This window comes from Microplitis demolitor, chromosome 4 (genome assembly GCF_026212275.2).
Source record: "Microplitis demolitor isolate Queensland-Clemson2020A chromosome 4, iyMicDemo2.1a, whole genome shotgun sequence".
In the NCBI taxonomy this organism is placed as follows: Eukaryota; Metazoa; Arthropoda; class Insecta; order Hymenoptera; family Braconidae; genus Microplitis; species Microplitis demolitor.
The window spans coordinates 8,702,488-8,846,666 of NC_068548.1; the positions used below are offsets into that span (position 1 = coordinate 8,702,488).

Sequence of the window (144,179 nt, forward strand, 5' to 3'; positions counted from 1 at the left end):
TATAATTAATATAATGTTTAATCCAATTATTAATTAATTTAATTAAAATTATGTAAATTATTACAAGCTCAGTGCTTTGGAGTAATCAGATTTTGATTTTTCACATTTACTCCAAGTCTCTTATTATAAGTTTACAATTATTTATTTATTTATTGTTTTCCTTAATATTTTTCCATAATAATAACTATAACTTTTATTATTATTATTGTTGTTTTATCATTATTATTAATACTTATATTTTATAACATAAACTTAGTCACTATTATGAGCACATGGTAAAATTCTTCAATTTGTAGGTTATATTTTATACAGATATTATATTATAGATATTATTTTTTTTAGAGATATTCAAAAACAGTCGATTATTTATAGACATATTATTTTTAGAGATGTTTATTTTTACATAATTTTTTTATATACGTGTTTGGTTATGCAAATGTTGGTTTGTAGGATTTTTTATTTTTATAGTAATTTTTTTTAGTGATATTTGGAATTACTTCCGTTTTTTATTCATTTATTTAATTATAGAGTATATTTTAAATAGATTTAAATGATTTTATACTTTTTTAATTTTATTTTTTTTTAATTATTTATGTTTCTATTTGTTGAAATTAAATTTTATAAATTAATTTATATATAGATATATATTTTTTTTATAGTCATTATTTTTTATTGACTTTTTAATTTAGTTTTTTTTAATTATTCATATTTTTATATCCATACTAAAATTATTTAGAAATTTTTAAATAGTGACCATATTTTTATTAGTGATTTTCTAATATAGAGACATTTTTTATAGGGATTTTTTTTTATTTACTTATTTTACAATACATATTTATAATTTTACAATTTATTAATATATATATATATATACTTTTAATTATTGAATTTTTTTTTACAACTTTTTATTTTTATATTTTTACATTTGTATGAAAGTAGTCATATACATTTTTATTTTGAGACATTTTTTTTTACCGATTCTATGCTACCCCTCAAGAATTATTGGCCAGTATTGTACCTTTACACATCAAAATCTAAATAATTTTGTAAATTAGTCAATTTCAAGGATTAGTTGTCATCTCTCAGAAAAACGTGACATTAATATTAACCCTCTACTTTATCTTAACATTATTCGGTAACAAGAATTATAGTTAGTAATATTTTTAATCTATAACATGTAAACACTAGATGGCAGCACTTGTATTATTATATGACGTCCAGGTCTCCCTTCTTAGTCCCTACTTGTACTATATGCCTACGACTACCAGCTACCAACACTATTCTAGTTTTGTGCAATTCGTCACGGATCCGATCAGCCGACGTTCATTGGGTCCCCATGAATTTCAAATAAAACAATGGTGAGAGTAATTCAGTAGAACCTTTAAACGCCGCTACACAATTGGTATTTTATTAAATTTCACATGATAGTATTAACATTAATTAATAAACAATGGCTCACCAGTTATTGTCATCAGCTAATAAACTGGAAAAACTATTATTTAAATCTTTAAATAATGATCGTAATCGATTCAAAGTAAGTATCAATTTTTTTTCTAACCTACAACTTATGTTGCATTATAACTCACGTATATTGAGTCAATAAACGCAATCATCAGTAACTTGAGGGATCTTCAGAGTAATTAACAAAAGAACAAAAAGTAAATGAATTTTTACTTATTTTTATAGTTATGTCAGACTTTACTATTTTTAAAGAATAGTATGAAATTATCACATCTTGAAAAAAACATACAGCGGCAGTGGATATTATTAACTGCGAAACCACCTAAAGGATTTGAAAAGTTTTTCAAACCAAGTAATTATGTAACAATATTTGTAATCTTAATGTTTTGTAAGACTGCCATTATTAATTATTTATCTAACTATCGATTAAGATGGAAAGACGCCCTCAAAATCCAATGAACCAGTTGGTAAAAAAACAGAATCTTCAGAAAGTCAACACCAAAAGTCATCGAATTCACGACCATCACCTCCACCACCACCGTCATCATCATCAAGTGAGAGACCAGTAAATCAGTATTTGTCAGGAATATTTAGGCCAACTGCTAAAAGTGGGAGCAGCGGTGGCGGCGGGAAACCATTTAATACTGATCGCGACAAATGGATTGTTGTTGGAATTATTGGTGCCATAGGAATAATTGGCTCGATGGTTTTTTTTGATGTTGGTGCTAAAGAAATTACATGGCGTGAATTCGTATATAGGTACTAAGATAATTTTCATTTAAGGTACAGGCGGGTAATAAGGCCTAGCTAAGGGAGGTTTTTAATAGAATCAAAAACATTGCATTTAAATATCAAAATATATCATTAATCTTTATTTCAATACATTAGCCATAAAATGTAATCAAGTAATGGTAATTTTTACCATAAACAAACAAAACATTATACTTATACAAAAACCATACGAATAGGCCTTATTTTACTACGGTAGGGTAATAAGGCCTACGGGTTAATCAAACTGGAATAGTTTAACTATACTTAATAAAATTGGTATTAGAGATGAATCACTACTTAAATTTAGCAACAATACTTTTTTAAGGACGGAAGACTAGATTGTTTTGTTCAACAGCACTTGAAACTATCAGTATCCTTTTTAAGAGTCAGAAAACTAGATTGTTTTTTAAAATGTCTTCTGCGCTACAACAGCATATGATGGATGATGAAATATAGAAGACAGAAAACGTGATATCGGGACTCTATAAATTTGTCGTAACATTTCTATGCAAGACCCTTCTACTAGAGTAGCCTTTAGTGAAGGCGGTTATTTTAAATATCATTTCTGTCACTTAGGCCTTATTACCCGCGGGTACCTTGGTGTTTAGTTAATGTATGAATAATTTAAGTCAGCGATATTAAACTATTTTATATTTTTTAGTTATTTAAACAAGGGCATAGTTGAAAAGTTAGAAGTTGTTAACAAAAAATGGGTTCGAGTAAGATTATTACCTGGACATACAGTTGATGGATCAGTAAGTACTTCAAAACTATTTAACTTTCTACTCCTGAGATAATTTTTATGAAAAGAATCTCAAAGGCGGTTCATTACGAGAGCCAATCGCGAAATTTCTCGCTGACAGCTCTTAGAGCTTTTATATGGTGGCCACATTTCTGGAAAACCTGGAAGTATCAGGGAATTATAAATATACTGGAATATCAGGGATTTTCGTCACAAAGGAGAAAATTTTTACTTTCTTTTTTTTGACTGAAAAAGTCTGTAACTTTTTTTTCTGCCAAAACTGTTCAAAAAGTGGCGCGGCCCGAATACGATTGTAATACTATTTCGAAAACAAAACTAGTAGAAATGGATTCCAATAGCGAAAAAATGAAGCAGTTAGAACTAAAAAGGCTGTTAGAAAAAAAAGTCTTACACGGAAAAAAACAGAATATTAATAGTTAATAAATAACAGTAAAAAGTGGAATCTGTTATCAATAATTAGTACTATTTTGTGCTTAATACAAAGTAGTTTACTAATTTTTGTATATTCCTAAAAACTACTATCAATTATTTCAAATAGTAAGCAAATATTATTATTTTTAGGTATAATACGTGACTTATTAGTGAAAGTTTATTAATTTATGGCATAATCTATTAAAAAGTAATGGTTGGCCAAATTAAGAATTGGTATTTTAGATACTGATTTTTCCAGCCGAAAATTGCAAAAGTTACTAACTTTTATTTTATAAATTCGATATCACTGATCAATTATTAGCTTAAAATATCATATATTCATCATTATAAATTAATTTACAATATACATAAATCGAATAAGTGGTAGATAATAAAATGAAAAATTAGTATACTAGATACTGATTTTATGTTCATAAAAATACCGAAAATTTTTAACTCTTATTTTATAAATTCTATCCCATTGACTAATAATTAATATAAAATGTTATTTATTCGTTATTATAAATTAATTTATTATATACATATATCGAGTAAGTGGTAAATAAGAAAATGGAAAATTCGTATACTAGATCTTTATATATTAATATGTACGTTTACTAATTTTTCGGTTTCTCATTTTTTTAATTTTTCTGTTTATTTGAATGGTAATAACTGTAGATAGCAATTTATCGATTCTTTTTCATATTAATTTTAATATACAAAATTACAAATTTTGCTCTTTTGTGTATCAAATTTTAACATAAATAACAGCCATTTTGTAATATATATAATGATCTTGGTTTGATATTTGTATTGAATATACTAATTTTAAGTCGAAAATAAACTACAAACTATTAAAATTTTGAGCATCATTTTTTTCGTGTAGGAGAAACCAATCGTGAGGATCGTCAAGCTATTAACATGCATATAAACGACTTAAAAGGCCAAAAAAATTAAAAGTATACATAAGTATTGAACTAATCAGTTTCACGATATTCATTATTCGCGTACTTGATTAATATTTTATTAATATTCTATATAACGTTCTTATTTATGAAATTTATTCTGATGAAAATGAAAAATTTATTTATATTTTATTACACTGACAAAAAATGTAGTAAATTTTACTAAAAAATATGAGAATAACTACTAAATTTATATAGTAATCTTGAAACGCTTATGATTTATATGAAAAATTCATAGACAGATAAGTATATTTTACAACTCGTTTAGTATTTTCTTATATACTGGTTATGAAAAATCTCCTAAGGTAAAGTACCCAGTAGTTGAACAGGTTACAAAGTAAAACGTATTTGACCTTACTTTTAATATATAAAGTATAATTATTAGTTCAAATTGGTGATTTTCATGAAAATATAAATAATTTTGAATCGATTGAAGCACAAAATAACGCAGATAATTGAATATTTATATTTTTATAACGTTTTTAAGATAGACTATGAAAGGAGTAGTTGTTGAACAATCAACTCTGACAAGCCGCAGTAGTTGAACACTCCGGGAGTAGTAGTTGAACTAATAAAATATATGGCAACCAAGCACACCAAAATTTTTCAACGTTTTATTGAAATATCAAAAGAATTATAACATATTATTAAATAATATTAAAAATAATACTGTGAATACTTAATATGATCATTTAAAAATGAGAAATATTTGTATTAAATTATTTAATTACATTTTTTATTACTAATGAATTTATTTATTTAATATTTAACAAACTTGATTGTAAATTTTACCAATTGTAACGGATTATTTTTTATTAAAAAATAAATGTTGCACGGAAAGAAAATTATGGGAAGTGTTCCTATGCCAACATGGGAACCATTCCCATAATATTATAGGAATGATTCCCATAATGATATAGAAAATATTCCAATTGCATTATGGGAACCATTCCTATAATATTATGGGAATCGTTCCCATACTATTATGGGAACCATTCCTATAATGTTATATGAATTGTTACTATAATTTATGGGAATGGATCGTATAATTTATAGGAATAGGTCCTATATATTATGGGAATGATTCCCATAATATTATAAGAAGTCTTCCCATAAGTTATAGAAACCATTCCTATAATTATAGTGACCATTCCCATAATGGTATGGGTAGCATTCCCATAATTATAGGAACTATTTCTATAATTATGGGAAACATTCCTATAATAATAGGAATTGCTTCCATAATTTATGGTCGTCATTCCTATACTGGAATAGGAAAGAATTTCACATAATTATGGGAACCATCCCAATAATTTTCTTTCCATGTATTCATAATTTTCATCTTACCTATATTTTGTAAACTTTTTTTGGTTAGAAAATAATAAAAATTTATTTTGATGAGATAGATACGTTTTCACACGAAATCACTTAAAATTATTACACCAATTGTTGATGAAACACTCATACTTTATTTTCGTATATCTTTTTAAAAAAAAAAAAATTAAATTTAATTATTTGTTATTGCACTAGAATACATTTCACGCTGTTCACCTACTGCTGCTATGAAAATTACATGGACCCAATATTTGAACATGTAATACCATCTTGTTCAAGTTTTGGGTACCGCTTTGAACATTGGGAGGTAAAGTTAGACGCTAAAATTTAATATAAAAACTTTAGTTTATGTCTTCGCAAAAAATATATAGTATTTAGAAAAGACTATTTCATTGGGTGGTACAATTTTTTTTATTTAAAATGATGATATGTCTTATTTTTTAATGATTGTTCGGCTTACAGTATAGCATCTTTTTCATGCAAAAAATAGCATCTATCGGCTATTCTCGACATGGCAACTTTAAAGTTAAAAAATATATAATTTTTTTTATTTATAATTGGAACAACTTAAAGAAATCAATTACTGTACCATTAAATAATTATAACATGCGCATATTACTCATAATATATATACGGATTTTGTACAATAGCAATTCTAAAAGTCTGTTCAACTACTGGTCCCATTTTTAGAAGTGTTCAAGTACTGGGTACTTTACCTTATATTGCATATTAATTTTTAGTTATATTTAGTAAATTTTACTATATTAGAAAGGAGCTAAATAAAATAAAATTTTTAATAGCTTTTAACTTTTTATACTCGAAAGCAAAATAACTTAGTCAATTTGGAATGATTAAGAGTTACGTAATCTCAAATCTTCTAAATTAGATTTCTGATTCAGGAAAAGATAAAATTTATGGAAATATTATAAAAATTATAAATTACTAATAAATTTTTGAATAGAGAACTTCTATAGTAGTTACTTTTACGAAAGAAACTCAAGTTTGTATGAATTTTTCCGAAACTCATAAATTAAATTGAAATTATTCGAATTAATAATCAAAAACTGTTAAAATTAGTATGCATTAAAGTTTGACGATGAACATTTTTAAACGGTTACTTTAATCGACTAATCATAAGAGTCCATTTTTGTAGAGCAGTGAAATTCCTATTAAGCCATAACGTGCGCGTACTGTAATAACTTTTTTTTTGACAAGTTAAAAAATTCATAAGAAAGAAGAAATCTGCCTGAAAATAATCAAACTTCAACTTTTAATAACTTTTGAACGGTGAGGTTTACAAAAAAATTGTAAGAGACCTTTTTGTAGAGAATTCAATTTCCTATAAATATATGAGACGAAATATTTTTTCCAAATAGTAAATACCGAGATATGAATTTTCCCTTCTAACAAAGAATAAATAAAAAACTGAGAGGTGGAGGACTTTCCTATTAAAATTAAGAGCTCATACTTGAAGAGAATTTTTTCAAGGTGTCTAGCAGCTAATTTTTCAGAGTATAAAATGAAAAAAAAAAATAGTCGATTTTTTGGCCCACTCTATTGTATACGCTATCCCCACCAACTTTTAATTTTATCTATACATAGTAGAATTTACTATACGGACAGTAAAAAAATATAATCGTGTGAGGAAAAAATACATTGCGCATAGTAATTTTTAATATCTTTTTATGTAATTATCGCCAACCAGTAAATGTTACTAAATGTTTTTAATAATTAAAATACAGAATGTATTTATTCATATCTGTTAGTAAATTTTACTACAATACTGTAATTTTTGTTATATTTGTTTCTCCACAAAAATTTTCACCACACGGAAAGAACAAGATAATGGCTACCATATCAGTTTATACTCAGTTACATTTGAGGTAAAGAAAAATTTCAGATAGTAATCAGTATAATCTAAATTAGTCTAAGTTGCATCTAGATTATACTTAGTTTCATTCCAGATCTAGTATACTAGATACGCATGCGCTAGAATAAAATTGTCTGATATGTAACTGAGTTAAATCTCAGATAGTACTGAGTATAATCCAGATGAATGTAGTTATCATCTAGAATGAAAACCAGTATAATCTAGCGCTGTATAATCTGAGTTGTAACTGAGTATAATCTGGGATGAAACTGAGTATAATCTAGATACAGCTCAGTATAATCTAGATTATACTGGGTACTGTATGAAATTTTTTTTTACTTCAGATGTAGGGTAAGAGCACCAGTACCCAGCCCTTAACCAGTAGCCAGCCGGGCCTATATTTTAACATTGGCTCAAATTATATGTAGATATAATTTAACATGAGGTGGCTAGCTTCTGGTTTGGGGCCGGGTACTGGTACTCTTACCCTAACTGAGTATAATCTGAGATGGTAGCCAGTATCATCTGGTTCTTTTCGTGCAGGGAGGGATTTGCATTTTTTTTTCTATTACAATCGTCCACGAACGGTACTTTCTTTGTTGCACTTGCGCAGTAAATGGTAACTTTGGTCGAATTTTTCTCTTAAACAAACGAATATTATTAAAAAATTGGTAACACGACTTTACCTCCCCGACAGAATCTTCCTATGACAAAATCTCTCCAGGATAAAATTTCCAAAATTATTTTTATCAGTTTAATTCCTAATGGTCAAGAATATTTAATAATTTTATTTCATACATGTATGTGGAACATACTCTATATATTTACAATATACACATAAAATGTGAAAAAAAAAACCTGAATACGATTCCAGTCGGGGGGGGGGGGGTTGTCGTGGGGAGATTTTGTCGAGGAGGTATCATGGCGAAACCCAAAAAATTAAAGCGCACTGCACTAAATTAGACAGTAATGCATCAATGTGCAAACTGTAGTTTATATTCAGAGATTTTGTTTCCGAAAAAAACCCAGCCGAAAATATCTAATAACCCTTGTTAATAAATAAAAAAAACTTATGATTATTGATAAATAATAAAATAAAGGTTCATTTTCCGACATTGATTAATTATTTATTGAACTGACTTACACCATTTTATTTTGAATTAAATAAATATTTCCAATGATTTAATACTATTATATGTGGTCATGGATTTTTTTTATTATATGACTGGAATACATAGAAAAGTTAGGGAATTTCAGTTTAAAGAATCTTTGGTCACCATGAAGAACCAATTGAATCTGAATGAAACTCAATCGGATTTATTATTATTATTTATTTATTTAATTGGCCATGGAGTCGTAACTCCTTGCGGCCATCCAAAGTACATAATTTTATATAATAATATATATAGTGGTTAAACGAAAGATATTAATACAATTTTTTAAGAATACCCCAAGATCCGACACATAACGAGTATAATAAAGGACCAAGAACGCTCCCTTGAGACACTCCACTCAAAACTTCTTTCCATACTGATGATCCGCCCTTCCTGTTTCTTACAGATTGCAGTCTGCCCTTTTAATAAGAAGTGATCCAATTTACAACAGTATCACAGAAAACCCATTGCTCTTAATTTATAAATTAATATATCAAATACTACTGAATCTAAAGCTTTACTGAAATCAAAGAAAACAGCTATGGTGACCATTGAGTATTCAATACCTAATCTTATGTCATCACAGAGTCTCAAAATCGTATCTTGAGTACTCAAACCTTCCAGATAAGCAGTTTGATACTCATCTATAATTCTATAATCTAATATATATTTTGTAATGTGATTATAAACATATCTTTCTAATGACTTTAATAATGTACTTAATAAAGAGATCGGTCTATAATCTGAGTAATCTACAGGATGACGATTCTTTGGTAACGGTATGATATAAGGTTGCTTCCAAACTGATGAGAATTCTCCAAATAGCACTGACCGGTTAAATAAATCGGTAACGGAAGTTAAAAAATAAGGTAGAAGTAATTTATAACTTCTAATGGAAAATCCATCAGGACCAATCGCACCTGAAGTCAGCCTCATGATTGCTCGCTTAACATCTGATGAATCTAGATTATTAAAGGTGAACGTCCCCTGACATCTAATAATAAATTTATCTAAATCCATATAATCTATATTATCACATACAGAGTTTGTAAAATTAGTAAAATATTCATTTAGTTTATTAAGATCGAGATTTTTATCAACATTCAACTCTAATCGCTTTACTAGTCCTAAATTTTGAAAATCATTCCATAATGATTTCGAATTTTTACACCGAAAAGCGCATTTCAAAAAATTTTTTCTTGTCCTCAGTAATTCTAACTTTGATAAGTTTACGAAGATTAGAATATTCTTTGTACGCAAAACCCGTTCTAGAATAAATCCTGTAGAGCTTCGATCGACGACGCTGAAATTCTTTAATATCTCGATATATCCATGGAGCTGGTCAATCTCTGACCGCCATCTCTTTTAATGGCGCAACAGTATATATTATCAAACTAATATGAGTATATAGATGATTTTTCATTTCATCTACTGAATCAGATTCTTGAATATCACGTAGGTCTAAGCCTGCACAAATTAATTCAAGTCTACTCTCATCAACTCTGCTCCAATTTCTTCCCTAAATCTTCTTTTTACCTTGATGCGGTATACAATAATCATATTCTATCGAAATTAAAGAGTGGTCAGCAAGAAACGGCTCTGATGATTGCTTCGACGAAATTACCAAATCCAAGTTATTGACCATACAATGATCAATCCACGTATGTGATGATGCTGTATGATGTGTTGGGTTATAATGAATCAGATGTAAGCCAAGTGATCCACAGAACTCAATTTAATTATCCGATTTAGTATTAGTATTAACAATGTTCATATTGATATTAAAATCTCCAAGTACAATTATATGTTTGTAATGTGGCATGATCTCATCTAAATCCGATTCTAGTAGATTAAGTTCTCCAGCTGTAGGCGAGTTGTAGACTACACCAACAAGAATTTTCTGCCTCCTCGAATACCAAACTTCAATAAATAAATATTCCGAATTATTCTCCAGATACACTGAATTAAGAACATGACAGGATGAAAGTGTGTTATGCACGTATAATGTCACTCCACCACTAACTTTATTCAGACGATCATTCCGATACAACATGTAAGATGGTAACAAAAATTGAGCATCACACATATTGGAATTCAGCTACGTTTCACTAATTGCTATGATATCAAAACTATGAGTTCTAAAGAATTCCTTGAAAAAACTAAAATTACTGTTCAATGACCGTATGTTGACATGACAAACTTCGAGTGGTAATAATAATAGTTGTTGCTCTTGCTGATTTGACGATAATGATGAATGAAATTCATAAGGTTATTGTAAAGTTTTTCGAAGAGTTTCCATACTAGCAGACGGTAACAGTTTTAAATGAGGTTTATTAGGATCAAATCGAACAAATACTGCTGAAGCCGCTATCCAAATATTAATTGGTTGTAGTTTTGGAAATGACTTCTTAATTTCTTGTCTAAATTTATAAAGCGCTGACGGATGTCTGGGGTGTAAGCGAATAAGATCACCTGATATGTCAGCAGCATGAATTAAAGCTTTACCTGATATCTTTTTATTTTTAGATTTTGAAATAATATTGTCAACAACATCCTTTGACTCCAATTTAACTAAAATCTCATGTTGTCTTTGTCTTGTTGGCTGAGAGATATTTGACAGTTTACCCAATCTTTTTATATATTTAACATTCGAATCAGTAAAAGGAATATCTAATTCATTAAACAAGTTTTTCACAACATCCTTTAAGTTTTCATTTGCACATTCAGCTAATCCCGAAATTACAATTTCACTCGCAAGTGATTGTGATTCAATTTGTAAAGCACGCATTTCTAAATTACAGCTTGTGATAACATCAGCAGCCTTAACAACTTTATCAGTGATCTCTTTAAAGTCTTCAGGACATTGATTACTCTCCAATTTCCTCACTCTATTATCAAGATCATTTAATTTATTAACTAACTTATCTTGTACCGTTTTCAATCCATCAATTTTATTGTGTAGTAGTTGCGTAGATTTTTCTAACGCATCCAATTTATCCAGTTTATCAAGTTTAGCTAATTGATTATTAAAAGATGAAACAATACTCAATACATTTTGTTCAGCCCAAAAAGGACATTGATTCTTTACAAAATTTATAACATCAGTTGTGGTTTTTATATTGTTTTATTTTAACACAGATAGGATGAAATTTATGATGAAACGAACACGAAGCTTTGACGGCTTGTGATTCATCTTCAATGTCACCAAAACATAATATACAAGCCATGATAATAAGTTTTCGAAAGATGGCAGCACTAGTTACACAACTCACAAAAAATTCAGTCCAACCTCAAAATATGCAAAAGATGAAAAAAAGAATAACAAGCCTTATAAAAAATTAATTCCAACAATTAATATGTCACAATGACCACAAAATTATTTACCACTATACACAATCGAAAACAAAAATTTCGCTGCGCAAAGCAAATACAGATTTTAAATTCAACAGTGGTACGAAGTCACACCTCTATATATACACTATACTCTTTAATATTTAATATTTTAATATTTATTTTTTTCCGATTAAATCCGATAAAGTTCCCGGTAACTTTCCGATTTCTGATTAACCTTTAATCGGATTCATTCGAAAATTACCGATTAAAATTTTCCAATCTAAGTCTTTTAATTCCCGGATTTTAAATTTTTTAACTCGAGAAACATTTTTCTTTGTTGAAATTGAAATTGTTTGCTAGCTAAGAAATTTTCCAAACTTTGAATGTTAACGGACAAATTATTTCGTATAAAAAAATTTTATTTAAATGAAATTAACAGTAGTAATAATTAAATAACCGAATTAAACACAACATTAGTGAATTATATTCTTAATTCTGATATTAAAAATTATTTTAATTATTTGATTAATTTCACAGAATTCTTTATGGTTCAATATCGGAAGTGCCGATACCTTCGAAAGAAATCTAGAAAATGCTCAACTGGAGTTGAATATTGAGCCCCAAAATCATCTTCCAGTTGTGTATAAAACCGAAATTGAGACATCATCAGTAGCTTCATATTTACCGACACTCTTAATTTTAGGTAGGTGACATTATTAATATTATTTGTTGAATATAAAACCTCGAAGTTTTAAGACAGCTTGAAAAAATTTCATGAATTACATGACCATTAATCAAATTACAATGAAATGTTAAGCATATGTCAAGTAAAGTGATAGTTTCTGACCTCTTAAAAGTAACTGTTGAAATTATATTTAAATAGTTATTGAAGGACTATTATTATAATTTGTGGAATTGTAGGAAGGATGGCTGAACTATTAAAAGATTCTCGATTTCTGTATTTCAATATAAAACACTTTTGTTCTGCGCAATATAGTACAAAGGTACGTGTGTCCTCTGCTGAGCTATCACACAGAGTTAGTCCACCAGAAACAAGAGACTTTACACAAGCATAACAAGTACATAAGCGAGTCATAGATGGTGTCTCCTGTGTGGGCAAAGCAACTTTTACCGACAGTTATAAAAAAACTTAACCTTAAAAAAAATTGATGATTTTATAGGCAAGTTTAGGATGTTCTAAATAATATAAATCGTATAATTATGATAATTACGTTAATATTTTTTATAAATGTTTAAAAAATCGACATTCGTGGACCCAATTTCTGAACCTCAAAATTCTAAGGTGCAGTTTCTGACCCTTGAATTAGAAACAACTTATCACTTTTGTCGTTAACGATGGCATTATATCCACTCTCAAGTTCATATAATTTTAAAACTAATACTCATAGACAATTTCCGTAAAAAGTATCTGAAAGCTTGTCTAATAAACTTTAATTTATGACTTTGAACTTAATGTTTTGACCATTTCTTCCAATAATTTGATGCCTTGAAAATTCTAATGGAATCAAAAAATGTTAAAAATACGGTTTTCATTCCACATAACTTCTGCATGTCCTATTATATTACAGTTTCATCAGTTATATTTTATCGCGCATAAAATAACCTGTAAATTTCACAGCTATTTTATATTTTAAAAGTATTTCTTTTATTATTTATGAAGTTTCAATCGTACCTGTACGTCCTATAATTATAACTGGTCTTGCCATGGTAACAGCAATTACAATTATGATCTCATACTAATTAAATTTTCTATACTTTATTTATTTGAAGGTTAGTTTGGTAAATTACCTATATAATGTTACGTCAAACCAACTATCTGAAGTTTTCTATCGTAAATAATCGTCGTCCTTTTTTACCTTCACTCTTAGAAAACGAGTCTAATTTCGTGTCATGACTATAGACTAACATATATCACCCGATATATATACTCAGTAAACACATTGACGTAAATTTGACGTCAGAGTGACGTTACGCTATGTCATCATTTACGTAAGATATAAATCATGAATGAGTCAGGTGTGGCTCATTATTTCGCACTTTTCTATGTAAGATTATGATGTAAAACTAATGACGTATACATGACGTAAATGTGATGTCTGTGTGACATTCTATGACGTCAGTATGACATATGAGTGCTATCAAAATCATCAATTCGGGAAAAATATTTTTGAAAAAAGAAAAAAAAAGAAAAAAAAAAAAATTAAATACCGAATTTTTGATTTGATTAGTACCGCGCGAACGCATTACGAATTTAGAAACAAGATTTGATAGCAGTGAATTATGAAAAAATCCTGGGCGTCTGCTGGGTTCGAACACGGCTTCTCTTGGTTGGCAGTCCTGAACGTTGTTCACTGGTCACATCATGAGAGTTTAATTCTTATGCTTAATTAATTCATGCCATAATTCATAAGTTTTCGTGATGGATTTTTACAAAATTTGAAAAAACTCCATGAACTTATAAATAATATTATAAAAAATTATATAAAATTTTTTAATTTTCTGTTGTGATGTGAAATTTAAAAAATCTTCTATAAAATTTTGCGACACATTAAATAATTCCACAAAATTATATGAAATTTAATCAATTGAAAAATTGCAATACTAAACTTTACAATCTTAATATCAAAAGAGTTAAAACTGTCGTTACATTGTCTTTGTCATCCTCAATAATGTTTTCGGTATATTATTTAAAAAAATAAAATTAATTGTTTTATGTTCACGCTTATGTTTTAATCTAAAACGTCTGAAATCTAATATCGAGTTTATCGATTACTTTGGCCCCAAAAATGTTCGACATTTAGTTGTTATTTTTACACATTTACACATTTTTGAAAATCCATCCTATGATTGTTTTATTTTAATAAACAGATGATAAAAAAACTATGACTCGGAAATTACATCAGCATTGGGTAAAATACTGAGTTGTCACTGATGTAAAGATATGATTTGAGAGTGACATCCATATTACGTATAACTGTGACTTTGCTACTGACATAAATGTATGATTTTTAAATTACGTCATTAAGATATACAATAATGACTTTATTACTACGTAACAGTGTGATGTAGATTTTATGTCAAGCGTACGTAACATATAAGTTATAACTGTGACGTCATACAAGAGTCATGCTTACATCAATATGATGCCAAGTTTTTACATCATATTAAAGTCATATAGAACGTCAGATTGACATCAAATTTACATAAGATGCAGTGACGTTTCTATGACCTACGTATGACGTCAAAATAAGGTCATGTGTTAACTGGGATATGTATAAAACTAACTTTTTATATCGATTAATTGAAAAATCTGCCTTTCATTTCGGCTGCCGAATGGCCTTTTTTTTGCATCTATTATATTTGATAAAATAGTAAATACTATCAATTAAGCGGAGAATATATTACTTTACGTTTTTGTAGAATTTATTTCATTATTTGAGTGGAAAATTTTTTTAAAATTTCAGTTGAAGCTGAAAAGGTCAGAAACTGGGCCACGGTCAATAACTGAGTCCTTGACTTATGTAAAGTGTTTTAATTAAATGAAAATATTTTGCAGCGGTGCTGATTCAAGCCTTGCGTCGATCAGCTGCATTTATGGGTTCAAGAGGAGGAAAACGTGGTGGAATATTCGGTAGCGTAATGGAATCTACGGCAAAATTGATAAATCCAAATGAAATAGGAATAAGATTCAAGTAAATTATCGTCAAAAAATAACGTTCCTCATTTTTAGGTAGATTTTTTTGAAAATATAGGTATTGTATTTGTCCTCATGGTCGATTTTTCAAATAATTTTGTCATAACCTATCATAATTGGTTGAGTAGAGTTCAAAAATACCATTCATTAAAAAATTTATGTATGTATATATATTAGGGTGGCCCAAAAAAACCGGCTATTTTTTTTTTGAGTCTCTTATGAATATTTTTTGGCTTACGAAAAATTTTCAAGAGGTCGCTCATGAATTTTGAAAATATCAAAAATGATTGAAATTCGGATTTTTTACTTCTACATTTTTTCTTTGTCGCAGCAATAGTTTATATTTACAAAATTATGTCTTTGCTGAAAATTTAAGCCCAAAATTTAAATATTTAAACGGCGCTCAAAAATTTTGAATATAACTGATAATATGTAACTAATACTTTTAATTCGTTTTTTGTATTTTTTTAGAACATAATTATTGTCATTTCACTAATATATAACTTTTGCATAACTAAAAATATACAGGACAGTCTTAAACAATAAAATTTAGTAAGTTTTGGATAAGCGAAAAAACCTAAAAATTGAATTGAAAAATCAAAAAGTATGTAAATTACTTATCATTTCTATAAGGTAAATGTCCCAATACCGGAACAAGACCCAATACCGGAACGATTTGATAATCATTATATTATATTTCAACTCGTACGCGATGAAACTAAATAAAACTTTCTTTATTTGAAACCTTAATCTTTCAGTTAAAAAATAAGACATAAAATAGATTTTAGAAAATATTTAAAATATGAAAAAAAAAATGTTAATTAGAGCAATAGTCTCGGATTCATAACTTTTTCATGTCTCTTAATGGTTTTGCTAAGAAATGGTCTTAAGCTTATAGAAAATGCATAGAATTACTTTTCAATAATTTTTTTTTTGTATATGCATCTTGAATGACATAAAATTCAAGAAAACATATTAAAAATATGAAAAAAGTAGTATTATTATATTAATTTTACTGTTCGTCTATTGGTGCACCAAAATGAACCCGTGCCCAGATCCGGAACAGCCAATCATATTAACGTTCTCGATAGACATTAACGGTGAGTTTTATTGACTGGCTAAATCAAGTACACTATTAATTATTACTGGAGCCCTAATATTTAATTCAGTATGTATGATTGTTATAAAAAATAGATTAAGTATAGATAAACTCTAATTTAAATCATAAAAAATAAATTTTTGTTTTGAGTTTTTTTTAAAATTATTTTTCTAATATAACCTCAAATGATTTATTTTGTTTCTATTCTTTAGTTCAAAATATTTATTTTCATTGAATATTCAATCATTTTAAAATTTTAAATAAATTTTACATTATGGGTATGATATAGCAGACATCAGACGAATTTAAAATTATTAATAAATCGAGTAAATAATTAATAATATAAAATTTAGAAAAATGCAAATTCAAAAAATTTAGAAATTAACAGTGTTTTTTTTGTAAATATTATTATTTTAATTATTCATCTTATTTATTTATAATTTTAAAGTTCTCTGATGTCTGCTACATTCATACTCGTCTTACATTAATATTATTTAATAATTATTAATATTTTCACCATGAATAAATGCAAAAAATAACTTATTTTATTTACTGTTCCGGCATTAGGACAACCGAATTCCCGTATTGAGACAAGGTTATTTCAGCGTTCGGTATTGGGTCTTTTGGGTGTCATAGAAAAAACTTTTTTTTTTTATATTAAATTTAAGAAAAATGAACTAATTTGATTATTTTTGAATTGGTTAATGTCTATTCTATATGATATAATAAATTATTTTGGTTTAAAATTTATTTGAATATTTTTAAAACGATAAAAATCAGTCACATACCTTTCGTCGTTCCGGTATTGGGACATTTACCTTATCTCGGGTTATATTTTAATTTATTATGATGCAAATTGATGGTGAAACAATCGAGAAGTTGTATTATTAATATTCAAGGATCGCTGGAAAACGTTCAAACGAAAGCACTCGGAAACATTCAAAACTCTTGAGCAAGGTTTAAATATTTAAATTTTGGGCTTAAATTTTCAGCGTAGTCATGATTTCACAAATATAAAATATTGCTGCCACGAGAAAAAAAAGAATTTGAAATAAAAAATTCAAATTTCAATCATTTTTGATATTTTCAAAATTCGTGAGCGACCTCTTGAAATTCTTTTATCGAGCTTATTTTTGAAGAGGCTTCTTAAAACATCGTAAACCAACAAATTTTCATATGTATATATATGTATATTCGTAATAGAACCGACTTTGAGGACACGATTGCGCTAACAATTCTTATCGGATCTTAATGAACTTTTCTATACTTCTTTTATAAGCGATTATCTTGATCAAGTTTGAAGATGGGCTGAATCGGTCAATTAGTTTAGAAGTTATGGCTGTTGGGAATTTTCACGATTTTTCGAAGAAATTAGTTTTTATTCACTGTTAGAGTTCGTATAACTATAAAATTAAAACTGATAGATAATTTCCGTAAAAAGTATTTTAAGGGGGTGGGGGAGGGGGTACGGGCTAAATCGTGAAAAAAAACGTTTTTTTCATGAATTTTTTTTAGGCGTATGGATTGAGCCACTTTATTAAAACCTTTTGAACATGATTAAGTTTATATTCAACAAGATTAGGTAATTTTTTTAGGTAATAGTATCCGCAAACAAACCGGTGATGGAGCTTTTCCCAGAACGTCTTTAAAAAACATGATTTGCGGTGAGCAGTGTATCTTAGCTGGAAATTATCTCAAAAAAAAAACCATTGAAATTTAATCAAAGCATTATTAAAACCTCCCGCCAACGTTCCCTGATAATTTTATTTTTTATGGTCACTTAAATAAAAACTATCATTTTTTTATGATAATTTGTGTCATTTTGAGGGTGGGAAACCCCCTTCATGTAAAAAAAATTCTAAAACTTAACGTTGGGGGGAGGTTTTTTATGCGTAGAAAGTGTGTACCAAGTTTGAAATGAATTGGTAATGTAGTTTTTAAATAGCAATGCTCACGGACTTTGAAAAAGTAGTTTCGAGAAAAATGCGTTTCAAATTTTAGGTGCTAAAAAAGGAGAAGAAAAATAAATTTTTTTTTTTTTAACTTACACTGAATCATTAATTCCAGCTCCATAAAGTAGAGTTTCTGCAGCAGCTTCAATGTCTTCAGCCTCTAGTTTCTGAGAAGATCGATTAGTTAATAACTTCGAGAGTTTTGCTTTGATCAATTTCAAATTTGGAGACAATATTCTTAAAATGTGTAGCTATAAGAAAATGGAAAAAAAATTCGATTTTTAGCTCATACCCCCCCTCCTCTTTAAACTTGTTGAGTAAGCTTTAATTTTATACTTTGAACTTTGTATTTCGTTAAGCTCTTAGTAGAATTGAGATTTTGAGCTGCTCTTTTAGGAGGATTTTTTTTACACCTGAGACTAACTTTTGAGACTAAGGAAAAAAACTTTCTTTTGGGAACACCCTAATATACATATATATGTGAACGGGGCTATAACAGGGCTATGCTGTTACTCTGGTCGTCCTTAAATTACCTTTTAAGTGCGCCACTGGAAGTGATAACGGCCTCCCAGAACCGGATCTTAAATCTTCAGGGTCGGTGTAATTTTATTTAATTGTAAGAGAAGGATGAGGAAGGATAACTTATAAATGATTTACTTTTTCAATTCACAAATTAAACCTTTTATTTTCCAATGACCTATTTGACCTTTATAATTTAACTTCACTTATGACCTTTTATAAACCTTATATTTTATAACTTTTATAAACCTTATAACTTTTTATATAAACCTTATTACATTAAACCTTATAAACCTTAAACCTTATAACCTTTTGAAACCTTAATTAACCTTATAACCTTTATAACATTAATTGACCTTATAACATTAAACCTTATAACCTTTATAACTTCATTAAACCTTATAACTTTTTATTTATTTACCCGCAATAATTTTATTTAATAAAATCAGCCAACTACCTTTGGCGTTACCACACACTCACACATACAATAGTTAAAAATCGCTTAACCTTTGCGATACTTAATTACTAAATTATCCACTAAAATCCTTATCTATTTCACTCACACACTCACTCTGTCCCCTGGACTTATTTTACACACACTTAATTTTAATTTATTTTCCCGCAATTAATAATTTAATTAATTTAGAGAATTATATAATTATTAATTAATTTATTAATTGATTTTTCTTTTATCTCTTCATTGATTACTATTTCCTTTTCATTTTCTTATCACTTATTTTATTTCCATAATAACACGACCTTGACTCAGTAATTTAATGACACGTTTCTTCAGATACTTTTATCATCACGATAGTTATTCTTATTTTATTTACGCCTTTTACTTAATTAATTATAATTCTTTAATTACTTAAATTTTCCTATTTAATTTACCAACGACTTCGACTACGGACCTCTCTTAGCTTTCCGAGACAATTTTAATTGATTTTAATTATTTTATTATTTTTATTAAATTTTATTTATAATTAATTATTGACTAGCAATTATGACTAGATTCGACAGTTCCAGTGCGCGAGTCACTCGACCTACCTGGAAACTTCTAGAACAATTCCGGCTACCTGCCTGGAAATATTTTTTAACGCAATGGCTCCGGCTACTTGCCTGGAGTTAATTAATTACTAAAATTTTATAATTATGTCCGAGTTAATTTATTAATTTTCTTTACGAAATTATTTAATTCGCGAGAATTTTGTTTAGACGCGACGATATCAAACGTATACTAAGTATTTGATAAAATTTTCCGGCTTCCCGCCTGGAATAAATTTTATAAATATCTCTCCAGTTAAAAACTCTCCAGATCTTTTCCTCGTCGTGTCTCTGTCCGGGTTTTGTCTTATTTATTTTCCTCGTTCTCGTTTTGGTCTTAATTGTGGTTTCGTCTCTCTCTGTCTTCACTCTCCTCTCTCTCTCTCTCTCTCCTTACTCTCCTTCAACCTGTTACAATCAGACGCAATCAGTAATGTTTATAGAAAATACCGGCTAACTGCCTGGTATTTGTTATAAATAATTGAAATTTCCATCGTTTGGTTCCACAATAAACTCAAGCTATTAATTAATTAATTACCTGTTATAATTAAATTCGGCTATTTTTCGTCGGTTGTCTCGTCACTTTGTTCTCTCCACCTCTCTATTCGGACGTCCCGATGGTTAATGCCCGATTCTCGTTCCGGTCACCGTTTATAATTGCTCGCTCACTCTTGACTATAGTTGTCCTTTTTTCTCTCCTACTTAACTCTAGGTGGGGTCGACGGTCGAGCAAGTGAAATTTCCATTTCCGGACGACTAGTCGCTACCTACCCGGAATACCCGGAGTGGTAATGTCACATGACCGACAGTGCGCATAATAGATTTTATTTGAATTTACTTGAACGCGGTAAATACGAATTTACCCCGTTACAGGGCAGTGCTACTCAACCGTGTCTCCCCTACCAGTGTCTCATATCTCTTTAAGCTATCTCGTATTTACTTATTAATAATAAATAAATAGAATTTATAACTGGTATTTACTATTTGTTTATTAATCTATCATCATTCTCTATCAATTCCATGAGAAATCTTTGAGTTTAATATTTAATTTTTCACTTTTAAATATCTAAATATTTACTAAAAACTAAAAACGCCGTTTTTGATAATTTTTATGACTTTATAAATCTCGAATTTTTGATGAATTATGTAAGTTTTCATTAATACATATTTTCTTACGTGTGTATATTTTCGTTTCTAACCCCATATACTCAAAGCTAGATTGTCAATCCGAAATTTTAGTAATACGCGATTAAATTAGTATTGCTCGTACATTTATAAATAAATATATAAGTATACTGACAGTATTTAAATTCCGGATTAAGAATCTCAGATTAGAAATGAACCTTTAAAAATTGGCATCTACCTTAGTAGAAATGAATAAGGGCCGCTTTCGTTTTAAACTAACTGCGAGTTACCGAAAAGTCAGGAAGGTGCTGAAAATTTTCGAAAAATCTACCTTCCATTCTGGCTGCCAGATGGCATTTTTCTGAATTAAAATATTATTTGATGTTAGGGATGTAGCTGGTTGTGAAGAAGCGAAAATCGAAATCATGGAATTTGTAAATTTCCTAAAAAATACCCAGCAGTATATTGATCTCGGAGCCAAAATCCCCAAAGGCGCAATACTTACAGGTTATAATGAGTTTATTATTAAATCAATTCTGTAGTTTTATCGTTCTTATAATACAATGAAATTTCAAAATCTCAGGACCTCCTGGAACCGGAAAAACACTACTAGCAAAAGCAACGGCAGGAGAAGCTAATGTTCCATTTATTACGGTGTCTGGATCAGAATTTTTGGAAATGTTTGTTGGTGTTGGTCCATCTAGAGTAAGAGATATGTTTGCGATGGCACGTAAACATGCCCCATGTATATTATTTATCGATGAGATCGATGCTGTGGGAAGAAAACGAGGTGGAAGAAATTTCGGGGGCCATTCAGAACAAGAGAATACTTTAAATCAACTTCTAGTCGAAATGGATGGTACGTATAAATTTAGTTTAAACAATAAAATTACCACTTGAAATGCGGTTTTGTAATAAACTCTTCTCAGTTATATTGTTAACTTTAAAGACAATAAGATTAGTCACAATAACGATTGATATCATACGAGGCAAGTATAGTTAAACTATTCCAGTTTGTTTAACCCGTAGGCCTTATTACCCTACCGTAGTAAAATAAGGCCTATTCGTATGATTTTTGTAAAAGTATAATTTTTTGTTTGTTTATGGTAAAAATTACCATAACTTCATTACATTTTATGGCTAATGTATTAAAATAAAGATTAATGATACCTTTCGATAATTTAACCCTTTCCCAAAAGTGTGTGTCGAAATAAATCGGTGTGAGCTCTACGGGGGTAGCACCAATCAAAGTTCGTCGTTAAGGCTGTGTGAGTATCGGTTTAATCGTGTGAGTAACGGTTTAATTGCAGTAGTGCACGCATGCGCCCCCTTCTACTATTTTGTCTGCCCCTTCTCTTCTTAATAGGCTAGCGCTCTCTCGCTTTAAGACGAAGACGTACGATTCAAATTGAGAGTAGGGACTCAAGGTTAACTGGGAAAGGGTTAATGCAGTATTTTCGATTCTATTCAAAATCTCCCTTAGCTAGGCCTTATTATCCACCGGTACCTTAGTAAACATTTAGAGCTGCCTACTTTGATCAGTTTATTTTTTGGCCACCAGATGACTAATACCTAAGCCGAGCCCATTCTAAGGTTCCCAATAGTATAAAATGTAAGCAGTGCTCTTACTAGTGGTTTTATCAAAGACACAAACTACAAAATAGCTCACAATTTACTTGATCACCGAGTTATTCTATTGAATATCGAATCTAAATATTACATTCGATTCGATTCGAACAAGATTCGCACACCCCTAGTAATCTCTAAAAATCCAAGAAATTAAAAATAATCAATAAGAATCGTTTTTTTAAGTTTTGCTCACGATTATGCTTGATAAAGTCATTGTTCTTGAACAGATGTCAATAGAAATGATGAAGATAATAAACGTGAACTTTGAATTAAACCATTGAATTAATATATGAAACACCTGGAAAAAAACATCAAAAACTGTGATTTTTCCAAATTCCTGATGATATTCTTCAAATCAATTCATCGATGTATCAAAACAAAGCTGTTTAAAACTCGGTTTTTACAAATTGGACCGAAGCTAATAATATTCATTTTTTTTTTTTTTTTTTTTTTTTTTTTAATTTTCAATTTTTATAGCTGAAGTTCAAAAATTTTTACTCAGTATCAGAATATAATCTTATTCTAGGACATGTTAGTAAAATTTACTTTTTGCGACTCATGGCAAGAAAGCATGTCTCTGATTGGTTAAAAATTACACTACAAAGAATAAATATTGCGAAGAATGTCCACATTATTCGTGAAAAATATGACAAACGTACACTTTTTACATATATATATATATACTATTTATTAGTCATTAAACGATCTACCAGAAAACCCAATCAACAGCCGTCTCGAGTTAGAACAACGGAAAGTCCCAGACTATATAAAATCATCTTCGTGTATTTAATTATAATGAAGGTACAATTCACTATATGAACCTTGATTCGAAACTCGAGTTATTTTTGTTGAGTATCTATATATTGAAAATAATAAAAATAATTTTAAATTATTATAAAAATCAATTAAATCATGTTTAATTGTTACTATTATTATTTAACAATCTCTTGTATCGGAAATAATACAGGAATTAATTTTATATTAATAAGATTGAATATTATTTTAGATTAATTAAAAGATTAAATTTAATGTCGTGTCCTTTTTTTTACCAATGAAAGATATTCTTTCTTACCACTCGATGCAAAAACTATTGTAACGGATTGAGTAGGAAAGGCTTTCGACACTCGTGTGTTGGTAACACTTGCCTAACAGCTCGTGAACTAATTACACTCGTTGTCGAAAGTACCTTCCACTCAATGCGTTAATATACTATTACATAATTCGGTTACGTTGCGTCCAATTTTTTTGGAGAGAAATGTTTTACTCATTTCTTCAAAACTAAAATGATATAATTAAAATTTTATAAATTTGTTTTACTTATTTTTCTTTTTTTTTATATTAAGGATTCAATACAACAACTAATGTGGTAGTATTGGCAGCAACAAATAGAATCGATATTTTAGATAAAGCTTTGCTACGTCCTGGCAGATTTGATAGGCAAATATTTGTCCCAGCTCCCGATATCAAAGGTCGTGCGTCAATATTTAAGATTCATCTGAAGCCTTTAAAAACAACGTTAGACAAAGAAGCTTTAGCCCGGAAAATGGCTTCGTTAACTCCTGGATTTACAGGCGCTGACATAGCAAATGTTTGTAATGAAGCAGCTCTAATAGCAGCAAGAGATATGTCGAATAATATTGAATGGAAAAATTTTGAAGCTGCTATAGATCGAGTAGTCGCAGGTATGGAAAAAAAAACTAACGTATTACAACCTGAAGAAAAAAAAACAGTCGCGTATCACGAAGCTGGCCATGCAGTATCTGGTTGGTATTTACAGCATGCAGATCCAATATTAAAGGTATTCATTGGAACAGCTTATATATCCTGATTAAGAAAAAGCGATTTTTAATACTTTTTAATTTTTCCGTAATCTTTAAATCCCCTAATTTTTAAGCATTAAATCCTTTTGAAAAGTTTTAAATCATCTGTTATTCAATAATTTTGGGACATTTCAAGGTATCCAATTTTCTACATACTTTGCTATATGTTTCAATCACTAAAAAAATATTTTTAATCGTTTCAAATACTTTTTAATTCTTATTGAGAATTCAGAAAGACTGAAAAACATTTAAGTTTTTTTAAATCTTTTTTAATCACTTTTCTTAATCAGAAATCGCAATTCTCTTTTTGTTGCATTCGGTATTAAATTAATTAATGAAATATTAAAATTCATTTTATAACAGGTATCCATAATTCCTCGTGGTAAAGGCCTTGGTTACGCACAATACTTGCCGCGAGAACAGTACCTTTACTCAACGGAACAGTTATTCGATCGAATGTGTATGACACTTGGTGGACGTGTATCTGAAGAAATATTTTTCAACAGAATAACTACTGGTGCTCAGGACGATTTGCAGAAAATTACAAAGATTGCCTACTCGCAGATAATATCTTATGGAATGAACGAGAAAGTAGGCAATGTAAGCTTTGAACAACCACAGCCAGGAGATATGGTAGTGGACAAACCTTACTCTGAACTTACGGCTCAGTTGATTGATCAAGAAGTAAGAGATCTTATCAAAAGAGCGTACGAACGTACACACAAATTATTAATGGAACGTAAGGAAGATGTTGTGAAGGTAAATTTCTTTATATAATTAAATATAAACTAATATTTTTCGTTCGAGCATTAAAATCAAATTCTTTGTGATAAGAATGTTTAGGAAATATATTCTTTATTGTTCGACATTATTGGCCTGAGAAAAAAAAATTATCTGATCATATATAATATGTGATGATAGACAAAATTATAAATAACGTAGGCCCACAATAAAAAGTGGTATGTGTTGGGTGTCAGACTATCATTTTTTGGCGTATTTTTTTTTCCTACTGAACATGAATCTGAACTCAGAATTGGGGATCAAACAGCAAATAATCGAAAAAAAAACCTAGATAATAGCTATTAGATTGTGTCAAAGAAATCGGCTATTTTTTTTTTTTTTTTTTTTTTTTTTTTTTTTTTTTCAAAATTTCTACGGAAAATATTGTTCGAGATGAAGAAAAAAATTACTGTTAAACTAGGAGCTTTTAAAATTAATATTAACAATTACCGGAATTTTTGAAAGTTCTTTACTTATTTGCATTTAATAGTAATTAATGAAAAAGCGGCTGAGGCAGTCTTTGGTACGCGCGTGGCTCGGGCGATCACCAAAGTCGAGTAGCATCGAGCATGATTACTACTTGGCTGGATGACCACTCAGCCACGCGTCGGGTTCGAACGGAGGTTTCTGACCGTTAGGCGCAGAATGAAGATCGAGTGATCGACAAAATGGGAATTTTATCGATCACTGGAGCTTCACTCAAACCAAAACTGTACTGGATAGGTTTTCTCTGTAGTTTTCCTACGTCACTGCACCTCCATAACTGAAGGAGAGTTCTAACGCGTATTGTCTAACCACAGCCACCACGAGTCAAAAGCTCTGTATGCCAAACACTCTTACCGTCTCAGCAAATAAAGAACCTCTGGTCGGAGTGGGCTTAAAGAGGCCGCCCGTGGCACCAGTTCCTGTTTTGGTCAACAGATCGCTTCGAGATAAAATGGTAAGACGCGGCTTCGCCTTAATACCCTAAGAAAGGTCCGCTATCGTTGTTAGATTTTAAGTCACGGAGCCCGGGAATCGAACACGAGACTGTTATTTTAGCCTTTGCTATGTCATCTACACAGATGATATATATGTATATGTATTTGAGCGCGTCGCTCGTACTTATTTGAATTCGTGTAAGCAAGTCGATGTTAAATTCCCGGAACCCCTTTCCGCGTTATGACGACAACTTAACATTCTTTGAGTACGTTACTCGCCGCTAGATCGCATTCAGCCTTTTGTGGTGTCCCTGACAATTGATATATTTAGAACTCGTATACTCCAAACTTGGGGACAACTCTGGCGCAGCCAATTCTCTGTCATCCAACAGAATAACAAGTGCCTCTTTTAATAGTAATATAGTACATTTTTTATTACACTGTGACAACAATGTCTAATATTTTTGTTTCCTTGGATAATTTATTTTGTAGTTCAGAAACATAAAGTACCCTCCATAAAAAACCTTCATAAGAAAAATATATGAAAAATATATATAAAATATGTAAAAAAACTTGAAACTTTCTGATTTTACTCTGGAAACACTCTCGTTTCATTCTGGGCTTACTTTGGGCTTGCTCAGAATTTGCTTTGGATTCACTTTGAATTTATATTCTTGAATGACTCTGAACGCATTCTGCGAATACTTTGGATATGCTCTGGTTTTTGTCTGGTATCACTCTTAAAAAAGGTCACAAAACCGATCTGGAATCACGCTGGACTCAGTAGTGTTCCTTTCTGACTTTGGTTCCAGAATAGATTTAAGACCGCAGGGGCTCGCTAACTCTACCTGTTTTACTCTTTATATTAATGTGCACTTCTGATTGGCTACTTATTTTGATTAATTGATTATTTGTGCGTCAGATCAAAAAACGTGGAAAGTCATAATTGTACCTCCCATCTACTCAACAAACAAAAAAGAATTAGATCGGATTGAAAATTATAAGTTTCAATTCGAAAGTACACAATTTCGGATTGAAGTATAAGTTTTCTAATACGTTTTAATACGATCCAATCACATCATTTTTTAACTCCCTGCTAAGAAAATTATTAATTTTCAAAAATTCGGGAAGTTTTGTTTTCACCCCGATTTTCGAAAATCGAGTTTTCATCAGATGTCGACGTTTTGAGGTCCTAGGAAGCTATTCTGACTATTTTCAGAAGGATGTCCGAGCGTGTATATATATATATATATATATATATATATATATATGTCAGGTGTGTGTTTGTGTGTGTGTGTGTGTGCGCGTGTGCTTGTGTGCTTGTGTGTGTGCATGTAAACTCTTAATATCTTTTTAATGAACAGACCGATTAACATGTTTGAGGTGGCAATCGAAAGAGTTTGTTGGCCGTCAACTTTTCTGAAAATTTCAAATCGATCGATCAAATAAACTCTAAGATATGGAAGAAAAACAAAAAAACAAAATTTTTGTTTTCAGTTTTTTTCAAATTTTTCAGAAATGGCTCGATCGATCAATCCTAAAATCTAATCAGCTCTAGAACTCAATAAATCGCGTCGATTGCCGCCTCAACTATCTCAATCGGTTAATTCGTTCGTAAGATATCGTGGGAGAAAGAAATGCTAAAAAACGGTTTTTTCCTAAAACAAGAGCATGCAACAGTATTTTTGAGCTCTTCGAGCTCGAAAATGTATTCACAACAATGTTTTCGAGCTCAAGGAGTTCGAAAACTGCGGGAAGTTTTGGGGCTGGCCCGCAGGGTCAACCGATAGACCGATTTTTTTTTTAAGCTGTCTTAATTCTTTTTTTCGAATTTAGGTTAGGAGGCTTTAATCCAATCGTATTCGATGACTGGTATCTATTCGTATAAATCCGTTGTTTCGGATGGAATATTTCAATTTTCTATCTGCGTTAATATGTTTATTCAGATTGAGTATTATGATATGATGATTTAATTGAATTGGTTCGGATTCATATTTCAATTCTTTTTCGTTTGTTGAGATACTCATTAAACAGATCGCCATTTGGTCTTTAATATACTTTTGGATATTATAAGTAACATTTTATTATGTAATTATATAAAACGAAAATTCCGTTTCTTCTAGGTTGCAGAGCGGTTATTAGCAAAAGAAATTTTAAGTAGAGATGATATGATTGAATTACTTGGTCCGAGACCATTCCCCGAAAAGTCATCGTACGAACAGTTCGTTGAAGGAACTGGCTCATTTGAAGAAGATACAACGCTTCCCGAAGGTCTTAAAGATTGGAATGTTGAAAAAGAACGAACTAAACCAATTAAAGATACAAGTGATGATGAAAATAAACAGCCATTTTCAGAAAGTTCAACTAAATGTTCATCTAATGTATAGAATTTGATAAAATACCAGTCAATGATGAATGTAATTATTGTTTGTATTTATTATTCTTTTTTTTTTTTTTTTTATAGTAATTTGTGGTCTTCTTATGTATATCCTTATTTTATACAATAGTTTGAAATATACAAAGCTACTAATAAACATTTTAAGTTGTCAGCTACAAATTTAATTTAAGTTTTTTTTATTTACAACTGAGTTTGTGAATTAAATAAGTTTAAGGTGGTTCACTTATAACAGGGGTACTGTTACCTTGGTCATCCTTTTTCAGGGCGCCACTGGAAGTATTAACGGTCTTCCAGAACCGGGTCTTAATGCATCAGGGTCGATGTAAAATTTGTTTGTAAGAGAAGGATGAGGATAGATAACTTAAAATTAATTTAACTTTATTTAAAATAACAATTTTAACCTTTATTACATTCACGCCTTTGACAACCGTAAACCTTCCACACTAATTTAGTCAACTACCTTTGTCTATCACACGCACATACACACTACTAAGTTTCCTGGACTATTTTACACACACGTGACTTTCTTTAATCTAATCTCCACGCGGTCGACAAGACCCTGTACGTGGCTAAAACCTAATGACTGGGTCACATGGTCCCCTGAACTCTCTACGCGACTAAAATACTTATTTTACGTGGTCACTTTGACCCTGTGCGTCATAAAACCTGTAACTGAGTGGAATGCTCCCACATTACGTTTGAATTTGAATTTCGACTCGCGCCAAAAGAACCGGCCTCCTTCAACAACTGCCAATATGTAAGAAAATACAGTTACTAATGCGCCGGGGTCGTTACGGTCGAATTTCTCGACGTTTGCCGTTAGGGGTTAGTTAGCCTGAGTCGAGAGAGTTTTAAAGCCCAGAGACGACGAGTGGTTGGTTTTTGACTCGCAGCAACTGCCATGGACGGGCGTGCTCTACTACTACTATCACCACCATCTTGGTTTTATATTACAACTGCAACTACCATCTACTACTACTATGCGTGCTGCTAACCATACTGAAAATGAACCAAGAGCATATAAGCCCGCGTTTTGTGAAGGCTTATTTCTTAATTTAAGTTAATTAAGTTTTGTTTAAATTACTAACAATTATTTTGGATTGAACCTGATATTTGTAAGGCTTGAAATGGATTGGTGGATTGGAAGGAACTGGTTGGAGGTTTTGGTCATGGAGGAAAAAGGAAATGATCGAAATAGAGAAAGGTTACGGTTGGAGATTGTTGGAGTAAGTTGAGTTGTTTTGTTAATTGTCGGGTTAACTATTTTTTATGAAACACCGTAACTACTCATATACTGCTCACGAGTCATTCTGGTGCAACACCGTAATTACTCGTGTGCTACACTCGAACGATTGCTGTTTATAACTTTTTAAGTACGGGTAAAGAAAATGTCAACAAATTTAAAAAGCATAAAACCTCAATATTTTTAAACATTTAAAATATACTGTCTGGAAATGGCATTTAAATATTAAAGTAAGTAATTAAACAATTCATAAATGTATTTCATCATCGTTTACACTTGAGTTTGACAATATATTTTAAATATTAAAAAATATTGAGGTTATGTGCTTTTGAAATTTGTTGACATTTTCTTTAACCGCACTTATAAAGTTATAGTTGGATTAGCGAGAGTTTGCGCTTCGGGTTTATACCCCCACCATCAAGACACAATGTCTTAGGTATTAAATTTAGATGGTGGAGGTAAAAACCGAAAATATCCGAAACGCAAACTCTCGCTAATCCAACTATATAAACAGCACACGAGTAGTTACGGTGTTTCACCCGAACCAGTCGTGTCTAGCACCGTACTCAGTCCGGTGCGCCACCCGAACGACAACAACGGCAGCACTATAATTAGTCGTGTGCAGGACAATACTGATTCATGTGCACACACGAGTCAGTATTGTTCTGCACACGACTGATTACGGTGCTGCCGTTCGGATGCTGCACCAGACTGAGTCCGGTGCTAGACACGAATGGTTAGTGTGCACACCAGAACGAGTCGTTTGCTTGCCCTTATTTTTTCTTGCACAGGAACCAGTCGGGTTTCAATATTTCAGTGTAGGTTAATAATATTAAAGTTTATTTTATATAATTAAAAACTTTCACGTTAGTCAAAAAACTTATAGTTCTATTTTTTAAAACAATGTTTGTCATATATTCGATTATTATTGGAAGAAATCATATTATTTTATAAGATATAATTATAAATATAATATAATTAAGATATAATTATAATACCGACCGATGATAAGTAACGATGTTATATAATGGTACTGCTTGTTAGTTTACAACTTTTTTTAATTCATGAACCTCTGAAGTGTAGGTTTATTAGTCCCTTCTTCGAGTTGATTGTTACGTCATAATTTAAATTCATACAAAAATCAAATTAAATTTGAGTAAATAATTATGAACATGGCAGCATCAAATAGTGCTTCTGCATCTCACTTTTTATATGATGATTTAATGGAAGGTTGTGCTGAAGAACATGAAGAAATAAATATCGATGAAAATGAAAAAAAAAATGACACTTTAAGCAGCCCAGCTTGGGATTATTTTAAGCTTTCCGTTGTCAACAAACAAAAAATTGCTACTTGCAATATTTGTTCAGCGAATTTTAAGTTACCATCATGTAAGTATTTTTATCATTTTTAATTATTTTATCATAATGATTAATTACACTGCAAAATATAAAATCCACTAGCATACGCCAAAAGTAAAATAAATAATTTATTTATTTTAATTTACTTAAGACGCGTTTTCATTTGTTTCTCTATTCGCACTCAACTGGGTAAACGGTACTATCTCTGTTGCACTTGTACATTAAATAGGAACTTTGTCCAAGCTTTTCTCGTAAACAAATGGAAGTTATCAAAAAATTCAAGTGCACTTCGCTAGTTCGTAGAGTAAAGCATCGGGTCTGTGTCTTTATTTTGCGTTTAGAGCTTTTATTTCAGAGAAAAGCTGGGACAAAATTATCTGAAAACCGTTCTTAAGCGACTAATTTCTTATTTATCTTAAAGTAAATACTTTATTCTTTTTCATCGATCTAATCATAATTTCTTTAATTTGTTTTCCTAAGAAGAACTTCTGTACATGTTAATTTTTAGATAGTATAAATTAATTACGAAAATCATGATTTTACAAAACAAATCTATTTAAATTTAATACTTATAATATTTAAAAATAGTTAATTCCATGGAATCAATTAAAAAAATACGTGTTTCATTCTAATAGTTAAACATTCCGAATTCTTTATGCCAAATAATTATTTATATTGAATATTTATTTGTATTGTATATAATTTTTATAAATAATTCAATTACAGCCACAACTACACCCATGTTTAACCACCTAGCAGCAAAACATAATAAAGAACATTTAGAGTGAATTGAAAAAAAAAAACAAACCCTGCTAAACAGGCAAAAGTACCGGACCGGAATCATAGCGCCAAAAAACCGGGCAAGACCACCACCTACCAAAGATGAGCTTAATTTTCTGTGCATGGAAATGATCGCCATTGATCTAAAACCATTCTCCTGTATCGAAGATCATGGACTGAAAAAACTTTTAAGAACACGTAAAAAAATGTGTAGTTCAATTTACTACAAATGGAGTTCCATCTACTACACTGACTAGTAATATATAGGATAACTACAAGCTTAGTAACAGTTACTAGTATACTGTGGTACACAACCTGTAGTATCATTTACTACATTCGTGCTGGCGAAAGCAATACCTATTGACTTAACGGCACATGAAAGGCAGCGACTACACCAATATCGCATGGCAAGCGCACTGGACAACAGCACTAGAGCTCAAGAGCGGGAAATAACGCAGGAAACATGGAACACCAGATGGCACAACGCTACCACAGGACGATGGACCAAAAAGCTCATTCCGGAGGTAAAACCGTGATTGAAATGCAACCATGCTGACGTGAATTACTATCTGACCCAATTCCTCACAGGACACGGCCAGTCCAACAGTTATCTGAACCGAATTGGGCTCAAAAATAGCCCACTCTGCTCATACTGCAAGAAGGTACTAACAACGGGTAGGCGCAGTTAGCGCAGCTAGGGCCAGGCTGGAGTAATGCGAAAGCGGTTTTCGGTCTGGCCACCCTCTGCCTACAGTGAGGGTCAGAAGATAGAGGATTGTTTTTAGTGGGTAAAAATCCCACACTATCAATTCCATCTAATCTTCAAAATTCCCTTTTCGTTAGTGTCTTTCGAAGATTTTTTAACCTCTCTCTCTCAAAAAAAAAAAAAAGTATTATTTACTACAGTGAGTAAGGTACCCGCGGATAATAAGGCCTGTCGGGTAATAAGGCCTAAGTGACAGAAATGATATTTAAAATAACTGCCTCTGCTAAAGGCTACTCTAGAAGAAGAGTCTTGCATAGAGATGTTACGACAAATTTATAGAGTCCCGATACCACGTTCCCTGTCTTCTATATTTCATCATCCGGCAGATGCTGTCGCAGCGTAGAAGAAATTGTAAAAAGCGATTTGAGAAAATAATGAGTATTTTTTATAATTTTAGACTTAATAATTTAAAATCATCGTTCTAATGTTTATAAATATCTACTTCAAAGATTTCAGAAGCATAAATTACGTTTTATGACCCTAGTATCTGTTATTTTGTAATATTTGATGGACACGGTTGGAGGTTAATAAGGCCTACCGAATTTAACCATAGGCCTTATTACCCTCCTACTATCCATGTTCAAATTTTTTATTTTATAATGTTTATTACATTACTTTAATAGATTACGAATGTAAATAATTAAGTTCCACCTTATTATTATTATCATTATTTTAAATGAGTAAATTATTGATTGATTACTGGTTTTTAGTGACTTGATCCTGATGCCTCCTAAACGAGCGGCGTGGTCAGAAAAAGACTTCATACCAGCTGTCAGAGCGGTAGAAAAAGGAACTTGAAGTTCTTATCAAGCTGCAGAAAGGTACAAAGTTCCACGAAAAACCATCAGAAACCACCTCCAGAGCGGTAATTTGAAAAAATCCCTTGGTCGAAAAGCCCTGCTGAGTATTGATCAGGAAACTGATTTTGTGCAAAGAATAAATAGATTCGCTGAAATAGGACTGCCTGTGACACCACGAATACTTCGTCGCTTAGTTTTTAAGTTTTGCGAGCAGAACAACATCATAACAAATTTTAAAAATAATTCTAGGCTTGCTGGTAAAGACTGGTTAAAATCTAGTTTTAAGTGCTGTTGAGTAAAGCAATCTAGTCTTCTGACTCGTAAATAGTATTGTTGCTAAGTTTAAGTTATGATTAATCTCTTATACTAATTTTATTAAAAATAGTTTAACTATTCCAGTATTAAACAGTGTTAAACACCCGTAGGCCTTATTACCCTACCGCAGTAAAATAAGGCCTATTCGTATGGTTTTCGTAAACATTTAATTTTCTATCTGTTTATGGTAAAAATTACCATTATTTTGTTGTATTTTATGACTAATGTATTAAAATAAAGATTAAGAATACATGGTGATAAGGTAAATGTCCCAATACCGGAACGATTTGATAATCATTATATTATATTTCAACTCGTACGCGATGAAACTAAATAAAACTTTCTTTATTTGAAACCTTAATCTTTCAGTTAAAAAATAAGATATAAAATAGATTTTAGAAAATATTTAAAATATGAAAAAAAAAATGTTAATTAGAGCAATAGTCTTGGATTCATGACTTTTTCATGTCTCTTAATGGTTTTGCTAAGAAATCAGTCAATGGTCTTAAGCTTATAGAAAATGGATAGAATTACTTTTCAATAATTTTTTTTTTGTATATGCATCTTGAATGACATAAAATTCAAGAAAACAGATTAAAAATATGAAAAAAATAGTATTATTATATTAATTTTACTGTTCGTCTATTGGTGCACCAAAATGAACCCGTGCCCAGTACCGGAACAGCCAATCATATTAATGTTATAGATAGACATTAACGGTGAGTTTTATTGACTGGCTAAATCAAGTACAATATTAATTATTATTGGAGCCCTAATATTTAATGCAGTATGTATAATTTGTATAAAAATAGATTAAGTATAGATAAACTCTAATTTAAATCATAAAAAATAAATTTTTGTTTTTATTTTTTTTTTTTCTTTAATTATTTTTCTAGTATAACCTCAAATGATTTATTTTGTTTCTATTTTTTAGTTCAAAATATTTATTTTCATTAAATATTCAATCATTTTAAAATTTTAAATAAATTTTACATTATGGGTATGATATAGCAGACATCAGACGAATTTAAAATTATTAATAAATCGAGTAAATAATTAATAATATAAAATTTAGAAAAATGCAAATTCAAAAAATTTTGAAATTAACAGTGTTTTTTTTGTAAATATTATTTTTTTAATTATTTATCTTATTTATTTATAATTTTAAAGTTCTCTGATGTCTGCTACATTCATGCTCGTCTTACATTAATATTATTTCATAATTATTAATATTTTCACCATGAATAAATGCAAAAAATAACTTATTTTATTTACTGTTCCGGCATTAGGACAACCGAATTCCCGTATTGAGACAAGGTTATTTCAGCGTTCGGTATTGGGTCTTTTGGGTGTCATAGAAAAAACTTTTTTTTTATATTAAATTTAAGAAAAATGAACTAATTTGATTATTTTTGAATTGGTAAATGTCTATTCTATATGATATAATAAATTATTTTGGTTTATAATTCATTTGAATATTTTTAAAACGATAAAAATCAGTCACATACCCTTCGTCGTTCCGGTATTGGGACATTTACCTTAATTAAATGTAATATTTTCGATTTTATTCAAAATCTCCCTTAGCTAGGCCTTATTACCCGCCTATACCTTAATAATAAAAACTTGCATTAAATAACCACTGTGGTTCTTTTTACTCCACAACAAAGTTTAATATATTTTATTCCTAATGTATTAGTTAAATATCTGTTCGTTAACGATCATTAGTTTTTATGATATTGAAAAAGTTATAAAAATATAAAAATTTATCTTACATTTTTCGGATTTACAGTTTATCAAATTAAAATGATATAAAAATAAATTTATTAATGAATAACTTAAAATAATAAGGACTCAAATCTTAAAAGTCAATTTTTTATCAATACCTGATAAGAATAATTTAAAAAATATATTTATAATCTATGAATTCTCGTATAAGCATAAACTTAGAGTAATTAAGTTTTAATTTTTATTAATAAAAAATGTAAAAAACATCGTTTTAAAAGTTATAATTCCCACAAATAGCAAATACTCAATAAGCAATGATTTTAAAAATTGCGTTTATTTATAACGAAGGTATCACTCATTCTTAATTATATTTATTATTCTTTATAATATTTTATATTATTTATAAGATCAAATACACTGACACGAGTCAAGATTTACCCACAGAATGGAGTAAAAATGTTGTAGGTGAAGCTGTTATTTTCTTTTTTCGATCATTTAACCACACATTGGAGTAGATTGTACAAGTAATATGGTATGGTATACTCCAAAAATAGTTACAGATACTAATTTATATAAAATTGTGTGATCCCAAAAACCACAAAATAAGTATTTTAAACTACATTAAGTAGTTGTGGAACCTTCAAAGTTTTAACTCATTACAGTAGTAAGCAGAACTCATATAGTAGAGAAATATCTTGCACACTGTGACTTATGTTACTACAGTTGTCAATGCGGTGACCACAAAGTGTAGTTCAAGTTTTACTAGTTTGGTATGGTAAATTCAACTCCAGCATTTTTTTACGCGAAAATTAGCAGATGACTACAATCCACCTTCTCGAAAAACTTTTTCAAGAAAACTTCCTCCGGTTTTATATCATGAAACCAAAGAAAAATTGGCCAATCAGTTAGCAAAAGATTTAGCATCTGGTATGAGAAGCTTATCTGTTACTACTGATTGTCGAAAGTCTGCAAATCTTCGTTACTACACTACTGGAAAAAATTAAAGGATCAGAAAAAAATTCCAAATTTTCGAGTGATTTTCAACAGGCCGTAACTTCGAGAGAAATGGTCGTACAAGGAAAAAAAAAAAAGGAAATTGTAGCTCCAAGTGTCTACTTTTTGGATTAAAACTTCAACAATGTTTAGCGTCGCGGTTTTTGAGTAATCTTAGAAAAACCAGTAACAAAAAAATTTTCAAATTTTTTTTACTTTTTTTTTTTTTGGTCTACGGGTGTGGAAAGAATTTTTTTTGCTTAACAACTCTTAGGATCAGATACCTTCATTATTCAGCTTTAATTTCATTTTTTATAGACCTTGACACATCCACTTGTCGCCGAGATATCGGACTTCAAATGGAAAGGGATCCTTTTGTCTTTGATTATCGATATCTCAGCAACCAATGATCGCACAGAAAGTCAATGGTGGGTTTCAAAAACTTAAATAAATTCCTTTGAATGATTAGCCATTGTTTTTCCGAAAAAAAAATTTTTTCCTTTCGTCACATAAATTTAAAAATGCAACAAAAAAAGGGCTTTTGGTGTTTTTTTTTTAAAATCAAGTGCTGGGTCGAAAATATTGTGGAAGTCAATAATGTTAAGAGTGCATTTTACAGTTCAATATGCCCACAAAAACCCTACAAAGAGCCAAATTAATCCAACCAGCCGTTTTTTTGTTTCACTCGATCGAATTTTTGAAAAAATTAAAGGATCACGTTTTTTGCTCTGAAAAACTCATAATCTTTAACAAATGAAAAAAAAAAATTTTTTTCGAGCTTCGTCCACATTTTCGTTTCAAACAGTGCCTAAATTTTCAAAAAATAAAAAAATTAAAAAAAAATTTTTTTTAAAAATTGTTTTTTTTTTAACAACTTTAAAAACGGTTTTCAAATAATTTTGTCCCAGCTTTTCTCTGAAATAAAAGCTCTAAACGCAAAATAAAGACACAGACCCGATGCTTTATTCTATGAACTAGCGAAGTGCACTTGAATTTTTTGATAACTTCCATTTGTTTACGAGAAAAGCTTGGACAAAGTTCCTATTTAATGTACAAGTGCAACAGAGATAGTTCCGTTTATCCAGTTGAGTGCGAATAGAGAAACAAATGAAAACGCGTCTTAAGAAATTTAAGGGTCCAACGCCCAACCATTTTAACACGTTTCCTTCGCTGCATTTCGTGGTCTCTTAAACTTCTCAAAGTCGTTCACAAAAAAAAATTTTCAAAAAAAAATTTTTTTTTTTTTTAATTTTTTTATTTTTTGAAAATTTAGGCACTGTTTGAAACGAAAATGTGGACCAACCTTGAAAAAAATTTTTTTTTTCATTTGTTAAAGATTATGAGTTTTTCAGAGCAAAAAACGTGATCCTTTAATTTTTTCAAAAATTCGATCGAGTGAAACAAAAAAACGGCTGGTTGGATTAATTTGGCTCTTTGTAGGGTTTTTGTGGGCATATTGAACTGTAAAATGCACTCTTAACATTATTGACTTCCACAATATTTTCGATCCAGCACTTGATTTTAAAAAAAAACCACCAAAAGCCTTTTTTTTGTTGCATTTTTAAATTTATGTGACGAAAGGAAAAATTTTTTTTTCGGAAAAACAATGGCTAATCATTCAAAGGAATTTATTTAAGTTTTTGAAACCCACCATTAACTTTCTGTGCGATCATTGGTTGCTGAGATATCGATAATCAAAGACAAAAGGATCCCTTTCCATTTGAAGTCCGATATCTCGGCGACAAGTGGACGTGTCAAGGTCTATAAAAAATGAAATTAAAGCTGAATAATGAAGGTATCTGATCCTAAGAGTTGTTAAGCAAAAAAAATTTTTTCCACACCCGTAGACCAAAAAAAAAAAAGTAAAAAAAATTTGAAAATTTTTTTGTTACTGGTTTTTCTAAGATTACTCAAAAATCGCGACGCTAAAAATTGTTGAAGTTTTAATCCAAAAAGTAGACACTTGGAGCTACAATTTCCTTTTTTTTTTTTCCTTGTACGACCATTTCTCTCGAAGTTATGGCCTGTTGAAAATCACCCGAAAATTTGGAATTTTTTTCTGATCCTTTAATTTTTTCCAGTAGTGTATATGTCACTAACATTACACTACATGACACGAGAATTTGAATTAAAAAATGTCACACTGGAAATGCATCAACTACTGGAGAAGCATACTGGTCTTAAACTGAAAATGGAGCTTGAGTCGATGTTATTTGAATGGAATTTAATGAATTTACCAGATATTCCAGTATATTTTATTACAGATAATGCGAAAAATACATCAAGTGCAATAGCTCAGCAAGGATGGAACCATATATATTGTTTCTCATATATTTTGCAGTAAGCAATTCACGATTCGATAAAGAAAACACCGAGTCTGGATAAATTATTAAAAAAGGTAAATTTCTCAGTGACACTAATAATTCCTTAAAAACAAATAACTGCTATTTCTAATAACTATATTACTAATTTTATTTATTGTCATCGATATTCATATTTATTATTTATTATGTATATATTGTTATTCATTATTTATTCACACATTGAAATATTCGGTATAAAAACGATACTACATTTAGTTTTTCAGTTAATTTTTAAAAAATCTCTACTTTAAACGATTCCAACTTTTAAAAATTTTTTGTACTGTCAATTAAGTCTTGATAATTTATTTCAATATTTTTATTATACAAATATATGTAGATATTAAAACAATTTCAATTAATTTAAATTGTTTGTAATATAAGTGACGTCACCGTCTTTCTACCGCATTAGGGGTAACCAGAGTGTCCACCCTTTAGTCTCAAGGACCGATAGTGACGGATGAGAAGTACAGGCGGGCCTTGCACTTACAGTAGAATCTCTCTAACGTGACTCTCCGTAATGTTACACTCTCTTTAAATTTAACAAAATTTTTTCTCTAATGTTAACAATCCTATCTCCCACTGGGTTTTTCCGCGCAACCAATAAAAAAACGCCTCAGTGGCGGGCAATTCAAATCTTTCTACTTGCACCTATACGATTAAATCCTAACCTAAAAATGATTTTTTTTTCGTTCATAACACGTTTTGACCGCGCAGACCTACGCATATAAGACACGAGTATTGGTATAGTGGGGACGACAGGATTTGTTCACATTACGAAATGGTCCTGGACAAGAGTGTTAACATTATCGAGATTTTAACGTATCCCCACCCTTGGGGTAACTGTAGGACCCCAGCGACGAGGGAGGACGACGACACTTCCGAGTGGATCCCCAATTTGTACACTTCAGGTATCGTAATTCTATTGTCCCGCATACTGTTGAAACCCTTGATATATTCATCTGTACAATCTCATTATTGTTAATAAACGTCTAGTAACCGAATAACGCGTTTCTTACATTAAAGAAAAATTTTTTAAATCCAAAATTTTTTCATATAAAAAGTTTTGAAAAATAGAATTATTCAAAAAAGAATCATTATGAAGTAAAAAACTTAATAGTAATTTTTGTCAACTTGATTCTCTTCAAGCTCAAAAATGCTTTTGTATGCCTTTGTTTTCGAAAAATAACGTTTTTTACCATTTTTTCTACAACGATATCTCTCGAACGAATAAACCGATTGAGATGTTTAAGGTGGCAATCGGCGCGTTTTATTGAGTTCTATAACTGATCAGATTTTGAAACTAATTTATCGAGTCGTTTTTGAGAAATTTCCAAAGTACTAAAATAATTTTTTTTTTTAATTCTTTCGTTTACGGTTTCTCTTGAACAAATGAACCCATTTTGATTGTTGAGGCGGCATTCGACGCGGCTTACAAAGTTTCAGAGCTGATTAGATTGTGGAATCAATCTATAGAGCGAATTAAAAGTTATTAAAAAAAAACATTTTTGAAAAAATTTTATTCTTGGAATATCTCCGAACGTACCCTACCGATTAAGCTCAAATTTTCAGTGCCCTAGTAAATAACAAGCCGCGTCAAATGACAACTTGAAGATCGAAATCGGTTCATCCATTCAAAAGTTACAGAATATTTACATACGTATGGACATACATACATACACTCGGACATCATCTTGAATTTAGTCAGAATAGCTTCCTAGAACTTCCAAATGTCGACATCTGTTAAAATTTCGATTTTCACTAATCGGGGTGAAACCAATAACTTCCCGAATTTTTGAAAATTTGCAATTTTCTTTGCGGGAAGTTAAAAAACGCTTTTTCATTAATTATTTTCGATTCTAAAATTTTCAAGCTGGAACATATACGTGAATTTTTTAAGATAGAAAATCTCATCAAAACCATCTGTATTCAAGAGTATTTTCGAGCTCAAAAATGTATTGACAGCAATGTTTTCGAACTTCTTGATCTCGAAAACAGCGGGAAGTTGTTTGGATGACGGGAAGTTGTTGGCCCGCAGGGCCAACCGTTGCCTAGATTTTTAACTTCCTGCTAAGAAAATTGCAAATTTTCAAAAGTTCGGGAAGTTATTGGTTTCACCCCGATTTGTGAAAATCAAAATTCCAACAGATGTCGACATTTGGAAGTTCTAGGAAGCTATTCTGACTAAATTCAAGATGATGTCCGAGTGTATGTATGTATGTCCGTACGTATGTAAATATTTTGTAACTTTTGAATGGATGAACCGATTTCGATCTTCAAGTTGTCATTTGACGCGGCTTGTTATTTACTAGGGCACTGAAAATTTGAGCTTAATCGGTAGGGTACGTTCGGAGATATTTCAAAAATAAAATTTTTTCAAAAATGTTTTTTTTTAATAACTTTTAATTCACTCAATGGATTGATTCCACAATCTAATCAGCTCTAAAACTTTGTAAGCCGCGTCGAATGCCCCCTCAACAATCGAAATAGGTTTATTCGTTCAAGAGAAACCATTAACGAAAGAATTGAAAAAAAAAAAATTTTTTTAGTATTTTGGAAATTTCTCAAAAACGACTCGATAAATCAATTTCAAAATCTAATCAGTTGTAGAACTCAATAAAATGCACCAATTGCCACCTTAAACGTCTCAATCGGTTTATTCATTCGAGAGATATCGTTGTAGAAAAAATGGTAAAAAACGTTATTTTTTTAAAACAAAGGCATACAAAAGTATTTTCGAGCTCGAAGAGCTCGAAAATGTATTCACAACAATATTTCGAGCTTAAGGAGCTCGAAATGGGCGGGAAGCTTTGGGGCTGGCCCACAGGGTCAACCGACAGACCGATTTTTAGGTAGATTTTTTTTAAAAATCTAACTATTATATTAATCCTCATGGTTGATTTTTTAAGGAATTTCGTCATAAACTATTATAATTAGTTGAGTAGAATTCAAAAATACTATTCGTTAAAAAATTTATGTATGTATATATATATATATATATATATATATATATATATATATATATATATATATATATAGATAGATAGATAGATAAATGAATATATTTGGCCATGAAGTCGAAACTCCTTGTGGCCATCCAGTTTACAAAAGTACAATTATAATACATATAGATAGTATATTCTAATATTAATGTATAATATTATTTTCTTGAGATTAATAGTTGTAAGTTTACAAGAGTTAATAGTTAAATTTTATTTATTATTATAGTCTTTCAATTACTAATTTTTAAAGTTTTTTAAAGTTTCATCATCCTTCCTATATTTCATACAGTGTGATCTTTATTGAAGAAATAATTATAGCATGATACTCTAAACTCAGCAAACGTAGGAAGTGTAGTGAGACCAGTCGGTAGCGAGTTCCATACTCTGATTGAACAAACAGTAAATGATTTGTCGTACATGACTAAGTGACTTGTAGGCAACCGAAGATAGTCTTGTCTCACATCACCTCTACGTAATATCGGTTCTAAGAATTTAAGTTCGTTCTTAAAAAGATGACCCTGATTGGCATATATGGCTTTGTATACTAAACACGATAGGAAGAAATTTCTTCTACTTTTCAAAGTTAGCCAACCAAGTCTTTGATAATAAGGTGTTATATGCTCATATCTACTTACTTTAAAAATAAAGCGCACGCAAGCATTAAGTTTACGCTGTAATTTAAGCTGTAAAGATTGACTTATATTAGTGTACATTGCGGCGCAATAATCAAAAATTGGAAAAATCAACGTAGTGATTAATTTTATCCTAATCTTTTTATTGAATATTTCATTATTCATTTTTAGTTGAGCTAGAATGCGCATACTACGCTTACATACATAGTCTATCTGTTCATTCCAAGACAAAGTATCATCTAAGAACACACCTAAATATTTTACAGATTTCATATATTCTAGAACCACATCATTAATAATTATTTTATCTGCATTTATACATAGATCTTGCTTAATATTATGCGCACTGCCTAAAATAATACTTTTTGTTTTTGTTGCATTTAACTTCAGATCGTTATCTGCACACCAGTTTAAGATAATTTTAATAATATCATTTAGTTTAGCTACACAATCATTAATTACATTAGGAGTACATGACAAATAAATTACTAAATCATCTGCATAAAATAAATATTTACAATCAAGAAGCTGTCCTAAATCAGAAACATACAGTGCATACAAGAGAGGACCCAAGACACTTCCTTGAGGTACACCACGCAATATATCTCTCCAAGACGATGTTGCACCATTACCGTTGTCACGAACCGACTGCTTTCTGTTATACAGATATGAAAATATCCAACGTAATGAGTCTTCCGAAAAACCCATTCTTCGTAATTTACGTAATAATTTAACATGATTAACTGAATCAAAAGCTTTCGTGAAGTCGAAGAAAATAGCTACAGTAACTTTAGAGTGATCAATAGAGAAGCGAACATCGTCTAGGAAGCGTATTACAGCAGTTTGTGTATTCATTCCCTCTCGGAAGGCTGTTTGATATGGGTCTAGTTTATCATTATCAGCGCAATATTTACAGATCTGCTCATATACACACCTTTCAAGTGCTTTAGAAAGTACACATAGGAGTGAATTTGGGCGATAATCAGAAGAGCCGTATGGGTTTTTCTTTTTGGGCAAAGGTATAATGTATGACCGCTTCCAAAGATTCGGAAATTTATTAGTTAATAATGATTGATTAAATAATAGAGTGATTGAATCAAGGAAGTACGGAAGTAAAGTTTTATATATTTTAATTGAATAGCCATCAGGCCCAACCGAGCTAGAGTTAATTCTCATTATCGCCTTTTTTACCGATTCATTTGATAATATAGAGAAATTAAATTGAGTTTCCGTATATTGCGATTCTATAAATTCCAAAACATCATTATTAACAAAGTCACCCGCAGAATGTATGAAGTAATTATTTATTTCACTAATATCTAGATTAGGTTGTTCTTTATTTTCTTTTTTCTTTACTAGCCCCAGGCTTCTGAAATCATTCCAGATAGCTCGTGAATTATTTGCGGACAAAAATCGCGATTCAAAGTAGCTTTTTTTTAGACTAATTATTCGATTCTTAATGAGCTTCCTAATGTTGCTAAATTCAATATAAGCAAAACCCGTTCTCTTGAAGATTCTATATAGTTTCCTCCGTCGACGTTGAAGATCCTTAATATCTTGGGTAATCCACGGGGCCATTGGACGTGAGACTTTTTTCGATCTTAAAGGTGCAACTTTGTTAATGACTTCATCAATGGACATATGTATGCAATTATTTAGTGTATTTACTGATTCCACCCATTCAAATGGTTCAAAGTTGACATTACTACAAGCTTCATGCAGTAGTGATTCATCAACAAGACTCCAATTTCTATATTGGATTAGTTTTGACCCTTGACGAGGCACATAATAATCATATGCGATGGAGATCAGATCATGACCAGATAGAAATGGTTCATCCGATTGTCCGGACGAAGACACATGACTCAAGTCATTAACCATGCACATGTCTATCCATGTGTCACTTGTTGCCGTGTGATGAGTAGAATGATAGTTAACAAACTGAAGACCAAGACTGTCACAGAATCTTCGTAGCTGCTGAGATTTATAATCATTGATATTTAAATTTGCATTAAAGTCTCCCAGAATAATCACATGTTTGTAGTTAATCATGAATTCTTCGACATCCGATTCTAATAAATCAATATGACCAGTATTCGGTGGCCTGTAGACTACACAAACTAGAATTTTTTCCCTGGTCGAAGACCAGACTTCCACCATTAAATATTCAGGATGATTCTGTAGATATTCAGATGAATGTAGGAAACGTGACGATAAATTATTCTTAACATATAATGCTACTCCACCACCAATTCTGTTTCTGTCATTACGATATATTGTAAACGAAGGCAATGAGAATTGTTCATCCGAGACATTGCTGGTGAACCATGTCTCAGAAACTGCAATGATATCAAAATTATGACATCTAAAGAATTCTTTAAATTCATCGAAATGACAATGAAGAGACTGAGCATTAAGATGACATATATTTATAGCTTTGGAGTGTGGAGTAGATGTATAGTTTACAGACGGTTGAGATGATGAAACTTCAGGGAGTCAGGCTAGTAATTCACTGATTTTATTTAGTCCCGTAGAAGGCACGAGCTTTATTGGTTCTTTATCACTTGCAATTCTAACAAAAACAGCACCCTTGGCAATCCAGAGATTTCGTGGCGGAATTTTCGGAAATTTCTTTTTTATGTCCATTCGTAGCTTGTAGAGTACTGACGGATGCCTGCGATGTAAAAAAATATATATATATATATATATATATATATATATATATTGTAACATGATGGAAAATTCGACATCGACTCATGGTTTGAATTTATTTGACATAATCAATAGTTACCGGATGAGCAATTTCTGGTGACATCTAGAATCGAAAATTTCAACTTAGACCAAGCAATCGATCTACCGGATGGTTTGAAACTGGAGATCCGGGATAGACTTCGAACTGAACGGCCACGTTTTTGATCAATTCGATTTACGACGAAAAAGAACAATTTTGATTTACGGGAGAATAATTAAATCGCGAGTAATAATTATTACGTGTGTAATAATCCGACTATTTTGTGACCAAAAATCCAAGTTTTTGCGAACAAGTGAACAAGCCGAAGCCTCGGCACGAGAACTGAATGCAGTGTACGACCGACTGATTTTGTGTTTAATGAACAAGTGAAGCGCATTGTGTGTAATTAATAATTAATTTAATAATTAATTACGTATAATAATTATATAATAGTGCAATTTAAACGCGTTACCGATATAAAATATTTCTTTATATTTTATTTTATTTCATCGAACAATTCTGAGAATTACAGATTATCTGTTTCTCATTCGCATCGGCTGTCTTGTAGCCTCGCCGTGTAAGAATACTCTGACGTCACCGGTCGAGTATTTCGTTAAGAACTACGTCGTGGGTGGTTGTGAAATCAAATAAGTGTAATTCTATTTCGACAACTGATTGTTATTTTTTTTTTTGAGCAATGAACTGACTGGTTTCAATCAACTACGTTTTTTTTTTTTAATTTTGTTTATCTCGAGTCAAGCCGACCACGGCATTTAGTATATTTTTTTTTGCAACCGATAATTTGTGTGAAACCGACCAATTATTGTGTTTATGTAATATACGACTAATTTTCGTGTTAATTCTGATCAATCATTTATCGTAATCTTAAGTACCTGACCTTTCCCCGATCCGCCACCCTGAGCCGACATTTTTTTGATAATTATTTATTTGGTGATTATAAAATCACCTGGCGCCCAACTGTAAAATTTTGACAAGGTGGCCAAATAGTAAGTGTACTCGGACTTCACTCCGGTAGATCCCCGGTGGTGAAAACCCGTTACAATATTTATGTAATAGAACCGACTTTTGAGGACACGATTGCGTCTACAATTCTTATTCTATCTTAATGAAACTTTCTACACTTATTTTATGTGTAACTACCGCGGTTAAGTTCGAAGATGGGCTGAATCGGTCGATTAGTTTAGAAGTTATGGCCGTTTAAAATTTCACGATTTTTTGAAAAAATCCGTTTTTTATCACTTTTAAAGTCTATGTAACTTTAAAACTAAAACTCATAGATAAATTCTGTAAAGAGTATTTTAAAGCTTGACTAATAAGCTTTACTTTCTGACCTTAAACTTTATGTTTTGACCATTTCTTCCAATAATTTTATAGCCTTAAAAATTTTAATGGAATCAAAAATTGTTGAAAATATGGTTTTCATTCCACATAACTTATGTTTTTCCTATTAAAATTCAGTTTCGTCAGTTGTATTATATTTTGCACAAAATAACCTGTAAATTTCACTGCTTTTTTTTTATTTTAAAAGTATTTCTTTTATTATTTATGATGTATCAAATGTACCTCCAATCCTGATGATAATCACTGGTCTTGTCATTATGATAGCGCCCACAGTTCTTATCGGATCTTAATGAGATTTTTCACACTTATTCTATAGGCAATTACCTTGATCAAGTTTAAAGATGGGCTGAATCATTCAAATCGTTTTGAAATTATGGCTGTTTGGAATTTTTATGATTTTTCGTAAAAATGAGTTTTCAATCACTGTTGAAGCTTATATAACTTGAAAACTAACATTCATAGACAATTTCCGTACAATGTATATGAAAGCTCGTCTAATAATCTTTAATTTATGACCTTAAGCTTTATGTTTTGACTATTTCTTCCAATAATTTGATAGCCTTGAAAATTTTAATGGAATCAAAAAATGTTGAAAATATGGTTTTCATACCACATAACTTATGCATTTCCCATTATAAAACAATTTTTTCAAGTGTATTTTACAGTGAATAAAATAATCTGTAAATTTTACAGCTATTTTATATTTTAAAAGTATTTCTCTTATTATTTATGATGTTCCAATCGTACCTGTATGTCCTATTCGCTCTGAGTGAAGCCATGGTAGGGGAAATCAAATTGACTGAAGCATTTGCAGTGGTTACTTTCGGAGTTACGGGAGGCTATGATTACTGAAATTGTAAGCAAGCACACGTGAAAGTATTTATTTTGTTATTATTTAATCATTTATTTTTCATTTTGATTTTTTCCTTAGTATCATATTTTGACTTTGATATGAATTTCAAACAACTTAACCTAAATGCTTACTGCAATCTTTTTTATTTTTTATCATTATACTTACTTATTGATGGTCCGTTTAGCTAAAAAACAAAACTGCAATTACTATAAAACTGTCACATATTTTTTACAACTTTTTTTTTTTACTATTATTTATAATATTTATTTATTTTTATGTTTCTTGCTATTGACATACGTATAAAAACATACTCTGACAGCCTCCCGTAGTTCATATTTTGTCTGGCGCTGCAGTCACACTCATAGCGAATAATTGTAACTGGTCTCGCCATTGTAACAGCGATTACAATTATGATCTCATACTAATTAAATTTTCAATACTTTATTTATGTGAAGGTTAGTTTGGTACATTACCTATATAATGTTCTGTCAAATCAACTATCTGAAGTTTTCTATCGAAAATAATCGTTGTCCTTTTTAACCTTCACTCTTAGAAAATGAGTTTAATTTCATGTCATGACTATACACTAACATATATCACAAGATATGCATGGATAAAACTAACTTTTTATATCGCTTAATTGAAAAATCTACCTTCCATTTCGGCTACCGAATGGCCCTTTTTTTCCACAAGTTAACATATTTTTATGCTTAAGCAAGAAAAATTTTTACTTGTTTTAAGAATGTTTTTTTCAATATGAAAGATATTTTTTTTAAGGAAAATGTGTTAGTTTTTTGAAGCAATATTACATTTTTTTGTAAGACAATAAATTTTCTTGAAATAAGTATTATTTTTTAAACGCAAAAATTTTTATATGCTCTAACCAAGAAAAAGATGCTTAAAACTAAGAGAAAAATAACTTCGGAGTAAAGATATATGTGTATACATGCAGGAGAGGGAAGTCACCGGTGCTATCAGCAGCAGGTAGTAGTTCGATGCTCGCCACGAGATCGCGCCCACCGATTGTAGTGTTCCTGGTAAGAAACTTATTTTAGAACTCATATCCAATGTTGGTAGCAATTTTTGCACGAGTACTCCTCTGTTATTTGACAGAGCGATAAGTACCTATTTTTATAGTAGCATAGTATATTCTATTTTATATCGTGGTTTTAGTATTTATTATCAATGCTTCCATGAATAATTTCTCTTCGAAATTAAGCTTGGACTTACAAAAAAAAAATGATTTGAATAAAAAGTGTAGACTCTACTTTATGAACAAAAATTTACCATTTATTCAATATATTGTATAGAAATTTAATTATACACAGTTGTGTATAATTATATAGAACTGTATATAATTATACATAATTACATATAATTTTTTTGTCTGGGTAACCATATATAATTATGTAAGAATATATATAACCACGTGGTTTTTTAGTGGCATTATACATAATAATATATAATTATATAAAATCATATATAATTACATATAATTTCTTTTACTCGGGAATGAATAAATAAATCATTTAAAAGTATCAGTTCTACATTAGTAAGTTGGTCCAGTAGCAACCGTTTAGACCCAGCCATCAGAAGGATGGCAGTTCGTGTCCAGAGCTTAGCAGAATCTTCACTGAGTTTTCTAACATCATTTACCTCACTTAAATAGTTTGAACGTTAATGATCATTAACTCTACTAAGTTAATAATAATAATTTTTTTTTTCAAATTAAATTTATTTGTTTCGTCGATGTATGGGCCAGTAACTAGCCAGTCTAACTGTGATTCCCGAGCATGAGCTAGACCTGGTAATCAAGCTTTGCCCGAATTATCATTCCAGACTTTTACCAAAGCTGGCTTACAAGCCAGCTGGCCAGGATTCTACAGAGTTGGGCTAAGCCTGGGCCCGTCATACTTTTCTTTCTGGGTAGTGTGCTGGTGACCAGGCCTTGGCAAGATTGCTATGATTATTATATGGGTTGTATTGCAGATAAAATCGATTGATTATTATTAAAAAAAATTTTAAGTACTATAACTTCCTATTGATAAAATGGTTTATGGTAAAACAAACATTGTTTATTTCACATTGTCATCAATAATGATTTAATGTAACGACATTGATTAAGTTAAGATACTTGACCACCTTGGAAAGCTAAAAATTACATTTCCAAGAATTTTTTTTTTTATGCTCTGTTTAGAATATTACGACGATTGTTTTGTAAACTTTTATTTGAAGCTTACAGAATACAAAAATACTTGAGTTTTTCTAAATTACCTGTTTTAACAACTATCTAGTAGGGTGTCCGTTATTTACCAAAATATTTTTTTCTTAGCAACGCCCCCTAAATTTTTCGTTTATGTCCTAAAAAAAATTATCAGACCCATAAAAGCCCTCAATATTCATATTAGTTCGTGCCCCGAAGACAATACATTTCCTATTTGAATAACATGGGGTTTCGGCGCGTTTTACATTTAATTTTTTTTCTCCTAAGCAAGTTAATATACAGATGTCAAATATACACAGTTTGTAGGGAATTGAGCACTTAACAAAAAAAGTCTCTTGTGGTTTTTTGATAAATTTACGGGTCTAAAAGTTATTCAAAGTTAAAGGTGAACGTATAGTTAATTTTTGATTTTCTTACTTTGAACGCAAAATTATTATTATTTCAGTAAAAGTAAATTGTCGCGAAAATTATTCAATTTTAACTGTATTATTGAAGAAATTACTGTATGGTTCGAATAACATATTGTTTTTGATCTGCGTTCTTAACTAAAGTATTAATATATTCTTCAGTTCATTTAACAGCTCTTTCTGCAGTATCAATGACTACTTGTACGTGTTTAACAATTTTTAAATAAAAATTTCCAAATATCACCAAAGAATGTTTAATAAAACAAAGTGTTGATCAGTATGTTGAAAAATTTATTTAATCTGTCATATTTTTTTTGTTAAATTGAAAAATTTTGAATTTAACTCAACACGACACTCATATTATTTTTCAGTTATCTGAATTTTTCACCGTAATTTTTTCAATAACAAAGTTAAAATTGAATATTTTTTGCAATATACAATTCACTTTTACAGAAATAATGATAATTTTGCGGTCAAAGTAAAAAAATAAAAAATTAACTATAAGTTTACCTTTAACTTTGAATAACTTTTAAACCAGTAAATTCATCAAAAAACCATAAAAGATGTTTTTTGTAGAATGTTCAATTTCCTACAAAAATATATATCTCTGATATCTGTATATTAACTTGCTTAGGAGAAAAAAAATTAAATGTAAAACGCGCCGAAACCCCATGTTATTTAAATAGGAAATGTAATGTCTTTGGGGCACGGTTTAATATGAATATTAAGGGCTTTTATGGGTCTGATAATCTTTTTAGGACATAAACGAAAAATTTAGGGGACGTTGGTAAAAAAAAATCAATTTGGTAAATAACGGACACCCTACTATCTAGGAGGCGCCAAAGTCGAGGCCTCAAAAAATTGTGTCCCTCGGTGGACAATTAATTTCTAGATTGATGAATTTAAAACAAAAAAACAAACCGGCATCTTCAAGAGAAAGATCCCTTACGTGACTATCTACCACAATTAGCAAAAATACAAAAAATAAATAAAATGGCGGATGTTTGAAAAAAATTGGAAAAAACACTCCTGCTGTTCACTATTCGCCGCCAAAAAGTGCTATGATTAGTTTTTTTTTTGCAAAATCTGGTATATTGTCATATAAAACTTCTTAACGAACAAAACAAAACCAAAAACATTTAAATCGATCGAGTAGTTTCCGAGATAAACTGTTCGCCATTTGAAAAAAGAAGTTTCAAGAAAAACGCGTTTGAAGTTTTTATTCGCAAGCATAGAATGCGGAAGTATGCACACACTTTTACAAATTTCTTTAGGTTAGAATTCGAATTTAAAAGAAAAATCGTTTAGGGCTGACTTTTGCAAGTATGAAGATTGAGAAAATGCGAAAAAAATAACAAATCGATTTTTTGAAATTTACAAGGTGGTCAAGGACCTAAAGTATGAATAATATTACAGAGAATCAGTTTTTATAATCGTTGAATAAATAGAACAACCAATAAACTTCATGCATCGTTAAATTAATTTATTAATAAAAATTATTTAATTTAGTAAAATATGGAGATTTTTATTAGTCTGTTTGATTCGAATTAACTTATAATTATTAATACGATATGAAAGAAATAAACTACAAAATACTGTAAAATTTTATATTATAAATTCAATCCTTAAATTTTCTTATAAGATGAGTAAAAATATATGTTGAGCACAAATCATGCGATAGGTTCCATAAAAATAAGTTCAGTAATCATGAGTAATAAAATGAACGTTTTCGATGTTTAGTTTTTGCTACATATTATTAATTGATCGAGTTATTCATTTACAATTTCTACTTCATAGTTCTTTTATTCGCTTGTTTTTGTTTATCATCTATTTGAAGAACAAACCATCCTGAAGATGAGCTAGCGTAGTTGACAACAGACAAAAGTATCCTCTTTTAACCTTTTTTGTCTTGTTTTTCTCTTTTAAGTTAAATAGTGAACTGCTACTCCATTTCTTTGTCGTGCCCTTGGTAGTCTTAAATCGTCTTCTTCATTTTTCATAAGCGTCCATATGGCTGATATAATGAAAAATATATAAGAATAGTTTTCAATAGACAAATTACAAGCATTACAAAAAATAGGGTGTGTATAGAAAGAGACGAAAAACTAGTGTATTACACACCTACACAGAAAAAAATAGATAGGAATGGTTACTGTGCTGCACAAGAATGATCGTAAAGTATGTAGAAATTAATCTCAGCACGTTACTAGTTCTCGTTATAATAGGGATGGGTCATTTTTGCATACGACTGAGTACGATCCAACATAGCAACCATTACTATGTTACACATTATGTCGAAAACATGACTGGTTATCGTGTTCACAATCACCATTTGCTTTCCAGACAATACAGGTTCCTTTCAGCAGTTAATGTATTACTATATAAAATAGTTATAGGTCCTGTGTAGAAATAAGAAAGAATTCCCTGACAAATGCGTTTCATTGTCGTTCAGCATAGTAACCATTCCTGTGCTGGACAGGAACCGTTACTTTTAGTCACATGTCTAAGTGCTGTTTACAACATTAGTTCCTGTTAAACAGTAGTCAGACATGTGACTGAAAGCAACGTTACCTGTCCAGCATAGGAATGGTTACTATGCTGAACGACAATGGAACGCATTTGTCAGGGAAGTCTTTCTAATTTCCACACATAACCTATACTTATATATAGTAACACATCGACTGCTCAAAGGAACCTATATTATCTGGAAAGCGAATGCTGACTGTGAACACGATAACCAGTCATGTTTTCGACATAATGTGTAATATAGTGATGGTTGCTATATTGGATCGTACTTAGTCGTATGCAAAAACGACCCATTCCTATTATGACGAGAACTAATAATGTGCTAAGATTAATTTTTACATACTTTACGATCATTCTTGTCTAGCACAGTAACCATTCCTATCTATTTTTTTCCGTGTAAGGAAGAAAGTAGGATATTCCAACCCGTGTGTGTAATTGCCTACTCGAGTCGAAGGCATCCTAGCTTCCTCCGTGGTGTGTATGCGATTTTTTACCAAATCTCCACCCGAAAGTTTAATTTTTTGCCTCTGTTTATGAGAAAAATGGTGCATGCGCTAATTTTTATTATTTGTTTTCTCATAAAAAAAAGAACGACTTTCTTCTCTCTAAACAGGACAGAAATTTAAATTATTTACTATAGTATAATTGAGATAATAGATAATTGATTGAAATAAATAGATAATTGATACTATGTATGAATAAAAATTTGTTGTTGTAACCAAATTTACTATGGTTCATTTTGAAAACAATTATTTTTATCTATACTTTTGTTTGTCTCAAATAAATATCGAAGCTATTAATCGAAGTCTATTACAACCATTGAAAGAATATAGGAAATTAAGAGCTTAAAGAAATTTAATGGTTTACCTCACACTCGGAAGGAGTCAAAGAGAAACTTGGTGTATCAATATCATTACTACTGTCATCCTCATTATCTCTTTGGCAAGCTGATTCAAGATGTTTATTAAGATATGACTTGAGAGCAAATGATTTGTGGCATTTGGGACATTCATAATTTTTATCAACAGAATGAGTTTGCATGTGAGCACGAAGATTTGATCTATCTGCGAAAGCTTTACCACAATGAGCACATCCATAAGGTTTTTCACCAGTGTGACTCCTGAGGTGACCTTGAAGCAGCCAAGGTCTAGAAAACATTTTACCACATACCCCACAGCTATGAGTAAGCTTGTGAGTGAGTACATGCATTGCTAAGGCAGGCATGCTCACGTAGGCCTTGCCGCAATGGATACATTTTTTTGCAGATTGTGAGTCGATACTTCGGTGAGTTTGCTTATGCCGAGATAGATTTGATGACGTGGCGTATTGTTTGCCTGAGAATATTTAATAGGATTAATATATTAATTAATGTGAATAGCCAGCAAACGAAAATAAACTGAAACATGATTCCAAGGCAATCCGACTCAATCCAATTGGTTCCCTGGCGGATCTGAATTACGGCAAATTTACTGAAATTTACGACGATTGCCCGTATTTTACAGTGATTTACGGTCAATTACCGTTCTCACTGCAAATACTCTACGTTTACCGTCGAATACCTTATTTTACCGGAAATTGCGGGATATTACCGTAAATTACTTCTTTCGAATAGCAAAAATTACGGCAAATTACAGTAATCATTATAATTTAACGTAATTCGGACCCGCCAGGGTTCATCACTTTTTTTCGGATTGAGAATTGAAAAACTTAATATTCGAATCAGATTGGTTCCGTTGGAATTGAAAGTCATTTTATGTTTTTCTCAAAGTTCAGATGCATGTTCGATTTGAGCATTATTTTAAATAAAAACGATTTAATGATATTTTTGTATTAATATGTTACCCTGGTTTAAAATTCCGGTTGGATATGGTTGAAAAGTTTTAACTGGTTTCAATCGGATTTAATCAGATTCTATGAGAAAATGATTAAAACAAAAAATTATTTTCCGACTGAATCCGATTGAAACTCAATCAGTTTATCAGAACGCTACCAAGTGTATTCTGATTGATTGATTGAACCCGATAAAAATCCAATTGAGTTTGTACTAAATACAAACCAGGAGTTAACTAGTGTTGATGTTAATTTGACTCATGGTATTGAACGTTTAAATTTTAGCTAAAAAATTTTGCTTTGTTTCTTTATAACGAATCATGTTTATTGAATAATTTAAAAGAGAAATGTATACGAATTTGTTTTGATTAGAAAATTATAAAAATCAATGCGAAAAAATTATTCATTCGGATTAAAAGTGATGATCGTCGTAATACCGATTGATCAAATAAAAAATAACGATTCTTAATTTGAAACTACAAATTGATTCGAAAAAATAGAATATCGTCGATGCGTAATTGTGGATTCAAGATTACGAATTTCAATTTGAGCTGATTCATTTTCATTTATTGGTAGATGAGTTAAGTAATCATCAATGATGCATACCACATTCACAACAGACGTATCGGCCAGCTCTTGGTGCTTCTGGTGGTTCAACAGTTATTTCAGTTACTGAATTATTTTTTTGAATTATATTACTAATTTGTTTTTTATTTTTCGACCTCCCGTCAGCAACTAGGAGCGTATCATAAGTATAAGAAGCAGTTTTAACTTCCGTCTGTTCAGTGATAGTTTGTACTTCTTTGTCCCTTTGACTAGGTTGTAAGTTTGGGTTATTATTCTCGATGTCACTGCTGCATTCAGATGTCGGTGGTGTTAGTGGAGGAGCTTCCAGAGGAGATACTTGAGTTGCAATGATAGAAGGTATCGTAGGTGTAGTATATGTGAAAAGAATTTCTTGAACGGGAGAGAGAGGTATGAAGACACCATTTGAAGTCTGCTGAACAATGGTTGGTTCATATATAATTCCTGTTGCTTGTTGTTGGTATACTGTTGCCGTACTTCCAGTTAAATCTATTGTATTTACTTGATATATTGGAGGTTCTACTGGTTGATAGATACTTATTTCTTGGACATTTTCAGTAGTGGGAGATTCTATTACGTTTTGAGGACCAATCGCGATACTTGGTGGTGGCAACGGAGGTAAAGATCTTGATAATTCTAAAAGATCATGTGCTGCTTCAGTTTCTGCTGCTGATCTATCTCGAAATATGGGCGTTTCCTCTGCATCTTGAGTTTTTGATGAGCTTGAAATGATAGGATTTTGATATCGACTATTCGTAGTTACCAAAGAAGATGTTGCTGTAGATATTATATCTGATCCCCCATGATCCGCTTTTTCACAGTCAAGAACTGAAGAATCTTTTTCTGACTTTAGTGACGAATATGAAATTGAATTAGAAGTTGATACGGAATATATTTTTCTATCGAATACAACATTCCTCAACTGAGATGTGTTGCTATCTGTGAATATTAACAATCGAATAAAAAAGTTGTACAGCATAAACAATATCTTAGAGATAAAAATCTGATCAAACATACCTAAAGAATCTATGGGCGTCAAAGAAACCTTAGGAGAGTCCGTTATTAGAGTTGCATGAGGTGAAGGAGAATCCCTAGATCTGTTCCAACTTTCAAATCCTCTCGTAACGCTCATGTACTTGTTGCACAAAGCTTTCTTTACCATATAACATCGCGGCATGGTGGTCAATTTTTATTTGCACAGAGGAAACAAATAACATAAACAGTGCAACAAAAAAAACCGAGGTGTGAAATTATAAAAATTTAAACACTATTTATAACTTGAATTTAATAAAATATCAACTACAGGACTTCACGTCATTACCAAAAGATAATTATTCCTTATGTGTAGGGTTTTTTAACTTGCTTAATATTCAAAATTTGGTCTAATTAATTCAATTATTCTTAAAGGTTCTAAAATATCTCGTTGCACGATACCTCTAAAGATATATACTTATTCCTAATATTAATGTACAATTCATCACAAAGTGAGCTAATTCGTTAAATTAGCGATAAATAATGGACTTTTTTGACCAAAGAGAATCACTTTCTCAATCTGTCACATGAACAAAGTTTCATTAATTATTTATTTGAATAAATTCACTTGTACGTTAATTAATGTATCATTATTGAGTTATCATTACTACTGATCCTAATTTTACCTTGCTTAATATTGCTTTCGTTGTATTTATCTGGGTGGAAATTAATTATTATTTACTTAATTATTACATCAGTTATTTTATTATTACTACAATATTATTATGTTTAACTTAATAAAACCCTTTCGTTTCATAGATATAAAATCGTCAAAGTCTAGCTTATACATTTCTATTTCTTAGATATTTGTGTCTTAAATGTCGATCTGACAATAATTAATCAGTATACTTGCGTTATGCATCATATTATATATTTATCCTTCACTATTTAGAATAAACGTCTTTCACTGTCGATCCGGTTTGTATAAATTTCAATAAGGCAAACGCCGCAGGTTGAGCAACAAGTTGGACAACAGGTCGACTGACGCTACCGCGCTCTTTCTTTATATTAGTTGTGATCGATACTTGAACACCCCATGATGTCGAATGCTTATGTTTTTTTTCGCTCGTTTTTCGTACTTTCTGTTTGAGATGAGCTCGTTGAGTAATAACAACCATGCACACAGTAACAATCATTTGAGCTATCAGATCACTGTTAATAAAGTTAGTACTAATATAATTATAATTGAATTAACGATGTTAGCATGCGTACACAGTGTATGCAATCTCTATCACCCCCCATTACCACTGTCACTTCTACCCCTCACTGTTTCACCCTCGTCGAATCTTTGCGGAGCTTTGCGGAGTTAGTAGAATTTGACTCGTGATTCGATCACTGATTTTAATACAAATGAATTCCTACACCATTATTTTCAGTTATGCTCATTAAGATCAACTAATGTCAATTAGTTCACCTAGGTAGGTAACAAAAAGTTCAAGAAAGTGTACCACCTGTAGGCGCAGAATCAACAATTGTCCGCTGTAGTGCGGAAAGTAGACCGACTACATGGCTCGTCCGGGTGTGGCTGAGGTGCGACTGGCGCTTCAACCCCCGCAATCTGGTAGTTAAAGCGCGTGCGTGCTTGTCAACGACGGCGCTACTGAGAGGCTTTCTACAACATCGAGCTAGTAGAAAACGTGTTGGAAGAGGCCAACAGAAATCGACCACCGATGGTTTCAGTGGTGGCGACAAGACGAACAATGAAACTCGTGTCGTCTCGGCGATGTGCAGTGCATCGATTTTACGAATCTGAAGCCACCAGACTAGCAACACCTGTTACTGCGCCAGATAATATGGCGCTGCATACGCACCCTTCTTAACGAGCTCATCGCCACTCACTTTTTTGCTAATCAATAGAGACTAGATGTGACAATGCAAGCAAATTTGTTCATCAGGTGACCATAGTGTCTGAAAAAATGATACATCTATATTTGGGTGTCCCTTATTTTCAAAGTAGGCTTTTTTTACTCGGCCATGATATAAATTATTCATTTGAGACCCTAAAATAATAAAAAAATTAATGAAGTTGATTCTAATGCCGTTTAATCGTGCCTCAATTATGAAACTTTACCGATATAATATAATGAGCACAAATTTATTACTCGCTGAGAAACACGCAAATAGCAATGATCAATATATATTTTTGTAGGAAATTTAACGCCCTAAGAAAAAAAAGCTGTCCTATGTTTTTTTTTTTTCGTAAGTCTAACCGTTTAAGTGATATTGGATTTTAAAGTTCGGAATATTTGAACAAGTATTCTTCTTAGAAATTTTTTTGTTTTTAAAAATATTGACGATGATGTTTTTGACTTCAAAAAGCTCGAACACATTAGAAGTTTAGGGACTGAGCCACAGCTTCAACTGGTTTTAGATTTTTTTTTTTAATCTCAAATTTCCTAACGGGAAGCTAACAACTATTTTTTTTTTGTATTTCTCCACAAACATCCATACATACAGACCTCGACATTTGATGAAAACTCGATTTTCGAAAATCGATATGAAAACAATAACTTCTCGAATTTTTCGAAAGTCGTCGATTTTATAGTAAGAAGTTAGAAAGAGAAGTTTTTGGTTTCGGTCCGATTTGCGAAACTTGAGTTTTAAACGGAATCGACATTTTGAGGTCCCAGGAATTGTTCCTGACCATATTCACATAGATGTCCGTATGTTTGTGTGTCCGTGCACTGAGAGAAAAGTGCATAGTAATGGGAACTATAAAATACTGAGTATAAAAGTATAGTAATCTCAACTAATGTTTATATTTACTTGTAATATATCTTCACTCTAAAACCAAGTGTGTAGTCGAAATTAACACATTTGCCAAATAACATTGAAATGCCATAAGCGATCTATAGATTTGTAACACACCGTGAAACGTATTTTAAGTGACTACAAAAAACTATAGTTTTGTTTACAGCCTTAAGCATAGAACACATCTAATATGTGTTAAGATAATACACTTGTAACACACTTGGTTTTAGAGTGCTAGCGGCAGAAATTATTCCTGCACTCGAATAGGTTTTGAAAAGTTTTGTTGATGTTGGTCAGTAGACGAAAGCATCGAAAAGAACGTGTAATTTGATACCATGGCTTTCAGGGGTGACACCACCACTCTAATAGCACGTGGGGTGCTACCAGGTGTTGCCCCAGTCGTTGGATCGATGCCGATCGCTTAGACATGCGTCAACCCCACCTCATTTTCTTATTCCTTTCTCTTTCTGAATATTGGCTTCGTTTATTCTACCGTTTATTTTATTAATTTTTCTCTGGGTCATTTATTATTCTGCCGTAGGTGTATCTCAATTATGTGCACTTTTTACTGTATTTGTTAAAACAACAGTAATCAATCGAGCTGGCACACAATTTGTTTAGTCAATTAGTCGTAATATTTTTATTTACAAGTAATCAAATAAAAAATAAATTACTGAAAAATCATGTTACTTCCTATGTATACTTTATTATTTTTTTCATGATGAATCAGTAAAATAGTTATAAAGCATAGATATTCTTGAAAATAATTGATGATCCTCACATCTAAATTTCAAGCCATTAAGATCATTTTATGTTAAAATATAGACTATAATGTTATTACATTTAAGCTTAGAATTAACATCAATTATTCTGCTACTATCTACATTTTTTGTCAAACGACCCTAGAGCGGAACTCTATTTATCCTTGCATAAAACTACTTTACGTATAAAATTGGGGTGAGCCGCATTTCAAAAAGGGTTTGTAATCAGAGGGGATAGTTGAGTTTGCGCAATAGAATATTTCCTAGTATATTTTGCTACCGCTTTACAGTCGCTGCAGTAGTCTGTTTTGTCATATTTTAATTTTCTCTATCCCAAAAAGTGGGTGAAGATTAACCAAAATCATTTATATAAATATGTGTATATACATATGAATATATATATATATATCTATATATATATATATATATAAATATATATATATATAAATATTTATGTATATATACATTCGAATCGAGACGACAAAATTGAAATCATCCCCGTTTTTCTAGTGTTTTTTTAAATACAAACGTAAAAAGAGAACGAATAAAAGAACATTCAGTGCGTCGAAGATTAAGCATGGTGACGGCCTTAATATTTGCTAATCGTTGAGCTGATGACGAAGTCTCGTGGTTTAATAACACCACCAAAGTTGACAAGCCTGAGTCGACAGAAAAAACTGTGGTTTCGAGATCAGCGAATGCGAAGGAGACGACGACGACTATAACATCAGTCTTTAGAGGTAAGATTGGAAGTGATTGGACCGTTAGTGTCTATTGTGACAGTGTTATAAGTTTAGGTGTATTTAAAAAAATTAGTGGTGCGGTTATTGTAAGCAAATCATTCGAGATTATACTAAAGAAAAGCAATCTTGCAATGCCACGTTGTCTTATGGCTAAAAAGTGGAAGGCCTATCCATGGCCAGACAGACAGGATGATAACGAGGATACGGAGAAATGTAATATTGAAACCGTCCAAGAAAAACGAAGGGTGGCTGTAGAAATGGAAGATGAAGAGATTGACGTGGTAGGTGATAGTACGAGTGAAGGCCACAGTATGAATCAGCAAACATGCTGGGGTCCGCATAGTCCTACTGCCGGTACAACTGCTCCGAGTCCACCGCCACTAAACGCTTCGGGAGCGCTCTACTATCATGGTAAGAAGTATATCACAGATGTTTGCTAGTTTTTTTTTTTTTTTTATTGTTGTGCTACAGTTATTAGTATTGCATCATGTGAGACCACACCCAAAATAAAAATTAAAAAATTAATTTCTTCAATCCACTGCGTTAAATGCCCGTAATCTTATTGTTTTGAATTCATAAATCAGCGAAAACTATAAAAATTATGTGAAGATCGATAGCAATTTTATTGAATATCACACCTTTTTCAGGCGAAGTCTGAAGGTTGCACATACTAATTTATGCTTCGTTTGTTAAAAAAATGAACTTTATATTTTATTCATCTAATGATCAATTCTAATAATCGTTATAAAGTTGATTAATTTTAGTTTTTTCACAGAAAAATTATCTCACATATTTAAAATAGCGTAAAAAAAGTAAAGTATCAGAGAAAAGAAAGAAAACAAATCTATTACTTTAGAAAAAATCCGGAAAACGGTTGACCCTGTGGGTCAGCTGAAAGAGCTCGAAAAAAGTTATCTTGCTTTGCTCTACGAAAATTCGAAAAGTCAAGCTATAATTAGAATTATTAGAATGATTCTTATTTTATGAATTTTTTGTCGTTGTTATTTTTTGAATCAATCAACCACTTTCGATATCCAAGACGGTAATCAATGCGATTTTTTAGCCTCTGACGTTGAAGAATTTTTTAGAATCAATCAATTCAACTTTTCAGATGCTATTTGAAAAAAATCTGAAAACTAAGGTAAAAGTCCCTACTATGAGACATATTTCAAGATAGGTTGAACACTTTTACTGTTTGAAAATGTATTTGAGAGAAAAATACAATTTAAATAGTATTATACGATTGTTCTATGATTATTAGACTGGTATATAATATTTAAACTCAATTTTGACTAAAAAATAAATTAGAATAAGCAATTTTAGCAAGCAACCTTTATGACCCTTTTTATGAGACAGTTTAAAGGTGTATGACCCTGTTGTCTCATGATAGAGGTCCCTATTTATGAAACACCTGAAAAATAAACAAAACTACTTTTAAATTATGTTTTTATTAATATGAGATCATTTTTGATATAAAATCAGGAATTCAAATGTTTTTAAAACAGCAAATTAAAATTTTCCATAGAGTAAACGATTAATTAACACAAGATATAAAGCAATTTATTTTTCTTCTTTCATTCTTTTCTGGAGTTCCTTGACTTTTTCCATCAACTAATTTTTTTAACTCCCCGCTAAGAAAATTGCAAATTTTCAAAAATTTGGGCAGTTATTGGTTTCGGTCCGATTTTTGAAAATCGAATTTCTAAGAGATCTTGATGTTTTGAGGTTTGAAGAAGCTATTCTTACTTATTTCAAGATGATGCCCGAGTGTACGTACGTATGTAAATATCTGTAACTTATGAACGGATGAACCGATTTTTATTGTAAAGGTGGCATTTGACGCGGCTTGACAATACCTAAAGGCTGTAAGAAATTAAGCTTGATCGGTAAGGCTCGTTCAGAGATATTCTGAAAATAAACTTTTTTCAAAAATTTTTTTTTTGAATAATTTGTAATGTGCTTGATGGATTGATTCCAAAATCAACTGGGCTCTGAAGCTTTATAAGCAGCATCAAATGCCACCTCAACAATTAAAATCGGTTCATCGTTCAAGAGAAATCGTTGTCGAAAGAAGTAAAAAAAATTTTTAACTTCCCGCTAAGAAAATCGACGATTTTCAAAAATTTCGGGAAGTTATTGTTTTCACCCCGATTTTTGAAAATCGAGTTTTCATCAGATGTCGACGTTTTGAGTTGCTAGGAAGCTATTCTGACTATTTTCAGAATGATGTCCGAGTGTGTGTATGTGTGTGTGTGTGTGTGTGTGTGTGTGTGTGTGAGTGTGTGTGTGTGTGTGTGTGTGTGTGTGTGTGTGTGTGTGTGTAAACTCTTTGTAACTTTTGAACTAATGAATCGATTTGGATGGTTGAGGTGGCAATCGAAAGAGCTTGTTGGCCATCAACTTTTCTGAAAAATTCAGATTATTCGATCGAATAGACTCGAAAATATTTGCGAATTACGAAAAAAAAAAATTTTTTTTCTTAGTTTTTTATTGATTTCTCAAAAACGACTCGAACGATCGACTTCAAAATCTAATCAGCTCTAGAATTTGATAAAACGCGTCGATTGCCACCTTAGCCATCTCAATCGGTTAGTTTCTTCGAGAGATATCGCGGGAGAAAGAAATGGTAAAAAACAGTTATTTGCAAAAAACTTAACCAAACAATTCTAAAATCGGATCAGTTCTAGAACTCAATAAAATACGTCGATTACCGCCTCAACCATCAAAATCCATTCATTCGTTCGCGAGATATCGTTGAAGAAAGAAATGGTGAAAAACGGTTCTTTCTCAATTTTTTCGAAACGACTGCTGCGATCGATTTCAAATTTTTATCAGCTCAAGAATTCAATAAAACGCGCTGATTGCCACCTCAAACGTCAAAATCGAATAATTAGTTCGAAAGATATCGGCGTGGAAAAGTTAAAAAAATAACATTTTATGTTATTTTTTCCGGATAAATCATAATACAACCTACAAAAATGTGTCTGAAATTATACCAACTCTTCCTTCTTATGGTTTCTTTCGATCATATAGAGTCATCGAACTTGGTTATTAGTTTAAATCATATTATCAACATTAAAATCGATAAAACGTAGTTTTTAATATTTTTCTCGGATATTTCATATTTTGTTGTTTCTTACATGAGTCGAAACTCATTTAAATCTTGATTTTGATCCGTGACATTGATTTCTGTCTCAATACACTTATTTTATTGAACATAATCAAGAATTAAATTTTAAAAACCGCTTCATTAATGATTTTCGATTCTTAAATTTTCAAACTTCAGCATAACAGGTAACTTGTTAGAGATTGAAAAGATCGTAAAAAAACAATGGCATGTGATAGCATTTTCGAGCTCGAAAATACGCTAATGTTTTCGAGCTCTTTGAGGTTGAAAACAACGGGAAGTTTTGGGGCTGGCCCGCAGGGTCAACCGACGCCCAGATTTTTTTTTTAGTATTTTCAAAATTTCTCAAAAACGACTACATAAATCAATTTTACAATCTGATCAGCTGTAGAACTCAATAAAACGTGTCGATTTCCAGCTTAACTGTTCTAATCAGTTAATTCGCTCGAGAGATATCGTTGGAGAAAAAAATGGTAAAAAACGATATTTTTTTAAAACAAAGGCATACAAAAGTATTTTCGAGCTCGAAGAGCTCGAAAATGTATTCACAACAATTTTTCGAGATCCAAGAGTTGAAATTTCTTTCAATGGTGTTTTAAGCGAATTATCTAAAGTTAAAGATTATAAAATTTTTATTTAATAAATTTTCAATTATAAAAAATTCATAAATAATTTTTTGTTGTCTTATAATCTGAAACATAACACAAATTAATATTTATATAAATTAACTATTCCATTTAAATGAAACAAGTCAAAACTTCGTTTGGAACACCTCAGCATGCTGTTTTAATTGTATAGGTTAGGTTTATAATTTTATTCTAATAAGTGCGATATGCTTATTTAAAAATAATAATTTATAGTTATGTGCATCAATAATGTTTTAAATTATATGTTCACGCTGTTTTTTTATGAATTTTTATTTAATACTAATAATTATTGCTATAAACATTCACTGTCTCATGGAACTGGGACTACAGGTAGAAACATATGTCCGTGTTACGCGATACACCTGATAAAGTGTCTCATAAAACCGTACATGCAAGCGAATAACTGCAGGTATTATAGGACACTGGAAAATAAAATACTTTCGTCATAAATAACATAAAAATATTCATCCGGACTAAATTTACTATTAATTAGCTTTTAATTGATGTATAACATACGTATAAAAATCACATAAACAAAGTTTATTGACCAGAATAAAAAAATTAGATAGTTGTCATTGTTTCACTCTCCTTAGGTGTCAATTTGAGTGCAGATCATGAATCTAACAATTAGGGATTTTTTTAAACAATATCTAATAAATAAATAATAAAATTAATGAACCGCCTTAGGAACTTAGTGAAATATGTATTTATTTTAATTTTTAGTAGATTTCATAGAAATCTAACTATTGCATTGGTCCTCATGACGGAACTTTTGAAAAATTTTGCTATATTTCGACTCAGCTCGTCAAGCGAATTCAGAAAATGCATATGGTTCAAAAGTTTATATATGTACTAGCTGACCCGGCAGACTTCGTACTGCCTCAATCGATTGTAGAGCAAAATAAAAAAATCAACTCTGTTTAAGTTCCCACTATATAAAATTGATGTATTACCGTACGATGGATGGTGTGGCTCAATAAGTTATAGATCAAATTGAACGGAATATAGTATAGTGCCGGATAGCTCAACTGGTAGAGCACTCGGTGCGATACCGACATGGTTTGAGTTCGATTCCCAGTTCGGGCTATCTATATTTTTCTCAATTTATCTATAAATTGTCTTATTGAGAAGGTTTGCATGATTTAGGTTTCCACTATATATTGAATCGGTGTAATACCATACGATGGACGGTGTGGCTCAATAAGTTATTTTGAACCTCTGATTTTTTTATTTTTCAGCATAGGTTGAAAGAGGCCTTCATGATTTTTTTCAAATTTTTTCCTTCAACTGTTTTCGAAATATCGAATTTTAAAAAATGAAGAGATTTTTCTATCAAATGCCTGTAACTTCGTGAAAAAAGGGTTAAACAAAATTTTTAAAGAGTCAAAAAATGATTGTTTTTAGATTTCTTTTCGATAAAAAATATCAAAAAAATTTTTGAATCACGCTTATGTTGAAATTTTAACTTTTAAGTATAAATTGTCGATTTACAAAAAACACGTACTGATCGATTTTCCTCATAATTTTTTCACAGCAAACTGTCACCTATTCTACAACTTTTCCAGCTATGCTCATAATGGGACAACGATGGGATTTATTTTTTTATAGATTTTTTAAATTTCATATTCCACTTTATTTTTAAGAAAAATGTCTTAAAATAATAGCATGCTCGGAATTTACTGTTAATAATTATCTGACACACAACTATCATCAAAATTTTCTTCCACAGTAAAATTATTACTAATTAATTAATAAATAATAATTTTATTAATAATTATTTTTTTTTTGTCGCCTGCCGAAAGTAAAACAAAAGAAATAATATCGCGAAGCCGACCAAGTTGTTATTATTATATTTTGTGACTATTCAATTTGGTCGGATTCGCGATCACTTTTTTTTACTTTCGGAACGCGACATTAAATCCTCCAACGACGTATTCTGTGCTCCAACGCACACATGCACACTATTTTGATAGATATGATTGAATTTGAACTTTGTATAGCGGTAAGAAAGTGTAAATTTACTTTTTGACGTTAGGAACACATCTAGATTTCTTAGATAACAGTGAGTGCTTGTAATTTAATATGAACTTTATAAAATAGCAATAAAGCTCAAATTGATTCTACGTTTTAGTTAGAAAACTTTTGTATGTGAAAAAGAAAAGGGCTGTTTTTAGGGTTTTCCCGACAATTATTCGATTTTTTCTCGCCGTAAGAACCATCCTTGGACTCCAACGAACATTTTAAAAAAAGAATTGGCCAAATTGGTCCAGGCGTTGTTGAGTTATGCGCTTACCAACACATTTTGCGATTCACTTTTATATTATAGATGTATATATATATATATATATATATATATATATATATATATATATATATATATATATATATATATATATTTATATGTATATTAAACCGATAGTTTGAAGACAATTCTCCGATTAAACCGATTCTTTGAGGACACTTTGATTGTTTGAGGACTGGCTCAAAGATTCCTTATATCTAACCGATACTTTGAGGTCCGATATTTTGAGGACGGCTCCAAACTATCAAAGACGTTTATACTTTTTTATACACGATAGTTTGAGCCACCTTTTTTTTTTTACGTGATATATGATGTTATAAAGTCGCTGCATTGAATTTTTTTTTATATACTATAGAAAAAAAATTGTTATCCTCATTTTACTATTAAACCGATAGTTCGAGGACTGTCCTCATAATATCATATATTAGGACCAGAAATGTAAATGAGTTATGGATGTGTTGGTATATTCATAAAAAAATATGATCTAAAGATTGCTAGGTGGTGCGAAATTTAACACAATGGCTAAATGTTCCTTAGCCATTAGATAAGAATATTATAATCCCAATGAATTTAAAAAAATTGTAATAGGAAATTTTGTGTCAAGAAGATTCAATTGAGATGATTGAAAGAGTTATCGAATGAATTTTCCAATAAAGTTAAGATTAAAGAAGATCGGAACAACGTTTTACATTGAGTGTATGCTGTACTGTGGCCCAAAAAAATGTAATTCAAAATTTTTTCGAAACCTGTATGAAAGTTCGGTATTTTAACACGTTTTAAAAACCTTTCTCAAAAATCCACTCGATAAAACATGTAGAAGAATTTGCTTGCAAATTTTTAAAATTACAAAAATAATCAGAATTCATATTTTATTCTAAATTTTTACTTTGAAATCCATAACAACCTCTGAAAGTTAATAAGCTAAATTTGACTAAAACACTAACATTTTATATATTATTTAAATGTGTATTAGGGTGGGTTAAAAAAATCAAATATTTTGTTTTTTACAAGCGTCACGGAAAAATGGGTTGCGAAACACCTTAAAAAAATTCTCACCAAATATGAGCTTTTAATTTTAATAGGAAGATCCTGCTCATCTCAGTTTTTTATTTTTTTCTCAGTCCAATAGAAAAAAATTCATGCCTCATCATTGATTGATTGATTGTACAGAAAAATGTTCTTCAATAATTTTATAAGAAATTTACTGCTTTACAAGAAAGATGTCTTATATTTTTTCTGTATACCTCACCATTTGAATGTTATTGAAGATTTAAGTTTGATTATTTTAAGACAAATTTCATTTTTGTTTATGAATTTTATAACTCAACAATAAAAGACTATTATAAAATGTGCAATACAAATTTTGTGTAGGGAATTAAATGCTCTATGAAAATGGGGTCTTACGTTTTGGCAATTAAATTAAGGGTTCAAAAGATATTTATCATCAAACTTTCATATTTACTGATTTCGAAAGTTTTTGATTAGATGTTCGAAAAATTTCAATTTAATTGCAACTTTTGAAAAAATTTACACAAATTTTAGTTTTCATCAACAGAGATACTTCAGAATATTTTTTTAGTTTTTTTTATGTGTAAATTTACAAATTATTTGCTGTAAGTAGGCTAATTTTTTCGGTGCTCTTTAATAACTTGCCATAAAAATCGAAATTACTCTTCGTAGAGAAGAAATTTTCCCTAGGACAAAATCCAGCTATATTGGAAAAATTCTTAACGACGTTTTGAAGACGTTATTGAAAAAAAACAACATGATTTGATTTCTAATGATTAAAAATGAAATGTTTCGTTATTATTTAGTTATTTTAGTTTAGTTTAGTTATTATTTAATTATTGAAAACAAATTTGCAAAAATGTTAAAAATAAAAATCAAAAAATACTTATATTAATAACAAAAAATGAAAACCGTATGAAATTCATAAATTACATTGAAATTTTTCAAATATCTAATCAAAAACTTTTGAAATCAGTAAACATGAAACTTTGATAAATATCTTTTGAACGCTTAATTTCATCGCCAAAACATAAGACCCCATTTTTATAGAGCATTTAATTTCCTACAAAAATTTGTATTGTGCACTTTATAATAGTCATTTATTGTCGAGTTACAAAATTAATAAACAAAAGTGAAATTTGTCTTAGAAGAATCAAACTTAAATTTTCAATATCATTCAAATGGTGAGGTTCACGGAAAATATAGAAGATACCTTTTTTGAGGAGCATTAAATTTTCTACAAAATTCTCGAAAAAATTTTTCCTGAACAATCAATTAATGATAGGGTATGAATTTTTTTCTATTGGAATAAAAAAAAAAATAAAAAACTGCGATTAGCAGGATGTTCCTATTAAAATTAAGAGATCATATTTGGTGAGAATTTTTTTAAAGCGTCTAGCAACCCATTTTTCCGTATCGCTTGTAAGAAAAAAAAAATATTGGATTTTTTTCACCCACCCTAATGTGTATTGAACCAATAGTTTGTAAACAATTCTCAAATTAAACTGATTGTTTGAGAGATTTTTAATAGTGTGAGAACCGGATAAAAGTTTTCCCATGTCTAACCGGTACTTCGAGGATGGTTTTAAGCAATGAAGTCCACCCTGATTAAAAAAAAATGATTTAATTTATGATAAGTGTATATCTATATATTAGACGATTCAAATTGTTTTAAATCATTTCATATCATTTCTTTAAATGAGGGCGGTTATTATAATACTCTTCTAAAAAAAGTGTTGCAAGTGCCATAAGGGCGTATTTCAGCAAATTCTACCGTTTTAAAGTTATGAGAGCATACGAAAAAATTGTTAATATCTAATAATACGTTTCCCCTTGAAAAGTATGAATATTAGTATTTCTACTAAGCTTACGCATTTTGATTTTTTTTTATACACTCTTATAGTAATAATTGCCATAAAAGAAGTGTAAAAAATTTGTTTCCTAGAATCATGCTTTTTGATATCTAAAAAAAGCATAATCTAGAAAAATAATGTTTTTCGATTCTGAGTTATTTTCTCAAGACTACACATAAAATTAAGAAATCAATTTTTTTTTAGATTTATGTTAATGGATCATCAATTAGATTTTTCAACCTGAATACGTTCAATTTTTTTTTCTTTAGAATTTCTTTTCGCACGTAAAGTATGAACGATTTTGACAGTTTGGACCTGTAATCTTAGTAATGGTTGTATATAAGGAAATTTTCAGCCAGCCCTCAAACTATCGAAACGCCCTCAAACAATCGGTTTAATTGGAGAATGGTCCTCAAACTATCGGTTTAATACACATAGTTGATATATTAAATTCAAGTTTGTTAGTGAAAAATTAGTTTTTTGAAGTTATAGAAAAAACGGCGTTTTTAAAGTTTTTTTTTTTTTTTTGGATCCATTATATATTAACGCTCTGATTGAAATCAAAATTGATTCAAATCTTTGTTTTGATCAGTTACATCGATTTGTGCCTTAAAACATTTATTTTATTGAACATAATTGGGAATAAAAATTTGAACAACGCTCGTTCATTAATGATTTCTGTCTTTAAAATTTTTGAACTTAAGCATAAACGTAACTTGTTTGAGCTTAAAAAGCTCATAAAAAATAATCGCATGCAAGAGTATTTTTGAGCTCATAGAGTACGCAAATGTACTCACACCAACGTTTTATCACGTTATAAAGTTTCAAACTTCCATAACTTGTATAAGATTTTATAAAATTTCATATTCTTATAAAAAAAACCTATAATTTTATAAATAAAGGATGCAATCTATAATAAATGAATACAAAATGTTATATAGTTTTAAGAATTATATAGTATTTCATAAGACTCCATTAAATTTTGCAAACTATAAATTTTGTGCAGCCAAGTTTTACTAAATAGTATAAGAGTTCATAGAATTTTACTGAACTCTGAATTATTTTACGAACCTTTATAATATATCAACGAATTATTATCATACAATTGAATTTGAATTTTATTACATTTTATGAAATTTTACAAAACTCTTTCAAATTTCGCAAAACCACATTAAATTTCGTGAAACTCCATGAAATATTACAAAACTATAAAATTTTTCATAAAATCATTTTCTTTAATACAGGATTTAAACTTATATGTAATTCTACAAAGAGTTATAAAATTTAGAATAATACTTTAAAACTTTATGGAATTTTACTAAATTTCATAGGATATCATATATTTCGTATATGAAGATATTATGTAATTTTATATATTCATGAAATTTTATAAAATTATATGAAATTATAAGAATTTTTATAGAATTTTATGAAATATTAGAAAATCATCATCTTGAGACAGAATTTGAATGGCATAAAATTTTTCCAAATCTTATAAAATAGAATGAATGTGCATTAGGGTGGGCCAAAAAAATAACTAATTTCTTTTTCTTTAGTTACCGTCAAAATATCGTTCAAGATGATAAAAGAAAATTCTAATTAAGTTTGAGCCATTTATATTAATATTAAGAGGTGCCGATTTGTGATTTTTGATTTTCCATTTAAATAACATGAAAAAAAAATTTAATCTTGGAATTTTATGCCTCGGCAACGGCTCATTGTACAGATAAGCTCAAGATACTTTTTTGTAGGAAATTAAACGCTCCATAAAAAAGTCTTATCATTTTTTGATAAATCCATCTGCTCAAAAGTTATTAGATCTTAAAATCAAATTAATAGTAAATTTTGAGATCTTTTTATTTCCCCAGCAAAACTACCAGACTTATAATAAATTATCATGAGATCATTTTTCTAGACAATTGTATTCATGTCAAGCTCTTGAGAAAAGTAGTGTTCTGATCGATTTCATGAGTTTGACAATAAAACGAAAACATCTAGAAAACAGTGTGGAATCCAAAACAACTTTATTTGGAATAATTTATAGGGAATAAAATCATCTAGAAAAATGATCTCATGATATTTTATTATAAGTCTGATAGTTTTGCTGGGAAAATAAAAAGATCTCGAAATTAATATCAATTTGACTCTAAGATCTAATAACTTATAAGCAGATGGATTTATCAAAGAATGATAAGATACTTTTTTTATAGAACGCTTAATTTCCTACCAAAATCCATTCAAAAATTTTGCAGGTTTTCTGTCACCTCTTTTCCAATTTAGAAAAAAATTTTTTGCTTTTTATTCTGATTTTTTAAGATGTTAAATAGATTCCAGAAAAAAAATCGGTCTATCAGTTGACCCTGCGGGTCAGCCCCACAACTTCCCGCTGTTTTCGAGCTCCTTGAGCCGCGTCGAATAACACCTTAACGATCGAAATCGGTTCATCTGTTCAAGAGTTATAGATATTTATATACGTACGTACGTACAGACTTACATACACTCTGAAATCATCGTGAAATTCGTCAGGATAGCTTCCTAGAACCTTAAAATGTCAAAATCTGGTAGAAATTCGGATTTCAAAAATCGGACCGAAACCAATATTTTTTCGAATTTTTGAAAATTGTTATTTTTGTTAACGGGAAGTTAAACAATCGTTAACGCTCTTATGTGGCTCCCAGCACCTATACCGAGAACTGTAAGGGGGTATAAAAAAATTCAAAATGAATTAAATTTGTTTTTTAACACTTCTCAATGTACAGATTCTCAAAGTACAGGTTAGGTATAAGAAAACTTTGACAGAGTCCTCAAACTATTAAAATGTCCTCAAATAATCGTGTTAATTGGAGAATCGTCCTCAAACTATCGGTTTAATTGGAGAATCGTCCTCAAACTATCGGTTTAATACACATATAGTTGATATATACACAATTTAAGTTTGTTAGTGAAAAATGAATTTACTAAATTTTAGAAATTATTACGGATTTCTACCAAATATCATGAATTTTATCATACTTTATAACATTTGAGAGTATTTTTAACTCAAATTTTACGTGGTTTTTTAACTTCCCTCTAAGAAAATTAAGATTTTCTCTATTTTTAAAATCCGGGATAGCGACGGCAGCTTAAAGACAGTCCTCAAAGTATTTGCTTTGTCTTCACGGACTGTCTTGACAGTTAGGTTGTTTTGAAGCTGCATGGTATTTTTCCGATCTCTCTTTAATTTTTCTCTCCAGTTTAGAGCAGAACCATAGTCGAATCCACTAGATTAAATAGCCCAAATTAGATCTGTTAAATTTTTTATTATTAATAAAGTACTCGATTATTTTGAGTAAAAATTTAAGTAGAGCATATTTATCAATTTAAAATGGTAAAAATGATCTATAACAATTTTTGTTTTGCATGTTAATAATATATGCTACGTCGCATCTGACCCATTTTAATATTGTTTAAATTCGAATGTTTTCATACCTATTATTAACCTTTCAAGTTTAATAACATTTGTATGATTAGATCAATTCCAATTTGGTATTAGTAAAATTTAAAACTGCTTTTCTTGATGCATCCATACTTGTAAACAACAAATTCTTGCGGAACTTACTGCTGGTGTCTTTTCGATTCATTTTAATTTAAATTTAGTTGTAGTTTATTCTCAGTATCTCTATTCTGAAAAATATTTTGTCATTGGTTAAAAAATAGTTAAGTTGAGGTTTTGTTTATCGGAGGTTTTAAAACAGTTTCATTTCTTGCATATTCAAACCATTTAATGAAAGTTTATATTGAGATTTTTCGAATCCAGAATATGAAAAATCTTCTGATATAATCAGAGCTCCGATTAACCTAATAAAAATATGACAAAAATTTCAATAGCTAACTAAATTCTTTACGAAATATGCGTTTTTATTTTTATATTTATTTATTTATTTGTTTATTTATTGTTTTTTTTTTTTTTTTTTGAGGAATTTGATTTTTAGCTACTGTGGTCGGAGACATTTCTATTTTCTTTAATTATGTAACTTTGTTAGAGATTCTATTTCAAAGTAAATAGATCTTGACTAATTTTTTATTTCTTTCCTTTGCATTGACGCTGAGTCAATTTAAATTTTAGTTACACAAAAAAAAAAAATTAATAATTTAAATAATGAGTATTTTCTTAAACAAAGTATTAACTCAAATTTGGTATAATTCTCGAAGTTTAATCTTAAAATGTTTATCTGACGAAGCTAAATATTGTTAAATTATATTTTTTTTCCATAATAACAGGAATTTCTTCATCGTTTTAAAAATTGGAAGAGTTAGTAATTTTCCTGGATTACGAAAAATCAAGTTTAGAATAAAGTGTAACTGAAAATTCTACTAAGACACTAAAATATCAGCTTTTTAAAAGTTTTTCGTTTGTCACAACAACGATTCGTAACGAATAAATTATTCTTTGTTATTTTATTTTATAACTATTAACTAGCTTACAAAGTCCAAACAGTATAAAAAAAAAAGTAATAAACATTTTTACATCGTAATCTATTGTACTGATGTGGCTTGCATCTTATCAACTTTATAAAAAGATATCTTATAAATTTATAATTTATAAAATTTCCCATGATTGTTATCAAGATCACAAGCAGTTAAAGTGAAATTCGATGAATTTTTATGAAATTTTATACAATTTCATAAAACTGATCTAGAACCAATAGTATTGCCATTATTGAAATTTGTATAGTTTTATGATATTTTATAAATTTTTTTCTGAAACTTTGTAAAATGTCAGAATTTCGTAAAATAAAAGTTTCCACAGCACGTCTTTATCCAATGCTGCTACGGTGTGTCTGCACTCATGTATATGCATCATGGGCAATCGGTGCGAGATACACGAAAAACTTGCACTGATAGGAAATTAAGAATAAAAAGTTATCCATGAGAAATGATATTTCAAAGCCTATAACATTCAAATTTTAGCTTTTCTAATTATTATAAAAAAATTTTTTTTGCGATAAGATTTTTTCACTCGTAGTCAAATGTTCGAAAAAAAACTTTTTTTGCAGTAACAATTTTAGAAATTGTACTATAAAGCTCACCTAGAGCTCAAACGAAACATCTTTTTATTCCCTACAAGAAAATGCGCATACATGTGCAACAAATCAATAATTATTGTAGTAAGGGTCAATTGCTTACAGCTTGCTTTTTTGACTTCGAAAATTTATAACTTCAAAAGCATCAAATATTTCAATTGTAAAATGAATACATCGTTTCTATGATTCTTATTCTTTAACATGATCGCTTAGACGATTTAATCTAATGAGTAGTTTTTAATTTGGAGCGGACCTTTTTTGTTCATAAATGATATTACCACAGAATTTTTGCTGATAATACTTTTTTTCCTTTTTAATTTACGTGGTTTCAAACGACTCCACAAAGGTTTAAACCGTTTCAATCTCAGAATTTATCCAAAATGAATTTCGTTTCATTGATCTTGTGTTTGATTGTAGTATTAGGAACTGATAAAATATAAAATTAAAGACAGACCTCAAAATAAAAGTCCTCAAATTAACATTACTTTGAGGACAGTCCTCAAAGTAATAGACCCCGAAATAACTTTACTTTGAGGACAGTCCTTAAAGTATGCGTTATCCTATTCGCATAGTTTGAGGACGTTTCTCCGACGTATTAGATAGTTTGGGGACGGTCCTTGAACTATCATTTTATCCTACACGGAGAAAAAAATATAGTAATTTTTACTAAAAAATATGGGTAAAAATTACTACATTTAGATTGTACTGTTGAACCGCTATTGAAAATATAGGAAATATTATTAATCACATTAGTATATTTTACTTATCGTGGTTAGTAATTTTTACAATACGGATAAAGGAATATTTACTATACTGCTTAGTAAAATATACATCTCAAATATGAAATAGTATAAAACCTCATTAGTAATAGTTGTAAGTCGTTTAGTAATTTTGAAAGTACGAATATTGGAATATTTACTATACTCTTTAGTAAAATATACATCGCAAATATGGAATAGTACAAAACCTGCTTAGGAATAATTGCAATTAATAATTACAATAAGCTTCCGTAATTTGAAAAGTAAGAATTAAAATTAACTGATTGTAAAAAATAATATATTTTTACGGATTATTAATAAATGCATAATGCATTTTCTTATCTTAATACATGAATATTTCATACTTATAAACAAATATATATATGTGACTATTATAAAGATTTATAAACAATTACATTTTTAAAGTATAATTAATTAATTTGAAATCATTGATTCGAGCATAGTTGACTGTACACTAGTTGACAATTTAGTGTTAACTAGATTTATAACTATTTATCTAATTTAAAAATTATTCATCATAAAAAATTCAGTGAGTCTATAAAGGATAAATAAATGATTCAATTTGCTATTATTGTTATAACAAAACATTTAATTTAAAAAGTTATTGTCATAGTACAATATGTTGTGTATTTGTAGGAAAAGACATTAATTATGATTATATATAATAATATAATAAATATTAAAAAGTAAATAATAATAACTTATAATAATTAGGACCATCTCTTAGAAATATACATTTTGCCATCTCCTAACCGCATTTTGAATGATATAAACCCGTTTTTTAGAATCGACCATGGTAGTTTCTCATAATTTACAAAGTATCCTTTTACTTCATATGCTAAACAGTGATGATTATATGAATATGACAACTTTTTTACAATTGCTATGACTTTATCCGTATTGGACATTATTAAATAACAAATTGAATAAAAATTATAAACATCCTCTGATGGTACCATAACAATCGCACCGGAAGTTAATAAATTATTATCAAATGACATAGAGGCCGTAATTGCAACTTTATTTAAAGAAATTTCATTGTTCAATAAATCTTGAAACGATAAATAATCATCAAGCTGGGAAATATTGACCATTGTTATACGACCAGTTTCAAATTCTGCAAAAGAAGGCATCTTAATTAACTGATAATTTAACATTAGTTGCTCTTTCAAAGCTATAGTATATAAGACATTTACTCGACTTAGTGCAGTAGTAGCAGTGGTCTTTCCAGATTTATGTTTTCGCTCAAAGGTCATACATCCAACATGACAAATACTACTAGAAAATGATGCTTCGGCTTGAATGAGTTAGGGAATAATTTTTGTAATAAGGTTAAATATTCAGTTATAATAGTTTCAAGATAATGATGTGTAGAGCGGTGACAATATTTTTCTGTTACGCAATAAATGATTTAGTTCAATAAAATTATTAATTGCCAATGTTCACACGTTGTAGGAATTAAGTGGCCTATTATCATGCATATATATTTCACCTTCACTCAAATAATCCCTATACAATTTTATAGGTTATGCTTCCTGAAGACAGGTTAACAGTACACACTATTCCAAAGCCGTTTGGGCAGAACTGAGTGGAGCGCACGCCGGGTTACAACGATATGGTTTCAACATAGTACAAAATTACTAAACGTTTAGTAATTTTTGTATACTATATAGTAGTATTTCTTATGCGCATAATAATATTCATCATACACGTAGTAAATTTTATTTCATGAATAGCAAAATTTATATTCCGTTCAATAATTTATCAAATCTCAGAAATGTAATATTTACTATATTGCTTTTGTTACGTTCCCGTAATATTTTATTGATTAAATTAAATTAATTATTTTTAATTAAATAATTTTATACAATGGAACGGAAATCGGTTATGATAAGAGAGTCGCCGTGGCTCGCGGGTAGGCAAAACAGATGACGATGCATGAGACCCGGGCTACGACGATTCTCTCACAGGGAACCTGAGATGCAGTATCAACATTTTGTCAACTCTGTTGGCTTTATTATATTTTTATAATGACGAAATAGTCAGTCCTTCGAGAGAGCTCATGGAGCTCGAACCTCTGCTCTCTAGCTTTAATAAATTACATTTAATCCTAAATTAATCCAACCTTATTTTAGGCTGCCATTAGGCAGCCCAATACCCTACGACTCCATGGTTATTTCGGGCGCTGCTACCGGCAGCCCGATAATCCAAAAATCATCAATTAAATATTGGGCGCTGATACCGGCTGCCCAATAATTTATCCAGTCCTGGACACCGCCACCGGCTGTCCAGAATTCCTCAAATCCTGCATCCTCATAAATAATATGGAGACCGGATCGCGAACATATTTTAAAATCGCGAAAATCAAATAAAATTAATAATTAATAAAATAATCGACGACCACGGCCCACCAGGGGTCTATAGACACTCTAACGAGGCCAAACCTGGATAAAATTAAATAACTAAAAATTATTTTGATTTTTAATTAATTTTGGGTAATTTCCCAAAACGTAACAGTGGTGCTGTGACCAGGATGGTCTTAGATTATTTGTAATTATTAAATTGAAACCTTGTGACCAGCGATGATTTGTGATGATATGTGAAAGTTAATTTTTCAATTACAATTCACGAACGTACAGTTATGTTTATTTGTGATCTTCATAGTATTTAAATTTTGGTGAAGTGAGTTGAAACTAATATTTAAATTCATTTATAACTAAAATATTTGTGAAGTGACATTTGTTAGCGAAAATAAATGAAAAGCTGACGTTTATAATGATTTTAGTAATCAGGTGACTATTCATAGGTGATTGATGAAACTAAACGTGTAAAAAGAAAAGTTCTATAAAATAAATTTTTAAGTGGATGTCAATTTTAGAATGTGTCTGAATTGTAAAAACTAAAATTTAAGCAGTTTAAATATTGAACTGCTGGACTATCATCAACATTAAGAGTTTGTTACCTTCGTGTAACATCACAGTCATCGACTAACTGTTTAAAGGTCTAACCTGCCGTGATGCTGTTAAATTTTCATTTTGATAAGCTAGACCAATGGACCAATCTACAAACTCACCAAAAAAACTATTTGGCCGCTAGACAAATCACTATTATAAATATTATAATTGAAAATAATTCAAAACTACGGATTTGTAAACTAAAAATGTTGCTACGGACTTTTAAGAATTTCTCGCGAGTAGTGTGCAGAAACAGTTGTTCATTATATTGAACTTATTAATTACTAAATGACCGCTGGACGAATTACAAAGAACATTATAATTTAAACTAACGATTATGCTTTGAGAATTGTTTTATTTTATTTAAATTAATCTCTATGAATTAATTATTTTTATATTTGAAAATATAGTTAAAATTGTTGCTACGGAACTGTAAAGGTGTTTTCGCGAGTATATTTGAATATTTTACGTGATAAAAATTATTTTATTATTATGCGGAAAATACTGCGTGGATATTTTGGGTAAATATTTTAACTATTGTTTCTTTAGCAATCATTTTAGTTTCTTTTGGGATCAGTTGAGATTCTCGTCGCTGATTTAACGAAGAGTATGTCCAGGTATATTGTGAAACCAAGACGTAGTCGTTATATCACGATCAGGTCTCAAAGCTGATCTCAAGTAATTTTTTTAGCATAATTGAAATATTTGCCGACCACCGGTTATTAATAGGAAATTATTAAATAGCGAAATGTTTCCGGTAATGACTCACGACAACACCTTGTTATAAAATATTTCAGAAATGTGCATAAATAAGTATGCTTATAATAATTTACATTGGAATATGTAGTAAATATTCGCAATGAACTATCAATTAAATGTTCCGATATCGGAGACGGAACTCCAAACAGTAATGGCGAAACAAAATCGTTTACGCGCTCGATTACTTGCGTTTCGGGAACAAGAATCGAGCCGATGTAGAACTTTACTGGTAGTAGAATCGGAATCTACAAAACTAAAAGCCCGTCTTTTAAACGAGGCTGCGATAAGTGAATTTCGGAAGAATTCAAATTCAAAAACTCATTCCGGAATTTTCAATAGATCAAAAGGATCTAACGGAGTTAAAACTGTCCATGAGAAGGCAGTATTAGATTCAAATAAAGCTGTGCCTGAAAACGCACCACTTACAAATATTTTTAACGAAAATTCATATAATTTGAAGCCAATGATTGATTTAAATTGTTTAAATAATAATTCGAGTCACGCGTATGTCAATAAAGAGCTGCCTGTACTTGTAATGTCAGGAGCTCATTTGGTTCGGTCTGCTCAAGGTTTATTGAGAGCCGAAAATTTAAACAACCGGGTTGACGAGCTTGTTGTTGCCGCAACCACGGAAAATGAAATTATGCCAGCCCGAGCCAATAGAGTTTTTGAGGCTGAGCATTCGTGTAAAAATGACCGCGTTGATTTTGTGAATTTAAGAACAATTAAAAATACAGAACTATTTTACTGCTCAATGGAGAGTAAATTAAAAAATAATTACGGTCAGTCATTGGGCTCAAAAATTTATTTGCCAGCGTGAGTTGCTTCAAAAGGAAATAATCCACGAAATAAAAGGCAACAAAATCTTTATAAGCATTATTGTAATAAAGGAATGAATAAATTTAGTGGTTCTACGTTTTTAGGCTCAGACTTTATAAGAAATATATTTTACATTATTTTTTATATCAAAGGTATATTTGACCTATCAATAATGATTAGAAATTGTTTACGATTTTGTTTCAACATGACTGCATTTAAGAAAGATGTATTTAAGATAAAATTGAAAGAACCTCCGGATAAATATAAATTATTGGAGATTAAATCTGACAATAAGAATATTATATACTTAAAAATTATTTAACGTTAAGGTTGATTAGGCAAATTTTGAATATCACCATCAGAGCCTGACGGAAGAACATTGTGGTGTGAAAAATGAATTCTCCAAAATAATCAGCAATGGTGCTTCCAGCTCTACGTATGATGTCAAGTCACCTACAATCGGTTTACTCACGTGTATAAATATCAAATTTATACACGTCGAGTTATCTATTTTTATTAATTTTGAAGACTTCCACTGTTTAGCAGAAACAGTTGGAATGTCGAGTTCAACTACGTTAATCAACACCTTAAAGGTCGTTGATGAAACTAAACGTGTTAAAAGAAAAGTTCTATAAAATAAATTTTCAAGTGGATGTCAATTTTAGTTTTTACAATTCAGACACATTCTAAAATTGACATCCACTTAAAAATTTATTTTATAGAACTTTTCTTTTTACACGTTTAGTTTCATCAATCACCTATGAATAGTCACCAGATTACTAAAATCATTATAAACGTCAGCTTTTCATTTATTTTCGCTAACAAATGTCACTTCACAAATATTTTAGTTATAAATGAATTTAAATATTAGTTTCAACTCACTTCACCAAAATTTAAATACTATGAAGATCACAAATAAACATAACTGTACGTTCGTGAATTGTAATTGAAAAATTAACTTTCACATATCATCACAAATCATCGCTGGTCACAAGGTTTCAATTTAATAATTACAAATAATCTAAGACCATCCTGGGCACAGCACCACTGTTACGTTTTGGGAAATTACCCAAAATTAATTAAAAATCAAAATAATTTTTAGTTATTTAATTTTATCCAGGTTTGGCCTCGTTAGAGTGTCTATAGACCCCTGGTGGGCCGTGGTCGTCGATTATTTTATTATAATTCTAAGAAGTGTCGAACCGTTTATTCGCCCACCGTGGCGAATAAATAATTCGAGACTTCAAAAAAAAAATTTCCAAAAAAAATTTTATTTAAATTTAGTTAGAGCCAGAACGTACGTTTTGGGAAATTACCCAAAATTAATTAAAAATCAAAATAATTTTTAGTTATTTAATTTTATCCAGGTTTGGCCTCGTTAGAGTGTCTATAGACCCCTGGCGGGCCGTGGTCGTCGATTATTTTATTAATTATTAATTTAATTTGATTTTCGCGATTTTAAAATATGTTCGCGATCTGGTCTCCATATTATTTATGAGGATGCAGGATTTGAGGAATTCTGGACAGCCGGTGGCGGTGTCCAGGACTAGATAAATTATTGGGCAGCCGGTATCAGCGCCCAATATTTAATTGATGATTTTTGGATTATTGGGCTGCCGGTAGCAGCGCCCAAAATAACCATGGAGTCGTAGGGTATTGGGCTGCCTAATGGCAGCCCAAAATAAGGTTGGATTAATTTAGGATTAATTGTAATTTATTAAGGCAAGAGAGCAGAGGTTCGAGCTCCATGAGCTCTCTCGAAGGACTGACTATTTCGTCATTATAAAAATATAATAAAGCCAACAGAGTTGACAAAATGTTGACACTGCATCTCAGGTTCCCTGTGAGAGAATCGTCGTAGCCCGGGTCTCATGCATCGTCATCTGTTTTGCCTACCCGCGAGCCACGGCGACTCTTTTATCATAACCGATTTCCGTTTCATTGTATAAAATTATTTAATTAAAAATAATTAATTTAATTTAATCAATAAAATATTACGGGAACGTAACATTTTTATAAACTGGATGTCCCTCTTCCCCGATGATTCTCGTAGCCGATCCGGGGTAGAGCAACGCGTATTTCATAAGGCACGAGTCTTTTGGAGTTTCGCTCCAGAACGCTGTCATACCTTCACTGGTAACGCAAGAAAGTTTCTGCGCGTCACATCGCGTTCCCGATCTTAAAATCACTTGATTAGTTTTAGTGTTCAGCGTTGTTTCATAATCGGAAAGAGATATTTCAAATAACCCATCGGCTACGACTTTTTTCCAAGTACCCCACGAATCACTAAAGACACCTTCCGCACACGTACCGTCCATATGATGATCGCCGGCTAATATCTTCTGTCTAAAGTTTGTAGTGTTCATTTTCAAGTCGATCATGTGGACTCGATCGTAAAGCCAGATTGCACCTGTTTCGTGCATTTTCTTACATCTAGTATAATCCATATCTAAATAGTATTCCCTACGTCCGTTTAACACGGAGGATGTATGGGAGTGCATTCCGCAACGCTGCACTACTCTATTTATCAATATCTTACACTCGATCACGTGAGCGTGAATTATTTCAGCCGGTTGTAATAGGCTTACGATTACCTTTTCAGTTTCAGCTTTCTTTGCGGGGAAATTGCACTCCCCTACATCTAACAGTGATAGCGTAGTCATATTCATTGACGACCCGCTGCAGTCATATCCAACCAGGCCTAAGGAAAAGGGAAGGAGTCCCAGCAGTATCACCAATCCGGTCATCTGAAAATTATATACGAGATATTATTAGCTTGTTGAGGTGAACCATTTTCACCACCCCATCTATATCTACTTCGGCCGTCTCGTTTCGACCGATCGCGATGAGGACCGGTGTACTGCGGGTCTCCTTTACTTTTCCTTGGTTCCCGTAGTACAAATACCCTAGTTCCAGGTTTAAACTGGTGTGGGTTTATCTTCCTATCATAATAAAATTTTGATCTAGCTTTAGCCTGATGTAAGTTCTCATTGGCAATCACCTCTGCTTGTCTTATCCGTCTAAACAATTGCTCTAAATAACCTGCATACGTCTCATTAGGTTCTTCAATAGTTTGTATGCGAGAAGGAAGACGGGGTAATTTCCCGAATACTAGTTGATATGGAGTGAATCCTGTACCCTCATGTTCACTTACATTATATGAAAATGAGGCTATGTCTAGGCATTCGTCCCAGTCTTCATTCTCGCCTATATAATTTTTCAAGTATTCTTGTAATACGTGGTGAGATCGTTCCACCGACCCATTACTCTGAGGTCTATATGCAGATGTATGATACTGTTTGATTTTATATTTTTTTGCAATATTTTTAAGTAGGCTCGAAAGGAAGTTTGTTCCTTGATCAGTAAGTATGGCCTTAGGAGGCCCGAAGTAGCAAAACCAACGATTTACTAAGGCTTGTGCTACGTCTACGGCTGTTGCTTGCTCTAAAGCGATTGCCATCGAGAACTTAGTCAGGAGATCCTGTATGGTTAATATGTACTTATTTCCAGACGCAGAAGTATGCGTTGGGTACATAATGTCTAAGCCGATTTTGTCGAACCCAGCATCAGGGGTATCCGTGAGGACCATTGGCTGCTTTGTCTTAACTCTAATTAACTTTTTCAGTTGACAATCCAAGCATTTTTGAATATAATTGATAACATCTTGTTTAATTTTAGGCCAGAAAAAATTTTGTCGTATTCTTTTATACGTTTTGGTCATTCCCTTGTGACCTCCCACGGCTGAACCGTGGTGTTCCTCCAAAATTTCTAATTTTTCATCCTCATTTGGGATACGCACGAGGTTAAGACAAATAGTTATTTTAACCTCGGTATCCGTAAATGCATCAATTAATTCCTCCTGGATTGTCAGCCAATTTATATCATCTATTTTACTAGTTTTTGCCACACTAAATGACTCTAGATCTAGTTCCATTACTATATTATATACAGAAGCCAATGTCTCTCGGATATCCTCGACCGATACGAGGTCAGTATCTCTGTATTTAGGCGCTGCTACTATACAGCGTTTATTTCCCTTGTAGGGTATTACAGTAGCTCGACAGAAAGTTAGTTGTGCGGGAATTTCTAAGACGTCAGCAAGTTCCTTGCTTCCTTCGTCACGAGGTTTCCCTTTTACATTAGTGAATATTAGTACATTATCTGATTGCATTGACAACCGATCACGCGTTTCGCGAACGTTCGGAGCTATTTCTCGCGTCATGGGAGTAGTATGCTTTCGCCTGGCTCGTGGACGAACCGGGGCATACTCCCCTTCATCGCTGTCTTCTTGATCCACGTCTTTGCGACCTTGGACGTTATCGTCTTCCGATTCCGACGTTTCTCCATCGGTTTGGAGACGCTCCTCTCCGATATCATCTTCATTACCGTTAGCTTCGTCGTTCGCGTCCACGTCTTCCATCATTGGTTCGTCGTCCGACTCGGGAATAATCTGGTGACGACTTCGATCTTCGTTATCCGAAACCACCACCTCATCATCGTCGCTAGAATCGTTCGCAGATTGATGATCATTTGCGAGCGATTGATTTGGTTCTGGCACAGGTGGGGCTGAGGGCCATTCGCGGGGTCTAAATACGAATCGGACTGGAGGGGTCACCTGCTCAGGCTCGGTATCATTGTTTTCCGGATCGTTAAGAACGCGTACCTTGCGTCTAAGATCGTACTGCTTCCTCGTCCGTTTTACCCCAGGGGTAGAGTCATCTTCGCTCGTTTCATCCGGCGTCGTTGCCGTTTTATCTGGATCAAATTTCCGTATCGGGCCGACCCGTGCCTCAGGAGTAAACTCCTCTGGTTCGTCAACCGGATTTCGAGAGAGAGAATCCACGTTTGAATTTACGCGACCCGGCTTGTAAACTACCTTATACATGTAGTCTTCCATGCTTAATCGCCACCTCACTATTCGAGAGTTTGGTGATGATACCGAGTTAACCCATGTGAGGGGTCTATGGTCAGTAACTAACGTGAATTGACTTCCATAGATGTACGGCCGGAATTTATTTACCGCGTAGACTATCGTGAGCATTTCTTTTTCGATGGTCGAATAGTTGCGTTCGGCTGAATTTAACAAGCGAGACGCGTAAGACACAGGTTTATCTTTATTTATTTCTCCTTGGCTTAAACACGCCCCGATTCCGTAATCGCAAGCATCAGTTGTGATGATAAACTCTCGCGAGAAATCCGGAAATTGTAAAATTGGCGTCTCTACAAGTTTCTTTTTCAGCGTCTCAAACGCTTCCGATTGACCCTGACCCCATTTGAATACTACGTCTTTTTGTAGCAGGGAGGTTAGTGGCTTGCTTATTTTCGCGTAGTTGTCAATGAATCTTCTATAATACCCGGTCAGACCCAAAAATTCCCGAACCTTTTTAACATTCGTAGGTATCGCGAATTTTTCGACCGCGTCGGTTTTCTTAGGGTCCGGTTTAACGCCATTTCCCGATATTATATGTCCCAAATAATTAATTTCTTTTAAAAATAAATTACATTTATCGGGTTGCAATTGCAAACTCGCTTTACGTAGACAAATAAACAACTCTTTAATTTTTGCGACGTGGTCCTCAAATGTTTTAGAGTAGACGACAATGTCATCCATATACACAAAGACACCTCTGCCAAGCAGTCCCACCAAAACCTTGTTCATTAATCTTTGAAATGTCGGAGGGGCATTTTTCAGCCCAAACGGCATTCTAACAAATTCATAATGCTGGTTTGGCGTAGAGAAAGCTGTCTTATGTATATCGTCCGGGTGAATTTTGATTTGGTGGAAACCACTCGCTAGATCAAAGGTTGAAAAGTACTCTGCATCGCCTATCTGGTCGATTATATCAACAATATTTGGAGTAGGGTAAACAACTGTAAAAGTTTTTTCGCTTAAATCACGAAAGTCGATTACCATACGCCATTTCTTATTACCGAAAGAATCTTCCTTTTTAGGAACGATCCAAATCGGGGAACAATAACCTGATTCTGAGGGTCTAATAATACCCTTTTCTTCTAATTCTCTGACCTGTCTCGAGATCTCCTCTTTATGTATGGGAGGAAAGCGATATTGTTTCTTAAATACTGGATGGTCATCCGTAGTTATTATACGATGTAAAATCTCGTTTGTAGAACCGAGATTCTCTCCAGATAAATAAAATAAATCTTGATTCTCAAAAATCAGATTTTTGATTTCCATGCGCTGCCGATCCGATAAATCTTCGGTAACGTGCACGGAGTTGGTCACTTCTTGTGCCCGCTCCGGCGTTTTATTATTTTCAAAGATCGTGAATACCCTTGACTCTACGACCCCTGAACCTCTTAATTCCTCCCCGATTCCCGACCCAATGTCTTTGGATAATCGTGAGTTACGAATAGCCCTGATAGGCTCCACATAGTCTGCATCAATAGCAGTTGATTGAGGTTCGCATGGAAAATCATCAATTACATTTACTGATTTTAAATTCATTGAAATATCGCTTTCATTCCGCCATAAAGAAGATTGTAAATCGATCACAGGCCTGGGGATCGAAATTTCAGTATCAGAATTATTGTAAGCCCGTAAGAGCGTACTACCGTTATTATTAGTTTCAAATGTGCCTCCGATTTCGAGTTCGAATGCACAGTATATTCGAGGTACATAGCCATAGTCAGATGAATCGGGAGTGGTTTTAATTTCAATCACGGTAACAGACCTTGGAGGCAATTTTTCTATTTCCGTTTCAAAGAACGGGATTTCGACATCGTAAAACGTAAATAATTTGCGATCGAAGAAGAATCTAGCGCCATATTCGTTAAAGAATTTCGCACCCAAAATAGCGGGATGAACTGTGGGGAAGTCGTCTTCCACCACATTGAATTCAATACTGTAGCCGAATAATTCTACGTGGATTCTACCAACCGTATATACTGGGTCTTTATTTATGCCCAATAGCGCTAATTTATGTTCTTCGTCGATGCCTTGCGGTTTATTTAACGCGCCAATTTTTATAATATTTACCTCCGAACCCGAATCAAGCATGATCGTTACATAATTTTTTATATCATCGCTTTTGACCAAAATTGCCGGTACCTCGGTTTTCCTTAAATTAATTACGACTGTCGCGACGTTGACTGGTGCGCGACCTCGAAAGGATTTTTCGGCGGGCTTTGAACTTGTTTCGGACTCCCGTGGGACCCGTCGTCGTTCTCCCCGGGAGTTTGGAGTTTCCCGACGGCCCATAACGAGTTCGCATAAGCGCTGCAAATTTAAAACAATTTGCCAAACTGTGATTCATTTGCCCACAGCATGGGCACTCTTCCCGGTCTTTCTCGGGTTTTCTTTCGTTACCGCGAAGTTTGTTTTTATTACCGTCATTACGGTTTCTCCGGTCAACGTTATTGTATTTGTTGTTAATTTTACTATTACTGTTGTTACTCAATCCTTTCTTCTGCAAGCAATCTCTTTCGAAATGACCGCGTTTATCACAATAGTTACATCGGAGATCTCTATTTTTTTCCACCTGGCGCTCTGGCCTAGGCGGCTTAGACCTGTCAGGTTGATTACTTTGTTTATTATAAATACAGATAAATATAGGAGTTGCTAACTGACTTAAGTCGGGAGGTAGCTACCTCATTATTCAGTATGAATTACGACTTAAGCAGTTACTTCTCGAGTAACTTAAAAATTACCGCAAGGCGGACGTATATCAATACGGATTTAGAATAATCATTTCAATAATACCAAACGACCGAGTCGGGAGGTAATTAAATTCCTAGATACTAACGTTTAGTTTCATACTACTAAGTTTAAGTAACTTTATAAACATTGTGTCTCAGGTATAGGTTTAAATTCTACAGCCAAGAACTCCTCTTTACAGTATTCATAATTGATTTTAACTTTTGGTTTATATAGAGTCAGTCACATGATCAATTTAAATTTATATCGAGCCACTTTATTTATAATAGAAGTCGCACCGATTTTATTAAAGCGCCGCAACTTACTTAAGTCGGGAGGTGTTACGTTCTGGCTCTAATTAAATTTAAATAAAATTTAATTAGAGCCAGAACGTAACACTTTGTAAAATATACTTTCCGTTGTATTGTATTTATTAAAAAATAATGTAATAAAATTTACAACTCTGTTTAAAAAAAATTCAATCATGATAGTAAAAAATCTATTACGTATAGGAATTTTTAAATTCTGCATATTGTAATAATTACTGAATTGTAAATTTTACTAAACGTTTTGGAATAATTACAAAATGAGATGTATTCATTCATTTCTGTTAGTAAATTTTACTAAAATATTGTAATTATTACTATATTTTCGAGACTCGTTGTCTCCGTGTATATTTCGCAAAAAAAAATGTATAAAAAAAAAAAATTATTTGCATGGGACTCTGCGAGGCATATGTAACCTATTTTCGACCAAAAAAATCGGTGTCTCAAACTATCGGTTTAATATATATATATATATATATATATATATATATGGGATATAACGCGGCTTGTCAGGACGATAGCGTCCCCAATTTACAACGGATCTCTACCAAACTCAACATACTTATTCTACAGATAAATACCAAAGTCAAGCTCGAAGGTGAGCTTAATCGGTCAAGTAATTTAGAAATACGAGGATTTCAAAATTTTAAAAATCATAAAAATTCATATTTCTTCACTTCCTTACTCAAATAACTTTTGAATGGGATAACTTATTGAAATTCTGTAAAATGCATCTAAAAGCTCTTGAAATAAGCTTCAATTTCAGTACCAAATCATATGTGTATTCTCAAAATTATGTCCTATTCCGCTATTCCAATTATGAAATTTTTAGTAGATTTCATAGAAATCTAACTATTGCATTGGTCCTCATGACGGAACTTTTGAAAAATTTGCTATATTTCGACTCAGCTCGTCAAGCGAATTCAGAAAATGCATATGGTTCAAAATTTTATATATGTATATATATATATATATATATATATATATATATATATATGGGATATAACGCGCTAAATATTATCTATTATTATTTTATCTATAAGAACATCAGTTAGTCAGTAATTTTGTCATTACACAGGTTTCCACATCACCTATGAGGTACTGTGTAGTAAGATGCGTGCCCTTTCTTTAACGTGGCGGGTCCCCAGTAGGCTTTTACCACGTAGAGAGGAGGGAAGGGAGCAAAAATGTCACTCTTAAAAATTAAATTGAATCATTATATCATTGAATTCTCATTATTTTGTACTTAAAAATTAAAAAATTTTGAATATTTAAAAATTATTTTAACAAAAAAAAAAGGACTTATTGATACGCTTAGGCCTCTCTATCGTTTGTTTTATCGTCCTTCTCTATCGCTTCTTGCGCGCTCTCGCTCGCACGCACAGAATCAGGCGGAACGGGACACTTTTTCGTATGCGCTGCAAGTGTTCATCAATTTATAAGACGTTATCACGTCAAAAAAAAAATGATAAGACAATATTTGAAAATGATAAAGAAATCATTGAAAAAAAACAGTTGATAAATGTAACGAAATAATGAAAAGAAATAAAAAAAAAAAATTAAGAAAAAGGAAAGTAGGTATAATTGAAAAAAAAAGTTGATAAATGTGATGAAATAATGGAAAGAAATAAAAAAAAAAAAAAGGGAAAGGAAAGTGGGAAAAATGAGCACATGAGAACAGGACAGATCCCATACGCATTTTTTTTAAATCAAATGATTATTTAAAAAGAGAAAATCAAAATTAAATAAAGTTATTTTTTCCACTTTTAGAGTGCTTTAATTGCTTGTTTTACCTCCATTCCTTTCACCTGCGTGGCATAGGCCTACTGGGGACCCACCACGTAAAAAAAGGGGAACGCATTAAACTACACGGTACCTCATGGGTGATGCGGAAATCTGTGTAATGACAGATTTTTTTTTGTGGATCCTAGTAGTTTTTTTTTATTGTTATGAAATCTACTTCCATTTCGGCTGCCGAATGACCTTTTTATATTTTAGTTTACCTGGTCTTTTTTTTATCGTATATTTCAGTTGTGTATCATAAATGGAGACATTGTCTCATAATGGTGACTTTTACCTTACTCTACCCTGCGGGCTAACCCTGAAACTTCCCGCTGTTTTCAAGCTCAAGGAGCTCGAAAGCATTATTGTAAATACAGCTTTTGGCTCTTCAAGCTCAAAAATAGTAATTTCGCACCTTTCATTGCGAAAATTCACGTAATAAACAATAACAAAAAAAAAATAATGAAGCAATTTGTTGTTTTTTTTAGTAGATTTAATAGAAATCTATACATAGTATTTGTCCTCATAATGGAATTTTCGAAAAAAATTGCTACCTCTTAACTCAGCTCGATGAGTTGAGTCAGAAAATACATTTAGTTCAAAAGTTTATTTATGTACACGAAAAAAAAAGAAATGTTGCTGCAACAGGAACATTCCAGTAGCATGATCCTGTGGCTGCAACAGGAATAACCTGTGGCTGCAAGAGGATATTCCTGCTACAGCTACAAGATTAGTCCTGTTGCAGTCACAGGTCTATTCCTGTTGCAATCACAGGCCCAGATTATTTCTGTGGCTGCCACAGGAATAATTTCAGAGTCATAATAAGGGTAATAATGTGTATTAATAGAGTTAAGAATCAACGACGGTAATACATATTTTTTTCAGCACACACCCACACCCACACACACACACACGCACAAGTGCCTACGTGCGTACACACGCACACACGCATACACGCATGGACACATGCACACATACATGTGAGCACATACGTCCATTCACACGCACACACATGTGCACACACACACGCACACATATGTGTGTCCATACTCACACACACATGTGCGCACACGCACAGATGTGTGTGTTCATGTTTATTTATATAATAAAAAAATATTAAAAAGAAAGTTTTGTTTTGAAAGTAATAAAAATTTTTCCCATGTGTTTGAAAAAAAATTGACAGATAACATTAGTTCAGATGAAAAAACCTAAATTTTTATTTAAAAAACTGTTTAATACAGTGGAAATATGAAGTTATACTATTTAATATAGTTTAAAGCTTCATAACTTTTTGTCTGTTAGGTCTCCGGAGAAAACAGTCAGAAGCTTTTTTGTGAAGAATTTAATTTCCTACAAGACTATGTGCTTCGATTTTCAAAAAAAAAATTTTTTACATGCAATTTGAAAGGGAAAATAAATATTCGTTGAGCTCTTAGTACACGGAGAAAAAATTATAGTAACTGTTCCTAGTACGTTTATGAAATATCATCCCATACCGTTATGGTAATGATTACTTGGGATTATGGGATATAGACCCATACTTTCTGGGAAGGTTTCCATAAATATGGTAACAATTCCGATCATTATGGTAACAGTTCTCATATCGCATGTGAAATAATCATGGTAATGATTATCATACTCATAGGAATAGTTCCCATAAGCAAATAGGAACCAATCCTATAACCACATTGTAACGGTTTCTAAGCGTATATGGTAATGGTTACCATAATATTATGGGAATGGTCACCATAATATTATGGGAATAGTTACCATAATATTATGGTAATGGTTACCATAATATTTAGAAATTATAATAATTTTTTTTTTGTAATAAGCGTTTTTTTTTGTATATTTTATCTTTTTGTGAAACTATATTACAATAAAATATTATTTTTGGTCAGATAAAAATTAATTTGTAAATAATAATAATAATAAATAACTTCATAATAATTTACACTGAAAAATTCTATAGAAAAAAAAAATAATTATAATTTCTAAATATTATGGTAACGATTACCATAATATTATAGTAACCATTACCATAGGTACATAGTAACTATTCCGATACCATATGGGAATTATACCCATAATTATAGGAATGGTTACCACAATATATATGGGTGCCGTTCCTATAATCAACATTTCAAAAAAACCGGTTACCATGCAGTATGGAAACCATTCCCATAATATATTGTAACTGTTTCTATAATTTTCTCTCCGTGTAGTATTGAGATTTCGAGCTGCTTTCTTGGGAGGATTGTTTTTATACTTAACACTAACTTTTGAGACCATAAGAAAAAAATTTTTTTTTCTGAAACACCCTTAATATATATACATATTAGGGTGTCCGTTATTGACCAAATTACTTTTTTTTACTTGGCCATGATAAAAATCATTTATTTGTGATCCAAAAATAACAAAACAAAAATAAAAAAGGTTATTTTTTCTACAACGATATCTTTCGAACGAATTCATCGATTAAGATGGTTGGGGTGGTAATCGACGCGTTTTATTAAGTTCTAGAGTCAATCAAAATTTAAAATTGATTTATCAAAATGTTTTTGAGAAATTTCAGAAAAATTGAAAAAAAATTATTTTTTACAATTCTTTCGTTAACGGTTTCTCTTGAACGAATGAACCGATTTTGATGGTTGAGGTGGCATTCGACGCAGCTTACAAAGTTTAAGAGCTGAATAGATTTTGGAATCAATGCATCGCGCGAGTTAAAAGATATTCAAAAAATAGATTTTGTAGAATCCTAACTATAGGATTCATTAGTAAATTTATGAAACTCATTGAATTTATATTGTTGCTGTGTAAGTTTCATAAAATCTAATTATTTCAATTCAAGTGTGTAAATTTAATTTTGTTTTATTGACAGTTCTCATGACTGATTTCAAGTATGACAGATCTATCATAATTAAAATTTCAAGTAAAATTATTTTATTTAATTTTGTATTAACTGTTAATCCTATACTAAAAAACACAGAATACTTCTTCGTAGATAATTTGATTCTCTTCAACTTCAATTTTCGTTATTTTACTTACCATTCCGATAATTTTTTTGATTTTCTGATATTAATTCTTAAATTTTTTGCATTTAACTTTCAATTTTCTGACATTTTTTTTGCTCTATAACCTTGGAAATTTCTAAGCATGTCAAAAAAAAATTTATTTTGATATTAATGTTTATTTGAAAGATTGAAATAATCAAATAATGAGAAATCTACTTCCATTTCGGCTGCCGAATGACCTTTTTTAATTTTTATCGACAGTATCTTTGGAAATAATGAACCAATTTTGTCGTTTAAAAAGGCATTTTACACAGTTTTCTAACCTGTAACATTTCTGAAACATTTGATAAATAATATTTTGAGATATTCGGAATAATTGAAGTAAATCGTTATTTTTCGTATTTTTAATCACCAATATCTTTTGAAATAATGAATCGATTTTGACGTTTAAGGTGACATTCGACGCAGCTTTTCAATCGCTAACGTTGAAAAAGACACCTTCATCAATTATTTCAACAATTCAGATTTCATTAGAAAACAATATTTTTTAGAAATTCTTTCAGCAACGGTTTCTCTTCCCAGATAGGAAAGTACGACGGGCCCAGGCTTGGCTCAGGCTTGGTTCAACTATGTTGAACTCTGGACCAAGCTTGTAAGCCAGCCTTGTTCCAGCCTTGGTAGAAGTTGAGAATGATAACTGGGTGCCAAGCCTGGTTGCCAGCCCTGACCCATGCTTGCTTGCTAGACCTGGCCCATGCTTGCTTGCCAGACTTGGCCCATGCATCGAAAAAACACATAAATTCAATTAAAAAAAAAAATTTATTATTATTAAAGTACTAGAGTTTGTGATCATTAACGTTTAAACTATTTAAGTGAAGTAAATAACGTGAAAAAAACTCGGTGAAAATTCTGCTGGGCTCTGGGCGCGAACTGCCGTCCTTCTGATTGCTGGGTTTGAACGCTGGCTACTGGACGAACCTACTAACGTTCAATTGAAACTTTTATATGTTCTACTTGTTCATTTTACTACAACCACTCGGTTTTATGAAATATAAAGAGCAATTTAATTTATATTTTCGATTAAGAAAGAAAAAAATAATTTCGTATTATTTATATTATAATTACATAATTTTTTAAAATAAAATTTATTAAATTTAATTGATTATTTATCAAGAACCCAGCTTAATTATCTTACTCTACCACCATAATTCCCAAGTTAGGGTGACTCTCGGCTTGGCCAAGGCTAGGTTATCTAGTGTTGGCCGATGTTAGGGTAACCATCCAACGGCCGAGGCTAGGTTATTCAATCTTGGCCCATGTTAGGGTGACTCTAGGGTTGGCCAAAGCTAGGGTATTCAGTCTTGGCCCAAGCCTGGGTAATCATTGGAATGGCCAATACTAATTAACCAGTTATGGCCCAGGCATGGGACAGTATAGGTTTGCCAAGACGGGCTTCCCAATAATGTCCCAGGCATGGCCCCGTCGTTCAACTCGGGGGCTTCCTGTATGGGTAGAAGTTATTCATAGCTGGGTCCTAGCTAGGGTCTACCGTGGAAACCCAGAGCTCGGTGAACTAGTTCTGGTTCAAGCTTGGGCCAATATTGAAGAGCTAGAGCAGGGTTACCCATGACTGGGTCTCGTTTGGGGCCAACAGCGGAAAGCCAGCGCTAGGTTGCCCACGACTGGGCCTTAGCTAGGGCCGACACTAGCAAGCCAGAGCTGGGCTTACTAGTTCTGGTTTAATCTCGGGCCAAGGATGGAAAGCCAGCGCTAGGTTACCCACGACTGGACCTAAGCTAGGGCCGACATTGGGAAGCCAGAGCTAGGTTGCCCAGTCCTGGGCCTTAGCTAGGGCCGACACTGGGGAGCCAGAGCTGGGTTACCCAGTCCTGGTCCGTGCTTAGCCCCGTTGTCAGAGCTTGTAAGTTCCTACATGGGTTGAACCGATTTTGATAGTCGAGATGGCATTCAACGCGGCTTATAAAGCTTTAACGCTGATTAGATTTCAGAATTAATCCATAAAGTATGTTACAAGTTATCCGAGAAAAAACAGTGTTGAAAAAATTTTATTTTTGAAATATCCCCGAACGTACTGTACTGATGCTCAATCTCTCAAAAATTGTTGGAATTAATGAACTGCTTCAATCGCGACCTTAAAAAGGCAAATAAGTTCATCCGTTCGAAAGTTACAGAATATTTACACACATACGTACGTACTCTCTTAAGGGTGTAGTCTAGTTCATAGGCTAAAAAAATAGTCTATTTTTGGAAATTTCTTGTGAACTTGCTATGAAAAATAAGTATACAAACACTGTTAGGGATGATAAATAAAGTCTTGAATTATAAAAAAAATGGCTTATCTGAAATAAAAAAATCTGGGCATCGGTTGGCCCTGCGGGTTTTCACTAAAATTTTCCACTGTTTTCGAGCTCTTCGAGTCTATTTGACTAAATGATCTAAAATTTTCTGAAAATCTAAGTTTAGAAGGAATCTTTCGAATGCCATCTCAACTATCTAAATCGGTTCATTCATTAAAAAGATATGAGAGGTTTACATCCGCACACACACACACACACACACACACACACACACACACACACACACACGTGGGCATCCGTCTGGAAATAGAATAACTTCCTAGGACCTGATGAAAAATTGATTTTGGAAAATCGGGGTGAAACCAATAACTTTCCAAATTTTTGAAAATTAACAATTTTTTAGCGGGAAATTAAAAAAAAATTTTTTTTATTATTTTATCGAAACAATTATTTTTTGGATTAAATGTTATGTAACCAATTACTATGAAAGCAGATATTTCTCTGAAGCATTAATAATTAATTAATTAATAATATTAATCTGAAGCATTAATAATTTATTTGAAGCATTTTTAAGAGATGGAAAAGCTTCTCAATAAGATAATTTATTTAAAATAAATTGAGAAAAAACAATTATTGTTTTAACGTAGGAACCGAATCCAGACCGATTCGTCGTCGCGCGAGAGCTTTAAAGGTAATTACCAACTAAGCCATCCCAGCCTTTGCCAGGCTATATTTACTTTGTTCACATCTATTCGGCCACATTGGCCTGACAATCACTCACATTTTGAAATCCTAAACACAGAATTTACATTAAAAACATTACCGCTAATAATTTGGAAAAATTTTAGTTACGACATTTTAGCATAATACTGAAAGGATTAAATGAATCGTTGGTAAAACAATTTTAATATAAAAATAAACAGGTTTTTAATAAAAACAAAATTTGATTACAAAAAAAAAAAATTAAGAAATTATTCAATAATGTTTAATTACATTGATTAACTAATTTACACTACTGGAAAAAATTAAAGGATCAGAAAAAAATTCCAAATTTTCGGGTGATTTTTAACAGGCCGTAACTTCGAGAGAAATGGTCGTACAAGGAAGAGAAAATCTGGGCGTCGGTTGACCCTGCGGGCCAGCCCCAAAACTTCCCGCTGTTTTCGACCTCAAAGAGCTCGAAAACATTAGTGTAGATATATTTTCGAGCTCTTCGAGCTCGAAAATGCTATCACATGCAATTGTTTTTTTACGATCTTTTCAAGCTCTAACAAGTTACCTGTTATGCTGAAGTTTGAAAATTTAAGAATCGAAAATCATCAATGAAGCGGTTTTTAAAATTTAGTTCCTGACTATGTTCAGTAAAATAAGTGAATTGAGGCAGAAATCAATGTCAGGGATCAAAATCAAGATTTAAATAAGTTTTGACTCATGTAAGAAACAATAAAATATGAAATATCCGATAAAAATATTAAAAACTACGTTTTATCGATTTTTTTGTTGATAATATGATTTAAACTAAAAACCATGTTCGATAACATTATATGATCAAAAGAAACCATAAAAAAGATGAGTTGGTATGATATTAGGCACATTTTAGTACGTTATATTATGATTTATCCGGAAAAAATAACATTAAATGTTATTTTTTTAACTTTTCAACGCCGATATCTTTTGAACTAATCAATCGATTTTGATAGTTGACTTGCCAATTGGCGCGTTTTATTGAATTCTAGAGCTGATTGAAATTTGAAATCGATCGCGTCAGTCGTTTCGAAAATATTTAGAAAAAACCGTTTTTCACCATTTCTTTCTCCCGCGATAACTCTGGAACGAATTATCCGATTTTGATGTTTGAGGTGGCAATTGACGCGTTTTATTGAGTACTAAAGCTGATTAGATTTTGAAGTCGATCGTATAAGTCGTTTTTGAGAAATCAAGAAAAAACTAAAAAAAAATTTTTTTTTTTTTCGTAATTCGCAAATATTTTCGAGTCTATTCGATCAAATAATCTGAAATTTTCAGGAAAGTTGATGGCCAACAAGCTCTTTCGATTGCCACCATCCAAATCGATTCATTAGTTCAAAAGTTACGAAGAGTTTACACACACACACACACACACACACACACACACACACACACACACACACGCACACACGCACACACACACACACACACACACACACACACACACACACACACACTCGGACATCATTCTGAAAATAGTCAGAATAGCTTCCTAGGACCTCAAAACGTCGACATCTGATGAAAACTCGATTTTCGAAAATCGGGGTGAAAACAATAACTTCTCGAAATTTTTTAAAATCGTCGATTTTCTTAGCGGGAAGTTAAAAAAAAGGAAATCGTAGCTCCAAGTGTCTCCTTTTTGGATTAAAACTTCAACAATTTTTAGCGTCGCGGTTTTTGAGTAATCTTAGAAAAACCAGCGACAAAAAAATTTTCAAATTTTTTTTACTTTTTTTTTTTGGTCTACGGGCGTGAGAAAAATTTTTCTTGCTTAACCACTATAAGCATCGGATACCTTCATTATTCAGCTTTAATTTCATTTTTTATAGACCTTGATACGTTCACATGTCACCGAGATATCGGACTTCAAATGGAAAAGGATCCTTTTGTCTTTGATTATCGATATCTCAGCAACCAATGATCGCACAGAAAGTTAATGGTGGGTTTCAAAAACTTAAATAAATTCCTTTGAATGATTAGCCATTGTTTTTCTGAAAAAAAAATTTTTTCCTTTCGTCACATAAATTTAAAAATGCAACAAAAAAAGGGCTTTTGGTGGTTTTTTTATTTTTTAAAATTAAGTGCTGGATCGGAAATATTGTGGAAATCAATAAAGTTAAGTATGCATTTTACAGTTCGATATGCCCACAAAAACTCTACAAAGAGCCAAATCAATCCAACCAACCGTTTTCTTGTTTCACTTGATCGAATTTTTGAAAAAATTAAAGGATCACGTTTAAGGCTCCGAAAAGCTCATAATCTTTACCAAAATGAAAAAAAAAATTTTTTCCAAGCTTTGTCTACATTTTAAAAAATTATAAATAAAAAATGACCCTATATAATTACATAGAATTATGTATAACTATATACAATTATACATAATTATTTCTACAAAAATAAAAATTTGGGCATGTGCAGGATTTGAATCGTGGACCTTGGGCTGGGAAGTATAACCCACTACCTGTTGACCTAAGAGATTGACTTGAAAAGTTAGCTTCGTATGAATTTCAAGGAATAAAATCTTACACGTGATAGATTCTTGATCAACAAAATTTTATATCTAATTTATTAATTATTGATTGATAGTTATATGAAATTCTGTATAAGTTATGTATAATTATAACTACGTTAGCTATATATAATTATAACTAAGTTAGTTATACTTAACTATAACTAAGATTTTAAATTTAACGCTTTAAATCAGGCTGGATCAGTCATAAACAGGCATGAATAGGTATGATCAGGCCTAAACGTATTTAACGCTTCAGACATGAACAGGCATGGTCAGGTCTAATCATTTTTACCCGGAATGACAATACACCACATTTTGCCAAAAAAAAACAAACTATAGAATTTTTTTTGCAGAGGATAGTGAAAAGCAGGAGTGTCTTTCCCAAATTTTTATTCAAACATCCGCCATTTCGTTTATTTTTTGTATTTTTGGCTAATTGTGGTAGATTGTCACGTAAGGAACTTTTCTTTTGAAGATGCCGTTTTGTTTTTTGTTTGAAATTTATCAATCCTAAGACTAACTGTCGTGGGACACCATTTTTTTGAGGCCTCGACTTTGGCGTTTCCTGTGTAATTATTAAAAAAAGAAATTCAAAAAGACTCAAGTATTTTTATGTTCTATAAGCTTCAGATAAAAAGCTTAAAGAAAAAAATGATCGTAATTCCTTAAACAGGGCCTGAAAAAAAAATTCTTGAAAATGTTGTATTTTTTAGCTTTCCAAGGTGGTCAAGTACCTTAATTTATTTATTTATTTATTCATTTAAACAAAGGCCCAACAGCACATGTCATTGACAAGGCGACTAAATACATTTTTATTGACAACATATAAGATATACATAATCAATAAAACGCTTACTTAGAATAATGTAATTGTTCAAGGCCATACAGTTAGAAGAACAGTTATACAGTAATATTAAGATATAACTAATAATTATGAATTACATAATTACATAAATTACACAATTACATAATTACATAATATCCGAGGTCTTAAGAGTAATTTTAACTTCTTAGTGAGGTTAGAACAGATGCTAAATCATTAATAGATAGCGGTTGATCGAATCCTAATATATCACAAGCTCGATTACTACCCTTTATAATCAGGTTACATAGATGTGCTACTCTGTATAGTGGAACAGCTTGTGCCAGTACTGATTTAGCTACTAGTGTATATAATAGGTCAGTAACTCTTAAGTTACATGATGGAACCAGTATAGGCATCTGTTAAAGAAGCCTTGGACAGTCAACAAGTCCTCTAACTAAATTTTTTGCAAACAAAATAGTAGCACAACTCCTCCTCTCCTCCAAAGTCAGCACATCAGCATCGTTACATAATTGTAAATAATCAGTACCCATTTCAGGGTATACGCCATTTATTTTATAAGATAGATATTTAAGGAATCTCCTCTGTATTTTCTCAATCTCAATTATATGTTTTTTTATATATTGGGGACCATACAATAAATGCATATTCTAACTTTAGGCGCACAAGTGATGCATACGAGGTTTTAATAGTTTTAGTATTCTTAATCTTCTTCGTGGTTCTAATGACAAAGCCAAGTGTTTTTAAAGCAGAGCTAGCTATGCTATTGTAGTGCTCTTTGAACGTAAATTGCTATTGTAAACAAAATTCGACCAAAACTGGGCTGAATACAAAGTAGTCCAGGTGCAATTTTAAATAAAAATAAATCCTATTAACAGGCAATTCAACGTAAAGAAGCAGATTATTTTTTTTTTTCGAGTGCTTTGTTAATTTTATATAAATGACTTTTAGTCTAAAAATCTATTATTTTCGGTTTTAAATCTGGTAAAGAATGTTCAGAACTCGTTTTTTGTTAAGAAATTAACATTTAAATGCAAATAACTAAAGAGCATCGCCGAATTTCAAAAACTTAGTAACAGATAAGATATTGATAATAAAATCGAATCGACCGTTTCGGTACAAATTAGCGAATGAGTTATAAAATTCTGAATTTAAAAAAAAAAATTTCCCGGGTTATTTAAATGGAAAATAGAAAATTGCAATCAGGGAGTACTTTATATTTATATTAAGGGCTCAAATTTTAATAGACGTCTTCTTTTATAGTACCCAAACTTTTGAGTGTGTCCTTAAAAAAAAAAAAATTATAAATAGTTGATTTTTTTTTTCAATCGGTCTTATATATAATATATAAATTTGTCGATTTATTTCCAAGTATTAAGCTGCCTTATGTTTGATTCTAGGCTATAATCATGAACCATGGCTAAATCACGATGAACCACCAAAATATGCAACGTTACGATCAGCAGCAGAATTAGCTCGACCTTTATTGGATTCTTCATCAGAACATTACGATCATCAACAACAGTGCACTAGCTCTCTGCTACCGTTACAAAGTATACCGGGTGTGCCATCTCGTACAAAAAGTCTATCAATGTGCTTTACAAGTACAGGTACCGCGCTATCACTTCCACCGAAAAAAAAAGACATTTACCGTCCGTATAGCCTGCAACCGAACGTGGAAGTTTTACGAAATTCTCCTGAGGAAGAACTCTCAGCTGCTCAAGCAATTTTAGATTTGAGTGCATCACCAGTAGCACCAAGTCATTCGGTATTTATACATACTTTATCACTGCCACCAGCATCTTCTAATTCATCAGCTACTGCAGTATCATCGTCTCCTGAACCATCGCCAATTCCAGTTTCCGTAGTAGTATCAGTTCCTTCACATAATATTTCCAATAAACAAGAACCTAGTCTAGAATCTCTTCCTCCTGATAGTGCTGAAACGTGTTCAAATAGCATTGTCAGCAGCAACAATGTAAGCAAGAGTAATAAAACGGTCGCTTATACATACGAAGCCTTTTTCGTATCAGATGGAAGATCTAAACGACGTCCCAACAGCACGGCAGTTCTAGAGGCAGAACCAGTACAAACTGAAAAACCAAAGTTTACCTGCACAGAATGTGGCAAACAGTATGCTACGTCGTCCAACCTCTCACGACATAAGCAAACACATCGAAGTCTTGATTCTCAGTCAGCGAAAAAATGTATTCATTGTGGCAAAGCTTATGTAAGCATGCCTGCCTTAGCAATGCATGTACTTACTCATAAGCTCACTCATAGTTGCGGTATTTGCGGTAAAATGTTCTCTAGACCTTGGTTGCTTCAGGGGCATCTTAGGAGCCATACCGGTGAAAAACCTTATGGATGTGCCCACTGTGGCAAAGCTTTTGCGGACAGATCAAATCTCCGTGCTCACATGCAGACTCACTCAGCAGATAAAAACTATGAATGTTCCAGATGTCATAAGACCTTTGCATTGAAATCATACTTAAATAAACACTCGGAGTCAGCTTGTTTAAGAGACGAAGAAATGCAACCATACACTCCAGAGCAAGCTCATAGCGATGGAGAACAGTCACCTCAACTAAATAGAGGCTTGTAGCAATATGGAAATGAATCCGACAATTGTTGTCAGTCTCGATAAGAAGCTAGCAAGCTTTGACTGCTGCTAAATATGCCATAGATTCTAGTCTTATAATAAAAATGCTGTTATATTAAATGTATAGGCACGTCCGCTGAAAATTTTCTGCGAGAATTTTCGTTACAGGTCTGTTATTTTAGAAAAAAGCATAATTATGTCTAGATGATCTCGATGAAATCTAACGGGCGCCTGTTTGAGAGAATTTAAATTCCCTGATACTCCTAAATTAATTGGATTGGGTAGCAAAATTACAATTTGTGAAATAAAAACATCTCCTAGTTTAAACATTTTACAAAAATGTTAGATTTCAATGTGATTTCTGACTAAGAAATTTTTATTCAACAGAATTGCTGTTGTCTGTATTTCAAGGAACGTATAGAGCAAGCCCTGGCGAATTCGAATTACGGTAACATACCGCAATTTGTAGTAAAATACGGTGTTTTACGGCAAACGTACGGTATTTTACGGTAAACGGACGGTACTTGTTGAAATATTTTTCACTTGAAATGACAAAATCTCTCAAACAAGCTAATCGATTTATGTAAGATTAACGACAATTTAAAAAATGCATCTAATTTTAGATATGATTAGAGAATAAGATCGATATTGGGCCATTAGCGTGTGCGTAAGTTAAAAAACATTTAATATCATCAGTTTCTTAATGGCTCAAAAACTAGTGAGATTGATCACTTTCACCCTTCGAAAATACCTAAATATTTATGAACTACTTAGATGACTGTAAGACCCATTCACAAAGATTCATTTATTCAGGAGATATTGTAAGCGCAAATGAAAAAAATTTAGTATTCTGACTGAGGTTCCCGCAAAAATTGAATACCGAAATTTAAAAAAAAATATTTTTTTATCGTAATACTTAAAACTGATTTGAATTTGAAACATATGAAAATTGAGATATATGACCCAACCAATTGATCCAGCTACATAGGTGATCTCCAGAAGTTTTTGATCCTTATGGTAAACTAAATTACGTGAAAAAAATTAAAAACCCTGTTCAAAAAATATTGATTGAAAAGAATTAAAAACGATGAAATTCGAATTCTCTAGCGGATTTGTGATCACCGTTAAAGTATAGTGAAATGATGGTGAAGTAACCGTGAGTTTACTTTACCGATAATAGAAAGTCTACTAACTATCAAACCACCGTCATTCGATGGTAGAAACTAAGAGAAGTTGTGAAAGCTTAAGACGATAGGTACATTGTCTATATCGAATGATTCAATGGTTAATAGACGTTACTTTAGAGTAAAGAAATCATGCTTTCTAGGTTTTTGTTTAGTAGCTTCATCATGCTACGACTTTCGAAAAACTTAGGTAATAATTTGATTGTCTTTTATTTGGTTACTAGCCGTGATTTAAGGTGAAATTAACCAACAAAGAAAAGTATTTCAATGGTATATAAATAGTGATTTTTTATCAAAATTTGGTATTTCGACGGTCAATTTAAAGTCTATAAATTAAGTGTCCGTAAATCAATGGTGAAGTGTCGATAAGGCAATGGTTTCTTACGCGTGAAATGTTGGTGAGTTACCGGTCGAAGTGCAATATTTGTAAGTCATCAATCGTGATAAAATAGCAATGTTACCGTAATATGCTAGTTCTTAGTAAGTAAATTGAAGGTGAAGTATCGGTCAAAACACTGTAAGCTAACTTACGCAAAACGGTATTGCGTGCATCTGCAGTCGGTAGATTAACAGTAATTGAACCGATATGTCCAGCGTATTTTTGCGTGACTTGGCCATAAAATACTCGTATTTGTGTGGCATAATAACCGAATATTATCGGTGAAAGTATAATTGTTATCTTTCACAACTTCACCTATCAATGACGGTCAAATCACTTATTGACGCATCGGTAACGATGAATTCATGTTTCATTTAGCGTGAATTTATGACGATTCCACAGTGATATCGAAACCGCTAGGGTCTTGTCAATAATTTTAAATTCTTTTGTTTGTATATATAGATATACAGTTTGCATGGAGTGACCGCTTCTCAATTCTTTTCAATCAGTATTTTTAACCAGGTCATATTAAACTAGATAGAAAGTGCCAGAGTAAGATTATTAACAGTAATTAATAAACGTCCAATAATTTTTAAGACCTAAAGCAAATAATACATTATTATAAAAATATTTCTAGTCAAACTGGTAACGTCCATATACCACAATCTAGTCATTGTAGTGAATTAATAATTAATTTTTTATTGGAAAGAGGATATTGATATTATTATAGTGATATAAATGACATTGATATTATAAAAATAATAATAATAATGATAATAATAGTAATAATAATAATAATAATAATAATAATAATAATAATAATAATAATAATAATAATAATAATAATAATAATAATAATAATAATAATAATAATAATAATAATAATAATAATAATAATAATAATGACACTAATAATAATAACACTAATAATAATAATAATACTAATAATAATGATACTAATACTAATAATAATAATGATATTGATAATAATAATTACTATTATTATTATCATTATTATTAGTAGTAGTAGTAGATTACCTAGAAATCTGGCTATTGCATTTGTGCTCATAGTGAATTTTTCAAATAATTTTGTCACCACCTATATAACGCGCCTTGTGCCCTGTTTAAAAAATCTCATAGAATCCAATAGGTTCTCATAGAAATTTTAATAAGAATAAATGAGTCTTATAAGAAAGTGCTACAGTTAAGCATAGATCTTACGCATACAGCTATGAGAATCTATATTTTTTTTTTAACAGACTGGCGTCGATACACAGAATAAAACGATTTATCGGCGCGACAAATTTTTATTTGTCCTAACAAATTTCTGGCATTATGAATTGAAAACGAAAATTTTCTCCGGACGAGAAAAAATTTCTCGCGCTAAAAAATTTTTCTAATTCTAAGGTAATTTTTGTTTTCATTTCGGAATGCAAAATTTTTCTTGCGTCAAGAAGTCCTTTTTTTTTGTGTAGTGTTTTCAATCATTAATGGAATCAAATGAAAATTGGCATACTCATTTTTTGGTCGAAAATCAAAACCAACTTTGAAGATGAGCCCAATCACTTAGTTGGTTTCAAAGTAGTAGTGGTTTAAAATTTTTGAGCAAATCATCTCGTGTCTACTTATCTTCAAATAACTTTTGAACCAAAAATGATAGCTCGTTTCTATTGAATGTCTTAAAACTCGTGCGACTAGCTTCAATTTTCTCTATTTAACTTGTCACTTCGATAATTTTTTCAAACAGTTCGATGGATTTGAAAAAAATATCGAAATAAAGTTTTTCGAGGCTTTAACTTTTAATATCTTCTAAATGCTACGATAGAACTAAATTTGATTAATAGCGTGTTGTAGCTAATGAACTAAGATTTAAGTTATACTGCTCTGACTTTATTTAAAAATGAAGTTATAATTACTATGTGAAAAGTAACTTTAAACCATTAATGGATAAGATAGCTTCTATTTTTGGCAGAAGAAAAAATGATTCCATAAGTAAAAGATACACTTGATAAAAGATACAAGCGCTTATAGTAGGGAAGCCCAAGCGGGGATTTTGGGATTTACTCGAGCGCGGCAGAATAAGGCAAGGTGAGTTAATTACATGCAGAAAAGTGTATATTTTAATAATCTGACAATTTGCACTTGACCTGAGAAAACAGCAGAGTCACAAAGTTGAAAAAAAAAAACGTCACCTGGATTTACTCGAGCGCGGTTAATTTTTTATTTGAAGTGAATCTTTCAAGAATCACGAAATAGTATATTGTATAGTTAGGATACTAAGATAGTCTTTATGTGGCAAGGGCAATGTTTTTACCATGAGTCGTAGGGTTGCATACACGTGGCTTGGCGAAACTATCAGACTTATCACAAAATCTCATTGTAACTTTTTTTTTAGGTAATTTTATTTCTGACAAATTATCATGAATAAAGTTTTTTGAAATTCCGCATTGTTTTCTACTTATTTTTCTAATGGAAAGCTTTTTTTGAGCCCTTCAGATTAAGGAAATTCCTCCACGTAATTGTCAGATTATGGGTGAGCATAACAAAGACACCACGCTGAACCATCTGTATATTAATCTGATGCGCTCGAGTAACTACACGGAAAGATTAGAACCCGAGTGGTTACTGTTCTGCACCCGACTCAGTACGGTTCTAGAAAAAAATGAAAGAAAATTGAGTTAGCACCCGACTGAGTGATGTGCGCACACGACTCAGTCAGGTTCTGCACAGTAACCAGTGTGGTGCTGCACCACAATCGGAGCACAGTAACCAGTCTGGTGCCGCACATGAATGGCTCGGGTGCAGCACACGAATAAGTAATGTCTTGAGAATTCTCAGCCGAAGATTTTCGAGCACACTATTGACTAATGTGTGTCACACGAATAGTTACGGTTCCGCACCGTAACCATTCGGGTGCTGCACGCGAGTCAGTATGGTCTGAGATTGTAAAATTTCTTTCAGATGCTTAGCAAGTGTGTGTGAAAAGAATACATATTAGGATATACATATAAGGATATACATATTACAAATGTTGTTAATAGTCGTTTATGTATGGTATGCTGTGTTGACTTTGTGAGGTTAAGTATTAAGTATTTCACGAACACAAAATCATTTCACTTAATATAATCCGAAAAAATAGAATCGAACATATTTTAATTTATGATCTTTTAAATAGTTTAAACAATCTTTGATTATTTTGTTTCATTTACTTTTAATTTATGTTATTAATCTTAGGAACACTATAATTCCAACACCAATTTTTTTTTGTGGTAATTAAATTGGCTGCAAATTATTTTACATTTTTTAATTACTTTTTTCTTTATTTCCCTTTTCTTTTTTTTTTTTTTTTTTTTTTTAATGCGATTTCGATACTATGAGTGAAGTTGTTGAAGTTGATGAATCATTTATTCCGAAACGCTGGGTGTGAATTTGACATTTAAAAAGAAAAATAATATGATTTAATGTTTGCTTGTTAATAAAAAAATTAAACTATTTTTTAATAAAAACACAATTACATTTAATTATTCTCTTTTCTTTACTTCATACGTCAATCTATTTCTAACCTTTATCCAAAAAAGTGCACGCCTCACAACGCTCATTTAATTTAGAAAAAAAAATATGTCGTATTACGGGCTTCTCACATTAAAACCCTTATATCTGTAATATTTGCATAATATGAAGAATTCAACAAATTAGATTAAAGTATTTCGAGGTATTTTCATTTAAGGTAACAAAAATACGGTGCAAGCTTATTAAAGACAAGTTGATTTTTTATTTATGTATGCAGAACACTACTCATTCGTGTGCGCACACGAGCCATTCATGTGCGGCACCAGACTGGTTACTGTGCTCCGATTGTGGTGCAGCGCCACACTGGTTACTGTGCAGAACCTGACTGAGTCGTGTGCGCACATCACTCAGTCGGGTGCTAACTCAATTTTCTTTCATTTTTTTCGAGAACCGTACTGAGTCGGGTGCAGAACAGTAACCACTCGGGTTCTAATCTTTCCGTGTAAGGTCACGATTATTTTTTGCATTTCCAAAAATTTTCCAAGAGTTTTAGTCACGTCTAAATCGTCAGTCTTTTGAATAGGAACTTCTTTATAGTATACTTAACATATCTTCGAAATATCTGACTCGCTCGAATAAATTCCTTTTCTTCCCATTTCAAACCCTTTCGTACGGCCACTCCTACCATTCAATCCGTCAGGTTAATATACCCGATCCCCCCACCACTGAAAAGGTATACATTATATAACCTCTTTTTGTTTTTAGCATCTAAGCTTCACAATCCAAAAGATCCCCACGACCCTCAAATAAATCCCAATTTAGCCTTTCGAGCTCCCCTACTATTAGTAATTTTTAATTTACGATAGCACATTTTACTTGTGAAACAGTAATTTCTTACTGTTGTATAAAATAAAAACTATCGAACCCCATTTCTGATTTTGGGTTACGTTCCACATAATAATTTTAGCTTACCTTTTTTTCCGTGGGTCGTCTAGTTTGAAAGTTATAGGTGTTGGAAATTTTCCAAGCTTAGGAAAAAAATCTTTGGCCACTTTATCTATAAATAACTTTAACACCAAAACTTATACTGCATTATCGTTCAAGAAATTTAGAGCATTTTTCATTATAATGAACGGAGTAACGAAAATTAAAGCAATAGCTTAGATTTTCGTTACTCATGTTGCCATTTAGACGATTTCTTTATATATTTTGATAGTATCGAAATTCATAAAAAAATAAAAAAAAATTGTTTTTTAATAAATTTTTATCGGAAAGCTCGAAAATTAAAAAAAAACAAGTAGGAATTCTATTTTTATTTCAGTTGCCGAATAACCAATTTATTGGTATAATTATTATTAGTATTATTCATGAGTTGGTTTTATCTGTAGTCCCATAGATTATGACTTAATTTCATTTAAATTTGAAATTATTTAGACGTAAAAACGTATATACTATCGAAGTACGATTAACGATACGAAAAAAATATATATCCAGGCAAAATTGTATATATGAGACATCCCTGATTAAAAATAACGATTTGCAATGTTAAATGCCCATAAGAAAGGTGATTTCAAAATATTCAAAGTATTCAAAAGCATTAAAAGTATTAAAATTTTTTTTTTCTAATTGTTGTAAACCGTTTCTTTTAATAAAGGGATATATTTTGATGTATATCGCATATATATACGTTTTCGCTCGAATATATATTTTGCTCGTATAGGATCCTATTGCCCTTGTCGTCTACATTACTATCTTAATTGATGGCTCGTGAATTGTAAAGACAAATTGACAATTTTAAATTATTTTATTCGTCCTTGTCTATCTCAATTTCTCTATCACATATCCAAAATACAGTCGCCGAATTGTTCAGTTGAAATATTTTAGAGTACCTGATCTGTGATATTTGGTTAAATTCATTGACTTATAATTTCGGCACTTACTAGTGATTAATTTATGTTATTTGCTATTTCCCTCCTTATGACTATAAACCGCGATTTTCAATGAAAATTTTTGTGAACATTATTATCTATAGATGCATTCGGTTTTAGTCTGTACGAACTCTAATACCGATGAATACTAACAATACCTTGACGGATCTGAGTTACGGTAAAAATACAGTGCATTCATGGTAATAGCGTAACAGAGAAATAAACCGTAGAAATAACGCAAACGCGATTTAATTACGGTAGAGTTATGATACTTCACCTCTGACGGTGTCATACTGTAACACCATAAATTTACCGTAAAAAAACGCGAATTTACAATTCGTCGGAATCCATCAAGATTTCGCGTTTGAGCCCAGCTGCCACCGGAATTTTTCCCTCAGTAAGAAAAATTAATCTACCTGTTTAACCAATGCTCTCTACTCTAGTAGGTCAGACATAGGATAAAATTGGAATTTTTTAACTTTTTTTTTACAATAATATAATTACCTTTATAAATAATTATAATTATAGAACACCATAAATGTACGGTATTTTTATCGAATTTCCAGAGCAAATATACAGTAATTCCAATGTCAAAACACGGTGATTCCACCGTAAACAAATACCCGAAATTTAAGGCAATCAGAATCTGCCAGCGTACTAAATAACAACCAAACCTGATCAAATCATCTTTATCATTATAAAAAAAATAGAGCTTCTCGAGAACTCTACATGATAACATTTCTTCCATATGTTAGAGCTGCAAATTTACCCGTCTAGCGTAACGATATTTTGTAGAAGTCTAAAAAATAACATGAGTAAAATCTGAAATTCATTAGTAATTAAAGTTGATTACTGTAACCAGTTTATTATGAGAACGTCCTGATTACAAACTCCGACTGCAAAATTCTAATCAGAAATATTCGATTGACTTTCAATCAGTTTTAATTGGATTTAATTATAAGTTATAAATGAATCCGATTGAAAGGTAATTGGAAATCGGAAAGTTAATAAAAAAAAGTATTGTTATTCGATTGAATCTGATTAAAAAGTTTCGATCGGATTCAATTGGGAAGTAATCGAAAAATAAATTTATTATTTTCCTATTCAATCTGACTGAAAAATTTTAATCGGATACTTGAAATGCTCTCGAGCAATTTCAATTCAATGTTTGTTTCCGATTGAATCTGATAAAAATTTGATTGCGCTTTAATCAGATTCAATCGGATTCAATCGGAGTTTCTAATTAGGTACCTTATAACAATGACTTATGATAACCCATATAGCAATTTTATTAAAACTTTGCACAAGCTTAAGGAGGTTCGACCGAATCTAATGTAAAAAGGATTTTCCAACTTTAAGATTTGAAACTTAGTATACATGTAAAGAAGTACTTTATCTATGTATTCTCAAAATTTGAATATGATCCACCGTCTAGTTTAAAAAAAAAAAGATTTAAAAATGACGTTTTTAAAGTTCTTATTCACAGGCTCTTATGGCGAACAAGCTCCCATCATGACTTGTTCGATTATTTTCATTATTAGCCTCCTAAGTTTAAGAAATGAAAAACCACATGCCATAAACTTTAATATTTTCGGAATATGATAAGATTTTAACAATATAATGTTACCGTTGTAATTATTTAAATGATTCAAGTTAAACTTTATCATTTAATCTCGTTCATCGACAGACATACATATTATTGAGGGTTTGGCAACGTCGCAGAAGTAGCTGAGAGAAAAAACAAAGATAGAAATACATTAATAAGAGAGACGAGATTAGAAATAAATTTTTCCCGCGTTAATTTGAATATCGATGTGTAAGAAGTTAGAACGCGCTGTTGCCAAATCTTTTTATTAAATCATATGAGTCAAAAATAACCAAGTAATTTCATTACTTTCTTTAATTAAATAAGTAATAAATATTAATTTATGAATTCGTTATGTTATTATAAATTAAAATAATGAATTTTCATAACTATTAGGAGAATTTAGCAAAAAAAAAATCCAAACACTACTTTGACTCACTAGTATCGGTCGAACCTCCTTAACCGTTAGTGCACTAAATAGAAAACTTATTATGTTAATTTCAATTATTTGTCTTATTGAACAAGTGGTTTGAGAGAACATTGAATACCCGGGAAAAATTCATCAGACCTGATCATGCGTTAATCTCATGCATGATCATGCCTGAATATTTACCAGCCATGAGAATGCGTGACCATACTCGGTCAGGCATGATTATGCTTTCTTATGCATGACCATGCATGCTCATGGCTGGCAAATATTCAGGCGTAATCATGCTTGAGCGAGCATAATCATGTTTGACCAAGCATGATCAGTCCTGATCAAGCATAATCCCTAGAATTATTAAAAAGAAAAATAATGATTATTCAGCTTTAAATTAACTTATTTTGTTAGTATTAATGTATAGTTAATGGTTACTGGCTGAGAAAATTGGCTCGATTGAACATGATTTCCTATGGACATGCATTACGTTGCATATTTCGTGCAGAGTCATGAGTGATCGTTCATGGCTGAGTTTGGGCATGCATGCAATTACATGAATCTTGCGAGACTATTACTTCCTCGCCATGCATTATCATGCATGATTGAACATGATTTTACATGGATATGCATTGCGATGCACATTTCGTGCAGTATCATGAATGATCATTCATGACTGAGCTTGGTCATGCATGATAATACATGAACCATGCATGACTATTCTTGCCTCGTCATACATGATCAAACATGTCTTTGCATAAATCGTGCAAAGTCATGTCTGGGCCATGCATGATCATGCACGATTGTGCATGATTCATACATGATCAAGCATAATTGTGCATGTCGATTTTTTCCCGGGTATAAAAAGCGTTCTAGTTGTGAATTTTATATTCAATTGGTAAGAAATTTTATTGGCTACTCGTTTTGAGAAAAACATTTATTACTAATGACTATCAATGAAAATTCCTAAAAATCATGCATAGAATTCAAAAATAATTTTTTTTCCTCAATGCTAACTTTTAAACCCGCGAATGAAGACTATCTTAGTATCCTAACTATGCAGTATACTATTTCAGTGTGCTTACTAAAAACACAATTATCATTCTACTATTCTACAATTCATAATTCTTCTCCTATTTAAAATTTGTGAATAAAAGTTTGATAAGTATAATAATCCTTGGCTTACACGGCTAAATTATTTTCGTTTGAAATGCTACGGTGTCATAGTATGCTGGATAACTGACAATAATTGAAATAGACTCATGCAAAATTACTATGATCATAGTAAAATCTACACTATTTACCGTAATTTGTGATATAGTATGTCAATTTTACTATGACCATAGTAAGTTTTGTATGTGTTTACTTCGGTTTCTGCAGGAGGCTAACATTGTCCGGTACTACTATGACGCCACAGCATTTTAATAAAGTATAATTTATCCGTGTAGACCGAGAAACATTATATTTAAATACCAAATCTACCGCCTTTATTAGTAGACATTGCATGAACATTAGAAGACCCTGATTAAGAAAAATGATTTAATTTATGCTAAGTGTATATCTCTATATTTGTCGATTCAAATCGTTTTAAATCATCTCATATTATTTTGAATCATTTCAAATCATTTTTTTTCATCAGGGGAGTGCACATGAGTATGTTGTGTCTAACTTTATTTTAGACTTTGAAGAGAATATTGTTGCATCTATATTTTAGAAAAAAAGAGAGAGAGAGAGAGAGAGAGAGCGAATATTATGAAAAAGTAATAATTATAATAAAATAAACGATGACGTGTCGTATGAACAGTCTCAAAGCAATGTTTCAAAACAACGAATTTTATAAAAAAAAAAAGACAACATCGAATAATTATTACCGTGTAATCCCTTATAAATAGTAAGCATATATTATCAGTAGTACACGCGAAACTTATTGCTGTATACAACTACTATTAATGTGGGATTTCAGCGAAGAAATTTTTTTTTCTAATGATCGAAAGAAAGACTAAAGTCAATTTACAGTGTTTCAAAAATAGCAAAGGCTTTGATTTTATCAATATAACTTCAAGCATTATGTACATATCGGTTTTTCCAAAGCAAACCAAGCAATTTTGAAACTCCATTAAGATTTAATTGAAATTGAATTCCAAACTAATCCCCTTTTGATCGGTTTAACTAATCCGTTAGGGAAACAAATAAATACCTCGAAGGTAAATAATTACGACAAAAATCATCGCGATACTGTTCGTAAATTAGCGTAGTGGTGCAGATCTGCAGACATGGGTTGAATAAGTATAGTGCGTAAAAAGTCGGCTAAACCAATATTCATTCTGGGGCGCCTCCGACTCGTGCTGCAGCCATTGTGTTTGACGAATAATGGCTGACTTAGTACACTCACTACGCAATGTGCTTTTTTATTCTTTACACTGATCATTATGGCTTTTTCTACTTTTAGTTGATATGAGTTGTTAAAAACAAAAACTGAGAAAAAAATCACTTTGAATTTGTTTAAAATCTCAGTATTTGTACTTTAATTATAAAGTTACAAACTGGTAATTCTGCATTCATTTACCGTAATATCGATATGAACTCATCTAATGATTTCAACCTCAAACATTCGGACTCATCAGAAATATTATATTATTAACTTTAAAAGATATTGTTATGTTGTGTGTTGATAATTCGATTAGGGTATTTGAAACTTTGTTTCGCGAATTCGAACTATTTTTAATACAGAGTGTTATATGTATATAAATAAATAACTAATAATTTATACTAGGTAAACATCATTTAAACAGATGAAAACTATAAATATAACTTGTATTTGTAACATTAATCCGGCAAGAATTGGGTCCCCAGTGGGCCAATATTCAATAAATATCGGCGCGAAGTATTCTCCTTTTCATAATATATACATTTCTCATTTATTTTGTCTTATGTAACTTTCCGTTGGAATATTTACTTTTTATTATTAATTTTTGTTTCTTTTGTTTTTAACCAGCAAAAAATCTCACAACGTATGTAATTCTTTTAACTAAACATTGTTTACTTTAGTTACCGAAGCATTAATAACTAAATAGATCGAATTAATGGAGTTCCGTTTTTGTCAAGCTAGGCCCAGGGGGCAGCGTCTTAGCTCATTCGATGACGCGTAAAAATTTAACGTTAAAAATAATTTCTTAACTTATCTGACAATATGGATACAAATAATAATAAATATCTCACATGGAATGTTGCACAGTTAAGAGAAGATAACTCAACTATTTATTTACCTGTCTAATAACTTTCATTTTTTTCAACAATAACAACCTTTGCGAAATGGTTAGGACATAACCTTGACGATTTCGAAGACTGAAAATTTACATTTATAGTCTGTTCCCAAAGGGTCCGACGTTTTCCATCATTGGGGAAAGTAAAAGTTGCTTTTCCTTTACAAAAAGGAGCACATCACTTACCCATATTCTGTATAATTTTTTAATTTTTCTGATATCGAATATATATGATGATTATGCGACACTAGTAGCTACTCCATAACACATATTTAATTGACAAATATACTGTATATTCATTATGGTCTGACGTTTACGTTATTATCGAAAACATCATATAATTGATGGTAAAACTAAAAAATTTCTGGGCTTTTTTTCCTAAATCACTCTAGAACAAATTTTTTGCCTTTTTAAATTTGACATTTTAAAATTTGCGCTCGACCAAATTCGCTATTATGCTGCTCTCAAGCGGAGGAGTTTGGCAAAACGGAACCCCATTTTCTCCATTATCTTTAAGATGGAATATTCTCAAAACGATGATTTTGTAAAGTTTTAAGTTATTGTATAATAATTAATTAATGATTCAAAATTAATATTCTTTTACGTAGTTGTTCTGTTCATAAAATAACGTAACACGTTAATTAATTATTTACATAATTTTACTATAAATTTGATATTAATAATATCATATATTATAAGAAGTAAACAATTACGATGTTATCCAATATTTTTTTAATATAATAAAAACATAATTTATATTTTGAAAAAAGGTAAAAAAACGAAAAGCAAGCAATACTTTCTCATCGCCTTTTACATTGTAAAAAATTAGTAAAGTATTAATGCGGATAAAATACGGAGCGAATGATGTAGTATTTCTTTAATTTCCTCGGAGTAAATTTTACTTCGAGAACCTAATTTACACAGTTGAATGTTATCCGTTATAAGCCTCTTCCCCTCAATCAGCAGTTACTGAGTCCAAAAAAACTTTTCTGGCTTAATCACTCAAAAGAGTTCCATACCAGAGAGCCCGTTATAAGCCTTCATTAAAATTGTCAAAATTATGAACTAAAAATAGGAAAAAATAGACAAATTAATGATAAAAATATACTATCTGTGTTACGGGAAGCATAATTGAATCAACATGAAGTAAATTATAATTTATTTTTCATAATTGAGCACGCTAAAAAGAAAATGCTAACTATTGCTAGCTTGCGATAGGGAATGATTACCGTGGTGTTTGTGATAATCATTATCATGCCTTTATGTTAATTATTCGTTTCTCGTATAAAAATAATTACTATTGCTGATAATAATAGTTACCATCTAGATCGTAATATTTTTTATGTCAGAAAAATTTTTAATTAAACCTTCTAACATAGTAATGGTTATCATCACGGATAGGAATGGTTACTATCTAGATACGAATACTTACCATCTTCCATAGCAGTAGTTAACATAAAAGAATGAAAATCATTAAAATGTACGGTTAGGAATAGTAACTTCGTTAAGATGGCAAGTATTACCACTTTTTTTTTCAGCACGTATAAATTAAATCCTTTATTTATATTTATCATATGTATGTGTATGTGCGCACGTGTGTATGCTCGTGTGGGTACGTAAGTATTTGTGTACACGTACGCGTGCGTAAGTGTGTATGTGTGTGTGTGGGTATGAAACTTATCACAAAGTGAAAATCACATGCCGAAAAGCTTCCGACTGTAACGCCGATATATAAATTATTCATCAGTTTAGAGAGTAATTATTATTTGGACTGATGGTAGCTATTACTATCTCGTTGTTAAGAATTATAACGTTTGAAATCATAGAAAATAGGCTTATAACGAGTAGTCGAGAACAAAACTAATTACACGATAGTGAGGAGACTAAAATTCCAAGAAAAATTTTCCCTATTTCCCCTAGACCAAGCTTATTACCGGTAGTCGACTGTAACTACAAATTTATCCGAACATTAAAACCCCATAATCAGAGTACCCTGCTTAAAAAATCTCATAAGTTCCGATAGCTTCTTATAAATTCTTATAGGCATTTTATGAGAATCAATGAGTTCTATGGGAAGCGGGAGTCCTCTTCTCATAGAACTTACTGAATTTTATGAGATTGTATAGGAGGTACTTAAAAAAATTACTTTCTCATAGATTCTGATAAGGGGTTCTTTATAAGAATCTATCGGAAAATACAAATGTTTATAAAAAATGAGTTTTTATGAGGTTGGATGGGATAAAATATTCACGGGATTTATAGGGATCTATAAGAAAATAATAAAATTTACAAAATTTCTATTCAGTTGAGAATGTATGAGGAAATGATTTAGCCACTAACAACTGAAATCTATGAGAAAATAATACAATTAGCAAAATTTTTGTTTCAATGAGAACGTATGAAGAAATCATTCCGTCAGTAATGATAGGATTCTATGAGAAAATAATGAAATTGACAAAATTTCTATTTGGATGAGAATGTATAAGGAAATGATCTTGTCACTCACAACTGGAATCTATGAGAAAATACACTGATAGAAGGATTTCTTAGTATTAAAAAAGATTTGTTAATATTTAACAAATTATTTCTTAACGGAGCTTTATTTAAGAAATATTTATTAATATTTAACAAATCATTTCTTAAACATCATTTTTTTGTATTTAATAAATATTTCTTAGCATCTAATAAACGATTTGTTAATATTTAATAAACGATTTCTTTCCATTTAAAAAATGATTTATTAGTATTTAATAAATCACTTTTTAACATTTAATGAATCACTTTTTAATAATTAATAAATGAATATTTTATATTTAATATATTTTTTATTATTTGAACAAATTTTTTTTTTATATTTAAGAAATTATCTATTAACTTATTTATTAAAATTTAATTCATAAAATCACACAGTTCAAGAATATATATCTATATATGTTTTTGCATGCAGCTACACACATTCATTAATATTTGTATTTATAAACAAAAATAACTAAAACAACCATCGTATAAAATTTTCTGTTCTTTTAATTTCAAAATACAATTTCATAGTAATTAACACTATAACTAGAATAAACAAATTAAAATTTCTTATATTAAACTACGCTGAGAAATAACATAAAATCCGTTTGATAGTACATGTGTTTTTAATGGTTTTATATTTAATTAAAATTGAACTGAATAAAATTAACAAGGCTTCCATATTTTCATAGTTATAATATGGATGACAATTTACAAAACACTTCTGATATAAATATTATTTAAGTATATGAGAGCTTCAGTTGTAGGTTACGTTTAACCAACAATGCAAGCTAGAACGGAGTAAACAATATGACGTCGCAACGACACACACATATAGCTCTTTTAATACGTGTACACCACTACAGGCTCGTGTGTAGCCCTCTACCGACAAATTCGTCTAAGAAATATTTATTAAATATTAACAAGCCTTGTTTGGTGCTAACAAATATTTCTTTTATGTTAATAAGGCTTTGTTAGCATTAAAAATATTTCTTAATAATAAAGAAGTTACTTATTTCATTATAATAAATATTGTTAATAATTACTAAATATTTGTTAAATCCAAAAAAGTCAGTTGAGAAAAATTTAATAAATCAATTTATTACTCCTAAACAAATCCTTCTATCAGTGTAATAAAATTAGCAAAATTTTTGTTTTAATGAGAATGTATGAGAAAATGATCCTGTCACTAATAATTAGATCCTATGAGAATATAATAAAATTTATAAACTTCCCGTTTGTATGAGAACGTATCCGAAAATATTTTTATCAGTCACAATTGAATTCTAAAAGAAAATAATAAAATTTACAAAATTTCTGTTTTAATAAGAACGCATGAGAAAATGATCCTGTCATTAATAATTGAATTTTATAAGAAAATAATAAAATTCATCATATTCCCGTTTGTATGTTCAATGACTTGTTGTCTCATGTAAGTTACGGTATTTACGCATATAAACACATTAGTCTAGTTAACAAGTGCCTTTTTGACGAAAATATGTCCAAGACCACCGAAAATTATGATTATGGTCTGATTTGATTCGAAATGGCATCTATAAAAAAAAATTACAGTGGAAATTTGGGCCTGGCAAAAATTGTAAGTTATTAACAATTTAGTAAAAAAAAAAAAAAAGTGGTTTGGTTTTTTACAAATAGTTCAATAACTATTTGAGATATCCAAAATCTGTTAAAAGATCCTCCAAGAGCAGGAAATTTCCAAAAAAAGTCCTGTCTCCCCGAACTGTACCAACAATATTTATAATTTTAATTTAGCGGTGAAAATGGGACTAAAAACGGGTAGCGGCGCATGCACGCGCGTTAATAGAATCAATAGCATAATCGAAAAAAATTATTTTAGCCGATTAAATATAAATATTAAGAAATAAAAAAATTTTGGTTCTTTCTAAACGCATGGATTAATAATAATCCACCGAAAAAAAAATTTTACCTCAATTATTCAATTAACTACGCTCTTGTTATTTAGTTCATTTTTACTCGTTCAACGTTTATATAAAAACCCTGATTATTTCTAAACTAAGAAACCAGGATTTTTTTCACTTCGTAGAGCTGTCCTTGAAAGGGTTTAGAAAAAATTGCCGTTGGAAAAATTAAAAAATTTCGATTTTTCACTTTTTTATTTACGATCTAAGGAATTGAAAAATTAAAAATGTAAATAAAGCAATCAAAGAATTTTATTTTTTTGATTATTTTGTTTTTTTATTGCTAAAAGCTACTTAACAATAATTTGAAAAAAATTTTTACTTACATCGTTCAAATAATTATTATTAACAAATGCATTGTTAATAAGATTTAAAAAAATTTTTTTTTGGGAATAAGATGCTTGATAAAAATAATGATTTTTAAGAAAAAAATCGTCCCTTAAAAAAATTTTTTTATTGCTAAAAAGCACATTTGCTAATTAACAATTTTTTTTGTTGCTTAGTATTAATATTAATGAACTATTTTTTTTTAATCATAATTCATCATGTTCTCTTGTTTTATAAAAAAATAATTTTTCATTTGTTTATTAAACAAACAATTTGTTGTAAACAAATGAACTTTTACGCTATAATTTTTTAAATACTAAAAACAACCATGTGTTTTTTTTTATCGGAAAACATTTTAGGAATATTCGAGTCGAATTTAATCTGTTTTTTCTTGTAATTTAATAAATTTAATAAAGTTTAAAACTGACATTTTTCAAGATTATGAAAAAAGAAAAGAAACAATTGAGTAACTGTCTTTAAAAAAATGCATTAAATGAATTTAAAACTATTACAAAAAATTAAGAGAACATCATATTATCAAAATTTCAATAATAAATAAAAATAATTTTTTTTAAGCTTAGTCTTGGCCATATATAGTACTGGATAGCTTTAAGTAAAAGAATAAATTTCAATTTCCAAATGCATGTGGTGGCCGAGCGGGCTTAAGCACTTGACTTGAACTGTTTTTCAGAGCTTCAATCGAAGGGTCGTCAGTTCGAGTCCCATCACATGTTGGAAAATAATTAGAGATTTCTTCTTTACCGAAGTTGAAAAATAATATACAGTAGACTCTGGTTATAAGTTATATTTCTGTCTATACTCTTACTTACAGGAAAAAATGAAATTGACGTGAGAGTGAGTAGAGCGTCCGATGTAACTTTATAACCAGGGTTAAAATGAGTTGTCAACTAGTAATTAAATTATTTTTTTAAACAAAGAAATAAATGATTTGGTTTTCTTATTCAATTCAACTGAAAATAATTTCAAAATTTAAATTATTCCAAATAATTTTTAATTATCTTAGGATACAGAAATATACGATATTTCTCTCATTTTTTTTATTATTATCTCATAGAACCCCATAAGTATGTCGCCTACGAATTAATGTAAAAATAATAAAACTATTTTCTCATTCATTCTTATACAGCGGTAAGAGTGGTATAAACTTGTACCCATAGAATCTTATAAGAAATTGACGCATTGCAAATTATTATTTCATAGATTCTCATAAGAATATCGCTTACGAATTCACGTGAATAAATAAAACTATTTTCCCATTCATTCTTTTACAACAAGAAGAAACAAGACGTCTATATTTCCAATTGATTCTTTTACGAAATGTATAAGTACAATGCATTCCTAATCATTCCGATAAAAATGTGAACATGTACAACAAATTTTATATAAGAATGAATGAGACATAAGTTGAAGGATTTGGTAAGTTTCTATCGGATTATGCTTAGGTTTGAATATTCTCATAGGTTCTAATATGGACTATCATTTTTCGATATGACACTTTACCGATTCATTCTCATAAAAATTTTTTTATGAGAATCTATCGGATTTTTTAAGCAGGGTAGATACGGAATAAAATAAAATTTACATTCACTCAAAATCACTTCGCTGACAAAAACTGGATATTTATTTCATACGCGGAGTAACTTTTTTTAAACTTCCACTGTAAGAGTAAATTCAGATTAAGAATTCACTCCCGATTATTCACAATGTATAAAAAATAATGAAATAAACCCGATGCCGTATTTTATGATTAATATCATTCAGTTATTTAAATTATAAAATTAAAAACATACCGTACAAAATAGCCACCTCCAACGAAATTCTTGATCTATCGACTACAAACGAATAATAACTGTATGAAACCTCAATATACAAGTTCGCAATTATTAATAATTATGGTAAATAATATGAAATAACAAAATTCTTATAGGATTGATAGATATATTTATTGTTGAAAACACATTTATCAATTCCATACGAATTTTGCTCATTGTTATAACTATTTTACAATTTTTAAGTTCTGCTTAATTAAATTTTATCGATTTCTTAAGGTTCTTATTTTTTAATTTATATTTCTTAATATCCTCGATAGCTCTCAATTTACAAGAAGTGATGTAAAAAAAAAAAAAAAAAAACATGTAACACCATTAAGTTATTCTCACGGTTTTGAATCACCCTGGAAACACCCCAAAAATACGGTAGAATTACGGTGGATCCAGGGTGGTTACACGGTGTTTCCACGATGGTTACACGGTGTTTCCACCATGATTCCACTCCCAGGGTGTTTCCAGACTGATTCAAAACCGTCAGGGTACTGAAACATGTGAAGAGTAAATATGATGTATAGTAATAAACTTTGTCCTGACTATTTATATGCAAATATCCAAAATTGCCTATATTCTAATAATTATATTATTTGATACCGTTATATTTGACAAATAAACTGACAATATAAATAAACAATAATAATTGCAGGAATACAGCCTGACACGTGTTTCAACTACAAAGTTGTATGAAATTTTCTACTTAGGTTATTGCATTATTATTTGATTGATAAATATTTTTTAATTAATAATTGAAGCACAGTCGAATCCCATTAACTCGCACAGTTAGTCTGCGAAGGAGCGGGAATTCCCTAGAAAGTCAAATTTATCGAATACCCCTTCTTCTTTCAAAAGTAAATTACAGCGCATGCGCTCTTATATCTACATATATGATGCATTTACAAATATACACAAACGTATGCAAATATATAGCATTGCATGGGTGACCGTGTGGCTCGTAGTGGAAGTGAAGATCGAAGAGAAGCTCCAATTTAATAGAATCCGATTTAATGGATTTCGACTGTATTTTTCTTAATTTACAATCGATAGTCAGTAGGAACATGGTCAATTCATAAACAAAATCATTTTTATGGATCAAAATCTAGTCAACTATGGATAAAAAAGTGCGATCACTTTTAGGAAATCGTTTTTAAACATCAGGAACTTGATATATCTACAATAGAATTACAGTGTTCCAACTTCGTGGATAATATAATAATCCTACATTGACTGTATATTTATGGTGATGGTCTAAAACAAAGATATGAGTTTGTCACCATTAAAATCTTATACAAAGATTAAGTTCTGACCATCAATAATTCAAACAATTATTATCGACCTACCGCGTTATAACCGTGACGGCCAAAACACTGCGATATTACGTTTTATTGAAAAATTAATAGGCAAAGAGAAGAATTTAATAATGACAAAACTGATGATATACCTAGTGGAATTTTAGAGAAATATACATTGAGTACAAATTATTATTAATTGCGAACTTTAAATAATAAGAACTGTATATAAAATGACGAAAAAAAAAAAATCAAATAGATAGGAAGGTTCCAAAAACCCAAGAAAAGGTCTTAGCCGCCCGCGATATAAACTTAAACTAAATTATAATTCGTAATAGGATCTTATACACCATGTGGAAACGGTATTATACTCGACGTCACGAGATGAATATAATAGTTTGTGCAATGAATGCACGAAGAAAAATGCCGTCAAATGTCTAAAGTCAGCGTCATAGAGTCAGAGTTATAAAAATAATTTACTTTATTGTTATTAACGAAGATTGGGCCTTTTTTCTTAAGGGGCCTATTTTGCCGCAGTTTCCTCTGCTAGATTCGAATTTTCGACTTTAACAATAAAATGAATTGACCGAAATGTGCATTAGCATATTTTATTAGAACATCCTCTTTTCAAAAGTATATAAATATATTTATTATATATAGGGACAAATAACAGCAAGTGCTCTGGAAAAATTATTATATTAAGAGTTTATCACACCCACAACGCTACGCGTTTTAACTACGCAATAATTTATAATAACGAAGATAATAATTTTAAGTTGTCCATTTATAGATATATAGATATATAGAGTTAATATTATGAAAAACAAATATTGTATGAACTGACGAAAGTTGACTGATATTTACAGGATATTGTTCCAATCGGATCTCCCAAGGAAGCCGGGGTATTCCAAAGCAATAAAAGATGTAGATGGGTAAGGGTTTCTCCACGAACTACACCCGAGATGAGTAGATAGCTAAAAAAAATTTTACCATAAATTAAGTACGTAAATAAAAAATAAAAATTAATGAATGAATAAAAATTACTAATAGTATGGAGAATTTAAAATATATACAAATAATCGAGGTGAATAACAATTAATTTAACAACGTGATATGAATTCTTAATGAAAATCAATTCGATGACAAGTACACCAAAGTAGGAAATAGTATAATATGTGATAAAGGATGAAACAAAACGATTTCAGATCAGGGTGAAGTTGGCTGCGCGAGCTTTAGTTGAAAGCTGACATTATTCGCACCCGGAAATAGTGTTTCATCCTGTGTTACATACTATATTTTTCATGATTACCTGCATTGGAACTTAAAACTTCAGTGTCACCAGCCAGTCAGAAACAAGTTAATTTATGACCAATTATTATGTCATCAACTAAGCGTAAGTCGTGATTTGCAATTTATAATTACACAGAAACTATAATTACTATTTATTATTTACACTAGTTTTCATGGTGCATGAAACATCATGGTGCTCGCAACGACTCGAAGATAAGAGAACACTAGGTGATGGATGAGGGCAAGTGTGTACAATGGCATATCTGAAATGTTAGTGATTATAAGTGGAGGAAACCCGCATGGGTATGGGGAAAAATTGCGTCCCACCACTAACCATAAGCAATCTGTAGACCAATACAGGGAATTAGTACCATGGGGGACCCATTCCAAACCCCTCTTCAACCAGAGTCTCTCTATTTCCCAAGATGGGAGGAGTGTTTGGGTCCAAGTGAGGTCGGACTCGTGGTGGCTGTTGGTGAGGCACCCACATGCTATGCATAGCGAAAGGGTAAGCTAATATAAGCTTATGCTCATATTTCGCTTTTATAATATATGATGGAGTCAGAATATACAAATAGGGTTTACGCAGCGCGAGTGTGCCCAACCGGGTGAGAAATCGGCCTCCCGTCCAACGGAGGTGGACTTAACGGTCCCGTTACATTAATTTTTTTTTCTAATATTTGTTCGCGGCATTGGACTGAAATTATCTCGTTTTGACTAATTAACTTTTACTATACTGTAAAGACACTGAAACTTCAAATTTCGATGCTGGTATCATGAAAAATATTATGTAGATGTTTCAAGTAAACCATATATATATATTAGGCTGGGTCAAAAAAAATCGACTATTTCTTTTTCCGAGCTTCTTCAAAAATGTCATTGGAAATAACAACAAAAAAGAAGTCGTCCGAAAATATAAGTTCTTGATGTTAGCACTTAAAAGTGCATCATCGAAAATATGGATTTTTATTTTTGAATTTTATCACTCATCAGCGCATCAGTATACTCAAAAGATCAATTTCAATTTTTTTAGGAAAATGAACGCTCTGCAAAAAAGGTGTCTTGTCATTTTTTAAAAAATCAGCTTAGTCAAGTTATTAAAGATCAATGTTCAATTTACCATAGACTTAACATTGATCATGAATTACTTATGAAAAAATAGATCTTTTATGAAACGATAGATGCGAACTACACATTTTTCATAGAACGCTCATTTTTTACAACAATTAGAATTTATTTTTTCTGTATAATAATGCTCTGATGAGTTATAATAGTTATTGGCGTAACTAGTAGGATATGTTATTCATAATGTGTCAGCGCGATGTGGTTAGCACGAGTCGTAGGTGCGCAGGCACGAGCGAAGCGAGTGCATACTGCGCACTGGAGACGAGTGCTAACACATTACGGATGACGGATTATGATTTAACCTACATGTTGCGCCCATAATTTTATTCAACTCATGTGTGCTACTTACGTTTTATTAATTGCCCAAAATGCGAAGTCTAAATAGTTGTTGAGTGACATGGTGAAAAAAAGAACATAATATTGGCCGGACAAACAAAATAAAACATAATAATATGGCCGGGATAGAAAACATCTTTATTGCGTTTTGACAAATAATTTTTCACCAGTCGGTAAGCGGCCATTTAGGATTCGGATTTTACGCATGATAAAACGTGAATAGCACGCATGAGTTGAATAAAATTTGAAAACTAACTACACTTCTACATGTTAACATTTTAACAGCTTATATTTTCGGACAACGTAGGTTTTCTTAATTCCAATAATATTTCCGAATAAGCTCAGAAAAAAAATAGTCGATTTTTTTGACAGTCTAATAAGGTGAGGGGACGGGGATACATTTTATCAAAAAAACTTTTTTTTTGTTAAAATGATTTTCAAACATTCCAAAATCACTTTTGTTGATATAGGGCAGAAGAACTATTTGTGGCCACTGATTCATTTTTGAACAATTGATACTTTATTTTAATTAATGAATAAGTAAAAAATAGAATTTCCATATTATATGCAATAGTCTGATTGAGGTATTTTTGTAAGCATTTTAAAAATTAATTATGTCAATGCGTACTTGACTTATTATGTTATTTAAATTTTTCAATAGACCAAAACTGGCCCTAAAGTGACCGAAAATAGTCTTTTGACCCTAATTAAGCCCTTTTTTAATTTGTTTTTTTCTAATGTTATTGTACGATTTTGTTTTTATGAAAAAATATTATAAAATCAATTTAATTTTTTTTTCTTATCAATTTACAATAAAAAAACTCCCAGAGTTGAATTACTTCGAATGTATTTTAGGAATCAACTTGAAAATATTTAGCATTTCTATAATTTTAAATTTTAATTCTTTTGAAAATTTTTTTATCCATTACTTCAAACAATAAATAAATGCGTTTTTAAAAATGTCTTCTTTGGAATTAAACCAAAGTTAAACCTTTTACTTTAAAGTTAGCAACAGATAGTGATTCTGATTACCAAATAGAAAACTAACAATTTACAGTCGGTAGTTCAACTTTATCAAAAATCTAGTGTCAGTCAAAAAGTGTTACCGACTTTTTTTTTATGATAAAAATTATTAAAAATTTTTTAACTTCCCGCTAAGAAAATTATAAATTTTAAAAAATTCGGGAAGTTATTGTTTTCAAACCGATTTTCGAAAATCGAATTTTCATCAGATGTCAACGTTTTGAGGTCCTGGGAAGCTATTTTGACTATTTTCAGAACGGTGTTCGATTTTCTATGTGTGTGTGTGTGTGTGTGTGTGTGTGTGTGTGTGTGTGTGTGTGTGTGTGTGTGTGTGTGTGTGTGTGTGTGTGTGTGTGTGTGTGTGTGTGTGTGTGTGTGTGTGTGTGTGTGTGTGTGTGTGTGTGTGTGTGTGTGTGTAAACCCTTCATAACTTTTAAACTAATTAACCGATTCAAATCGTTCTTGCGGCAATCAAAAGAGGTTATTGGCCGTCAACTTTCCTGGAAATTTTTGATCATTCGATCTAGTAGATCTGATCAGCTCTAGAACACAATAAGACGCGTCGATTGCCGCCACAACCATCAAAATCGGTTAATTTGTTTGCGAGATATCGTGGGAGAAAAAAATGTTAAAAATCAGTTTTTCACGAATATCTTTGAAACGACCAAATCAAACGTTCAAATTCTAAAAAACTATTTTTTGGAAAACAATGGCATACAAACGTATTTTCGAGCTCGAAAACAGCGGGAAGGTTTCGGGCCGGCCCGCAGGGTCAACCGGTAGACAGATTTTTTTTTCACCTTTGTTAAGGGGTACCCCATTTTACCCGCAAAAAATAAAATTTTTTTTAACAACAGCTGAAAAATTTTTTAATTCACATTGAATACTATTTAAAAAAAAGTCCCCAAAAACTAAAAATTCCCTTAAACCCTCCACCCGCACCACCTCCCCTCTATATATATTTTATACAAATGCCGTCGGTCTTAGACAAATATGTGAAGTGTTTAAGTTTCATTATGTCGTTGTAGATATAATGTAATAATTAAAGAAAAAATAATTACATCATATTGTAATATTTAGAAGAATTTATTTTATTGATGAAACATATAGTTAGTGTTCACTAACTTTTTGGCAATTTAGGATTAAGTGCGGATATTAAAATTATCGCGCAACACTATTACAATGACAAGATAGATTTCCCTGTTTGGAAAATCGTATAGAATCCACTAGATTCTCAAAAATTCCCATAGAGATTTTATTAGAATGAATGAGTTCTATGAGAAATGTTATATAGTTAAGTATAGGGCCTTATACATTTAGCTACATAGATTTTTTTAAGCATTTTAAGCATTTGGTTCATGATTAAGATTATTATTCCCATTGTTGTTGTTTTTTTGGTTTATGTTGTGAATAGAATCACATGTTATAGTATTAAGTTAATTTTTGATATATCCAAGAGGTTTCAATTTAGCACCGAAAATCTTAGAGTTAACATTATTAGTAACATAAATTAATTTTTTAATTCTTATTAATTGTAACTGAACCATATAAGGTAAAAATAGAGATTACGCAATTAGAGAGGAGAGTAGGACATTTAAAATTACGTCTGAGATCACCTACTCGAGCCGAAGATTATGGTAGGATTCTCATCAGTTAGAGCGCATAGTAGGCGCAACTCAATCGACTGCAGTAAAAGCTGCGGGTAAAGTAAGCAACGATTGAGGGTTTTATTGTTTATCGTGCAGTTAAAAATGATCAAAAAATGGATTTAGTTGTTTTGTTGGTGATAGAAAAAATACGAACAAGAGGAATAACTGTAAATTTTATAGTTTTCCGACAGCAAGTTGAAAAATGAAACAAAGAATAAAAATGCATCGTTGCTATTAGATGAATAAAGTAAGAATGGTATAACCTATTTTATACCAAATTTGCTTAGCACGGTATTTCAACATGGCTGTCAAAAATATGTGATCGTAATTGCAGTGATCACTTTACTAGCATTTAAAAATCCGATCAGGGATCCTCTGTAACTTTTCTGTCTGACGTTTTTTTGACATTCTGCTAAGAATTGAAAATTTTCGAAAATCCAGAAAGTTATTGGTTTTGGTCCGATTTCCGAAAATCAAATTTCTTTCATATCTAGACGTTTTGAGGTTCTAGAGAGCTATTCTGAATAATTTCAAGATGATGTCCGAGTGTACGTATGTAAATATTCTGTTACTTTTGAACGGATAAATCGATTTTGATCGTCAAGAGCCATTCGACGCGGCTTGATAATATCTAAAAGCTGTGAAAAATTGAGCTTGATCGGTAGGTTGCGTTCGGAGATATTCTAAAAATAAATTTTTTCGAAAATGTTTTTTTTTGGATAACTTTTGATATACCTGGTGGATTGATTCCAAAATCTTATCAGCTCTAAAACTTCATAATCCGCATCGAATGCCACCTTTTTTCGAAAACAACAGCGTAAACAAGTATTTTCGAGCTCGAAGAACTCAAAAATGTATCCACAACAATGATTTCAAGCTCAAGGAGTTTTGCTCGGGACGTTTTAGGGCTAGCCTGCAGGGTTAACTGATAGACCGATTTTTTTTTGTTTTCTTGTTATTATATACTGACTTAAAGAAAAAAAAAACACTTTATTTATACCTCATAATTTCAAACGTTTTAAAATTCCAACTAAATATCGTATACTACACACCAAGGGAGGAAAGTAGGACAATCCAACGCATGTGTATGATTGCCTACCGGAGCTAAAGGCAAAGGCGGAGGGTGGCAAACATATGAATTGGGTCACTCTATCTTTCTCCGAGTTGTGTAAACTATTTTTCACCATACTTGCACTAAAAGTTTACATTCCTACCCTGTTTCGGGGGAAGAAAGTTGTTCTCTTCTTTAAGAGAAAACAAATGATAAAAAGTAGTGCAAACACCATTCTTTCCACAAACAGAGACAAAAATTTAAATTTTCAGGTGTAGATCTGGTGAAATAGTATATTACACACCTTCCTTGAGAGAGCAATTTATTTGAGCGTAATAAATAGATTTATTTGACTGGACGAAATCATTTATTTCATTCGAATATATATTTGTTAATAATTAACAGATCTTGGTTGACAAAAATTCCATGAACTATATCTGTGTCTCAAATAAATACTAATTGGGTCCATTCAAATATAGGATTTATTTCCTTGGAACAAATCTTATTTTCCTCAAATAAATTGTTCTCTCAGTGTAGAACAGTAAAACAAGAAATGTCTCAGAGAACAGGTTATTGACAAACATGTGATCTGAGACATTTCTTAGTTTACTTACTTACATGTGTAATATACAATTTTTCTCTTCGACGGAGGCGGAAAACGGCAACTTCGTTTCGAACAGCGGGACGAAAGTTAACGCTTTTCACCCAGAGCGGAGAAAAATAGTATACGCAACACGAAAGAAGCTAGGACGCCTTCGGTTTGGACAGACAATCACACATGCGAGTTAGAATGTACTACTTTCCTCCCTTGGTGCGTAATATACTAATTCTACCAACTTTCACAAAGTAAAAAAATTGTTTTCAATTTGTAATTATTATTAACCTGATACTGAAATTATTATTTACATTGCATTCCATCCAATCTCATTCCCTCGCAGATTTGAATCACAGATTTGAATCACGGTGGAAACACCGTGGAAGTGTAAACACCGTGGATCCACCGTGGTCACATGGTGGGTTTGTTTCATTTTACCACCGTGTATACACAACGTATCCACCGTGATTCCACAGTGGCTTTGTGCCATTTCATCCCCATGGTTCCACGGTGTATCCACCACGTAACCATAGTAAAAATACCATGTATACACGGTGGTAAAGCCACCGTGGAATCACGGTGGATACATCGCGTAATCACAGTGGTAAAATGGAACAAACCCACCGTGTTTCCACCATAATTCTAAACCGCCAGGGTTGCGTTAGGAATAAACTATGTTTGATGTTTGATAAAAATTATTAATAATTATTTTCTTTTCATCGCAATAATTGATATTTTTGACTAATTTGTTTGTGTTATTAGCACTTTCACTTTTCTTAATTTACGAATTTTTTTTCTTCTTTTCTTTTCTTCTTCCTTTTTTTATCAAATTTTTACTTAACATCACCATCGCTGGGACTCAAAATCTCGAAAAATGTCTACGATAGATGTCGCTACCTTCGCGAACCGGCCTCTTCCATCAGGGATGTATGTTTTTTTTGTTTTAACTTTGATGGAAAGTTCGAATTCTTATTAGTGTATGAAAGAAGTTTGATAAATACGCACAATAAATTTCTTCTTTATTCCATCACAGAAACATAATCTTCCCGCTTTTCTCATACGACCAAAAGGCAAATTTTCTTCGCAGATATAGTTAAAAAATTATAGTGAAATATTCTGAAAAGTCTCAAGTATCGTTGGATTAAACAATTTGTATGAGCACTGATAATGCATTCAATTAAAAAATGAATTGTAGTGGATTGTATGGTATATAAATTGAGTGTGATTTCTAGAAAAAAAAAAAAAATCAAGATAAAATTTATTGTTCCATTATTTATAAATATTCATTAATAGAAGAACTTCCGTACTTATATTATTAAAAATCTCATTAGTAAACCACCTTGACGTAATTGTTACTATTAAAATAAGAATCTAACTGTAATTTCAATTCAATTACGTCGATATTAGTAGATTTAATAGAAGTCAACCTAGTGATTTAGTCATCGTAATACGTTTCTAAAGAATTTTGCCGTAATCAATCATAATTAGTTAAGTAGGTGCCAAGAAGATCATTAGATCAAAGGTTTATATATAGATACTAGGGTGCTCCATTTGAAACGAACAATTTTTTTTTACCGGACATAAAATAATTTTGTTATTTATGTTGAGAAAAAAATTCCCTGAAAATTTCAGCTATTAATTTTAAGTTTAAGTACTTTTTCTCGAGTTTTAAAATTTTCCCATTTAAAAAGCATGTTAATCGAATAACTTTTCTTTTAAATTACTATAACTTAGCCCGGTTTTGAGCTATTGTTTGGAAACCAGTTCTTATTTGTAGAGTAATTGTTGTTTTTTGAAAGTGTATAAAACGGTTTTGGTCTAACTCGATTCATGTCGATTGTATCAGCTCCGAAAGTCGATTTTCCACTTTTTTCATTTATTTTTGTTAACAGTAAAGAAACGGCTCATCTTACCAAAAATATGCATAAGACCAATCTTTTAGGAAAATTTGTCCTCTACAAAATTAGTCATGAAACTTATAGTGCCTAAAAGCACTATTCATGAGATAAATGCATTTTAACATTTTACAGTAAAAAAGATTAGTACCGTAGTAAGCTTACAATTTTTTTTTTTGTAAAATTCCGTTCAATGTACTACTATACAAAATATTAAAATTATTAAGCGCTAAAAATCAACGTTTTAAAGAAATTCATTAATTAGTGTTTTTACCGTATCTACACCAAAAGTTTACATTCTTGCCCTGTTTAAAGGAAAGAAAGTCGATCTTTTCGTTTATGGGAGAACAAATAATTCACAACAGTGCAAGCGCCATTTTTCCCACAAACAGAGCTAAAATTATAAACTCGCAGGTGAAGATCTGGTAAAAAAATCGTATGCACACCACGGAGGAAAGCCCTTATTAAAAGAAACAATTTAAAACGATTAGAAAAGAAAAATTTTAAATACTTTTTAATGCTTCTGAATACTTTGAATACTTCCAAATAACCCTTCTTATGGGTATGAACATTGCAAATCTATTCGAATCGTTTCTTTTAATTAGGGAGTAGAAAATTCCAATGCGAGTGTTTACGACCCTTGCCTTTGACTTGGGTAGATAATTGTACACTCGCTTTCGAATGTTCTACTTTCCTTCTTTTATGTGTAACATACTATTCAAATGAGATAAAATAATAGTCGAATTTGAGTAGATTTTTAAGAGCGTTCATTTTGCGTAAATTTTAATTTTTCATTTTTGGAGCCTCTGGATCAAAACTTTCTTTAAAGGGCCCATTTTCCCCCAAATTTAAAGATTTTTAATTTTCAACAGATGCGATAGATTAAGGCCAAAAACATGGTAAAGAGCTAGAAAGAAGTAAAACAAGTGAGAACTTCTGACGATATAAGCCGTTTCTCGCTTTTCATACTTTTCAGATGGTATTCACGACACACAGAATAATGCCGGCATAATAATTCTATTGGAACCAAATTACAGTATATTACGGTAAAACCACCGGAAATGACGGTAATCCATCGTAAAAATATTGATTTACCGTATATGACGGTAGGTTTATCGTAATTTACGGTGGATTTACCATCATTTAGGTAAAGTCGCCGTAACTCTACGGTAATATTTACTAGAATAACTATGGTAAATCGACCGAAATTTACGATAAATCAGTATTTTACCGTTAAAGAGGTTGAATCGGTATTTTTACCGTAAAATGCGGTAGATCATCCGTAATTTACAGTAAACAGACCGTGATTTACGTTCAATTCCCGCAATATACGGTGGCTCGCACTGAAGTTTTACGGTAGGCTTATCGTAAAATACTGTAAATTTACCGTAAGTTACGATAAATGAGATCTACCAAGAAAACCAATTCGAAGTTAACTTCTTTTGTATTTTTACAGAATTTGAGTAATTATTCTTCTTCATGCCATTAGAATTTATAGAATTGTAAATTACCATATGTACTATAAAGTAAAATTTAAAATATTTCTTAAGAAAACATCGAAATGAACGAAAGTAGGTGATAACGTTGTCATATTTATCAGTTATCCTTTGTTATTAAATAGTTTTTTGGCTTTTGTAATGTAATAACTGTGCTTTATTTTTTTTTCCTGAACTTATAAGTTTACTAAAGCTTCAGAATTTACATTTGTTTTTGATTAGGTGAGATTTACTGGTAACTTTTTGCAGACCAATTAGAAATAAATTGAATAAGTACCCTGATAGCACGAGTTGATCGTGAAAAAGTTGGTCATTCATTAGTTTCCGACCAACTTGACGACAAGTTGTCAACAACTTTAGATTTTGCAACTTTTGGCTACAAGTTACCGCCAACTTTCTCAGAAAGTTGGCGCCAGTATGGAGCCGCAACTGGAATGCAAGTTTTTGAGGAAATTGAAAGTAAACTTACCGTCAACTTATGATCACCAACTTTTGCAAACAACTTTTACCACCAACTTTCTCAGAAAGTGTTCGTCAACTTATTGAATTTCCAACTTTTGCCACCAACTTTCTCAGAAAATGTCTATCAACTATTGGAGGTACCAACTGTTGGTGGTCAACTTAGTGTCCAGTTGCGGCTGCAAGTTTCTCGTCAGTTTCTCGCCAACTTGGCTATCAGGGACCTGGCATTCTGTTAGTTGACGGATAGTTGATACGAACTTGTCGACAACAGTTACAGAGCTTAGATTCATTGACAAGTTGTCGTCAACTTTGTCGCAATTACTCTATACCAACTTTCTGACCAGAAAGTCTTGCTATCAGCAGTGTGTATATGAGAAACTGTTTTATCGGTGCATGACAATACTGGAAGTCGGTTAACTTATCTCTACCTTACCTATTGTCACTATAATCTACGCCAGTAAAACAGTTTATTGGGGCATGAACTCGAGGTTCATAGAATAAATATCTACATTAACGGGGAGCAGAACTCCCCTTACTTAACTATTTAAAGAGTTTTTGTCCATCAAATTTTATGAGCATTACTCTTTTAAACTAATAAAGAAAATGCACTGAATACTATATAAACCATTTAGTATGGTATATATAGATCATATTACATTATGTCGAATTATATAAAATAAAATAAGTATCACTTTGAAAATTTTATCAAATTCAATTGAAAATCTCTCAATAGGTTTTTATAGATTTTTAAAGATAGGGCCATGCTTCAGCAAATTATCAATATCGCAAAAGATTTTTCAGAAATAAAAAAATAATGAAAAATAAAACGACAAAAAAAAATACATCCTTAAGTTGAATCGTATTAATAAGCCTAAAATGAAAATAAGCATAGGAAATTTTTCAAAAGTGCCTTTTGCGAAATTTACAGTCGAATCTAACAGACAAGAGTATGTTTGTTAGAAAAACTTGCGCTAGAATTGCTTAATATTTCTAGTACGGTAGATTTATTATTAAACATATGCATCGATCGATAATATGTGTACGCAAATTATGAAGAATTTATAAAACATAAAAAAAAAAGTTATTATTATTATTACACTTATTGTAAAATTTGCATTTAAAATTCAATAAACTAAACAACGTAATACGATAATACTGTAAATTTTTTAATAAAAATATAAAATAGAAAAAAAATTTATACATAAATTATCGCATGAACACAGTAGAGTTTGCTGTCGCAAAAGCAATATAAAGAGCAATATGAAATTTAATTAAATGAGCAAAAAAATAGAACAGTGATAATTTATATAATTATAAATAAGAAAAAAATATTTAAATTAAATAAAGTATATAATTAATATTAGACGTGAAAGAAACAATAGTTGTATAACTATTATGTAAAACAATACTTCAGTAGATTGCTCATAGTGCTTTAGATTTGGTATTTATATAGATTTGAAAAATTATGCCTAAATAAGTATATCTTATTGAATGTTTAAAGTCAATCAAGAAAGAAAATAACATAACAATTTTTGTATAATTAAGGTGTAGACGTTAATAAATTGTGTTTATATAATTTCTCATACTAGATTATATTATAAATTTAATCTAAATCAGTGAAAAGTTGCATTCAAAATTACCGGTAATTTTTTACTAATAATTTGTATATTTATTGATGTACATGATTCAAATAAAAACTACGTGATAAAAAATTCGAGCTCAACTTCCCAACAATTTAACACTGTCTCTATTATATTATAATAGAGCTGCTGAATTTCTTTTAGTAATAAATTTATGAACAAAGGTCAATTAAGTAAGTGTAACTTAAAAAAATGTATATTTATGTTTTTGGAAGTATTTAATTGTATGGGTTATTATAATAGATGTTTAATTGATAATGAACAATGCTTTTAAACTTATAATAGTATATTACACACCTGAGGTAGTAAAGTAAGAAATGTCTCAGATCACATGTAATCAACAAACATGTGATCTGAAACATTTCTTACTTTACTGCACTGGGTGTGTAATATACTATTAATAACATTAATATTCAAACTGTCACATTATGTAATATGTATATAAATATATACTATTATGAAAAGGATTATAATAACCAGAGTGATTTGTACTTTATTTTTATGTCTTCGAGATAATTTCACCATTTTTAAAGATACATTTCGAAAGTTTATTTGTAATAACGAACTTGGCAAATAATTCCATATTGTAGAATTGGAAGTTTTTCGAATATATTATACTACACACCAAAGACGAAAAGTAGGGCATTCTAACTCGGGTAGCAAACTCGTGGATCGAGACGGCCTACCTTCTTTCGTGGTGTACCTACTATCTTTTACCAGATCTGCAGCCGTCAGTTTGAATTTTTGCTTTTGTTCGTTGAAAGAATGGCGCTCACGCTAATGTTTATCATTTGCTTTCTTATAACGAAAAGAATGACTTTTTGCCCTCTAAACAGAGCAGGATTTCAAATTTTCAGGTGCAGATCTGGTGAAAAATAGTATACACTACAAGACGATAGGACGCCCCAATCTGCGTGTTTGCCATCCACGCCTTCAACTTGAGTAGGCATTTAAACACGCGGGTTGTAATATCCTACTTTTCTCTCTTGATGCGTAACGCACTATATCTTATTTAATATTTATTTTGAACATGGTGCGAATAAAGAAATAATAATACATCTAAAACTTAGATAAACATAAGTTTTTTACTCGATAAGAAAAATATTTATTGTGATTAGTATATATATATATATATATATATATATATATATATATATATATATATGTTTGTATTGTTTGTAATAAACATTAATATTAAACTTTATTGTCGACAGGAAACAAAATGTCTTAGATCAATAATACAGAAAAATATAAAGAAAATCATTACAAAACAGTGAAAAAATCTAAAAAATGATATTAAAAAAACGAAAATTTTTTAATTGTTAACTAATGCGTGATCCCGTTTAAATTAAGAAAGAAAATTATTTTTGTTATTCAGTGTAATTATTATTATTATTTTTTTTCAGTTTATTGTTACAAAAATAATCAGATTTCTTAGTATTTATAACAATTTTTCCAATAAAATAAACAACAATAACAAAATTTTATCAGCTTGTAAAGCTTAAAATAGTGTTGGATGGTAGTACTAAAATAAAATAAAAAACGTTACATAAACGTTGTTATCTATGTAATATGACATAGGATGTTTTGTATTATATATTTTCATAATAAATAGAAAAGTAGAAAATGCATTATGTATATTTGTATATTATTCATTTCATTATATTTAATCTTAATAAATTTAATCAACTTTTTTGTTGGTATTGACTTAATAGTGTATCAAATTTAATCGTGTCAAGTATAGCATCGACACATTCGTAAATTAACTGCTCATGTAATAATTTCCACCACAAGTTGCTGGTCAAGTCGCTAATCACAAGAATCTTTTGATGGATACTACAGGGACGCCCAAGATGACGTACACATGACAATCTTGTAGCAGTCTTGTATTATTTTTAACCACTAGATGTCTACGATTTTATATATATAAAAAATTATCCTTGCTAAATATAAAATTTCTTGAGTCAAGAAAATTTTTGGATTAAAGAAGGAAGGCCAGAATTTTCTTCTATCAAGTATTAAATTTAATTGAATTTTAAATCTTACGTCGATAAATTGTTTCCTCAATCAAAAACTCGTTTACGATTTAATTAAAATACTTACTTATTAATTCAAGATACTTGATTTTATGAATTGAAGAAATTTTTTTTTTATTCAAGATTTTTTATTTACTGGTATGAAGAGTAAACTTATTTATGTGAAGTTAATACATTTATTAAGGTAAATTATTTTTTTTTTTTTAAACAATAAGAACCATATTTTACTTCATTCATTAAACAATATCTTTTGATTGAAGAAAAGAAATTCGTTGTACTAACAACCCTGCTTACAAAATCCGATTCGCTATGAGTGTGACTGCAGCGCCAGACAAAATATGAACTACGGGAGGCTGTCAGAGTATGTTTTTATACGTATGTCAATAGCAAGAAACATAAAAATAAATAAATATTATAAATAATAGTAAAAAAAAAAGTTGTAAAAAATATGTGACAGTTTTATAGTAATTGCAGTTTTGTTTTTTAGCTAAACGGACCATCAATAAGTAAGTATAATGATAAAAAATAAAAAAGATTGCAGTAAGCATTTAGGTTAAGTTGTTTGAAATTCATATCAAAGTCAAAATATGATACTAAGGAAAAAATCAAAATGAAAAATAAATAATTAAATAATAACAAAATAAATACTTTCACGTGTGCTTGCTTACGATTTCAGTAATCATAGCCTCCCGTAACTCCGAAAGTAACCACTGCAAACGCTTCAGTCAATTTGATTTCCCCTACCATGGCTTCACTCAGAGCGAATAGGTTCTTATAGCTGTATATATATATAAGGCCCTATACTTAACTATAGCACTTGTCATAGAACTTATTCATTCTTATAAAATCTCTATAGGAATTTATGAGAATCTATTGGATTCTATGAGATTTTCTAAACAGGGAAAACTCTGTTCACCTGTTGGTAATATCGTTTCTTCAGGCAAGCTGTATGACCGACTTGAGCGAAAGAGTAAATTTTCTTGGCTGAAGAAAATTATGTTGTTAAGAAATTAATTCTAACTTACTCTCTTTTTCTCGCATTAGCACAGTAACTGGATACTGAGTTCATATTTTTTATTGAAATAAATTAAAATAAAATAATTAAATTATATTATTGTAATGAATGAATTAATTTCCCGGGTCGAAAAATTTGATCTGATTTTAGCCTAACTGGACTGCATTTGAACTAATTGATCTGTTTTGGATCTTTTATAAAAATTTCAAGCTGTTTTTGATCTGCTGTTTTAAAAAACAATTGCGATACAGAAGAATAAAATTAGATTAATTCTGAAACTTAAAAAAATTTTGATTCGAAATTTTGCAAGAACAAAACTAGATTAAATCGTGGACTTGTAATAATTTTATTTATGTATAGAAGAAACTTAAAAAAAATATTTTAAGCTCCAGAATCGATTATGTACTGTTTACTCTTTAGTCTTTTGTTTAAAAATGTCGGCAGTTAAGAATGATTTGACCGCTGTATGTTTTAGTTTTGATAGAATATTTATGATATTTAATTAAAGTAATAAAATTGCTATTACAATCTCAAGAAAGTTTTCTTTAATTCACTGGACAGAGTCGAAAAATATTCTGGTATTAAAAATCATTATTCTTCTGTGACATCGCTTTCTGAAATAGCAACAACACGTTGCAAATATCAAGAAAATTTCAATAAACTCGTACATCTTGATGCTTCCGAATCACTTTTCATGAGCAGTAAGTTTTATTGAACTCTATTATTCTTATTATTTTCAGTAAATTATGTTGCGATTATTAGAATAGTGATTAATGTTTTCCTTAAATGGAAATATGAATTATTTTCTTAATTATTTTGTGAATTCAAATTTGTAGCTTATATATAACGCTTTCAATACGACAAAGAATTTAAAAAACATTTATTCGCGTAACTATATTTTCTTTTTCTTTTTTTTTTTTTTTTTTAAATTAGAAATACTCATTTTCGCAGAACCTTTGAATTGCTTGGGATAACTTATTTTTTAATGCCAAGTTTTTCACCAATAATTCTTTAAGTTAAATTCTCTTTCATATTGAATAAATACTTATAATAGTAAATTTCTTTATTTATAAAAATATCTAACAGATGATGATAAGGAACTGAATAAATTGGAGGTAAAAGAATCAAGAGGGAAAATAGCTGATGTTTTTCAGAATGCATGTTCAAACAATATCTCAGATACTAGGACAGCACTATCAGAAGAAAAGGAAGAAGATGATGATAAACTCCTTTTAAATAATGTCTAAATGTCTATTGAGCCAATTTATTTAATAAAATAAACATAACTTAATACTAATATGTAAAATAAAATTAAACCCTCGCGGTTTTGAGAATGCCGTAAAAATGCCGTAAATTTTCGGCATTGATGCACATCCCGTAAATTTACCGTAATAATTTGGTATTAATATGGTTATATTGGCCAGTTTTTTTCCTGTAGTTATGCCATATACTTTCTGTACTTATGCTGTAGAGTTACCAGATTACTACAGTAATATTACTATAAAAATGCCGAACTTTTACTGAAAAAATGCTGCAAAAAAACTATAAAAATACCGAACTTTTACAAAAAAATGGTGTAAAAAAACTGTAAAAATGCCGAACATTTACCAATAAAATGCTGTATAAAAACTATCATACGATAATGTTTTAATAACCCTGATAGCCAAGTTGGCGAGAAACTGACGAGAAACTTGCAGCCGCAACTGGACACTAAGTTGACCACCAACAGTTGGTACCTCCAATAGTTGATAGACATTTTCTGAGAAAGTTGGTGGCAAAAGTTGGAAATTCAATAAGTTGACGAACACTTTCTGAGAAAGTTGGTGGTAAAAGTTGCTTGCAAAAGTTGGTGATCATAAGTTGACGGTAAGTTTACTTTCAATTTCCTCAAAAACTTGCATTCCAGTTGCGGCTCCATACTGGCGCCAACTTTCTGAGAAAGTTGGCGGTAACTTGTAGCCAAAAGTTGCAAAAGCTGAAGTTGTCGATAACTTGTCGTCAAGTTGGTCGGAAACTAATGAATGACCAACTTTTTCACGATCAACTCGTGCTATCAGGGAATGAAATTGTTGTTTTTGTGATAATAATACTGTCAGTATCCTGCAATTTTGCCAGATTTACGCTGATGAAATAGAAAATTGTAAAAAATATGGTTTTATTTTTTGTTCGCTTCTGCATTTAACATCATCGAAAATGTGCAAAATGTAATATTTTTTATTTTATTTTATTGGTTCACACAATTTTTACTCAAACAAAAAAATGTAAGTGAAAATAACTATCTGTGAAAATTGATGTTTTCAATTTTCTAAAGTTCGTTTGTATTCATCTAAATACAATTACTAACACATTTCAAATAAGTGATTTGGCACAATGGCTACCAGATCAGACTTTGAATAATTAGATCTCAGGATCGAGTCCACGAATAGACGGGAGTTTTTTTTTTTTTTTTTTTTTTTTCATGACAGTTATTGCATATAACTTTATAAGGTTATATAATTATATAAAATTAGATATAACTCCATAAAATTTTATACAATTATATATAAATTTTTTTCTGGGTAGAACGGTTAGATGCTGCAAAAATGCCGAAAATATACTATAAATATGCTGTATAATTATGGTTTTAATGCTGTGAAAATACCGTATTTTTTCTGATTCATTGCCGTAAATCTTCTGAATTTATTTCGTAAATTTTTGGTAATAATACGGCAAAAAAACTGGCCAAAATAACTCGAGTAATACCATATTTAGCGATATTTATACCGTACAATTCCGGTATTATTTCGGTATTTCCAAAACCGCGAGGGAACTTTCTTTAATTTTGTTTTCCTTAATTATTGTAATAAATATAAGGAAAAATTCTAATATGTTTTTGATCTTATAGAAATCCAAATCGGACTAAAAATAATAGTTCGGTGTGAGGTGTGGACTTGGCGTGAGCGAAAATAATGACGCCATAAGTGAGGTTTTCACCGTGGTCGTCATGTGGAGCGGCTGAAGAAATATTTTGAGCGTTGTAAACGCTTAGTGGAACGCACCCCTAATAGCACAGCTTGCTTAGGCTATGTTCCGATATACACTGTGACCACTGTAAGGTGTGACCTCCGACATGCATTAAGAGCACTGAACAGTGCTCGCAGTACAATATCGGAACATGGCTTTAGCAAAAGTTTATTTAACAAAAGTTTCCTTGAATTTCTTGTCAAATGTCCGTCAACTTCGAGCTTTTCCAGTCTTGACGACAATTTGTATACAACTTGTTATACAATTTAATGTAAATTAACTACCTGAATTAGAATGCAAGTTTACTTCAAAAGTCGTATCCAAATTGTCGCTTAAAAAGAAAAATTCTGAAGTTGATGAACATTTGACGAAAAATTCAAGGAAACTTTTGTTAAAGTTTTTTTTTTTTTTTAAAAGTTTCCTCTAATTGAGAAAAAATTAACCGCAAATTTTTTTTACCAACTTTTGCAGTCAAATTGTCAGCAAATTCAAGCATCAAATTTCGTTAATTTCAATTGTTAATTTTAAGTTAAAGTGGCTATTTTAGGGTAACATCAACTTCTAGGTCAAATCGGGGCAAAAAATTAACATTATTTTAACATGAACTTCAACGTCAGATTAAGGCAATAAATGAACTAGCTTATACTCAACCCTCAGCCACTTTAACTTGAAATTGACTGTGATTTGACATTGAAATTTGCTGCCCGAATTTGTTGAAAATTTGACAGCAAAAGTTAGAAAGAAAAATTAGCAGTTAGTTTTTCCTCAATTTAGAGGTAAATTTTTACTAGAAAAAAAAACCGGTAATGTTCATTCTTACCATTACAGAAGGAAAGCAAATTTACACATAAAACTCTCTACACTTTGACGGTAAAAAATACTAAACAATTTTTCAAGTCAAATTAACAATCAATTGATATGGAAATTTGTCTGAAAATTGATAACTTTTTTCTAAACTTTTGAAGTGAATTTGCATTCTGATTCGAGTAGTAAATTTACGTCAAATTAAATAGCAAGATGGATCCAGTGTCGTAAAAAACGGAAAAGTCCGAAGTTGATGGACCTTTGACGAAAAATTCAAGGAATTTTTTGTAAATAAATTTTTGCTGAAGCAAACTGTGCTATTAGGGTAACTTAACTATCAGGTTTGTTGTAATTCGTATGACAGATGCCTCCAGTAACAACCATTTTTAAAATATAGCCCCTAGCCGTTTAGCTGGAGGGGATAACATTGCTTTCGTATAAGCGATACTTTACGGGTCGTCATGGAACCGAAAAAACAAAATCCACATCGCCATCTATGAAAAACGAATTGAATCCTCCTTGTCACAAACAGACACAACCCCTGATAGCCAACTCGACGAGAAACTGCCCTAATAGTACAGTTGGCTTGAGCAAAAGCTTACTGTACAAAAGTTTCGTTGAATTTTTCGTCAAATTTCCGTCAACTTCGGACTTTTCCATTTTTTACGACAATTTGTATGCAACTTGCTATTGGGAACTGACACGGAGGTGTGGCCTAAAAAACATGGCGGACGATGGGTTACACTTTCAAATACGTAACCCATGTTAGAATAGGACTTATAAATAAAATGTTACTAAATTTATCAGTTGTCTTATCTTGGACGAATAAAAACCCAAAATAAAAAATAATATATGACGCAGAACAAAATTTATCTGTTGGTTATTTGATAATGTGTGAAATAAACCGCGAAAAAAGCGATAAACATATGACCGTAGTTACCGCGCTTTCCATCCAAACGAGTCACATAAAAGAAAAATCCCATGAAATCAATGCCAAAATATCTAAAAGTAGAAAAATAATTTCAATAACTTGTTCTTGTGATAAAATGTTTATTTACTTAAAAGACAATAAAAATCATATTTTCAGTTTTTAATGTTTAGGTTAAACTTTACAAACGTATCTGGCAATATCAAATAATCTTTTATTTTTGGAATGTAAAGAGCAAGCTTTCATGTGAGGAGTAATTTCATTTATTTTTAAATAACTTTTTCCTCGCTTCTAATTTATCAACTTTTTCAAAATTACTAAAATAATTTCCTAATAGCACTGAACTACCACCAGCCTTCGGAAACTTATGGAAAACCACGTCTAAATTTTTATTTGCTTTACTCTGACAATCTCTAACTACGCAGCATACTCTACTTTTTGTCTTTTGACGTTTTATAAATTTTCCAACTTTCATTTTAATATTTACTTCTTAATAATTTCTTGTAAAAAAATTATTTCTTGTGTTTACAGCATGCATTTACTGTATATTTACTCGACTTTTATAACCCATCATTAGTTTGATTTTTTACCACCAGGCTGCGTGACCCTGTTTGTTAGTTTCCAAAATGACCAAGAGGATAAAATTTTTTTCCAGAAATGACGAGGAGAGTTTAATTCGTTTTCCATAGATGGCGATCCGGATTTTATCTTTTTGGCTCCATGACGACTCGTAAAGTGGCGCTTATGCGAAAGCAATGGTATCCGTTGGAGGGGACCGTAGTTACGTTGAAATCCCCGATCGTAAAAAAACAAAAGAGAGTGAATGAAAAAATTAGAAAAGGAAGAAAATAAAGAAAAAACGATTGTGACTGTTTGGTGGTACATTTTGTCAAACAGTATCTGACATATTAAATCCTGTATTCATTATTTATACCTTTTTTGTACCAAAAATACACTTAATCTGTTATTGACTTAATAAGAATAAATTAATGAGCGATACAACAAAATATATAAAAATGTGTCAAATACATTTGAGACAAAGTTTGACTTATCATCTAAAAACTCCGCGGACAATGTTTATTTCTTTATTATTTAATAGTCATATTAATGCGCTTACAATAAAAACAACTTTATTATAAGTTATTATATTATTTTATTAAATATATCAATGTAATTAAAGGGAATTTATGAATTAATGAATTTTTTATCAGTGTTTTTGTGTATATTAGTCACTGATTAGATTATAAGATAGAATGAAATTGGTTATGGTGTCTTGCAAAAATTATAAACTCTTTTTACAATTTTACGTAAATGGATGGATTAATTTCACTAGTATTATAAATTATTAATACCCGTATAAATAATATTTTAGAGAAATTATGATAGCGATCAGTTTTTAGTATTCGTGTGTTTATTTTAAATCCGTAATAAAAATAATATTAAACATATCATTTATACTTAATAAGTATTCAGTGTGAATTAAGAATAAATTTAAACTTGATGAAGGTATTGGACTTCAATCACAGGATGGTGATTCGGTAAAAAAATTATAAGTTTATATTTTCAATTTTGTTGAATGTTATACTCTCTTACAAATTTTTAATACTTTTTTTTTTAGATCTGATGGAGATGGTACTGAAAGCCCATTACTTGAAGAAGAGACCAATTCACCCCTGAGCCCAAATAGTAAACTTAATCATACTCGTCCCTACAT

At 31.0% G+C, this 144,179-nt stretch overlaps 4 protein-coding genes across 4 annotated transcripts in view; 3 read left to right on the forward strand and 1 right to left on the reverse strand.

Annotated features, from left to right (window-relative positions):
• Positions 1-1,274: 1,274 nt before the first annotated feature.
• Positions 1,275-29,204, forward strand: LOC103574694 (AFG3-like protein 2). Its single transcript, XM_053738786.1, has 11 exons — positions 1,275-1,534; positions 1,687-1,813; positions 1,893-2,220; positions 2,894-2,987; positions 12,601-12,766; positions 15,641-15,776; positions 21,906-22,024; positions 22,101-22,376; positions 24,490-24,944; positions 25,330-25,725; positions 28,790-29,204. Exons 1-11 carry the CDS (start codon positions 1,451-1,453, stop codon positions 29,051-29,053), a joined length of 2,445 nt encoding a protein of 814 aa, XP_053594761.1. The 5' UTR covers positions 1,275-1,450; the 3' UTR covers positions 29,054-29,204.
• A 23,114-nt stretch (positions 29,205-52,318) lies between these two features.
• LOC103574696 (protein snail) lies at positions 52,319-57,125 on the reverse strand. The gene is made up of 4 exons (XM_008554202.1): positions 56,575-57,125; positions 55,579-56,496; positions 54,010-54,476; positions 52,319-52,630 (listed from the first exon to the last, which is right to left on the reverse strand). The coding sequence occupies exons 1-4, from the start codon at positions 56,732-56,734 to the stop codon at positions 52,613-52,615; spliced, it is 1,563 nt and encodes a 520-aa protein (XP_008552424.1). The 5' UTR covers positions 56,735-57,125; the 3' UTR covers positions 52,319-52,612.
• Positions 57,126-60,975: 3,850 nt separating this feature from the next.
• On the forward strand, positions 60,976-104,475 carry LOC103572478 (transcriptional repressor scratch 1; the record flags this gene model as incomplete). The annotated part of the gene is made up of 3 exons (XM_014441379.2): positions 60,976-61,255; positions 100,732-101,863; positions 104,460-104,475. Coding segments are annotated over exons 1-3 (1,428 nt in total), but the record flags the coding sequence as incomplete, so codon positions are not given.
• Positions 104,476-143,206: 38,731 nt separating this feature from the next.
• Positions 143,207-144,179, forward strand: part of LOC103568998 (protein pellino) — a 9,024-nt gene continuing 8,051 nt past the window's right edge. The window contains exons 1-2 of the mRNA XM_008546055.3: positions 143,207-144,003; positions 144,084-144,179. The exon at positions 144,084-144,179 is cut by the window's right edge and continues 78 nt beyond it. Coding sequence (XP_008544277.1) covers positions 143,966-144,003; positions 144,084-144,179 — 134 coding nt within the window. The 5' untranslated portion in view covers positions 143,207-143,965. The remainder of the gene's footprint in view (positions 144,004-144,083) is intronic.

Coding starts and splice junctions, on each gene's coding strand:
- LOC103574694 (XM_053738786.1), top strand. CDS start 1,451: ATGGCTCACCAGTTATTGTCATCAGCTAATAAACTGGAAAAACTATTA. Junction 2,988..12,600: donor GACATACAGTTGATGGATCA/GTAAGTACTTCA, acceptor TTAATTTCACAG/AATTCTTTATGGTTCAATAT. Junction 12,767..15,640: donor ACCGACACTCTTAATTTTAG/GTAGGTGACATT, acceptor AATATTTTGCAG/CGGTGCTGATTCAAGCCTTG.
- LOC103574696 (XM_008554202.1), bottom strand. CDS start 56,734: ATGCCGCGATGTTATATGGTAAAGAAAGCTTTGTGCAACAAGTACATG. Junction 56,497..56,574: donor GACGCCCATAGATTCTTTAG/GTATGTTTGATC, acceptor TAATATTCACAG/ATAGCAACACATCTCAGTTG. Junction 54,477..55,578: donor ATACGTCTGTTGTGAATGTG/GTATGCATCATT, acceptor AAATATTCTCAG/GCAAACAATACGCCACGTCA.